Source organism: Cryptomeria japonica, chromosome 7 (genome assembly GCF_030272615.1).
Source record: "Cryptomeria japonica chromosome 7, Sugi_1.0, whole genome shotgun sequence".
Lineage (NCBI taxonomy): Eukaryota > Viridiplantae > Streptophyta > Pinopsida > Cupressales > Cupressaceae > Cryptomeria > Cryptomeria japonica.
The window spans coordinates 488015781-488159959 of NC_081411.1; the positions used below are offsets into that span (position 1 = coordinate 488015781).

General features: G+C 37.4%; 1 protein-coding gene across 2 annotated transcripts; it reads left to right on the plus strand.

Moving 5' to 3' along the window:
• The first annotated feature begins 28121 nt into the window (after window positions 1–28121).
• LOC131065754 (uncharacterized) lies at window positions 28122–112860 on the plus strand. Of its 2 annotated transcripts, XM_058000384.1 has the most exons (16): window positions 28122–28366; window positions 54284–54463; window positions 54620–54698; window positions 54829–54936; window positions 55726–55810; window positions 59865–59919; window positions 60058–60459; window positions 81206–81286; window positions 81999–82058; window positions 82327–82425; window positions 82547–82657; window positions 97279–97350; window positions 97508–97624; window positions 99905–100054; window positions 112045–112145; window positions 112248–112860. In XM_058000384.1, the coding sequence occupies exons 1-16, from the start codon at window positions 28271–28273 to the stop codon at window positions 112546–112548; spliced, it is 2097 nt and encodes a 698-aa protein (XP_057856367.1). In that variant the 5' UTR covers window positions 28122–28270; the 3' UTR covers window positions 112549–112860. The 2 variants fall into 2 exon arrangements, with proteins under 2 accessions (XP_057856367.1, XP_057856368.1); XM_058000385.1 differs by lacking the exon at window positions 81206–81286.
• The last annotated feature ends 31319 nt before the right edge of the window (window positions 112861–144179 follow it).

The following is a 144179-nucleotide window of genomic DNA, read 5'->3' on the forward strand; positions in this document are numbered from 1 at the left end:
AGAAAGGTATTGCTCGTGTAGGTGTACGGATGCTAGTTCTATATGCCCAAAGTGCTGGATTGAGTTGTACATGCCAATCTTTGCCTGCATCATTTACTGTTTTCTTTAGGATTTTCAGTATTGTTTTGTTGGATGCTTCTACTTGACCATTCCCCTGGGGGTAGTATGGTGTAGAGAACCGATGTTGTGTTTTGAATTGTTCACATTGTTCTCGGACATCTTGGTTTTTGAACGGTCATCCATTATCGGTGATGATGGAACTTGGAATAACATATCTGTAGATCAGATAGTTCAGGATAAAAGAGGCAATTTGTTTTCCAGTTACTGTGGTCATGGGGACTGCTTCTATCCACTTGGTAAAGTATTTTGTTGCAATTATTATGAACTTGTGTCCATTTGAAGACGAAGGATGAATTTTGCGGACCAAGTCTAGTCCCCACTGACAAAAGGGCCAAGATGTTGTAAATGGCTGCAGTTCCTATGCGGGTGCATGTATTAGATTGCCATGGATCTGGCACTTAGGACACTTCTTGGCGAAGTGGTAAGAATCTTTTTCCATTGTAGGCCAATAGTATCCCATCCTTAGAAGATTTTTAGCAAGAGTAGTTCCACTTGAATGTGTGCCACAAATACCTTCATGAAGCTCGTGTAAAGCGGAATCAAATTCATTACGATCAAAGCAACGAAGAAGAGTACCATCTAGACCTCGATAGTACAAAGTATCAGTAGTAAGGGTATAACGGGCAGCTTGTCAGATAAAGTTACGCTTTTGGTTCGGGATAAGTCAATGGGTAGGATGTTGTTCTTTAGATAACCATACATCAGTTCATACAAAGGAGAATCCAAACCGGTTAAGGCATAGATAACATGGGATTCAGAGTGGTCATAGGCTGGGGAGAACAGTTGCTCTACCAGAAACTCGTAACGACTCTATTGTTCTAGAATTTGTAGTAATGAAGCGATAGTAGCCATGGCATCGACTACTTTGTTGTTCAACCTTGGTATTTGCTCGAAGGTGATGTGTACAAAATACTGTTTGAAGTCATCCACCATGCATTTGTAGGGTAGTAGCTTGTCATCTTTTGTCTGATAGTCATTATTGATTTGATTGACGACTAGTTGTGAATCTCCATAGACCATTAACTCTATGATTTTCCATTCTACAACCATTTTGATGCCTATAACCAATGCCTCATATTCAGCCACATTATTTGTGCATGGGAACATAAGCTGATATGATCTTGGTATAGTGTGTCCTTCAGGAGTGATAAATAGAATGCCAGCACCTGAACCATGTTGTGTGTAGGATCCGTCAAAGTATAGGGTCCATTGTGTGGTAGAAATAGAAAGAACGTCTCTATCCGGAAATTCAATCTCCATAGTTTGTTTTCCTGGTAGCGGTGCTTCAGCTAGTTGATCTGCAATTGATTGTCCTTTGATAGCTCTTCATTCTGTGTAGTGGATGTCAAATTCACTGAGAATCATGACCCATTTAGCCAATCGGCCTGTAAGAGCTGCCTTGTTGAGTAGATATTTGAGAGGATCAATTTTCGCCACTAGCTTAATTGTGTGTGCTAGCATATAATGTCAGAACTTTTGAGATGCGAAGACTACTATTAGACAAGCCTTCTCAATGAATGTATAGCTGAGTTCATAGCCATTCAATGTCCTCCTGATGTAGTATATGGCTCGTTCCTTTCCTTATTGATCTTCTTGTGCCAATAGTGCCCCCAATGATATATCTGTTGTTGAAATGTATAAAATAAGTGACTTTCCTGCTATTAGTGGTACTAGAACTGGTGGGTTCATCAGATACTGTTTGATTTGATAAAAAGATTCTGCACACTTGGCTTCCCATCTGAAAGGTACATTCTTATGTAGAAAATGATTGAATGGTAGACTTTTATCAGCTAGTTGAGCGATGAATCACCTGATTGATTGAATTCGTCCTTGTAGAGATCCGAGTTGATTGATATTCTTTGGTGGTGGCATCTCCATAATGGCTTGTACCTTTGCGAGATCTACTTCAATATCTTTAGCTGAGACTATGTAGCCCAGTAACTTGCCTGATGTAACCCCGAAGACACACTTCTTAGGGTTGAGCCTGACTTGGAATTTCTCCAATCGATCAAAGATCTTTGTTAGGATGCTGAGGTGTTCTGCTCTAGTGAAGGATTTAGCTAGTAAATCATCCACATAGTCTTCCATAAGGTATGCATCATGTCATGAAAGATTATTGTCATTTCTCGTTGATAAGTAGCTCCTGCATTCTTTAAGCCAAAAGGCATAACATTCCAATAGTACGTTCCCCAAGGACAGGTAAACATTGTTTTATCTTGATCCTCTGGGGCTATTTTTATTTGATTATAGCTTCAAAAACCATCCATTAGTGAGAGCATTGCATGGCCTGCTGTAAGGTCTACAATTATGTCGATACTGGGCAGAGGAAAGTCATCCTTTGGACAGGCTTTATTGACATCTCTGAAATCAGTGCAGATTCTGATACTGTCGCCTGGTTTTGATACTGGTACTATGTTGGAAATCTATTCTGCATAGTCGATGGGTCGAATGAATCCGACATCTAACAGTTTCTTCAGTTCAACCTTGACCATGAGTGCCACCTGTGGATTCATCTTTCGTAGTTTTTACTTGACTGGCTTAACTTCTGGAGAGATGGACAAGTGATGCATGATCAAGTGTGGATCAATTTCGGGCATATCTGCATATGACCAAGCAAAGTTAATTTGCTTTTCTTTAAAAAAGATGATAAATGCTGATCTTTCCTCCTCTGACAGAGATTCTGCTAGGTGTATGTTTTTTACTGCTTCTGTAGTACCAATGTTGATTGATTGAGTGGGCTCAATCAATATGGGTGATCGCTCATGAAAGTGTTCAAGAAGAGTGTCAAGTCTCCCATCCTTAGGTGCCTTAAAAAGGTTTTCACCCTCAGATGCATCCTTTATTTTTACTTTTTTGTGATCTAGAGCTGCCATTGACTGGTTTTCAGCCATAAATCTTTTATTTGGTTCATTTTTGCGACTGAGAGACTTGGCACTTCCTGGGTTGCAGACATCGTTATCATGTTCACTGGTAGAGCCTGTTTCCGAGTTAACAGTGCATAGGTAGTGGATAATAGATTCATCATCTGGGAAAATTGGTATATCATGCATGTCGGGTTCATCCCAGTCAACGAGGTCGGGAAAGACAAGTGGTAAGGAATCGTTTGGTGGATCAAGTTCTGCTACTGTAAGCGTCAAGATAGAGGTTTCATCGTGATTGGTTTTGGTTTTAAAGAAGTCAAGGATTTCATCAAGGTCTTCGATGGTATGATTTTCCGTATAGACTTGTTTGTAATGTCGCTGCTCGTTTGGCGTGGCATCATAGATATTTTGCGGACCAAATTCAAGAGGTTGATATTCTGTGCTGCATGCTTCTTCAGAAATGGGTGTATGACTGCTATTTTCTGCAATATTATCAGGAATATTAGAACAGCTGCCCCATTCATATTCATTGGAATCAGTCTCTGAGGTATCATCCCAGATTTTATCAGTACTGTAAATAGGTATGTTGTATGGTGAAAATAGATATTTGATGATGGATACCAGTTTGACAGTTTTCTCTGATTTTGTGTCGGATCCTGCTTCTACCTTTTGTATTTGCTCATATACTGTGCCTCCTTGGGGAGGAATAACGGTATCAGGAGATGATTTCGTTTGTTTTTTAGATATTGGTGTTTGAATATGAGCTACTGCTACAGATATGGCCTTTTTATGAATGGGGAGATTTTCTTGATGTTGCTTCTGTTCTTGACGTTCACGTGCCTTGCGGATTGTTTCTACTGACTCAAATAGTGCTTCCTGCCAGGATTCTTCTTTGTACTTATTCTTTGCTTTCCATTGAGGTTTTGGAGTTATGCGTGGTATCTTTCTTAATAGGAAAGTGAGTTTACAGCCCAATCCTGTTTTGTCTCTACTGAGCTGTGAAGGAAGGTCTATTGGTTCAATGACTCCTTCTTTGCGTTTTCCAATAGGTCCTTTACCATCATATCCCATTTGTTGCATGATTAAGTAGCCCTTTCCATATAGGTGTGTTGGTAGAACTATGTCCGGAGCAACTGCTCTGTTATCTTCTTCCTCATCATTGTATAACCAGCTAAGAATGTCCTTTTCTTCTGATTTATGTGCTAGAGTGCCTAGTTGGATGAAGGTACCATCAAATTTGGTGATGGGCTGAGTTACCTGATGTGTTGATGTTTTAGGTAATCCATGAGATCTAGGTGATGTTGGTAAGTTGGCCAAACACATGGGTTCCAAAGAGTATTCTCCCATACCTTGTTCTCTGATTTGCATTTTCTGCTTGAAATCTCCAAGTAATGATTCAGACTTTGCCTTCTATAGATCTGATGTTGAGGATTTCTTTTTTTCCCTATTATGGGGAACCAAACTGTCCTAGGCTGCCCCCATTGCATTACAATGTTGAAATGGATTGTGATCAGCAGATATAGAGACCTCTTGTCCATTATAGGGAAATTTGACACATTGGTGATACGTAGAAGGCACTGCTTGCATTTCATGTATCCAAGGTCGACCTAATAAAATATTGTACGTAAGGTCTATGTCTAAGACCTAACACATAGTATCCTTTTGCACTGGTCCAACTTGAATGGGTAACATCACGGTTCCTTTAGATGATATTTCCTCATCATCATATGCCTTTATGGTAATCTTTTTACGTGGATCAATAGACTCCTCAGAGAAGCCTAATGCACAGATAAGTTTTAAGGTACATATATTAAGTCCAGCTCCTCCATCTATCAATACTCTTTTTACTTGGTGCTTATAGACGACGACTTCAATATGGAGAGGAGTGTTATGCGGATGACTTAAGGAAGTATTATCATGCTCTGAGAAGGTGAGATTATGAGGTCCTATCATATGAGTGACCATGGCTTGGAATTTTTCAGCATCCAGATCTTGAGGTACATTGGTTTCCAATAGCGCTTGTTCCAATATGGCTTTGTGTTTTGGCGACAGTTTCAGCAATTCTAGTATAGATATTTGAGTAGGAGTTTTGTGTAGTTGGCTGACTAAATCATATTAGATTTTTGGGGTAGTTTTCGTTGTTATTCTATGGCCCTTCAAGACATATTTCTTAGCTCTGGTTGTTACATTGATAGATTCATGATTATGTTGGTCTTGGATTGTGACGACATTTACATGATGGTCTTCAGCTGATATGTGATTGATGGTGTTATTGTAGATGTGATTGATATGAGCTCCATGTGTATCATTCGAGGTTGAAGCTACATCTTTGTTGTAGTTTGGAAGAGGATTTTTAAAGGCTCCATGGTCACCATTTGTTTTGAGACCATCCACCGTTAAATCACCTCGATCAATCATGTCTTGAACAATGTTTTTCAATCTCATGCAATCGTTCATTCGATGACCTTTGTTGCGATGAAAATCACAAAAGTGTGAGTCATTCCACCAAGGTGGTTTGATTTGGGGTTCATAGTTGCTGATTGTGGGCAAAGAGATAATCTTGTTTGCCAGGAGTTCTCTGAATGCTGACTCTAGTGATTGTCCCAGTGGTGTGAAGACACGTTTTTGGAAATTGTTGATGTCGTCTCATGAACTGTTGTTAGGTCCTTGATTTGTGGTTTTGTTTTGAGTATCGTTGGTGTTGTTTGTGTTGGGTTGACCTTGATTGGTATTCGGTGCATATGTGTTAGCATCTAGGTTAGCACCTTTAGGATTCTTTGTAGCTTGAGGATTTCCTGATAATGCGAGCACTGGTTGTTTAGATTTTGGATCATGTGATTCATTGCCGCCTTCGTTTTTGTTTCGAGTCCAGAATCTAGATTTGTCTAAGTTGTTGTTGTTTTGGTTATTGTAGTTTGATGAACTTGTTCCTTCTTTGAAGAATTTGAACGTTCCCTTTTTGACACATGCCTCTTCTACTTGAATGTCGTTTTCAATCAATTTAGCGAAAGACGGTATGCATTGGAGTTTGAGCCTGTAACTCATCTCACCATTCAAGTTGTCGATGAAAATTTCCATTTTCTCCTTTTCAGGAATGTCTCGAGGATATCGTGAAACCATACGTCGCCAACGTTGAAGGAATACCATGAATGTTTCATTGTTTTTCTGTTTGGTGTTGCAGACATCTAGCATGGTTATAACATTTTGAATGTTATAGGAATATTGTGTTATGAATTTGTTGACCAATTCATCAAATGATCTGACAAGAGGTGTGATCTTGGATAACCATTCCATTGTTTGTCCTCCCAAGCTTCTTGGGAACAACCTTATCAGATAGGTGTCATAATGAGCAAATTCAAGACTCATGGTACAGAATTCTCTGACATGATCATGGGGATCGCTTTTCCCATTGTACTTGTCAAATTTAGGCACGTCTGAGTTTGGCCGAAAAGGGACCATGTGCAATCTTCTGTCAAAGGGATAAGGACAAATTTCATTTGATGAGTACCGCACTGTCGTCCCTTGTTGCATGTCTTGCATTTGTCTTTGTAACATTTGCATTTGTTGAGTAAGGGCAACTAAAGGCGCATTGTTTTGCCGAGGGAAGAGTTCTTCCCTTGCATTAATCCTGGGTTGAAATGGTGTATGGAACGGTATGTTTTGCTTGGGGATGTGTTGCTAAGGGATGTTTTGCCCTGGTGTATGTTGTTCTGGTATGTTTTGTTTAGGAATATCGTGTTCAGGGTCGCGTGCTTCCCCTTCTCGTTGTCGTTCTTGATATTCGTAATGTTGAAGTTTCGTTCTGAACATGTCTATGTCAAAGTCTTCAGGGAGTTTAACCCCTTTGCTTGTGAGCATGAGCAAGTATTTTTCCTTGTCATTTTCCATGAGTCTTTCCACAAGTTTTTGGAATGAAGCACTTTCTTGGCATTCCTGAAGAAGTTCTTCAGAAATTTCAGTATCCTCTAGATGTGGACCTTCAAAAGGATTTGATAACCTCCGATTCATACTGGATTCTACTTGTGCCTCGCTTTGTTTGTTTTGTTGAGAGAGAGTAACAACCATTTTAGTAGAAGCTTTCTATGACAAAGGGGACAAAATCCTCTTCGATATGTTGTTCGGGGGTTGGTGGTTCAAATCGGGGTATGTTGTAAGTGATGCACTCATCGGGAAAGAATGTCGGATTGATCTTTCCTCCATGGTTTATGATTTGACTGAATGCGGATTTTTGACAATATGCCCTAGTTTTCAAAGGCTCTTTGTCAAATTCGTTGGATTTGTTCTGGATATATAGTTTGACGTGATGAAGGAATGTTCGATGAGATTTGAAGAGTTGATGATTGATGTATAAAAGTTTATTTCTTTTGACAAATTTGGAAAAACTTGGTTGTTGTTTCTTCAACGTGGTGTTACGATAAATATTCTTTCTTCTCAGAATATGGGGATTAGTCATGCATAAATGATCAATGGTTTCCTTTGAATTGTTTTGGATTCAGTTGATCTTGCTTTGAAAACTCAAGTTTTACTTTATCAAAGTGAAGGTTTAGATGCCCCCTCATGACAAAGCGTGTCAAATGATATGGATAAAGTCTCCCGATATGGAAACTTGATTTGACAACCTAAGGTTTTAAACAAGTGTTTTTGAGATAAAATCCACGAGATGATAAAGGACCTATTTGTCACTTGTGATGATGTTTCCTGATTTTGATAGGATAGATATGTTTTATTGTGCAACCAGTTTTGGATTTTTACAACTTTTGTTTGACACAAATTTTGCTCAAGAAATGGTTTTTAAAGCTCTATTTTCAATACTCTGGTTTGATGAAAAATGAAGCTGATGAAAAGAGGTTTCCAAAAATGTCTTCTAAGTTTTCAAAATTCCTCACTGTTTTGCCCCCTGTTTTTCTGGGTTTGGTCACGCGCTAAAACAGAGATGGGATGTGCTGCAGCAAAAGACTACACGCACTAAGCTGCCCCCGGCCACGCGCTAACTATTTTAGACTGCTAAAATTTGTTTTCTGTTTTGCTCAAAAAGTTATGCGCTAATATGGGTTTGCTACGCGCTAACTGTTAAACCTTACGCACTATTGTTTGACTCCTACATGCTAAGCTAATGTTTCAACGCGCTAGGCTATTTTCTGGATGCGCTAACTGTTTTATACTGTTTTGAAATTTTGGTAGAACGCTACTGTTTCAACTGGACACGCTAACTTCATGTTCTGATGCGCTAAAAAATGTACCACACGCGCTAAGAGGTTGCTCTCACGCGCTAGAGTGTCCTGATATTTTCCTTGGTTGGTTTTTTGCAATTTTTGGATTTTTTTATGAGTTTTTCGGTTTTGATGGATGATTTTCTGAAGTAATAAATGCAAACATAGCACCAAAGGACAACCATTTTGCTTAATCTAACAAAAAGTGTATGTTCTACGAGGATGTGTTCAAATCCCCAATGTTTTAACAGGTTTGGATACCAATAATATACTTCAAGAAGACTCTTTATTCAAAGGTCATAAGTAATATCATAGCCCACTAGTCTCGATACTCCGTCAGCTCAAACAGCCGTGTCACCCCCTAGAGGGCGCTCGTTTTTTTGCCTTTTGCCAGAAATTAACTCAAAGTGAATTTCTTCACAATTGAGTAGTTATCTTGGGAGATATATGGTGAGCGATCTTGGGGGCGGATTCTTCCCCACCCTTGCATTATGATATTACAAATGTCTGGTTACTGACTCGGCTCAAGGATTCTATTTATATGGTTCGTAATCAGGCTTCCTGTTCGGTCGTCAGTGATAAACTCCCTCAGGAGGCTTCCCAACCTTTAGAACAAAGGTTTTACGTATCTCAAGGATACTGGGGGAAGGCTAATTGCTGCGCGCAACCGTTGAAAGGACTTTCATCACTTTCCACTTTTGATTATAGTGGGTTGGAACATTTGGCGTCAAATTCATTTCCCACTTAGGTCGTTCCCTTCACACCGGCCATAAATGGCTTTAAGAGTTTATTTCAATTCCTCGAGAAGGCAGGCCTGCTAAAGGATTTATTGCTTGAAATACTGAAAGCATAAGAGTGGTTTGGCTTTTTGGTCACCCAGTTAAGGGGAGAGCATATACCTTCCACTTTCAAAATAAGGCAAACAAAGTTCTTTTTACCTTTCAAGTCAATGATTTGCTAACTTCTACTTGGAGATGTTGCTCCAACAAGCATGGTGTTCCTCTTATTTCCTCAAAGCAATGATTATCTAATCTAGCAAAAGAACTTGGTCAACAAAGCAAAACTTCGATGTGGTCAACAAAAGAAAATCAGAAAAGGGGAAGAACTTCCTTCTTTATCTTGAACAAAACAGGACAAGTGTGATTCTTTTACTTTGCAAAAATGAAGTGAATCCTTTTATGCACCAAAGGATGGTGAAGTTCTTTTTAAAGCTATCTTTGCAAAAAGAAAGATTGTTTTGTTCTTTTTATAATCCAAATTGAGAATTTTCTCTCCTAGAAAAGCAAGAAAAATTGTTGTTGTGGTTCGTTTTACAGCCCAAATAAGGTGAGTTCGGTTTTATTTAACAAGAGTTTAATTTTTTTTTTAAATTTTAACTAACTTAACTAAGTTAGTAAAAATCTAAACTACGCATAACTCTAAAAATAACTAAGCTCATCCCTGCAATAAGATGTTAGAAATCCTACAAAATATCAACTCAAAATAGTTAGAAAGATTTTGGATCTGGTGGACTTCTACAAGTCTAACTTTTAAGTTCGTTTACAATTTTATTTAATTTTATTTTCTGTCGGTGATGCGCTACAGGACAAACTATACGCGCTATAAAATGGGCGAGATGCGCTATCAAATAGACCTGATGCGCTAAGTTGTTTTCCAAAAGCACTAAACTGGTTTCTGAATGTGCTGCACTGTTTTTCTCCCATGCTGAGACCTACAGGAAAATATTAGTGGGATGATGCGCTAATTTAAAGGCTTCACGCACTATATGATAGACTGCACACGCTAAATAGTAAGCTTGATGCGCTATACTGTTAACCGGAAGCGCTACAGAATGTTTCCCACGCGCTGATTCCTATTTCCCGTGTACCTGCAAAAGAGGTTAAATTTAAAAACTGATTTGATATATGGGGTCGGGCCCCACGGTGGGCGCCAGAAATGTATGCGGGAAAAGCAGGTCGATAGAACTTGAAATATGAAAAATGGAGTTTTAGGAAGCCTTGCTCACACACCCACAAAACTTCTTGGTGCAAGCTATGGAGTTATGAAGTATGGCTCAGCTCCCCAAGGTTGGTTCCATGGTTCTCTATCTCACAAGGTCCCTCAAACCAATGTTTTTGCTCTCGGATCACTGAGCAAAATGGTTTAGGGATGACAAATGCAAGAACGAGGGATGCTTTGGTTGATTTTAAGATGAAATGCATCCTAAGCTATGCATGATCCTATAAATGCAATAAACTAGTTTATAAGATGACAAGATTAGTAACAAGACTATCCTAGCATGCTATATTTAGTTTATGAAATAGCTAAATGATAAGGAAAATACTCTAAACATGCATATTTAGATTAATTCCTATTGAAAAGAGAGAGACTAAATGATGAGCATAAAATGATATATTAAAAGCTTGGATGGATTTTAGTATAAGTGTGATGCTAAAGACTTGGATCTATGAAAATGGAGGAATGAGAGCTCTATTTATAGCAAGAATAGGGCAATGGATGGTCAGGATTGAAAGAGTTAATCAAGGGCTAAGTTTGAAAGTTGTCAATCCATGTTTACAATTGGCACCAATGAAATGGTGACAATTGTCAACGTAAGGTTGGTTGAGAGGAGATGTAAGAAGCATTAAATGCTTGAGAAGACCTCATGGTTACCCTAGGGGTTAAGGGTTAAGGTTAAGTTAGGATTACCCATTGGATAAAGCATTTACCCAAAGGATAAACTCTTGTGCAAAGGATAAAGAGATAACTATGGTTAAAGCAATGAATGCTTGATGAGACCCTTGGGTTAGATGGAGGTTAAGTTTAGGGAAATTCTTTAATCATGCTAGAAGGTTGAGTTAACCATTAATGGTTTGGGAGACTTTCAAAGTTAAGTGGTTGAAGCCTTTAAGGGTTTTCAAAGACTTTGAGGGTTTGAGAAGTGACTTCCCCTTGCTTAGGGATGTGACAAAGTTTAGGAAATGGGTTAGGTTAATTTAGAAGTGATTAGAAGAGTCTAGAAGGGATTAGGAATAGGGTTTAGGAGGCAAGTGGGAGATGTAGGAAAATGCAAGTGGGTGAGGGAAAATAGAATTTATTAAAATAAATTGCTTTATTTCAATTTGGTTGCAAGTTGGGAAATTGAATAAATTAGATTTATTCAATTTGGGGTGGACTATTAATTAAATGTAAATTTAATTAAAAGTGGCTAGAAAGGGGTTAAATTAAATATATTGATTTATTCAATTAAATGATGCGAAAGGGGTCTTATGAATTTAACTAAATAAATTGAATAATTTACTTAATTAAATAGAGGAATGTAAGTAATTTAATTAAATTAGATTTAACTAAATAGATGGATGAGCATAAAATATTCATTTGGGAATATAGTCATTTTTATACGTCTACAGTAATAAACAAGCACATAGATGAAACAACAAATGAAAATAGGAAGCAAATTGAAAACTAAATAAATGCAAACCAGTGGCCTCCTTTACGATGTCTCATATTCCTCTATTTTTGAGAACCTTGAAGGTGTTGGATTGTTGGCTTTCAACAAGCAATGACCTCCAAAGTGGCAACTCAAAAGTTGAGTAGCTATATGATCATGATAATGCAAATGCCTAAGGCTAGGATGATTTGATGCATAATAATAACTAAGATGATTGATTAAGCTACATGATTTGATATGGAAACTAGATTAACATGATAAATACTATGCTAAACATGATCTAATTGCCAATTATGCTAAATTATTAGAATGTAAATGCCTATAATAACTATGCAAAAAGCTATGATGCAGTGGATTTCAAGAGGATTGATTGATGAAAAAGAGGGGTATTAATAGGAATTCCCAGGCCAAAGCTGAGGTGGTGGGAATCAACAATTTGGATTTGATATGAAGATATCAAAGGTTAGAATTGAGGAAGATGGAGAAGAGGTTGGAGAGAGGGACACGTGTCATCTCTATGGTGATAAGTGTCAAGGAACCTTTCTCATGAGAGAGAAAGTGTCCAAGGAGAGAGGACATGTGGCCAAATTGCCATGTGTCTCAAGGAGTGGATATCCAACCCATAGGAGGTTAGGATAAGGAAGTTAGGATGTGAAAGATAGGATAGGGTTAGTTAGACCCAGGATTAAAATGTGGTTAGGCTAGGTGGTTAGAAGTTAGGAGCCATGTGCTCATATTTGAATTTGGAAATTCAAATAATAGGAAAAAGGTAATTAATCTCAACAAACTTGGATTTGTTAAATTTAATTACGGGATTAGAATAATTGATTTAAATGGAGGGAATTAATTAATTAAAGGGGGGATATGAAATGAACTATATAAATAAATCATTTAGATTTATATACAAGTAGATGAATAGAGAAATTAATCAAATTACTTGTGAATTCAATTAATTGGGAAGGGCGATTAATTAAATAATTGTGTATTTAATCAATTATCTTCAGACCATTTTTTAGGTGTATACAATAAGTATATTGAAGTAGATTAATTATGGTTAAAACATGTCTAAACCTAGTAGGGGAGATCACAAATGGTATCAAAGCTTTGATCCTACCATCTTGCAAGGTAAAGACAAATCAATGAACTATTCTAGTTAATAAAAAAGAATATAAGGAGTTACTTTATGCTTCAGTGTATTCATATGTCTTATGTATATTTATATGTCTTATGTATTCATGTGATCGCTTCATGTCTGATATGTTTTCAACATATGTCTTTACGTGTGCCTCATGATTGATGTGTCTTCGACATGTAAATATATATAAAATATACATATTACAAGATTTGGATGCACATCAATGATAAAATTGTCAAACAAATTCCATGTAATGATCATGACTCATACCACTATGCAAAGCCTATTGTAAAAAGTAATAAATTATATTGGATTTTAATTGATACATCCACAATATGCTATAATTGGATCATATTTCAATTGTAAATATTTAAGTTTCAATGTACAAAGATATGCACACAATGAACAAATTAGATCAAATATCAACTGTTATATTTATCAAAATGAACAACAATTGTATATGTATAGTACAAAAATGGTATATATGCCATTGAGTCAATAAAAGTTTTACAAAAATGTGGCATATGTCATGTCCATATCGATATACAATAAAAATATCGAATATATACATGTATTGGTCCTTCAATGACTAAAACTAAAACTATATGATCCTATAGTTGTGGTGGATCATCAAAATCAATCCTCTTTGATGCAGTATGTGGCTTTGTAGATGGATGCACAATCATAATTCAAATGCCAAATTAGATTCCTTTTGTAAAAAATAATTCAAAATTATAAAAATAACTATATATTCAATTATAATTTTTTTGCAATTGAATTGTAGATTACCTCATGTGTTGATCTAGGATCTATCATCTTTTCTCTCCTTGCCCTATCAGTCTTAGGAGTTCTCACAAATTGGTACATGCCATATCCTCTGTCGTGCTAGCCTGATATCTAGCCCCACAACATGTACACACATGGGACGTGGAACCATTTGCATGGGCATCGATATCTATCCTAAAGAATATACCTGAATAGCTAGGACACACATGCTGAATGGGCTCACCAAGGACAAATAGTATAGTTATTGCATAATCATCTAGGTCAAGAGGATGTGATAACTGTGGGCCATGTTGAATGATGACAGTCAATGCGGTAGCCACCTGAAGAGTCTATACCTCCATTGACTCTTTCAGGGGTACTAGGACTATGACATGGACCACAAGTTTTGCTGCTAGAGGGATGCAATTTTGGGGGTTTAGTACCCTCTGGGCTTGATAGAGACTCCACCTCTACCCTAGAAGTCTCTCATATCAAAATAGTTTGGCCTTTGATTAAGGACAAACTCACAATATAGTTTCCTCAAAAAATATAATGGAACCTCAAAATTATTACAAGGTGGTTGGTCGAAGACCATCCACCACCTATCCCAAAAAGGATTATTAATCCCCTAATGGTTACACCAGTCTATTGGAAACCTCTTTGAATAAGAGGTAAGGTCTCACTAGTTTTGGGGTCATTAAAAAGAGCACATATCTATGCTTTACTTATCATTTTATTTTTCACTGCATCATAGGACAACCCACTAGCATAAAATGCATGACATCGATCCTTATAGCTTCCCTAATTTGTAACTTGTTTGGAAACTTCCTTGGCACTATTAACCATTGATTATAGGGTTGTGGCAAGGGATGCATGATGTTCATGCTCAGAGTTCTTCAATCTATTCACCAATCTGGTTATTTTTGTAGTATTTTGTGATAATTAGTTTATCAAATCCTTCCATGTCATTTGTGAAGGGTCTATTGGAGGAGATGGAGGGTTTGTATCTTGAGGGTCTAGTTGTGGGCTCTCCTGTGGGTTTTGCCCCAAGTTTTTAGGAGGCATGTTTTGCTAGGGGGCAGTGTTTTGAGAATCTGATATATATTTATAACAAAAAATAAAAATAAAATAAAAAACAGTGAAATTATATTAAATTTTTCAAATAAAATTAATCAAATACATAAAATGGATAAAAAATAACGAGTTACGTACCTCTTTGTCGTCATGGCATTATGTATGATGTTTTTTTCCTCAAAATCCATTTGCATATATGTGATTTGGACTCCTCTTCAAAACCCTTCTTGCACAACCACATGTGAAAATGACCCAATCAGTCGTAGTAAAAATAAAATTATTGATAGTAAGATGCAAATGGGTTTTTAAAACTAAAAACCTGATTGGGTTTTTTAATCTAAAAACCTGATCATGTTTTTAATAGATAAAACCCAATCGGATTTTTAATCTAAAAACCTGATCAAGTTTTTAATAGATAAAACCCGATCGTGTTTTAGGCTCAGTAATACGAGCCTTAACACAAATGGGTTATTTAAATTTAAAGATAAATTATTCGCATTAGTAGTTTTTAGAAGTTTTTTTGAGAGGGTATCCACTTTTTTGCACATCAACTTCGTGCACTTACCCAACACCTGAGCCACAATCTTAAGCTCCTAAACATTTTGCACTGTGGTAAGAAAAAAGATCAGAATGTCTGGGTTAACCCTATACTTGTGGTCTGTGAACAAGAATTTCAAACCCAAAATTTTCTGGATAGCATGAATAAAGAGGGCATGCAAGAAGTTGGTGATTTCATGCAACCTCTTATTTGTAATAAGGCCTAAAAAGGCCATCTGCCTTTTTCTAGCCACCAAAAGAATGTTGGAGTCCATCCCTAACCCACCGCTAACAATTGAATGCAAAAAAATGGAATGAGTTTGAAGGCCAACCCACTACATATTTAATGACATAATCATATCATCTTCTTGATCAAGTTTCTATAATAAAAATAAATGCTAAAAACTTCGCCCATCAACAAATCTACAACAATCTCCCCCTACAACCTCCTACGTGCGACCTTGCAAAACCATCCACATGAGAATTGGTGATGACAATATATTGTCGTCGATGCATAGAAGAATGGAGTAACCAGATGAATAAGCTTTTTAAAAAAATTATCAATAAATGATTGTGCGACATCATTCTAACTACCTCAACAAAGATGCCACTTATGCAGCTAGTGAGTTGGAAATCCACATAAGTTGCCATGTTGGTTGGCGGGCCCCAGCTTCTACTTATACTTAGAAAGTGACTAACAATCCTACTATGTCAACTTATCATTTAATTTCCCTCCCCTTTAATTAAAAAAAATTATTGAACTAGTCCCAAATAAGACTCAAAAATTCAACTTTGAAAGTAGACTATGGCTCATAAAACTGACCTTGGAGCTCTAAACAATCCATCCAGCTATGCTTGAAGCTCCTCTATCAACTCACCATCTAACCCTTTGTTGTATAACCCATACTCAAATCCATTCCCTTCCCTATAAATGTGGTTGAACGTTACTGCTTCAAAGAGTTTTAAAATCTCCAAAGCTCTTCCAAGAAAAGCATTCAATCTCCAATTCAGGGTCGACTCCCTTCTTAATGCATTAATCACTATAGTTGAATCCTCTTCTATCTCCAACCTCCAAATACCAAGTCCTTACATTTCAAGGGACCTTTCAGTAGTGCTTTAAATCATGCAATATTATTAGTGCCCTGATCCAATGGTCTTGCCACCCTAGCAACTATCTCTCCACCCCATCAATGAATAATACAACTTGCCCCAAATATGCCTGGATTTCCTTTGGCCAAACTGTCAAAGTTTAATTTATGCCAAACCTCTTAGGGGGGCATCCAAACAGAGTCCAATCTTTCTCGGTTACTCTCCTTCCCCCCTTTGACGAAGAAGTGAGGGACTTTGAGTCCATTCCAACAAGCTCTGGTAATATCATCCTAGTGAGAGAAGGTGGAATTCTTATGAGATTTTCATTCCTACTATTGACTACTTCCACGATTGCATATTCAATATTGTTTAGAATGTAATCTCTATGCATTTTAACCCATTTATCCTTTTATTCCTTTCCTTCCATAATTCCCAAACCAAAATAGAGGGACTGGCCAACCACAAACCACTAAATAGACTAGACTTATTGAGAGTCAATCTACTTTGAAAAAGATTCCAAATATCCAAAGGCAAGGTTGTTAAACATCCCAATTTCACACACAACCGCTGCTAACATCTTAGGGAGAAAGGAGAATGATGGAGGAGGTTGTTAATTATTTCTTCCTCCTGTTCACACAAAACACATATGGAAGGCCCACTAAATCCAATCTTTTGAAACCATTGTGTTGTGAAAGTCCTACCTTTTAACATTGCCCAAGAAAATATACTTGCTTTTAAAAAACACCATTTACTTAGCATAACTAAAGAGTAAGATCTGGCTGAACCCGATTCTACTTCCTAATGATATCTCTATTGCCATCTTTAGCATTATTAGATCTTGATTTGGCCTCTGCCCATACCAATATATCCCATGTATCCCTAAAAGTCAAGGACCTACCTTGAAGGATGTCATTGTTTCCCAATATCTTCCCTTGGCAGATAAAGGTCTTGAAAGGCTTTTCAACCCCACCCTAATGCTTTACCTTCATCATTGAAATTCACATAATCCTTCACATGGATGCCCCATCTCATTTCCATTGCTTCTCTTATTCAAGTTGTGTCCATAGAGGTATTGATTGGGGTATAACCACCCTAAGAATCATTCCAAAATGGAGCCTTTGAACCATCTACCACATCCCAATATAGTTTGTCCATAATTACTCCTTTGCACATTAAGATGAAGTTCCAAACCCTTGACCCTTGAGGGGGGTTGACCATCCTCAAAATTGCCTTAGGGTCATGTCCCATTAAATATTTATTTTGCAGTAGTTCGACCCACTTAAGCTGTGGTTGCTCATAAATTTTCCACACCAACTTTACCCCTAATGCTCCATTTTGCCAAATTTGATTACTCAGACCAACCCCACCATTCTCCTTGGGTTTGCAAATTGAATCTTATGCTATTAATGCCATGCCATTTTTTTTATTTTTTTTCTGCAATCCCTTGTCAAAAGAAAGATCTCATTTTATTATTGATTAACTTTCCATTGGTTCCCATCGACAGAGCTAAGCATGACATGAGAAGAATTGGTAATGCTTATAATACTACTTTGAGCATTACAACCTTGCCTGCCCATGTCAGCCATATGCCTTTCCATGATGACATTTTCTTATCCAACTTTTCCTTTAGAGGATCCCAAATCTTTAAGGGTTGAGTTCCTTTATCCATGGGAAGACCTAAATATTTGACAGTGAGGGAGCCTCTTCTAAATATCAAAATACTCAAAATCTCAGTTTCCATCCAAGGCTAAGGAAAGAAGAAAAAATACTTATGACTTTTCCTCGTTGATATGTTGCCTTGATGCCTTGGTATACTTCTCCAAAATCAGATTAAAGTTTGTGGCCTCCTGCAAGGACCCAACTCCTAGAAGCATTGTGTCATCTATGAATTACTAATGGGATACAACAAGAATGCTGCTAGTTATGTTGATGCCTTTAATGATTCCATTTGTTTGAGTTGTTTTAATGCTTCTTCCCAAAGCTTCTGCAATGATGATGAACAAAAATGGGGATAATTGGTCTCCTTGTTTTAACCCCTTGGAGACCTCAAAGAATCTCTCTGACACACCATTTATAATAACTAAATATCTTGGGGTAGATATGCAATAAAAGTTCAAATCAATCCATTGTTTATTTAATCCAAAAACTTCTAAGCATTTGCATAAGAATATCCAATCTGCTTTATCATCAGCCTTTTTAATATCTAGTTTGATCATCATACTTGGTTGCCTCTTACTTTGGATAAAATGGATGGCCTCCTGGACAATAATGACTCCATCCAAAATAGACCCTCCTGGCACAAAGCTAGATTGTTCTTCTAATATGATTTGAGGCAATATTATTTTTAAAATATTTGCTAAGATTTTTACTAAAATCTTATATAGTGTGTTGCATAAGGATATCAGTCTGTAGTCATCTAACCCTCTTGTGATCTCTTTATTAGGTATCAATACAATAAATGTGTTATTTATTTCCTTTAGGAATCTCCCCCCATTTCTTGTTGCCTCTAGGGCTTCCACCATCTCCTGTCCTAATATATGCCAACATTTTTGGTAGAAACCACCTGGGAACGCATTTGGACCAAGGGCCTTATTTGGATATAATTGGAATAGGGCAAAATAAATCTCTGATTCTGCAAACTTCTCTATAAGCTTACAGTTATGAGCCCCTGAGATCTGAGAACGAATACTAGCCAACAAATCTATTTGATTAGACAAATTGGAGCCCTCCCAATTATTAAAGATTTCCATCAAATAGGAGACCCCTTCTTTAGAAATCTCCTATGGCTTATCTAATACCAAACCATCTTCTTCTTTTTTATACTAGAGATTCTATTTGTTCCCCTCCTCACTTTGGTTCTAGCATGAAATTGTTTTAAAATTTTGTCTCCTTCTTCCAACCAAGTCTCTCTGGATTTTTGCCTCCAAAAAATATCTTCTTTGGCCAAAAGATCTTCATACTCAGACATTAACATCTTTTCTTTCTCATATCGGGTTGTGTCCATCCTATCTTTAATTACTTCTTCACTAATTGCAGTCAATTCCTCCTCAATCTCCTGTCAATTCCTCCTCAATCTCCTGTTTCTTTATGAAAATATTCTTGAAGTGTTCTCTGTTCCACTTCAATAGTTTTTGTTTTAGGGTCTTTATTTTGGATACAAAGCAAAAGAGTTTGGACCCTTTAAATCTTGCCTCCTCCCACCATCTTTCAATAAGTTCAAAAAATCTAATGTCCTTCATTCACATATTCTCAAATTTGAAGGGGCTGTTAGAGGGTTTCCATTCCTCGACAATGGACAATAAAACTGGGAAATGGTTTGAACATGCTTGAGCTACTACTGAAGAACTCATTTCCACCTAAAAGGATAAGAGATCACCTCAAAAAAAGGACCCTATCTAGCCTTTGCAATATAGGTAAAACCTTTCCGCCTGTTATTCCAAGTATAAATGTCATTATTTGACCTAACTTCAATAAGGCTATTCATATTGACCCAATTTCTAAAGTCTAATTGAGGTTCAACTTGAATTGTCCTTGGCTGCTCAGAAAAGGGAGCTCGAGTCCACTACCATGCCCTTCCTTCAAGAGTTGATCGGAGGGGATGATGGTGGGGCTCTTGTAGCCAACAATGCCATTAGTGATGAACAACAATTGCCCCTGGGGTCTGGATGCAATGTCAATTCTGATATTCCCGGGGAGATGAATATTCCTCCCATCTTGTCTGTTTTCAAAACCCCCTTGGACACCAAGGTGGAGTGTGAGGGGCCACAAGATCCTATTAGATCCCCTGATATTACATCATGTGCCTTTGATGGGGATAAGGGTCCTATCACCCTCCCCTCCGACCAAGCCTTAGGGGATGATCATGGTATTGGGCTTTGCTCTAACATAGGGATTGATGTTGATAACAACAATTGAGGGGAGAATCCTTTCTCCCCAGAAACTAGAACATTTGATTTTGGTTCTACCAGTGTGGGACATGATCTATCAGTGAATAAATCCAAGAAAAAAAGGAGGAAACAGTCCCCCAAGACATCTAAAGATGTCTCTATTAGGAAAGAATCATTGGGCCCTAAACAACTTTCAGGATTTAGGAAAAAAAGAGGCAGACCGCTCTCAACAGTTGTATTTGATGCTAGCAATCTCACTAATCATAAAGAGTGGCCTAAGTGTTTTGAGGGGTTTAAGCCCTCCATGGATACTTCTGACTAATTCTTCTTATGCTGAAGGCCATTTCATAAAACATTAGGGGCTTGGAGGCCCCTGATAGGAAATATGTTGTCAAAAGATTCTTAAATATGCATAGAGATGTTGATTGCCTTATGCTTCAGGAGTTGAAATATGTTGGCTTTAATTTAGAGATTGGCCTGAAATGTATTTGGAGGGAGGCCACTCCCTACTATACCAACCATCCTAAGGGTAGAGGGGGATCTGCAATTTTATTGAATCCTAATTGGGCAAATAAGGTTACAAAATGGGGACAATCCCCCTATGCAAGGGTTGTGTGGGTGATCATTCAGACTAATGAAACCATTTTTGGCATTTGTTCAGTTTATGCCTCTAATGATTACCGAGAGAGAGGAGATATGTAGGAATGGCTATCCAATCTGGAGGATATACCTTGGCTCATTGGAGGTGATTTCAACATGGTGGTAAGTGCACAAGATAAACAAGGAGGGTGTGAATTTGAGTGGAAAGGATTTGAGAGATTGCAATGGGAAAGGATGACTAATAAATTGAGATTGATTGACCCAATAGCGGGGAAAAAGGGAGCTCTGAATTCTATCTGGTACACTTGGTGTAGCCATCAGCAACATAATAAAAGAGTCTATTGTAGGCTTGATAGATTTTACTTCAATAAGGAATTTTTTGACATTGTTAAGAATGATGATGGTGTTCAATATGCTGTTATCCCGCACACTATCTGATCACCATCCTATTATGATCAAGTTGAGAATGGCTGGGAATAGTGAGACCTCACCAAATATTGCCTCTGCTTTCAGATTGAATACTAGTTTACTTTTGGATGAGGATCTCAAATGTGCTTTGTGTCTTGTTAGAATGTTCAATATATATGGCAATCATCAAATGTCCAACATTGACAGATGGAATCAAAATATAAAAACCTGGACCCTACTTTGTCAGACTGTGGGTAAAAAGAAGGCCAAGGATGTCAGGGCTATTGAGATACAACTACATAATGCTCTCTACTTGGCTGAGATGAATTTACAAAATGACCCTGAAAATGGCTCCCTAACCAACCAACTTATTGCTGCCAAAGTTGATCTCAGGAGGTTGCAAAATTAGATAATCAAAGGGTGGAGAAATAGGGCTAAGCTTAACTGGTTGGAGACTGGAGATAGAGGCTCAAAATTTTTCTTCTAGATGCTTAAAATGAAGCAAGCTAAGGAAAAAATTAGCACCATCTGGGATAAGGATAAGGTCTTTTCTGACCTTGCTGAAATCCTTGAATGTTTCACACTGTTTTATAAGGATCTGTTCTCTGCTGAACTGGTTAAGGATGAATAGGATAATTCCAGGAAGATTGTCCAATCTCTTGTTCCCAAATTGATTGGCAAGGAGGATTGTGTGTTGCTAGGGATGCCAATAACAAAAGAGGAGATTAGTAATGCTATTTTGGCCCTTAATAATGATAAATCCCGAGGTCCAAACGGATTTCCAGTGGAGTTCTATAAGGAAAAATTAAGTTGGGTGGTTGATGACCTACACTCACTCTACACCGAGGCAATTCAAAAGGGCTCCCTGGGGAAAGACATCAATCAAGGACTTATCAAATTAATACCTAAAGAGGGAGACAAAACCTTGCTTAAGAATTGGAGACCAATCACACTTTTGAATGTTTCCTATAAAATCTTGGCTAAGTTGATTGCCTGTAGATTGGAAAAGATTCTTCCTAGAATTGTTAGCACTACTCAATCTGGGTTTGTTAAAGGGCGATATATTCTAGAAAACCCAATTACCTGTTGGGAGTCACTCCACTGGGCTAAGGAATCAGGACAAAATGGGGCCATGCTTCTTATATATTTTGAGAAAGCCTACGACATAATTGAATGGGAATATATTATTCAGATGCTCCATTCATTAGGGTTTCCTACTGAATTTTGCAGAATGGTTAAAACTTTGTTAAATGATGCCAATGCTTTTGTAGAAGTTAATGGTATAAGATCTCCCAGCTTTGCTCTCACTAGATCAATTAGGCAGGGATGTCCCCTTGCCCCCACAAATTTTGTCCTTGTTGTTGATGCTATGTTCTATATCCTAAAGGATTGCTCTATCACTCCACCTGTTAAAGGAATCTCCCTCCCTAACATAAATGAAATTGTTAATATTCAATTTGCAGATGACACTGCAATTTTGCTTAACCTAGAAGAGGATAACCTTGATGCACTTTTGAAAAATATTGAACTCTTCTGCCTAGCATCTGGTAGTAGAATTGCTTTGCATTAATCCAGTCTTCTTGGCTGGGAGGATGACCTCCCATGTTGGTTCTCCAAATTCTCCCTCAAGTGGTTGGGCCCAAGATAGATTGTCAAATATCTTGGCATCCCATTTTCCATTCTACCAAATCTGAAGGAGAAATGGGATTGGGCAAGAAACAAAATTGATAAGAAGCTCTCCAAATGGAACATAAATTTTCTTTCCCTTGCTGGAAAATTCCAGGTGTGTCAAAAAATCCTTGCATCCTACAATATATACTTCTCCTTTGCTTGGCTTTTTAGCAACTATCAATTCAACCATATCCAAAAGCAGATCAGAGACTTCCTATGGTCTGATGGTAAGGGAACTAAGAAACAACATGCAGTCAAATGGGAGTGGTGTACTATGCACAAGTTATTTGGTGGTATGGGGCTAAAAGATTTGAAGTTGTAGGGAATAGCTCTCGCTTCTAAATGGATACTTAGGGCCATGGAGGGTAATGAACCATGGAAAGTTCTTATAAGGCACAATATTCAAAGCTTTGTTTCTAAGAAGGCAAAGAAATGGAAATATCTTCCCATATTGGACCTCCTTATTGGAAACTTTGATGTGGCTCCTTCAGGGTCTGATATCTTTAAATCATTATGGAAGGCTTGGGGCTGTGTGAAATATTTGGTTAAGATCAGTATAAATGGTAGTACACAGGGACCTCTTGCTGCTAACAGATCAATATGGTGGAATTTCTATCATAATGAGAAGCCCTTGGCCACTCTTCGAGGATGCTCTGCCATAAAGTGGCACAATTTGGGCATCAAATGTTTTTAGCAGATTTTTGATAATAGTCATCTGATTTCTTGGGAGGATATATCTCTCAGGTTTGGTATTCCCCTCTCCCATGGCAGAACTTATAACATTATTAAGGTAGCTCTCTCCCCTGTTCTCTCCCTTCCTTCCACCCCCCTTTTGCACTCCCCCACCTCTGCCTTATGTTGGACTGATGATACCCCTCTCCCTTCCCTTAAAGCTAAAAGCATTTACTCCTCCCTCACCGAGTTTGACTCTATATTCTTGCACTTAAACAAATATTGGGTCCTAAACTGGGAACCTAAGGCTTGGAAGGACATCCTCAATAGATTCTGGATGGGACCTAATGAACCTAAAAAGAATTTCTTTGGTTGGTGTTTGTTACCAAATAAGCTTCCTCTAAAGGATAATGATGGTCTTTTTTTCTGCAGTAACATCAGTAGAGTTCCTGAAACTGTGAAGCATGTTTTTTTTTAATGCCATTTTGCAAAAGAGATATGGATATTATTTGGTTTCAATTTGGAATCTGCTTATTTTGCTTTCATTGATGATGTTCTAGGCTATATCAAGGGCGGTGGGAAATTAGCAAACATCTTTTGGTCTTGCTTTTCCTTGGAAATTCTTTGCCTTATATGGAAGTTTCATAATGACGATATTTTCAAGGGCAATTCCAAGCACCTCACTAAGTCTCTTAGGAGACTCATTTTTCACTCTGTATCTGTGCAGGTTACAGTTGTTCTAAAGCTTGATGCGGGTAAATTTGACAAATGGATTGAGGATGGATCTACTATTGTCTTTATTCGTGAGCTCTCACATGGATTTACCTAGGAGAGAGATGACCCTGGCAAGGCTGCCTTTGAGCAAGCTTTGATGTCCTTTATGCGACTTTTGGAGCACAGGCAAATCCAAATGGATGCTATTCAGGAGGAAGATGAGTAGATCCGAGACCACACTACACATTTAGATGGATGAGTGGAGGTGTGGATGGAAGAGGAGTTGGGTTGGGTTACATGGGTCCCCCCACTGGGAGACAACACCTCACCAGATACCGACCTGTTGTTCCTATAGCTTCTATTTCATGTGTTTTTGCCTATTGTCTCGATATGTAGCTCTTTTTTGCATATATATATATATATATATATTTGTAAATATGATGTCTATTTGGCTTTGCTATGACTTTGCACCTTGGAGGTGCTCTTAAACTGTAATTTTTTTGTATATGCACCTTTTGGTGCCTCTGCTGTTGCTAGGCACAGTCTGATATGATACTTTGTATTGGTGTTCTATGATATTTAATCCAAAAAGTCTATTTAAGGTTGCAATTCCCTTTGCACTCCACCCCTCTTATTTGAAAGATGCAAGATGGAATTAAAGTCCCCTCCTATGAGTGTATGTGGAAAAACATTGTTGTTGACAAATTCATTGATGTCATTCCATAGTTCCTTTTTTTTATCAATTGCAGTGGGATCATAAAAAGTGATCAATAAAATTAACACTGCTACTAATACTCCTAACAAAACCACCCATCCAATTGCTCCTTTGTATCAGAATTTCAAAATCTACTTTCATAGGATTTTAGAGAATAGCTAAACCTCCAGAAGCTCCCACTGCTTGAATTGCCTGCACTTCCCAAATCCATAAACTCTTCTTAAATCCATCCAGCTCCTCCTTGTTTAGTTTTGTTTCTTGTAGTAAAATAACCTCAGGTTGGATCCTTTTAACCCCGCGCTATACTAAGCGCCTCTTGTTAGGGGCATTGAGGCCCCTAACATTCCAAGTTAGTAGCTTCATGACTCCTTAAGAAGGTTCTTTCCATTCCCTGCATTTAACATTGAAGTTATCTTAGTTTGATCTATGGCAAATCCATCTTTTAGTCTTAGTTCAGCTAAAGACTTTCTCCCTCTACATTTCCCTGTTGTTTTCCCACTGTCCGATTTGTCCTTCTAAGGGCAACAAAGACATAATCCCAAACATTCTTCCCCCTCCTCATCCTCCTCCCTTGAAAGGGTGGTCTCTCTATCTAGAGGAAGATCATGTTCCATTTCTTCATTCCCTATATTTTCCAATACACTCTACACCATTGTGAAGTTAGCTTCCCTAAGCTATACTAAATTGAAATTTCTTGATGTGGGTAGACCTAAAAATTCACATACTGCTTCTATCTTTGTAGGATGATTTTGAATCCTAATTTTCCTAACATTTTCTCGCTTTTGGATCTATTGGCTTTGATTAGGGGATCTCCTGCCATCTCTCTAGACTTATGATTCCTTTCTAGCTCATTTTGTTGATCCTCTACGAAATCCATACACCCTTGATTGTCTGATCCCAATCTTCCATTCCCATCGAGGAGAGACATTTGTAAAGTGATTTCTTCATTTAGAGCCTCACTATCTTTCTTTAATTCATTGAGTTCCTCTAGGCTCGACACCCTTTATGATACTTTGATCATCCTCTAGCAAGGACTTCTCATTATTCTCCAAATCCTGGTTCAATTGTTGACTTAAAGCTTCTAGAGATTCAACAAAACCATTGACATCTCTACCTATCTTCTCGGCCACCTCTGGACTAGCCCCTCGAGTCTTCTGATCCAACACCACCTCTTGAACAAACTAAATGGTAGGTTCATTCTCCCTAACCCTAGTGAAGCCTTGAGATTTATCCACAACCAAATTAAATGGCATTATGATTGCCCTCCATCTGGGAAATCAATTCCTTTCCCCTTATCTATTTTGTCTATATTCATTCTCTAAGCTTTTTCTAAGGTTATTGGATCCTCTCTCCCAAAATTATTAGTAGAACTTCCATCTTTCATGGCTTCACTTGTCAAACATTTTCCAGGGGTTTTATTCTTCATAACCTCAAATTTTTGTGTCCATTTACCAAATTTAGACAAAATTTCTATCTCCTTGTAAATCCCCATGTCTGAGTCGATATCAACATATATGTTTGCTATGTCACTTGATTTTCTATTTAAAAAATCTTGGTCAATGCCTAAAAAGGCTCCTAGAGCATCACCGATCCTAACCAGGGGCTCTTCATTCCAAAATTCTATTGGGAGTCTAACTAAGCTAATCCAGATTTGTTTTTTGTTGAAAACATGTTTAGATGGATCAAAAATAAGGTTCAAGTTTAGTCTATAAAAGCTAGAGCCTTTGAAAAAAACTAGAATGCCATACAAAAGTTCCATTTTTATATTTAAATCTATACATTCTATGAAGAAAAAACCTTTTTGCGGGGGTCAAATATTCAACTTGCTTGTAAAGGATGACCTCCACCAATCTATGATTTCCTCCTATGAACCACTCATCTGACACTATTTGACAAACAAAGCTCTTTCCTTTAATTGTTCTGCAGTCAACTTTAGTAAGTTTGGAGGCAAGATGACCACTTTGCTGCTGATTTTCCTAACCGAAAGATCTAATTTTTGCTCGGCTCCTATGAATCGGGTCTAGTTTAGGTTTCCATCCTTGAAAAGTTTCTGTTTCTGTTTCCATGTTCCTTTATGAAACCTATCCATATTCTTATTTTGTCGATTGCTCCCATGCTTAGAACGAATCTGTGAAGACCCTCCTTTGGCCCTTAAACCCTCTATCAGAGTGAAAGTTGCCAAACCTCTAGTTAGGGTTTCCCATAGCTTGAGATCGTGTATCTTGAGGCTGTCTAACATCGATTGGAATTTTGTTAGCTCTCGAGGCGATACCATTTTCTTGAGTATAAGTCGAAACCAACTCGCTCCCCTTCCAATTGCGATCCAGCTTCTGCGAAAATTCATTCTCCCACCACGACCGTCGTAGCAGAGGCCATTGGTACCCCATTTTTTTTATTCATAAAATATTTATTATCTAATACAAATAAATTAAATTAAATTTAAAAATAAATCAACAATGACTAATTATAATTTTAGAATAAGTTAAAACTAAAATCTAGATTTAAAAGCAACTTTCTATTCTATTTTATTCTTTTTTGCATGCAAATTATTTTATATTAGAATTTTTAAATGATTAGTACATTAAATAAAATTAAATATATAAAATACCAAATAAACATATATTAAATAAAAAATCACTTTTAAGAAGAAAAACAACTTAAAATAAAAAGGAATTTGAGCTTGAAAAGTAAAATGCATATAAAAAGTTTCTTGTAGTTATGAGATTTTTATTGTTTTTTCATCCTATAATTGTTTATCAACTGAAAGCTCACATAAGAAACACAAAAATATTTATTATCTAATACAAATAAATTAAATTAAATTTATAAATAAATCAACAACGACTAATTATAATTTTAGAATAAAATAAAACTAAAATTTATTTTAGAATAAATTTAAACTAAAATTTAGATTTAAAAACAACAATTTATTTTATTTTATTCTTTTTTGCAAATCATTTTTAAGAAAAACAACAACTTAAAAGAATAAAAAAGAATTTAGAATATTTCTTGTAATTGATGAGATTTTTATTACTTTTTCATCCAATGGTGGATCTGAGTTGAACTTGGTAAAGCTATGCTTTCCACATAAAAATATGCCATAATACTACTAAAGCAAGTAATAATAATAGAACTATAATATAATAATTATAATAATATGAGAAATTGAATTCATTGCTCCCTGTAAACTAGACATAACATTATGAAGACTAGTAATTGAATTGGGCCCACAAGAAATGGGAAGAGGTTGGAGATGCGATTGGGGAAGCAGAAGAATAGGACAATAGGACGCGTGACTCGTTTGCTTTACCTCGAAGGATTCGATTTTCATATTCCAAGCAAATGAGGTGAAAGGGAAGGAGAAGGGGAGGTAGAGCGAGTAATGAAGGGTGCAAACAGAAATAGAAACATGAATGGAAGTAAAAGCGATTCGCAGGACCTTGCAGACGACGCCGATTATGCAGCTTCACAGCGGCAGGTCAATGTTTTCCTATTTAATTTTTTCTTTGCTGCTCCATTTTCTATCCGTTTTGCAATTGAAGCCGTGAGAGTACATACTCCTCACTTTATTGCAATTTTTTCTTTAATTTCTAAACTCTTGGCCACATCTTTTGCTTTTGAATAAAACCTGGGGGAACGGCTGTCAGACAAACAAAAATGTTATAATAGAAGACCTCATTATCGAAGTTTTCTTCTGTCCAAAGTTTTACAATGAGTTGATGCTTGAATTTTTTTTTTTTTTGCGCAGTTTTCTCACATCTCACTGACAACCAGGACCTTTATTTATTAAACACGCTTCTGAAATTCAATGTGTTTGTGCTTTTGTATATACGATTGGGATCATAATTTGTGATCCATCTACTATCAGGATGGAATTAACTTTTTTCAGGTTAGGAACACAATTCTGTTGAACCCCTGTTCTAAAGTTGTGGACTACGTGTTTTATGGTCAAGAAGACAATGGGTTGATCTGCCCCATGTAGACAATGCGTTGCAGGAAGCTCTAATACAATTGAGAAAAGAATTTTCATTAAAAAAAATCGTGATTTTCCCGGCTGTTTGGGCCATACATATGGAGCTTTTTTAGGCAAGGATGTTCCATTCTCTTTTGAAAACATCTTTCCGCACTGAATTTCCCTTTTTAGTTTCAGTGAATTTGAAAGAGTGTAGGCCTTTTAAAGGCAGACGTTTCTCCGTGGTTGACTGCCATTGATAAAATTTCAACCTTTGAAAGAGGCAGACAATCAGGGTCGTCGGACCATTAATGAGTGCTTTGTGTGGACAAGCTGAAATTATGGATCATCTTCTCTTCCAGTGTCGGTCTTTCAATGATATTGGTTGATGGGAATGATGAAATTTGTTTTTGGTTTCTGCAGAGTCTTTACTTGCACTACTGCAGTCTTGGCCAGGAAAAAATAACACTGTACTATTGTAGTTACTGTAGAATGCTGCTCACTCTTCAATCTAATCGATTTTCTGTACAGAAAGAAGTACAAGGATTTTCATCTTGGAGATTTGAGGCAGCTCATTCATGAACAGGTCCCACTGTTAAGTAAAGATGAATGAGACACGCATTAATTTCATCATCACTCTGCTTGGTTGTTGATTGTTGATAATTTGATCGCAATTACAGAGGAAACTTGTTGATAATTTGATCGCAATTAATGGATACGGTTGCAGTGATTCTATAGTGATGGCAGTGAAGGAGAATCATCAGTCTACTTGATGACTGTATGAAGTGAAGTGGACATGGTTGCTCCTGCAGAGAGAGCCAAGTGGCTAGGTGGATTTTCATATGCCCTAGAATGGTCAAGTCTACTTAAATCTAGCTGTATCATTAAAAGATGAATTGCTGTGGAGATTTAAGATGGTTTTGCTTTTGTTTTGTCGATTTCATTTATGATTTATCTCATCAAATGCTTCACAAGTTGGATTTTAATTTTGATTATATTATTGTTGCTGGTCATGTTAATAATTAACTTGCAAAGAGCTGAATTGAGTCAAAATTTTAGGTCACTCCCATGATATTGTCAAAATACCAAAAATGATCCATGATATTTCATTTAAATACAAAAAGAGAAAAACCGTTTTTAATCCGTTTTTACCACAAATTTCCCGCAAACCAAGTATTGTTTGAATTTGGTTAGTGCATGCATGATGGTTAACATTTTTTTGTCATTAATAAAGAAGCTACTCTCTATGTTCTTGAGCTTTCTACTCTCAAATGCTATAGGGTGTCTTTCCATGTCAACAACTCTCCAATCCCCTGTCTTGAAGCATAACATTCTAAAACAAAAGGAAGTGAAAAGTCTTGAGTAGCTTAAACAAGACATGAGCTCATTACCCCCTTGAGCTTGTCAAAAGCTCTTTATGCTCCAAGAGAAGGCTCCTTTCTTCGTCAAATCTATCAATGGGGCTGCAAGTTGTGAAAACCCCTTAACGATACCTCCTATACTAGTTGCAAAGACCCACAAATCCCCTCAAATGTGACAAACTCCTTGGTGTAGGCCAATCTTGGATCATCTTGATCTTTTCCTTATCCATGGTGATCCCTTAGGTGCTATTCTTAAATCCCAAATATAACATTTCAGTCAAATCACTCTCACTTGGATGCCTTGGTGTAGAATTAATGCTGCTCAAGTATGCTAGCACCTCATCTATGTGCCTCAAATGATCCTCCCATGTTGTATTGAAAATCAAGATGTCATCAAAGAAAACCAACACAAACTTTCTCAATTGCACAATAAATACCCGATTCGTGCATGATTGAAAGGTGGTGGATGCATTGGTCAACCCAAATGGCATGACCAAGAACTCGTAGTGCCTATAGTGACATTTGAAGGCTCCATCTCCCTGTTGCCAGGTGCATGGAAGCCATCCCACATCTTGTGTCCTCTTAGAGTCAACTCTAACTATTGAATCCTTCAGTGCATGGAATAGTATACCCGTTAACCGCTATAGCATTATGCCCTTTAAAATCTTTTGTCTTCAACCCCATCTTAGCCACCAACCCTTCATCAATGAAGTTGTGGGCGAACCCACTATTGATCAACACTGTCACCCTTTGTCCTTTTAAAACTCCTCTAATACAAAAGGAGTGATATTTAAGTGATATTTAAGTCCTCTTGAAAGCACTTTGAGTGTATCTTCTGAAATATCCTTCTTTCTCCTCATGCTCCAACTTCTCTACCACAATTTGTAATGTCCCTAAAATTTGAAAGAAATTAACCAACACCCCTCATACATCTACCATAGAATCTTTATTATGCAAGTAATTGGTAAAATGATGAATGAATTAAATGAATGATCAAACGATCATTTATAGAGTTACAAGATCGATGTTTCCATTATGAAACAATTGATAACAGAGGCAAAATTAGAAGCATAGAAGCATCTAATATTTGCACTAAGATACAATATTGACCATTAAATTAAACATAAGGAAATAATACTTTAATACCCTCCCTTAATGGTCAATCTATCTACTACACCAAGCTGCCCTTTAAACTTAACAAACTTATCCAAACTGCCTCACAAGCTGCTTTGACTGTTCCTCGATAGTCAACTTCTATCGAGGAAAGAGCCACAGCTTGCTGCTTCTTATTGGTCCAAGTGACAGCACCTGTGCCCAAACTGAAGACATGCCCAGATGTGGACTTTCTGTCATCAACAGAGCCTACCCAATCTAAATCTGTGAAACCGATGAGTCTGGGATCTTTGGTTCATCCATAGAGGATACCAAAGTCTGAAGTGCCCTTGACATAGCGTTGGATCCGCCTCACTGCAACCCAATGATCTGATGTAGGAGCTGTCATGAAGCGGGATATGTAACTCATTGCATAGCTCAAATCAGGTCTAGTGGCGGAGAGATATATTAAACTGCCCACTAGTTGCCTAAAATCGGATTCATTCTCAATTGGAGAACTGGATTTGGTTGACAACTTTAGGCCTTTCTCCATAGATGTAGATGCAGGTTTGCAGTTCTGCATTCGAAACTTATCTAGCAGAGCCTTGGCATATTCAGACTGAGAGATGAAGATGCCATGAGATTGCTGCCAAACCTCAACACCTAGGCAGTAGTGCAGAAGCCCAAGGTCAGTCATGTCAAAAGATTGACATAAATTCTGCTTGATTCCTTGAATCAAAGATGCCGAACTGCTAGTGATGATCAAATCATCAAAATATATAACCAGAAGGATGATATCACTGCCAATAGTCTTGACATATAGATTTGAGTCAAAAGGACTCCTCGGGAAACTCTGATCTGTGAGGTACTTAGCAATTTTTATGTACCATGCTCGAGGAGCCCGTTTCAGGCCATAGAGTACTTTCACCAATTTGAGCACCTGGTGTTCTTTTCCGACAACCTTGAATCCAGGAGGCTGCTGTTGGCATATGTGCAGAGTATGATGACATGATGATATTGTATGTTGTCATTGATGCCAATATGCTGAAGAGTGAACCGGTATATTGAAGTAAGCAACTTGCAAGAGAACCGGTATGATGTTGTGAACTAGTATATGTGATGCAAGAGAACCGGTATATATGATGTTGTGAACCGGTATATGTGAAAAAGTGAAGCGGTATGTTTGTCCAAGTGAACTGGTACGTTGAAATGTGAACCAGTATATGGAATGTTTTGTATCAAGGTTTCATATGGTATGACTACCGGTTGGTAGTCTTAACTTCAGGGTTTCCGGTTGAAGTATTCCAAGCTTGTGTGATTCAACCGATGACATCGTGTGATGAGTTAGCATTGTAATGAAGAACAGATTGTGTTGCCACGTTAGCCTTGTGCGCGTGAAGGAGATTGATCCTATCTACCTCGGGAATGTGCGAAGTCTCTGTAAACGGTGGAGAACGCGTGATGGGTTATCAGCCTCCAAGAAGCGGTGAAGAACGAACGATGGAGAACGTCTTGAGATTTGTTCAAGACTGTTGTAATTAATGCAATATGTTCAACGGTTAGGATTGAACTGACTGAATTGCTTAACCTAAATGTTTAGGGTTTAGGGTTTATGCTACCGACCTATCTTTCCTATAAGGTCGTTGTTGTTTTTCATGTTGAGGTTGTTGGCAAATGTTGTGTGGGTATCTAAGTGCAGAGATACGTGATTCTTGCCAGACCAGATAAGAGAATAGATACCTGCAGAGTGTGATTGCAGAAGGAAGGAACTAAAGCGGATCTGCATTGGCATTGAAGTGCTGTTACCAGATCATTGTAATACCTGTTGACCTCTAACCACTTCAATAGTTGGAAAATCCCTTAACAGGGTAGCTTTAACCGGCTTGCTGTAAATCCTTTAACAGGGTGACTCAAAATCATTGAGTTCTTAAAAATCCTCTAACAAGTAACAGGGTTTAACCCTTAATCGGGTATTTTAGCCATCCCTTAACCGGGTGATCCCTAGCAGGATCGGTTCCTAACAGAACCTATTGTAAAGTCTTTAACCGGACTAGGCTCCTAATAGAGCGGACTTCAAAAGGGTTCAAAGAACAACTTGTGTGTATTCATCCACACCGTGGTTTTCCCCAGTTGGGTTTCCACGTGAAAAATATGTGTGTTATGTGTGATGCTTTTCATGTGATGCTTTGTTATTCTCTGTCAAGCGGTAAAGCATGTTGAACCAATAAGTCTTTACATTTCTGTTGATGTATTACTAGTATATGCATATGGGTGAAATGGAAATAAGATGTTAGATTGTGTGGAAAGCTAAGAGTTACCGGTTTATGTCAGTCACATTCTTGCTGTGTTTAACCGGTAGTAATCTGGTTTGGACCGGTGATATTGCTTGCTAGTCAAGTGCAGTGTTCTCGGTCAAACCGGTTCAAGGAAAAGTGTTTTTGCTAGTACTGATTCACCCCCCCCTCTCAGTACCGGTTTGGTACTAACTATTCATCATTGATTCATCAGCTGCATCATGTAGACTTCTTCTTGTAACTCACCATTTAGGAAGGCACTCTTGACGTCCATCTGATGGACCTTCCAGCCACATTGAGTTGCCATGGCTAGGACTAATCTGATGGTGCTCATTTTTGTTGTCGGAGCAAAGGTCTCCTTGTAATCAGTTCTTTCTCGTTGAGAGAAGCCTTTGGCAACTAGACGAGCCTTGTACTTATCCAAAGTACCATCTGCCTTTTATTTGACCTTGTAGATCCATTTGCATCCAATGGGTTTCTTCCTTGGAGGAAGATCTAATAGAACCCAAGTGTTTTTTTTAGCAGACTATGGTGCTCAGTAGCCATAGCTTGTTCCCACTCAAGTATCCCTTTCACCTCTGTGTATGTTTGAGGCTCATACACACTGTGAATGTTGGCCATGAGAGCAAAGTTGACCAAATCAGGATGTTTGCTCTTATTTCGAGCAGTTCTACCCTCGATGAACTCATCATCATGAAGATCTCCAATAGTCTTAGCCCACCATTTAGGCCGGAGAGTAGAAGTGTGTCATGTCCCCTCCTTGATCGTTATATATATCCTAAGTAAAACAATTATTATTATTAAATAATATAATAATTACCAACGATGATTATTTGAAATTTATTTATTTATTAATTACTAATATTTAATTAATATTTATTACTAGTAATATTCTCGAAATATTCAAATAAAAATAAATTAATATTATATTCTAAACATCATTCATATATTATAAATTATAAACATAATTTACATATTCTTAATATTAATAAAGAAAGAAAAATGAAAGGCAAGTGGAAGAACAAACATTCATTAAAGAGTGCGACCAGTTAAGACAAATCAGCAATGTTAATTAAACAAGTCAGATTTGACTTAGTCAAAAGAGGCAAGCAATTACAAAGTCTTCACAAGACATCGATCAATAAGGCAAGGGGGAGTGATCGATTTACAAAAGGAAATGCTGGAACAGCGATAAAGGAGATATTATTATAATCGAGCAATGATAAATAACGAGCAGTGATTAATTTATGGGGAATAGCAATTAATAGAATAAACAATAATTATTCAAAGACAATTCACTTTGTTTTATAAGAAGTCAAAGCATCGATTAATATCAGGAAAGATCAAAGTGCGATTCATTAAAGAATATGATTATTTAATATTCTAATCGGCTCACACATAAGCAGCAATTAGTTCACACAAACTAAGCCAGTGATCAAGGAGAATAATTGATACCAAAGGGTGCGATTCATGAGAAGAGCGTGTTTAGAAACAAAGCACATAGTTATTGATTAAAGCCATCAATTCGTGAGGAGTACGATTAGATTTTAGTAAAATAAAAATAAAATAAAAACAATTGATAGTTAAAAGACATGTCCCTTAATGAAGTGTTCATCCAAAAGGATACGACTCTTAGAGATTTGAAGATTAAATAAAGATTGAATAGAGGAGACAGAGGGGCATTAAGTATGATCTGAATAGAAGGAAGCAAATTCTTAAGCATCAAGCTATCTCATCAGCAATTCCCGTTGAATCGGCCTATACCAGACAGCCGTTGGACATATCCTGTGAGTATTAAACAAGGAACCAGCATCATAACAATTGCAGGTAATATCTATTTCACCGTATGAACTTCATACCAATATAATCTCTGATTTGAAGTAATCATTCTATTTGGGACTACCACGAATCAGATCAGTTCAGAACTGTTATTAAGTTACAGGCAGTAACACATTTGTTCTTGGGGGTAGTGATGTGCCTAATATGAATGCTTAACATATGTAGCCCGATAATGTTTGTATGCAGAATTTAATATTAATAATATTAACATAAACTACAATATGTATAATAGTAATACTAATATAAAGGCATTCAAACTTATTTCACATACTGTGGCAGACCAGATCTGATGCATGTCAAATCTGTCTGCCACTACAGCTACTAAGTGGAATGATGATTGGTGTTTAGAATATGTGCAATGTTAGTAATTTAAATTATAGGGAATATAATCTGTTTTATGTATTTATATATATATATATATATACATATAAGGGTTGTTCAGTCAAATAATATTTTATAAAGTACTATTCTGCAGTAAAACTTATAGTGTAATACTATCTGAACTTATATATATATATATATAAAGAAACAGTAATTTGAATGAACAAGTAAATGTGTGATTATAAATCTGATTGAATTATCAATTCAATATCAGGAAGAAGATTATGTTATCACTGATTGAATTCTGGTTAAGATGGTTTTGTCTCCTAATCAATGTAGTTTAAGTCATAAGTATGTTGAGATGGATTAATTATGGTTAAAACAAGCCTAAACCTAGTAGGGGACATTACAAAGTGCCACCATTAGATGCAGGATGTGCAACAGGATCAGGTTCATCAAACAAAAGATCGAAGGAATCTTAAGGAAAATCAGGTGGGGGAGCTGCTTGTCGAGGTTGTTGAGACACGGACCAGATAGGACTCAAACCTAGGACCTTCCAAGGCTGCTGGAGTGCTCTACCACTGAGCTACTGGTCCCTCCAGTCCATCGTTGGTCTGGGTGTGGCTTATTTCCAACACCAACACCCCCCCTTAAGCCACACCTCTTGTGTGCTTGGGGCTCCTAGCTTGGACCTGGCTCTGATACCATGTTGAGACACAAACCAGCTAGGACTCGAACCTAGGACCTTCCAAAACTGCTGGAGTGCTCTACCACTGAGCTACTGGCCCCTCTTGGACCAGTCCATCATCGGTCTGGGTGTAGCTTATTTCCAACACCAACAGAGGTGACCTTGCAGGAGAAGGAACTGGTGCAAGAACTAGAACAGATGGAGCCCTCCCATTAGGTGGACCTAATGGAAGACGAACACCCAAGTCTGAAGCCTTCAATGGCTGATCCTCTGGATCCAAAGCTGGAGGAGAGAGCTGAAACGACTCTCGTTCCTCATCAAAAACCACATCATGACTGAAGATGAGGCAATCTGTCTCGATGTCAATTGGTTGGTAGGCCTTGTGAGTATCACTGTAGCTGAGTAACATAAACTTTTGGCTCTTGGCATCCAACTTGGTGTGTTTAGCATAAGGGATCCAAACATAAGCAGTGGAGCCAAAAACTTTCAAATGGTTGATTCTGGGCTTGTGGCCTAACCAGGCCTCTTTTAGAGTCTTCTTCTTCACAACCATAGTAGGAGATTGATTCAAAAGATAGACAATAGTGTTAACTGCTTCAGCCCAAAAATTCTTGTGAACACTCTTGTGTTCAAGCATAGATCGAACCATTTTGGTTATTGTGCGGTTTTGCGGCTCAACGACATCGTTTTGCTGAGGGGTGTAGGGTGTTGTGAGTTGGCGTTTGATCCCATGTTGTTCACAAAAATGAGAGAAAGCAGTGTTCGTGTTGGAAATAAGCCACACCCGGACCGACGATGGACTGGTCCAAGAGGGGCCAGTAGCTCAGTGGTAGAGCACTCCAGCAGCGTTATGGAAGGTCCTAGGTTCGAGTCCTAGCTGGTCCATGTCTCAACATGGTATCAGAGTCAGGTCCAGGCTAGGAGCCCCAAGCACACGAGAGGTGTGGCTTAAGGGGGGGTGTTGGTGTTGGAAATAAGCCACACCTGGATCGACGATGGACTGGTCCAAGGGGGGCCAATAGCTCAGCGGTAGAGCACTCCAGCAACGTATGGAAGGTCCTCGGTTCGAGTCCTAGCTGGTCCATGTCTCAACATGGTATCAGAGCCAGGTCCAGGCTAGGAGCCCCAAGCACACGAGAGGTGTAGCTTAAGGGGGGGTGTTGTTGTTGGAAATAAGCCACACTCGGACCGACAGTGGACTAGTCCAAGAGGGGCTAGTAGCTCAGTGGTAGAGCACTCCAGCAACGTTATGGAAGGTCCTAGGTTCGAGTCCTAGCTGGTCCATGTCTCAACAAGCAGAACATAACTCCCCCCCATTGTCTGACCTAAGAGTTGTAATGTGTTCACCAAACTCTTTTTCTACTAAGGCTTTGAACTTTTGAAATAAACCAAACACCTTTGATTTTTGCTGAAGAAAATACACCCACATTTTTTGACTGAAATCATCAACAAAAAGAAAAAATTACCTGGTCCCAGTAACAGAAGGAGTATTCATCGGTCCATCGATATCAACATGGACCAATTGTAGTACCTTAGAAGCCCTTTAGGAGTCACCATCGAAGAACGTAGTCCGATGTTGCCTCCCAGCTTGACATGCTCTGCAACCTCCAAGGTTCTGGGTTTGGATCTCTAGCAGTCTGACAAGATCTTCCTGAACAAGATGAGAAAGATAGTGCACATTTAAGTGCCCATAACGCTAATGCCAGAGTGTACTAATAGAGGAGCGCTTGGCTGCCATGGCAAGCTCCTGAGAATCATCAGAATCGACTAGTGTAAATAGACCATGATCCTCAAGACCCACGACAACTATAGATTGAGTCTCTTGATCAATAAAATTGCACTAATTTGAAGTGAAGGTCATGTCGAGCCGAGGTGAATGTCTAAGTATCTTACTGACTGAGAGAAGGTTGAGTTACATCCCTGGAACATAGTACACGTTGAGGAAAATCAATATCCTCCCTCCAGATTGAATCTGCACACTGCCCTTTCCGACAATAGTGTACTCTTCCCCTCCAAAATAACAGAATTTGAGTAAGGTTGAAACTTGGTGAACCAATCTCGGTGATGAGTGGAGTGGCGTGAGGAACCTGAATCTATATACCAGGCATAAGACTTCACATGGTCTGCAAGTCTTTTAGCCATGAAGGCATAAAAGGCAGACTCGTTTTGCTCAGCGTGCTCAGCTACATTAGCTTTAGGCTGTGAACCACATTGCTTGTACTGGGCAGCCAAGTGTTTACGACACCCAAGTTTCATATGACCATACTTATGGCAGTAATTGCACTGAACATTTTTCTTCTTTGAGCCTTCTGATGACGAAGCAGAGGGTTTTTGCTGAGAAGACAAAGAAGATTGAAATTTGCCTTTGTCCTTATGAAAGGATTTGGCTGTGAAAGCTTGTTCTGTAGAGGATGAACTGGTATTGTTGCCATATTGCTGCTTCCACCGATCCTGCTGCAAAAGTTTGGTGCAAAGATCAACGAATTGAAGATCAACACCAGTTGAGGTGATGTTGAGTGTTTCGACAAAATGCTCATAAGACTTCGACAAACTCTTCAATGTGATGATGACCATGTCCTCCATATTCTGTCTGATGGCTTCTAACTTATCATGGATGTCCTTGATCCAATTGAGATGCTCTTGAAGGGATTTTCGCTCATCCATGACTATAGAGAAGAGCATTTTTTTTAGAAAGAAGGCTCTGCTCTTATCAAACGTCTCATGTTGCGTCTTAAGATGCTCCCATATCTCGGCAGCTGTTTTGTCGGTTGGTATTTGAGGAAGCTGATCATTGGTCACTGATAGCTTGATGAGCATGACAGCTTCACGATTTTGCTCATCAAACTTGGTCTGATCAGGACTGTCTGCAGAAGAACGGGTGGCCATTCCAAGAACCAATTGATCGATGACACGATACTAAAAGATAGTGAGCATTCACTGCTTAGGTATTATAATTTTTGCCATTGAATTTCTGACTCCCCTCAAGCAGGATATTCGTTAGAGATGCCATCACAGAAACTGAGGTCAAAGGTGATTGACCAAGTGAAGGCACGAATACCAAGGAAAATCCGCGGAAAACCTAGAAGAGATTTTGAAAAACCCAAAAAATTTATATAGAACCCCAAAAATATTTATGACTGGCCATTGGAAAGGATTACAGAGGGTTTGTGAAAAAACCTAGGCGGAAAAAAAATGATGAAGCTGCAGAGACAAAATTTGCGAAACCCTCGACGCCCAAAATCGCGAGCAAAAGGCAAGGAAGTCCATCGCGGAATAGAGGCACGGAAAAAATTGCGTGAATAAATCTGCCGTCATGCGCAGAGAAGGATCGCGGACAGAAAAACACATAGGTCGCAGAGGTAGGCAGAGCCGATGAAAAAGCAATTGCATCACGAATCAAAACAAAGCCTGCAAACTTGTGCAGATGCAGACGCAAAATTGTGTTGCATCGCAGGCAAAGATGGAGGTTGTAGGCAAAGACGCAAGACCCAAAAAACCGACGCGAAAGAAATCATAGAGGTCGCGTAGGCCGCACGACTCCTGCAAAACCTCAACGAACCCATAGGGTTGAGTGGGGAGTTTGTGGCCCAGTTTTTGGGCTGCACCCACCATTGGAGAGCTGGACCCCAATTAATGGGGCTGTGGTCCCCCAATCACTCCCCTCCCTTTTTGTTGTATATATATTTCTAACAAAATTTCTTCACCCTTTTAAACCATGTTACTTTTTGTTAAGATTCCTCTGTTGATCTGCCCAGACTGAAGCAGCTAGGGTAGAATGGATTCATTTTGTATTGAATAAGATGTTTATTTGCAGGAAAGTGAGCATCTTATTATTTACTTATTATTTGAGGGTTTGAGTCTGAGTGACCACAGAAAGGTTTAGCATAATTCAGTTTTATTGATTTAAATATGCATTTAGAAGAATTTATGCACTGGTATACATGCATGAATATGGGTGTATACATGTTATATACAGATGTATACATATTCAGAGTTGCAGGTATATATTTCAAACAATCAGATTATTATGTTTTTCCTCAGGAATCAGATTACTATATATTTCACAGATTTAGTTTAACTAATTCCTATATTTATGGAAATGAACAATGATACGAACTCATGACAATCTGTATCTAAAACCTCTACAAATTAAATTTAAACAAACAGCCATGATCACACTACATGTCCACATTTGTCATAGTTTCACGACACTGTTTTTATGAAATGATACTGCAAAAGATACTTAAACAAGGTATTCCCAGTTTTCTTTCTTTTGAAGAATATTTTCATCTAACTGTACGTAAGACATGCTCAGATTTACATAGTTTAAATGACTCCATTTCTTCTTACAAGCCGAATGTGCTAACATAGTTTAAATGACTTCGTTTCTTCTTAGAAGCTGATGTGCTATTATGATGTTTATGTTTACAAAAGAAAACTGCAAAGTCTTTTTGGAGGAATAGCTTCCATAAATCAAGAGGAACTTCCAACAAGCTTGAGGCCAATGGGGAGTAGCTCAACTATGTCATTCACTTCCCTTCCTCTCCCACAATTGGTTTATGCAGTAGTGATACTGATACAAGACCTGCAATTTGAGCAAGCCCCAACAATGGCCAAAAGCAAAACAACGAAGAGGCTCTCAACCTTACATTGGCGTGACAAAGCCCTTAGGCCCTTGGCAACCCTTAGCCAATAGGGTAGCACCAAGTGTTCAAACATTTATGTCATGTCCCCTCTTTGAGAATTTGATCAAATGCCATTATCGATAGACATACCTCAGTGAATAAGGAGCAGTGAATAAGCCTATAATATATGACAATGATTACATGGTATTGGATATATGATAGTGACTACAAGAGAAAGCAACGATTATGAAGAATGATAAGCAATTAAGTATGTGTAGCAGCGATTCAATGGAAGGATAAATCAGCAATAATGAAGAAGAGACAATGATTATGTAATTAAGAAAATTGTAGAGGATCAGCAATTATATTGATGAAGCAATCTAAGACGATGACTAAAGGCAGCGATATAAAAGATCTGTGTATATCAAATGCAGTGATCAGAAAGAAAGAAAAAATAGATGTTAATATGATATTTTATTTTTTTGATCGATAACCATGATAATATATTGCTTAAAATAGGAAAGATTTACATCCAAAAAGCAGATAGACAGTCTGCCACAACATGGGGTCTCGCCCCTATTACAACAAAGGAACCCGAATAAGACACCAGACCTACAGGGCCATCAACTACAAAAAACCAACATACATACACATATCCCACAAAAAAGAACGCAATTGGCCCCGAGGACCTATCTACCGAAACCATCCCAAGGCCTCCTCCCTTGAGAAGTTAGGAATACCCCGGCTGGGCCTTGCATCTTGCATCTCACTCCCTCCACCTGGCACTGTTCCCGGCCTGCCACCACACAGCGAGCTGCGCTCCACCACCTTCGCCTGCTTCCGTGGAATCTGATGGCGTACCATAGGCCTCCCATCCTCATCCAGAGGAGCCTCAGACCGAATTGGGGTCACCTTCCCGCGAATCTTCACTCGCTTAGTCGGCCCCAACTCATGCACATAATGCACAATCTCTCTCCATCCCTTCCTTGCATTCTCTACCTGCAAATCAACCTGTTGAGAAGCCGACCAAATTACAAATGGCTGCATCTCCTCCACTTCAACGCCAATCCTCCGCCACAGTCCTTCCATCGACTTCAGCCCTTCGCCAACAATAGCTCGAGCCACCACTTCCTTCAAACCACTCGACCATTTGGGTCTCAGCACCAAAGATGCGACCCGCTGCACTTCCTCCTCCGACTTTCCCACCAGCAAGGCTAGGGCAACGAACAGTGACGAGATATCAAGGTTAGTTCTAGGCCGACAGTCAGACACTAGAAATTCCTCCCCTAACATCAACCTCACTGCCCTCCAAAATTCCTCTCCATCCACCTTGAAGACGTTCATCAACCTGTTGCTTGAGATCAGGCCGCGAAAAGCAGGCATTTGCCCATTCGTCGCCAAGGAAAAATTTGCCTCCATCCTGACTCGTCTCTGCACCAAAACCTACACACACAACCACCACCGAAAACCAGCCACCGCAAAATGCGAGGGAGCCAAAATCAAGGCCTTAAAAAGCCACAACCATCACATGACATGATTGCTCCACACGAATCGCAAAAAAACCATGCATCATCACGAAGCCTTCACACCGATTGCCTCCATCATCACCCATCATCGCTAGGCCACTTGCAACATCATCGTAGATCACAATCCACGAGGACCATAACTTCCCACAAGTCCAGGGACACAAACAGTCATTTCAAAAACAAACTCGGGTTCACTTTCCTAAGACTAAGCAATGCAACCAAAATCATGAGAACTACCATTTCGAAAGTCCTCGAACAATCTAAAGTTATTTTCCAAAGAGCCATTCGCTCCCACATTTGAAAGCTTGTCAACTTCCACATTTGCTTCTCTGAGAACATGGGTCACCCTTAAAATCTTCAAACCCACACAAAAGAAGTTTCATTCTTCGAACGTACTTGTCTAAGTGCCACGCCTCCAATCGACCTCTAGCAATCCCATTCACTACAATCTGGGAGTCTCCCTCCAAATGGAGTTTCTTCACTCCCAAGTTCTTAGCCATGAGAATGGCTTCTAATGCCGCTTGGCACTCAACAGTGTTGTTCGATCCATCCACCAATCTTTTAGCTCCTATGGCTAGAATATTGCCACAATCATCCCGGGCTATCACCCCAACTCTAGAGACCCCTGGATTACCCCTCGAAGCGCCATCAAAGTTAACCTTAGTCCAACCTTTATCTGGCGGGGCTCATTCTTGTCTTGATTCACCCTTCCTCTGAGGATTAGCCCTCAGAAGCCCATTAGCAGGCCTAAATTTAATCAAAGGCTAGTTCGCCAAAACACCAGCATCGAACTGAGAGAAAGGAGACTTTGCTAAGTTCACCTGAGAGGCCGCATTTGTGGCTAGTTCTGAAATAGCCTTCTCCAACCTGATCAGAAAGCGATCCCTATTTTCCGCTTTACCTTCAAACACTCTTCGGTTCCGTTCTTTCCAGAGTTCCCATAAAACAATCGAAGGCAAAATCTTCCATATGGCAGCAAAAATAGAAGACTTGCCCAAAACAGGCCAAGATTCCAGCCAGTCGCTCAAATTCCCTGCTATTGGACCCTTCCAATTCAGTCTCTGTAACCCAAAACACCACGCTTCCTGGGCGAAATCGCAATTAAGCAGAAGGTGGTCCACATCTTCCTCCGCCTTTTCACAGAGCACACAGCGGAATGGACCAGCAAACCCCATTTTCCTTAGACGGTCTCTTGAAAGAATCCGCCTATTCCCAGCTAACCAGGAGAAGGCACCCGCCTTCAATAAAACAAACATTGTTCCAGCAAACCTTAGCTTCCCATTCCTTCGTCCTGCCTTCAACCTCCCAAAGAGAAAACCCCACCTTCACAGAGTAACTGCCACTCTTGGCACCACACCAAACTATCTCATCCTCCTCCCTCGAGCACGAAACCTCTCTACTTTTCAGGATCTTCCTCAGCAACTGTTCATCCGCCTCCCCCAAATTTAACTCCCGGGGATCCTTCCAGTTCCAACGCTGTCCCAACATAGGCATTTCTGGTGACAAAAAATCGGACACCTTTGAACCCCACTCCTAAACAGTCTTTGTCACAATTCGCTAGGAGGCCAGAGACTCTAGTGATGTATGTCCGTCCTAGGAATCCTGCTAGAAACACGCCTTTCGCCCATCTCCAATCCGCCAAGAAAGATGATTCGTGATCAGGCTCCTACAACTCACCAAAAAATTCCACAAAGCAGAACCTCTCGGAGGATCTTCAACCGTTAGGATCCTTTCCTTTTCCCCACTATCCAAGTATTTAGCTTGTAAAATTCTGACCCACCTCTGCTCCGACTTACTGTACATTTGCCACACCAACTTAGCCCCCATAGCCTCGTTGATAAGTCTCCAATCACGGAGCCCCGCACCTCCTCCTCCTTTGGGTTTACAAACCTTGTCCCATGCCATGAGCGGGATTTTGTCCCGTTCCTGATTTCCATCCCACAAAAACTTTCTCATCTTCTGCTGCATATTCTTGATGACTGAGCCCGGAAGTTTAAAATAGGCCATAGGGAAGATAGGCATAGCCGACACAACTATCTTCAGCATCAGAAGACGACCAACTAAAGATAGCCACTTGCTCTTCTAGCCCTCCATCTTTGCTTTGCAACCATGAAGCAAACCTTTCCAGATATCCGTCTTACCAGCTCCAGCAAAGAGCGGCATACCAAGGAACTTCCCAGGAAGCTGACCAATCTTAATCCCAAACAATCTGGCAATTGCTCTTTGAGTCCCAACTTCAATGTTGAAGAAAAAGATCTCCGATTTCAGCCAATTAATTTCTTGACCAGTAGCCCAACTAAATCTATCCAACACTTTCTTCATAACCGAAGCTTCATGCATTGATGCCACACCGAAAAGACAAGTATCATCAGCAAACTGAGAATGAGTTGTGGAATCCACCCCACGAGCAATCTCAATGCCTTTCCACATCCCTTGAAATCTCTTATGAGCAATCGACCGACCAAGAACTTCTGCCAACAAAATAAAGAGAAAGGGGGATATTGGATCCCCTTGCCGAATGCCCCGTGAGGTGGAAAAGAAACCTTGAGGACTGCCATTTACTAAAACCGATGCTGAGAACTACATAATCATGCTGGAAATCCACTTAATCCAAGCCTTACAAAACCCGAACCTTGCTAGCACAGCCACCAGGAAAGACCTATCAACTCTATCGTAGGCTTTCCGAATATCTAGTTTTAGGATCATTCTTCTTTGTCTACTCTTCATGGCTGTGTGGATTGCCTCATGGGCCACAATAACCCCATCCACAATGTTCCTTCCTGGGGTAAAACCGCTCTGTTCACAAGATATCAACTTATCTAAAATTAACTTGAGCCTATTAGCAGCAACTTTTGTAATGATTTTGTAGATGGTGTTGCACAACGAAATAGGACGAAACTCCTCCATCCCCTCCGGCTTGGCTTTCTTGGGAATAAGCGCCACAAGAGTACAATTGAATTCCTTCAAAATAAAACCCCTTGACCTTGACTTTTCAACCACATCTACCAACTCCCCACCAAGCACATCCCAAAAGAATTGGAAAAAGAACGCCTGAAACCCATCTGGGCCTGGTGCTTTCTCCCCACCTAACCCAAAAACAATAGATTTTATTTCCTTCATCGAGACTGGTTCCTCAAGCATATTATTATCACCCTTAGACACTAAGGGAGGAATTAACTCCAAAAGCTCGGCCTGCAAGCCCTTCTGACCAGCCCCATTCCTCCTCCAAAGATTTTCAAAGAAGTCAACAGCCTCCTTATTGATGCGGTCTGAGTCCTCAGTGATCATTCCATCCGCAAGTCGCAAGGAGAGGATTCTATTGAGGCTTCTCCTTGCTTTCACCGAACTATGAAAGAATTCGTGTTTCTATCACCGGCTTTAAGCCAGTTCTCTCGCGATTTTTGTTTCCAGTAAATCTCCTCCCTTTGCAATACTTCTCCATATTTACTAAGCAGATCTTTCTCCGTGAGATAATCCACTTCATCCATCCCTTCTGCCAAGACTTTCGCATTCATAGCCCCCAAAATCCCCTTCAATCCTTCTCTTTTCATCGAAGATATTGCCAAACACCTCCCTGTTCCAAGATTTCAATTTCTGTTTCACAAAACTAAGCTTCTTGAAGAACTGAAAGGCCAAGAAACCTTCCACCACCGGCGCCTCCTTCCACCAGCCAACTACACGATCTCTAAAACCCGGCTCCCTTAACGACATCTTTTCCACCTTGAAAGGACACCGAAGCGGAACTTCGTCTTTTTGCACAACCAAAGAGACCGGGAAGTGGTCCGATCCTGAAATTGCTAAAACTTCTGCCTCAAAGACCAAGGGGGCCAAGTTCCAATCCCCTGCAAGGAAGAATCTATCTAGTTTCTCCGCAATGTTGGAAAAACCCCTTCGTCTATTAGACCAAGTAAAATTCCCACCTTTAGTAGCCACTTCAAACAGGGCGTTAGAATTCACAAAAGACTGAAAGTCCGATTGCGTCCTGCACATCCTTCCCACCCCTCCACGCTTATCTGAGAAAGAAAGAGTGGCGTTGAAATCCCCAGCAACAATAGCTAAAGTTGGCCTCACCTCCGTTAAAAGCTTTGTAATATCCTCCCATAGCCGACACTTATCCACAGCCAAAGTGGGCCCATAGACATTGATAAGAAAACAGGAAAAGTTCATGATCTTCGAGTTCACCTTTACCATCTGTAAATGTTTAGAGCATGAGACTACATCCACCTGAACAGCCAATGGATTCCACAAAATGCCAAGCCCACCTGAGGCCCCCTCTGATTCCACAAAAGATCCAGACCACCTCTACCTTACACCAAAAACTCTAGCTGCATCATCTCGTCCTAACTTAGTTTCCTGAATGCAAATAACTTCCGGCTTAGCCTGATCAAATCCTCTTTTGATCAGACGTCTCTTGTCAGGGGCTGCAGACTTTCCATGTTAGGAACTTCATTGCTGTCCAGGAGAGAACAGGTCTCTCCCGGATCTAAGTAGTCTTGTTTGGCCCTTCATGTTGCCTGCTTCCTCAAGCAACTTCTGCCCGTTTTTCCTTCCTCTCAAATTCCCTTTGGGCTTAGAGGGATTTGATTTGGTCTGTTTAATGGTCCTAACCTCTGTCTCCCCTATCTCAGCAGACAATCCCAACGAATCATCGCTCAGACCATCTTCCTCTTCAGACTCCAACTCTGTTGATAAGCCATTATCCATCTTGCCTGGAGACATGTGGATGTCCTTGAAGCTGATTGCTTCTCTCTCCACACTCCCTACTATGACGTCTGAATTCTCCAAAGACTTTACATTCAATCCCTTCCCTAGGCCCTCCAGCCCAGTCTCAGAAGTATAGTAAAACCTGTGCTGAGATGGGATCCCCCCACCTACTGCACAGTCATTAGTATAAGGCCCATGAACAACCTCCGCTGTCGCTCCTTCTAAATGGAGGCAAGCTCCCCCACAACTTCTGCTAATATCTTGTCGCACATGCTCCCCATCCGGACATCCTGATTGATTCTGAGGACGATCCACAGAAAACTCACCCAAACCACTGAGCACAACCGCAGTAGCCTTATCTCCAGTCGGACTAGAGACCTTTAGCAACACTTCCTGAGCAGGGCAAGAATCTACTGGTACTTTCACCCCCCTTGGAACTTCAGAACTGTGAAGAAAATCCCCGTCCATTGAAACCACCGGGTCAGAGCTCAGGTTGCCCTCTGTGTGGCCAGACATCTGCTTAGACACCGCCAACCTTGCTAACAATTGCTCCTCCAAAGCTCGGTCTGCCTTTCCTTTCCCCTTCTGTCCTGACTTACAATCACGGTCCTCATGACCCTATTCTTTGCAGGATTTACACTTAACCATGATTTCTTCAACTTCAATTTCTTGCCTCCATAAACCCTCTGGCGATCTAATCTCAACGGCCTTCGGGAGCCCTGGATGTGGTTTCCACAAGACACAAATTTGGGCATACATGCATGAATTCAGCTTGTCAACCGCTTCATCCGACTTGATGAATCTCCCTAGTTTATCACCAATATTCTTAAAAACTTCCTCCTTCCAGTATTCATGCGGGAGATTATAAAGTCTAATCCAAACAGGAATCTCCTCTACGGTGGCTTGTCGAGGGTCAAAATTAGGGGTCCAGTCCTTAATGTAAAACCCTACTCCTGACATCAAAAAAGGCCCAGAGTCCATCAAAGCAATCTTCTCCTCAACTGTCCCAGCTATGATAAGGAAAAACCCATTTGTTAGAGTTTTGATCTCAAAGTGACTCCCCCATTCTTCGTTGACCCAGTTCCTTACCCTAGGAAAGGCCGGCCAATCACCTCCCCACTTCATGAAGAAAGCTCTGTCTCGCAAGACTTGTGCCGATTCCTTCCAAGCCTCCGAGTCAATGCAGATGCTGACTGATCTCTTATCAGATGTTACCGGTCTCCCACTAGTGGTAAGGTCTTTTGGAGGTACCAGAAATTTCTTCCTCAATCTTTCGTCCGACTGCTGCTTGCTCCATTTCGGGAAGTTCAGATATCGCGAATGCCCCCATTTGGTTTTGTCTTTCTCAAAAGGGGATCTGGTTTTCCCGCAACTTAACCCCTCCCTTCTCCTCCGACCCGTGTCCTGCCATTGCCACTGGTTTGAGCGCGGTGGGTACCAAGGCCGCTGGTTTTCCCTCCGTCTGGGGCCATTTTCCCATCCTCACGTCCGGAAATCGCCTCCGCCTGTAAACCCTAGCTTCCTCCTGTGCTCCGCCATAGGAGCATCAATAAAATTAAGTGGTTAATGTTAATAAGATACTATATAATAACAAGATATTATAAATGTAAACGAGATATCATAATATTAATCATTATCAATATTATAAATATTAATCATTATCAATATTATAAATATTAATCATTATTAATATTATAAATATTAATAAGTTTGAACAAGACTAAAGTCAAAAGCCAAGCATTGTTTAATACCACGATTTGTTAATAACAAATCGTTGAAGAAAAGTCACGATTTACTTTATACTCATATTGACTGCAATATTAATATGAATAGCCACGGTTAGAAAGTCATGGGCTTAGACTTTGAAAAGCCACGATGAAACTTAGACTTTGAAAAGTCATGATGGAACTTAAACATTATGAAGCTACAGTGGAACAAATAGCTTTTAAGTGCCACAAATTAATGAATATGACTTTTCAGAAAAAGACGTATTGTTCCATGTAGGTGTATGAATGCATAAAGTAGTTTTAAAGATGGGGGGAATGCGGAGATTACAAGGAGATGGCAAGGAGACAGAAAAAGAAAGAAGCACGTAAACAGTGACTTCGTTCTGGTCTCACGGGTATGTAGAATATTACCCAGCATTAGTAACTACAATAGCAAATATAATAATATTTTTGTATTTTTCAGTATTTGTATAATTTTAAGATTATGATATACATTATATATATATATAAATGGAACAGTGAGTAATCTGTATGAAGTTAAAGGAGAATATAAATACTGATCATATATACAGTAAATATATATATATATATCAAAGAACAAGTTTACGATTTAAATTAAATCAAATATTAAATAAGAGTTAATCCATGGTTCAAGAATAAATAGATAATAAGATAAACAAATAAATTGATAATTTCTGAAACATAATTAAGAATGACTTTAAACCGTCTAAATCATAATCAGTTCTGTATTTTCTATTCCCCAAGGGAGATGGGTGCTGCTAGGGAAGGGCGGAGTAAAACCATCCGATAGAAAGCCCCAAGGGTGAAAGATTCCTCCAGAAATCTAGGCTTCAGGCCCCAAGGGTGAATGGACTGAGTTCGGTAATCTGGGCTACCTTAAAGAGGTGGTGTCAAGCGCCCTAGGCAGCCAAAACCTCTTCTGGGAATGGGGTCAGATTGGTTTGGATTTAGGCATGGTTTTAATGGCATCATAAGTTATATTATAGAGAATTAGTTAGTTATGCTTAAGTAATCATGATAGAAGGTAGTAACATAGATGTTGCTCTTGGGAATTGACAGCCTACAAATAGGGGACATTACAATTTACAACAAGAAGTGAGTATTTTAACCCACATTAAAACACACAAATAGAAAGAAAGACTATAAGATGCTCACATTTAAAGTCTTCCAAGGTTTTGAACCAATCAAAATGAGTCTTCAAGCAATCACAAACACATCACACCATTAAAATAAAGAATAACAATGGGAGTTCATTTCTTTTAAGGGCTATAGCACAAAGAGAAGCTCCAAATAACTCTTCTCTGTTATAACATAAAATGGGCATACGTGCAAGAACAAGCCATTTCTCACAAGGGGTATTGATTTTACTTCAATCTAAAGCTCCCAAAATAATGTGAAACTTCAATAATTCTAATTTGCTTTCAAAATAAAGTACTCCCAAGCTCTCCCTTAAAATCTCTACCAAAGTCGGCGTGAAAAACTACTGACAAAATCCATAAACCAAACATAAATAGAGGTGCTGCCATGTTACCCTATCCCAAGTGATAATGTGGTGCCACATATTATTTACCAAGTCCTAGAAATCTAGTTACTGCACTTGTCTATTCCCAAGGATGTGATCTTACATGGGTGAGGATTTTCTCACACGTGTGAACTCACTTTGCCATAAGTGGGAGTGAAGATGGTCAAATCTGTCACTTGAATTGTGGGGAGGGCTTTTGAGAGAAAGGTCTCTTACACCTTTCCATTCTGGTGGAAGGCCTTTCCACACCTTCTTCAGAGGACTCTTGACCTTCTAGAAGTCCATCAAGTGCTCAAACCTAAGACACTAAAAAGACTGTCATTTTGGCCCCTTAAAAGTTTTCAAAAGTATTCCATCCAAATTTTAACCAAGGGAGGTGACCTTTAGGTGTCCCCCCAAAGTCAACACATTCCTTGCTCAAATCCAGTATGCGAAAAAGACTGCATCATTTCGGCCCCTTAAAAGTTCTCAAAAATATTCCATCCAAATTTTAACCAAGGGAAGTGACCTTTAGGTGTCTCCCCAAAATAAACACATTCCATACTAACTAAAACATGACTACAACATTTAAATAAAAAAGTTCAAGACATAAAATGAGAAGTGGGTTTAGGTAAAGAAGAATAACATGGGGGTCCTAAATGCACATGTAAAACCACTGCAACATTGGTTTAATTTGATGACAACACCCTCTCAACCCATGTTGAGGAGGTGGAGCACCCTCTTGATCCCTTGTTTTTCCAACCTATTTCTTTCGCACTCACTAAAACATTAAAGACATTCATAGAAAATCATAGCAAATGCATTGTATCTCCAGTTCAGTTAGGTACATGATGAAATTGCATCCAATTCTATATTTGTCATTATTCAATTTCCACATATACATTACATCACTAGTTATTAATTTGTCATCTAGCACACTATTATATCATCTATATTTTCATAGCGCTACTATGAATATAGACCAAAATCATTGCCATCATATCTACTTAATTAACACACCTATTCATTTCAACAATTTAACTGTTACCATTGTTTCATCAAATTAAGTAATTGTAAGTGGGCAGACATTAAGCAGTTCCAATAATTAAACAGCCTAAGACACAGTCTATGCATCATATCATTGACTTCAATCTAACATTATAATTGAATTTTTTAATTATCCAAACTTTTAGTCTAGATACTCACCTGCAAGCACACATTGTGAATTAGGTATAAAGACAAATTATTTGCATCACAAAATGATCAAAGAATTGCAATACAAGGAATTCACCTCAAAAAGTGATGCAATAACCACAATCTAATCATGATAAGTTATTCTCCATTTTCAAACCAATTTATTTTCACGATGCAACTATTCTATTGCTACAATAGGCAGCATCAAACATTTCGATCACAATTACATGTCTGCAAGTTTTCTATCTATAGCTTGTGCAAACCACAAGTGTGTCGAAAAGTAACTCTAGGGATCTGTACCTTGACAGTACATGACCACAACAATTTTTATTTAGACCAGCAATTGAAGGAAAACATTTCAGGAACCTCATACATATACATGTCAAATTCACATGGTGAGTCACTGAATTGAAATTTCAATCATTTCATAAAATGGAATTGTGACCTACTGCTAATTTAGCGAAGATCGAACTTGCAAGTATTCATGAACATAATTAACATCACAAGGTTATGAAAATCATTACACTAAAAGTAAGCCAACTTGAGAGTCGCAATATATATATTATTTTCCAGATACATTGTAGCTAAGCAAAATAATGGGTTGAAAGAATGCAACAGGGTTTGTGAGGTGGGTGGGCCTTACAGGAGTAATACAGAAAATCTGAGAAATTCAGGTCTGTTTCAATCATTATTCATTCCAGACCAAATATGAGAATTGATTAGCAATGCCTATTCCCAATCAAATATGAGAATCCACTAGAATTGATTTTATTGCTGGCTTAACACAGATATGATGAACACAATCTATTATTGTTGTGGTTGGTTATTGACCGTTTCATTCTACTGCATGTCACAAGCATTTAAAAAGCTTCAGCAAGTATTGACAATGCCAGAATCCAATGTTTATGAGTAACATTTAGGAATTAGTGTAAATAATGCCTCAATCTCATGTACTGGTTGAAATAGTGATTGATAACAACTGTCTACAAGGATACTTGAAGAATTAATTTTGCAGATCTTTAATCTAATGGGCAAAATGGTTGCATCTACTGGAGAGTGACTACAATATGGCATATCATACAGCTAGACAATCTCATCACAATTTTTAAGGCTTCTGTAGTTAAGAGCCTCTGTGTTTGAGTAAATTGGTCCATCAAAGACACCCAAGCAACAGCTCTCTGTGGATAGATGGGATGATTTCTCAATAGGACTACTAGTGAATAGGAAGCACCAGGATTGGGTCTTCTTTATGGTTTTGCCGAATTTCAGCCATGGAGTTTGAAATTCTGTGAACTCCAAAATGTGAATAAAAATTTGTTGAAATTTGCTCTATATTCGTAGAAGATAAGGGCATTGTTTTTTTTAAAAATAATTTATAAAAACGTTTTTTAGCGTTTTTCAGGTTGAGCAACGTGATTGTGTTCATGCACTAAAGATTTTTTAATGCTTTCAATGTCAAACTGCGTGAATGTGCATATTTACCGCTGACCAGGATGGAGTTTCATTTAGTGCTTTACAATGTTGAAAAACGGGACCGAAACCCATACTTCAGCAGCCAAAACCTTAAAAAAAAATTAGCGCGTGGAAATAGGGTCGCCAATTATAGAAATAGAACAAACTTTTATGCTTTGCAGTTGGAGAAGGGTCGGCTTCTCTTTATACTTTTATTATTTAGATTTAAAGTTTAACTTTGTTTTTATTTTAAATTTTAATTTTTTAACATAAAATTTAATATCTTATTATTTTATGTTTTAAATCATGTAGATTTGTTATTTTATTTGCCTTTTTATTAAATATGTTAAAGTTTAATATTTCAAATAATAATATATTTAGTCTTTAGTATATAAAATTTGACACAGTTATTATTTATATATTAACAATATTTAAATTGAATTTTAAAATGTTATAATATAAATATGTTTTAAAATTTATTATAATGTATTTAAATTTAACATAATATTATTTTATTTTTTATGGATTTATTATTTATATTGAAAAAATATCAAATTTATATAAGATGAATTTAATGACGAATTTTTTTCCGAATTTTTTGGCCGAGCTGAACTTCATCCAAATGTCATTGTTGTCGAACATGAATTCAAACTCGAACCTTGTGACATAGCTTATAACTATAAGCAAAAGCCTTGATATCCTGGGCTCTGCAAGATATTTTGTCCTGAGTGGGGGAAGATTCCTTATATCCTTAACAATAACACCATGAAATTGAGTATAGAACACCTCTCATGTACCGCACTTGAAGAAGGTTGTCAGTCAAAATGTCAAAGATTCAAATGCCTTGCCAGCTCTAATTGATGAAGGCCATATTATTGTGTTTTCAGAATCTAGTATGAATACTGTTTTGCATCTGGCTTGTGCTTGAATCTCCAAGCATGGATGAATTGAATTTTCCATGAGCAAGAGACCTTGGTGTCGTAGATAAATAATGATCATTGATTTTGTTTTCTCTGTGTAATTATACTTGATTAAATTCTCATTTTTGATGTCAGATCTTGCCATTGAACTTCGTTACCCCTCTTATTGCTTCTACAGGTATCAAGAAACAAAGAGAAAAGTAAAGAACAGTTAAACACCTCATCCAACAGCCCTGGGCCTGATGGATCTGAGGTAGTATATGTGAAGGACAATGTATCAATTCATCCCACTCAGTATGCCTTTGAACGGATAAATGGTCGGCTGCGTCTTATTAAACAAGGCTCTTCACTGTTCATGGTATCTTATAGCTTGCTGAATGCATAGAATATGCTTCTGATCCATTCTTCTCAATTAGGCGGTTGCATGTGAAAAATTCTTTGCTTAATAGGATATTCCTTCTGATGTTTATAGAATAAAATTCTTACCTATGCTTTTTATATTTATTTATGGCAGACTTGGATTCCTTATAAACAGAGTACATCTGTAAGGGATGGCATGGCTCGTATGTTAAACAGTAAGACTACTGAGAAAGGTAGGATTAAATGTTTGCAATTGTCAGTTGTTGGGACAAGGTTTTGGAATCAAATTTGTACAGTTATTTTTGATATTTTAGCATAGTCAAATGATCCTATTTCTAAAATCTATTATACTGAAATGTGCAGATAGAAACCTGTATACTATAAGGGCTGTGCCACTGGCAGAAGTTAAGTCTATCCGTCGGCATACTCCACCTCTAGGATGGCAGTATATTATTGTCGTTCTTATATCTGGTAGGGTACATGGCATATCTCTCCTTTGGAAAAAAATATTGTTGACTTCAAATGTTCATTGAGGATGATTTGATTTTTGATGTCCAACACATTCTTTGAAACATATGCAGATTTTTTAGTTAGTGAATGCCATTTAATACAATATGATAAACATCTAATTCATAAACATAAATGAACTTTTCATGGTTTTGCCTTGTTATTTTGTTATTTGTGTAGATTTTGGAAGAATATGTTTGCATTAAAGTGCAACTTATAAAAATGTATGCATGCATTTTGTTCATTTTAAATGAACTTTTCATGGTTTTGCCTTGTTATTTTGTTATTTGTGTAGATTTTGGAAGAATATGTTTGCATTAAAGTGCAACTTATAAAAATGTATGCATGCATTTTGTTCATTAAAAAATGTTTTTTGAAGTTCAAAACTGTAAGTAGTAGATAAAAATTCCTAGAATTTATAATTCTGAAAGGTGTATAATGAAATATGAATAACTGGTAAGGTTGTTACATGTAGTTGCCTGCTACATGATTTAGTTCACCATATGAATTTTGAAGCAAACACGTGCCTTGAATATTGATTACAATAAATTCTAAAATACTTGCCTAGTTGGCAAAATGCTGATTTTTTGCATTATGAATGTAATAAATTTTACTATTTGAAGTCGGCATATTATAAATGGAAAGGTTTATAATGAAAATTCTCAGTTGTTTATCATGTATTTTGTAAGTTATTTGTATCAGTGTATCCAAACTAGAGGGAGAAATTGACATTTTAGTGTATCGTGTTTTCAGGACTTGCATTTCCACCATTGTATTTTTACAATGGGGGCGTCCGAGAGTTTCTTGCCACATTAAAGGAGCATGTTTTTCTCGTCAGGTTACTTCTGAATTCTTCAACCTTTTTCTTATTCTGAAGTGTTAATGTCTAAAACAGTTTTGAGCCATGTCTGAAATCATTAGAACCTGTGCATGTGAAATTGTGTTATTTTCAATTTTGTTAAGTTAGGCTACTGCGTTTCAATTTCCACTTTGTGTGGTTGGGGCTGGGTTCAGTTTCAGGTGACAGCGATGAAATGAGTTCTCCTCCTTATGGTGTTGAAGTTGAATGGGTAATGAAACGGTTTATCCTACAAAGATAAAAAGTTATTAGCTTCACAATAATTCCTTAATTGTGGATCTATGGAGCAAATGTGTGTGGCATTCACTAAGATGGGGTCGTTCTGTAGACCCTACACTGAACAATATGACATGTGGCATGCTAGTAATTTATATAAGTTAGTACTTCATAGGTTAATGAATTTGCTTGTTCTCACCTACAAAGGAAATAAAAATAAAATTAAAAATACAAATTATTAGTTTGACAACAATTCCTGAATCTTGGAATGACTCTAAAATGGCTTCTGCCACTCAATTGACAGGTAACTCTAAAGTTATAGATGGCTTAGTGGCAGAAAAGTGTCTGGATCCAGGTCTGGCATTGTCAGGCTGAGCAGAAGGGACATGAATAATGTGAAAGGTCTATTGTATAATGCACGGTCAGAGGTGGTTCCCTTTTTGGAGGCACCCAAGACATTGGTAGCCCTGATTATGCCCTGTAAAAAGGGTCAGACAGTTTCTGGAGGAGAATCTGCATTAACTATTGAGGAAAGCATTGCCCTACTAAATCAAAGCTTCTTCCTGTAGATAATGCAGGCAAAAATGATGCAGAATGGTTTTATGTAAAGTCTCTGAAATCAAAGCTGTGTAACTAGAGCATTATTCCCTGCATAGCTGAACATTCCATTTTCTCATTGGGAAAGGAAGCCCTTTACGAACAAGAGAAATTCCCTTCCCGCAGTTTAATAGGTAAGCTTTTCTTTTTATGGCCTAGCATTGCCTCTCTGCATGCCTGGATTTCTTCTACATGGAGTGCCAAAATAAAAAAATCAATAGAAATATGCCTATGTGCACAAGACTTCTTTGTGCTGCTCTGTGAATCTCAGGAAGATAGTACTTTTATTCTAACCAACAGCCCACAGTCTCAGATAAGCATGTTTTAATGAATCTCAGGAAGATAGATCTTTTATTATAACAAACAGCCCCTAGTCTAGGGATAAGCTTTTATTAATGGTAAAACCATAGTTTCCAGGTTTCAACCCATTTAACAAAATGGTTTTCTATTATGCCAGTATGGGTTTGTCTGCCTAATCTTCCTTTGCAATTCTGGGTAGATGTCTGTTTTCAGGGTATTCAGGGAGTAGGCAATACTTTAGGCAGATTTATGTCTTTGGATCTGTAAATGGATGGTCTTGCCTATTCTACCTCTGCTTGAATATAGGTAGAATTGGTTATACGGTATACACAGAGTGCTGCCAGGTGAAATTAGGTTGAAAGTGGAAGTAAGTTTTAGATAATGAGAATGTGCCTTCTTGTTCTAGGAAATCTTATGTGCCTTTTTGTTGTAGGAAAGTTTCAGTTAGGGCATCTGACCTCTTGAGTGTAAGGGGCTCTGAAAGGGTTTAATTATATTCATTTGATGGCGAATAGTTGGCCCCCTTTTCCTCCGTAAACTCTTCATTGCTCTCTTCAGAGTCATCAGAAGGTAATCCTTCATCCCAGCTAGCTGCAGATGTAGCAAGTAAGAAGGCAACACAACCCCTCTAGCTGCCTTGTTTTTCTGATGTTCGCTCCTTTCAGGCTAAGGATAATAAGGTTTAAGTAGAGAATGGTAAGGCTGTCAATGTTGTAGGTTTGGAGGAGGTTTAAAAGATAAGCTTTACCCTGATGCAATTGTTCTAAAAGTTAAAAGCATTGAGAAGGAGCATTTATTGACAAAGAGGCCTACTCCCTTTCGCATCCCAAAATTGCATGGCTGGATATCTTAGTCCTGGAGGAGGATGGGGTGTAGTGTGTTGCAGACTCAGTATTGGATTCCATCAATCGGTCTCCATCTACTTCCACCTGAGTCTTTGGATGATGAATTGTAGGACAGAAAATAATGGTCAGGAGTGAAATTGTGAATGACAGAAATGGGCAATAAAGACTGAGAATGTTGGGCATATATGGTTCTGAGATGACAAAGCAAAAAATGAAAATCTTAATGTGTAGTATTTTTCTTAAATATGCATGCTATTCCCTATTTAGTTAGATCATGCTTTTGTAGTCTGTTTTCCAAGGTTGCCAGGGGACTGGTACTAGTATGGGAGACTAGTACTTGTACTGGTATGTCTATTATTGAAAAATAGGAGATGTGGGGTACTTGTAGATGCCATTTTTTTAATATAAAAATTAATTTAATAATTTTTAATTTTATACATAACAAATATGCAAGGAGTATATTGGACCTGCACTTTATCAGAACAGCTTTTGTAATCCTGATCAGAGGTCTCAGAGCAAGTTTCATTATAATTTATACTGTGTTTCTTAGTATGTAGGTGAGAGTTGAATTTAATGAAGAAACTCAGAGGTACTGTGATACTGGCAGTAGCATAGGAATGGGAAATACTCATAAATCTCTTCTTAAGAAGCATAAATTTTTCAGTCCATTACAGTTGCGTATGCAAGCTTTTAAATAAACTGTGTATGGTTTGTTTTGGCACACCATATATTTTTTTCAAATTGGTTTGCATCAAATATGTATATCTCCCGAAAAATGAATGTATTTATGTCTATACCTGTGGCTGTTCGCGTTTTGTAGGGGCTAATTTTTAGGTTTTTGTTTTAAGTCAGGGAGACTTAGGAGACAGCAGCAGGACTTATCCTGCAAGCAGGGACATCTCTGACCGCGTCTCTGGTCCAAGACACGTCCTAGGGGTCAGAGATGCGTCTCTCTGCTACCCTGATGTTTTCTTTTATAGTTGGGTGAGGGCCCCATATATAGAGGCCGCCTTATAATTTATTTTCTAAAAACAAGTCATGAAACCTGGATTTATGGAGTAAATGTTTATACTTTATAGCATTTACTTAGCTGGAGAACAGTATGACATGAGGCATGTTAGTAATTTATATAAGTTGATACATTACAGATTAAAGAGTTTCCTTTTGCAGGCATTTTGTTTTACCAACTGAGAAATAGGACATAATAGTTTTAGCCTCTAAATTTGAAGGTGGACCTCTAATACCGCATGGGCATAATGTTTTAGTTACCTGCCAGGCACAGGTTCGTGTGCCTACCTTAAATGTCAACTGGACATAAGGAAATTGCAAGATCATTACAATGTATATTGAATCCTACCGCAAGAGGTTCCACAATCTGCCTAATTTCAAAACATTGATCTCTACAGGGATTGCAGCACATAGACAAGAAATGTATGCAGGATTGTTCCAGGACTTACCCAGCATGAAATTAAATCATGGAGATTTGAGGAAATCAAGTTGGCCATCATTTGGCTTAATGAGTGAGGAAACCTTCTACAAAGGGAGTGTAGATCATGTTGTATAGCCAAAATATGGAGAAGATATATGTTGTGCATGTGTAATTTTCATAGCTGCTAAATCAAATACAAAACAAAAAGCTGGTGTTTTGTGGTGAGTGTATTAGTCAACAACATAAAAGGGGCATAGTGTAGTTCTTGGATGGGACGATCAATTGTAACAGAAAATGCATCAATCAAAGTCTTTATTGGAATATCCAAAAATTTTCACAAAAAATATATTAGACATAGGATCTCCACAATATAGGTTGCCCTCTAAATTGGAGCTTTTGTCAATCAAAACAATCTATGTATTTGTTAACTGGAAAATATGAATGCCTGCCATTTCTGATATTCACCATCAAGTTTAGTCTTATATGATCTCAAGGAAGAGTTAACAGAGGTGTTAGCAGTAAATTGAAATTGATCAAACCCTATTTTGGGTTCAGCAATACAAATTTATCCTTAACAGATTAAAGTTTATTATTAAAATTTATGAGGTGACCTCATAGTAAAAGTTGCTGCCAATTTCTTTTGTAGGTCTGCTGATGATGCTGACATGTTTCTTGTGAATGACATTCAAGATCCACTCCAGGTTAATATTCTCTTCGGCAAATGGCTAGAAGCTGCTTGTCTATGTGGTTTTTTTCATCTACTTGTTTGAGGTGTTTTCTGGGAAATAATCTATTTGAAAATTTCATAATTCTAATGTTTGGACTAATCTTTCCTGCAGAGAAGTCTATCATCATTGGAACTAACTAGAGCTCTTCCAACTACAAACAGCAAATCCTCATTTCATGTGGAAGGACCATCTTCTGCTGTTGAGAATACAGAAGTTGCGATAGATAGGAATCACCATAATAAACATTCTGGCGGCTCAAAATTATTTGGGGATCATCATGAGCGCTTGCGAGATCCTGCTCGTGACATCTCAATTCATGTATTGGAAAAATTCTCACTGGTTACGAAGTTAGCCCGTGAAACTACTGCTCATCTGTTTGGTGAAAGTCGTTACATGGCGAACATGGATGGTTCAGAAGAAACTTATTCAACTAAGCTTGACGAGCAACATGAAAATACAGAACCTGAGAGTTCGGCAGAAAGTGGAGCATCATGTTCATTGGATGTGTTGCAGGTCATCCTCTTACCTTTTGAACTGTTTGGTGGTGCTTTTGTTCAGTAATTGAATGCTTCTACCTCGTTGGTTAATTGAAAAACTAATTACTAAAATTGCTCGGACATTAATTTGTATATGTTGATTTTTACTTATTTCTGTTCATAAAGTTTCTAATATCGAAATTCAGTCCTTAGGACGACAGTGGGGTGAGGAGTTTTTATTGTGGTGATAGTTTATCAGATGTAGATTGGTTTTTTTCTTCTATAATCTAATTTTACATTTAAGAGAGAAAAATTACTATGAAAATTGTTAAGACATTAAAGTTGGATATTTTGGTTATTACTTATTTCTATCATAAAGTATATTTGTTGAAATTCAAGCCTCAGAACGACAATGGCGTGAGCAATTTTTTTGTGGCTGGCAGTTGATCATAGGTACATTGTTTTTTCATCCATCATCTACTTTTACATTTAAGAGAGGAAAACCAGTTCACTCAGCTTAATGCAATAGAGGTTTACCTCTGACAGTATTATCACTCAGAATTGTGCTGACATTACCTTGACATCGGTGACTGTTTCAGCCTTCAAAATTAAGCAATATTTAGAATGATTTTTTTCTGTTCATGGGATTCTATTAGGGCAATCATAAAGATGGGGAATTTTCTTAACCAGTTTGACTAATTTAAATCTTTTAAAATCTAAATGAGTTCCTCAGTTAATTGAGATAAAAGAAACAGGTACATCTCTATTGTAACAAGCTCTTCTTTTGTAGCTTTTTTGGTTCAAATAAAAGATTTGCTTTGGGTCTACCTGTGGAACTATTGCTCAGATTTGGCTGGCCTTTGTTGGGATATGCTTGTGTCATTTTCTTGAGGCTATCTGAGATAAATCTTGTCTGAATCATTCTGGTTCAACATCGAAGAGTTTTGTGGATCTGTATTGGGGTAATTCTTCTTTGAGTTTAGCTTCTACCTTCCCTACAAATCTGGCTAGGGTTTACTAGTAGAGGTCTTTTGCCTGAGGCTATCTGGTCTGGCATGAGAATATATGTGGGTACTCCTAAAGCGGGCATTTTCCCCAAGTATGCCTAATCCTTGATTGGGGACTAGGACAGTGTTTGCTTGGGGACTGCCTAGGATCAATCTGGCTCACTTGGGTTCTACACAGGTCTTCCTGGGTGTCAAACCATGCCTTATTGTACTTTTCAAGTTGGGAATCGTCTAGGCTATCCTTAGGGTGGTTCTTGCTTGAATGTTTGAGAATTTAGCAGGCTGCATGTTGGTCCAGCTTGGATTCTACTCAAGTCTGCTTGGGTTCTTGCACGACCTGCACAGGGTTTGCTTGGGGACTGCCTAGGATTAACCTGGCCCACTTGGGTTCTACCCGGGTTTGCCTGGGTGTCAAATCATGCCTTATTGTACTTTTCAACTTGGGATCATCTAGGTTATCCTTAGGGTGGTTCTTGCCTGGGACTGCCTAGGGTCAACATGGCCCACTTGGTTCTACCCAGGTCTTCCTGGGTGTCAAATCATGCCTTATTGTACTTTTCAACTTGGGAATTATCTAGGTTAACCTTAGGGTGGTTCTTGCATGACTCTGTGAATTCAGCAGGCTACATCTTGGTCCAGCTTGGGTTCTACTCAAGTCTGCCTAGGCCCAGTTGCAATCAGTTGCAATTTGGCTGAGTTATGCCAGGGTTGGCATGTGGTCTACTGTGGGTTTGCACAGGATCACCTGGGGTTCTGTTTGCATAGTTATCATGTTCAAAAAGTAAATTTTGTTTGAGTGGGAAGAAAGTTTGGGTGTTTCTGGCATGGGTTCACCTGGGATCCTGATTGGTCTGGTTACCATTTTGATAATTTCAGTTCTTTCGGAATGCAAAGAAAGTGCTAGAGTTTGAAAAATTGAACAGGTTGAGTTTGGTTAGGAATATACTAAAATATAAGATAGTATAATTTTCTAAAAGATAAAATTAATAATGCATTAATATAGGGATTAAGTTATATTTTCAAGATTAAATTTTAGTCTTTTATTTGTGAAATAAAATTATGCGCATTTATATTTCTAAAAGTATTCTAATTTTGTTTTATTTTTTTAGAAACTGGTAGCTTAGTAAGTGCCTACATATTGTCTAATTTTAATGTATTGATAAATATTATTTCCTAAATATTGTGAATGCTGTCGAAGAATATAAATGAAATAGAGTAGTTTTTCAATATAATGCATGTTATAGAGCTTTGATACATATTTTTTATTAAACTTGCAATTATATGTAATACTACTAATACTTATTGCTCCTTGGCTGAACTATTTTGTTTGGTAAAAAGTTAAGTTACTTATAGTTTTAGCATAGCAATCAATTCAGTGACTTCATTATTGTTTGGTTGTACTGATTTTTTGATGTTCTTGCTAATCTCCTTTTAGGTTGGTGGAATAAAACCTCTCAATTAATTTTGAATGTGTAAACAAATGAGGTATAACTATTTTTTCCTAGTTGTCCTTGAGAATGTTACATGCTGTCACTGCTTGGTCTTTGTGGGTGAGCAAGAGGATGAGCTTCAGCTCCAGTTTCCTAGCATGATTGATTTCTGCCATTACAGCGTGGCCATGCTCACAATCCCAGTTTTGCTGTAGGCCCTCATAATCATCTCTCTGCGGTTAATATTATTGAGGATGGTTTTTGCCCTAAGGAAAAAGGGCAGTTGGGACTGGACCTGCCATTTCAGCCTTCTTTTGATTACCTGCAATTCCTATGACAGCACCATGCTCCATGCGTGCACTGACCACTTTGATTTCTGCTGTGCCTCTTTAATACCCAACTAAACCAACAAAAATCAAGCAGAAGGCCAATTAGAGCATGTCTTCTTCTTTTTCAATTACGAAACAATGCCTTGTGCAACAATCAAGTAGGCATATGCGCACCTCTTCTTTGACATACCCAATGTGCACAGAGGCAAGGCTTTCACATGCTAGAAAATCCACATGGGAATATCTTAGTTCATCCTCAACTATACTTATGCTTGAGAAGGGGAGTTCCATAGAGTTATTCAAGGTTTGTGTGGCCCAACCAGTGTGCTGGTACTACCAAAATAGTTCTGGAAATGCCATAAAGCTAAAGGCATTCTAAGGAAAATAGTTGGGCGTCAATCCTTAATAAAACTTGGCATGCTCAACCAGAAGCCAATGCTGAAACTTTGCCCATAACATATTTCTTTCTGTTCCTTTTGTAGTTGACTTGAGGGCTTGTATGGCAGGGATTTTAAAGATTACAACTTTGCCAGAGTAGCATCCAACACGTGTGCTCTCATCTTTAGGTTGTGACTCAGATTAGCCTTGCGAAGTTAACTTGTGCACTATTGAACAAGATAAGGACCACACAGGGTTAAGCCATATCCCACCACTGGCTTAATTAAATACATATAATGTCTACGACATGGAGTCCGTGTGTGCTTGCTGAAGTTTTCGTTGTGGCATCCACAGACATGGCTCAGATTTGGTTGTTAAGATTTTCCCAACAGGGCTAAAACCGTAAAACCATGGTTCTATCATGCAGGGGTTGCACTCACTTGGCATTATTGCATGGTTAGTGCACTTGCATAAAAGGGTGGCACAACATAACTTGCTAACTGGAGCTACTGTGCACTCTAAACATAAGTGTTAGCACCCAATCATTGGTGCACGACCTTAGCCATTCATTACTGAGCATGAAAAGATTATCATTCATCACTACAATATTTGATCAATAAAAAATGTACAAGTATGTTTTGAGATGAGTTTGGACTTTTTCTCAATATCCTTGACATATAATATACGGTTAACAGAAGAATGCACTGTTATTCCTTTCTTTCTTGTACAGCTAACCCATGCAGAAAGCTTTGTTTGCTAATCTTCAGTCTATAGAATCCCTTAAGTGTACTCTATCACTCTAAAACACTCTGCGAAGAAAAAATATAAAAGCTCCAAACTAATTCCCTGGCTGTTGCCACAAAATGGTCATGTATATGAGAATACAAATCTCACTACAGGTCCCAATACTTGAGTTACTAGGCTCAATTTACCCTATACGTCCCTAATTTAAACACAAACAACATATTTATAGACATCCAAGCCTTTTGTAAGCTAAAACAATTGCCAAGAAAGAGAAGGAAGCTAATTTTTTTGAAATTTGCAATGCCAAAGGATGCAGTTTTCCATTTAAACTAAATTACCACTTCTGCTAGACCACGGTTGCATTGGCGATTTTGCATTTGCTGCTTGTGCATACCGGAAAATATGCCATAGAGTTAAAAAAAACACATCTTTAACTGCCTTTTGTAAGCTATAACAATTGCCAATGAAGAGAAGGAAGCTAATTTTTTTGAAATTCGCAATGCCAATTTTAAAGTTTGGATCAGATTAGATATGTGAGTAGTTTTAATTTATTTCTAATACTTGGCTCACACTAAACTATATGACAATGAACTCTTGAGTGCAGGTTGCTGCTTATGTGAAGGGAACACAACTTAATTCATAAAGTATTTGCAAGACTGCTAAATGAAGGAGATCGATATCTTATGGCTTGCACTTTCGATTACTGTACTCACCTATTAGAATCGAACTCCATCATAATATATACCTTACGGTATAGGCATGTCGATGAATAGACATGCCTCCACGTACGTGGAGGCATGTCTCTTCATTGAGATGCCTCTTAACATACTGAAAATAATAATCCGATTTGCAAGACAACGATTCTCCTAATCGTTTGTTATCGGTTTAACAATAGACAACGATTCTCTTAATCGGTTGTTATTGGTTAACAATAGTTAACGATTCTCATAATCGTTGGTTATCACTGTTATCTGCAAGTAACGATTCACATAATCGTTTTTGAAAGGAGATCGACTATTGTCGATATACACAGCGATAAATGATATCGAACTATTAATGTGGAGAATCGATTTATATTGATCATTTCATTTGATCAATATAATCGATACTTATATAGATATGGTGCTCATATTCGATTTGGTATAAACAATGTGATCAATCTAAATTATGTATATATAAATATTCATATATATAATAATAATAATAACATTTATTATTATTATTTATATTAATATGTATATATTCATATCAACTATAATCAACATTACTTATACATATGATTTTATGAGACTACTCCGACTGAAGCTATAAATCATCAACACTCCCTCTTAGCTAGGGAGGAGGATCACAAGGTACTCATAGAAGAACTACACATAGTGTTGTAGATATCATTATATGATATCAGGAGCAATGGTCTACAAGTATCAACACTTATGATACTCACCAAAACTCAACATATCCATTATGGTATGTGCACTAGCATCAACCATATGATGCCTACCATAGGGATATAAAAAAAATCATGGCATACTCACAGATATTAAGCACTTAATATCCACCATGACATATCTCAACAATTCAAGATATCAACCTTATGATATACAGTTGAAATTGTTTTAAGAGATATGAACTATCATGACATGTTCACAGATATCAACCATATGATATCTACCATGATAGACTGTAGAGTTATTGTAAAGTCGTCACCTTCCAATAACTACTAGAAGTACAAGTGATTATCATTCATAAGTCGTCACTTCTTAATGATGCACACAGGTGCCCATAAAGTCTGTTAATTTTTAGTAATCAGATAAGCATTAAGAAACAAAAAATCAGAATGCAAGATAGACAAACACAAAATCAACACATGGCACACAAATACCCTGGGAAAACCTCCCTCTTGGAGGTGAAAAACCCAGCAACACTTCCTAATCTTTATTAGCAATAATCTGTAGGTATCTTTACACTCAGAACAACAATATATATGCACAGATGAAACCAAGCTAGGGCACAGCAGTGTGATGAACTTACAAAGGATATAAACACAGTTCGCTGATACTGGAGTGCCTGCTGCCCCTGAGTGGATTCGCTATCTCTTGAACTGGTTCACTGTCCTTGGAATATGTTCACTGTGCCTCTAATGGTGTTCGTTGTGTTGCTAATGATGTTCGCTGAAGTGCAAGGTATATTCGCCAGTGATCGCTGATGTTAGGCTGCGGATAACAAGTTTGTTATGTTCACCAAGCAAAGTCACAAATTCGCTGATGGCAGATCGCATATATGCAGAGATCATTCACTGATTATAATTGTGTTGTAATGCATCAATGTGCCTTTGTTATATACAAGACACAAGTCTTCTTATCTCCCAAGTCGGCCTTGTATCTTGCCGCCAAAAACAATTCAAATACACGTGTTTTACCGCCCAGATTGGGCCTACCCTATTTACAAGTTACATGAGTTTTGGCCCAGCCCAATTACATAAATGATTGCTCAATTACATATTTGTTTTACCACCCAAATTGGGCCTACCCTATGTACAAGTTACAATAAAACAATTTTGGGCCCAGCCCAATGGAGATACATTTGTTCATATTTATTTGCTCATATAATCCGATCTAGCTATTGGTTTTCAACAAAGTCATGTAATGACAAAAAAGAGTTTATATTAAACATCTTTAGAATATATTAGTACAATAATAATGCTGAGACTCAAAACTCAGAATTTACATTTCAATCATACCAAGCTTACCTCTGAAGTGTTTTACCTTTGTTTTGGCGAAAGGCTTGGTGAGAATGTCTGCTTTTTGATCTTCAGCACTAATATACCTCAACTGAATTACCTTTCTCTCCACCATGTCTCTAACATAGTGATAAGGTATTTCAATATGTTTGGATCTGTCATGAAATACTAGGTTTACTGAAAGCTTTATACAACTCTGGTTATCACAGTGGATGATAGTAGGATCTAAGGATTGTCCAAACAATCCTACAAGGAGTTTTCTCAACCATTGTGCTTCGCGTGCTCCCATAGATGCCGCAATGTACTCTACTTCTGTGGAGCTCTGAGCAACTGAAGATTGCTTTCTACTAAACCAGGATATCATAGCTGATCCTAAACTGAAGTAGCACCCTGATGTGCTTTTACAATCCACCACACTTTCAACCCAATCTGTGTTTGTATATCCATATAAGTTTAGATCTACATCTTTATACTTTAAGAGCCATATCCAATTATTCCATGAAGATATCTGAAGATGTGTTTTGCTACAACTGTATGTAACTGCTTCGGTTCAAACATGAACTGGCTGAGTGCATTCACAACATAACAAATATCTGGTCTAGTATTGACCAAATATATCAATGATCCAATCATCTGCCGGTAGAGGGTGGAATCTGCTGATTCAAAACTTGCAATTGCCTCTCTTAACTTGTGTAAGTTTGTTTCCATGGGAGTGGACATAGACTTAGAATCCATCATTCCAAACCTTTTTAGAATGTCAATGGTGTATTTCCCTTGATTTAGGATAATCCCATCAGTCTGCTGCCATACTTCTAAATAGAGAAAATGGTGTAGAAGTCCTAAGTCCTTCATATCAAATTCGGCTGCAAGGTCTTGTTTACATTTGATGATGAGATGCTCTTCGCCTGTTATTAACAAGTCATCAACAAAAAGGATAAGAATTAACATATCTCCATTTATTACCTTGAAGTAAAGATTCGGATCTGCATCATTCTTTGAGAAGCTAAGTCCTTATAGATAGTGATCTATCCTTTCATACCAGGCCCGAGGAGCCTGTTTGAGCCCATATAAGGCTTTCTTCAATTTGCAAACATGAGAATGTTGTCCATGCACTACAAATCCTTCAGGTTGTTCCAGATAGACTTCCTCCTTTATTACACCGTTTAGAAATGCAATTTTTACATCCATTTGATGGATTTTCCATCCTTTTGATGCAGCAATAGCAATCACAGCTCTGACAGAAGTGTATCGGGCAACATGAGCAAATGTCTCTTCATAATTAATTCCCTCTTTCTGAGAGAAACCTCTGGCGACAAACCTTGCTTTGCATTTTTCAATACTTCCATCTGTAGCATGTTTGATTTTGAAAAGCCACTTAGAAGACACTACTGATTTGTTCTTAGGCCTAGGCACAATGTCCCAGACATCATTCTTAAGAATAGACTTATACTCTTCTGTCATGGCTTCTTTCCAGGCTTGATGTTGGAAGGCTTCCTCAATAGTAGAAGGCTCTGAATTTATGATTTCACTCATTAGTGCAATATAGCTGGAGAATCTATTAGGTCTTTTACTTTCCCTGAAAGTTCCTTTTGGAGCTGCGTAATTTTCAGCCTCCTCAATCATCTTCTTGGCCCATATTGGTCTTTTCTTAGTCACATTAGTGTCCCTAGGTTCAACCATATATTCCATAGGTTCAATGTGATTGTTGCCTTCAATTGATTCGTGAGTCTCACTCTGAATCTCGGAGGAGTGATCCTTTTCACTGTATTGAGGGGTTTCATCATCTTTTTCGTTAACATCCTTAGATCTTTTGAATGCAACATCCTCTTCAAATATTACATCCCTGCTTAGTTCAATTTGTTTTTGACCTGGAATATAGACCCTATATGCTTTAGAAGTTTCACTATACCCAACAAAGATTCCCTTTTTCCCAAAGGGTTCTAATTTAGATCTTTTCTCCTTAGGGATGTGAATGTAAACAGGACAGCCAAAAATTCTTAAGTGACCTATGTCGGGTTTGATTCCTGTGAATGCTTCTTCAGGAGTTTTGTTATCAAGAAAGGAATGTGAACATCTGTTTTGGATATACACAGCAGCACTAGAGGCTTCATCCCAGAATGAGGTATGAAGGTTTTGGTCATGCATCATGGCTTTGGCTGCTTCTACTATAGTTCTGTTTTTCCTTTCTGCTGCCCCATTTTGTTGAGGGGTGTAAGGAACAGTGAACTCCCTCTTAATCCCAACGTTATTACAAATATTTTTAAATTTTTTAGAGATTTATTGCCCTCCATTATTTGATCTAAGGGTCTTTATACTTTTACTTGATATATTTTCTACTAAAGCCTTGAATTCCTTAAACTTTTTAAGGACTTCATCAGCCTCTTTACACATTAGAAAATATATCCATGTCTTCCTAGAATAATCATCTACAAAAATAACATAATACAAAAATCCTCCTAAGAAGGGTACTGACATAGGTCCACATAAATCAGAATGAACAATTTTTAATACATTTTTGGATTTACTTTCACTATTATGAAATGTGCCCTTGGTATTTTTCCGTAAGGCACACCCTTTGCAAATTCCTTCATGTTCTTGAGTCAGCTTAGGTATCCCTATCACCATTTTCTCTATAGAGGGTAAAGCACGAAAATGAAGATGCCCTAATCTTCTATGCCATAATTCACAAGTGTTAGAAGATTCATGAATAAGTGCTTGTGAAGGAGAGGTGCAAAGTTTGTACAGGCACCCATGTCGAATTGCAATGGTGTGTGCCTTCTTGATGTTTGAGTTCTTAGGCCAGGCTAAGACTTTTCCATCCATGAAGGTGATTCTATATCCTTTGTCTTCAAGAGCTGATATGGAAATTAGGTTGCGTTTGATGCCTGGCACAAATAGTACTCCTGTTAATTGAAGGGCAATGCCTGATTTTAGTTGAATGGTACAGGTTCCAATCCCATTCACTGGGTAGCTTGAATCATACCCAATTGTGACTTCCTCATCATATTTTTCTATCATAGTGTCTAAGTGCTCTTTGAATCTTGTTATATGCCGAGATGCCCCACTGTCTATTACCCAGGTGTTAAGACTGGTTGATACTTGACTGGATAGAGCTGAGTAGAGTACAAGTCTTTCAGAGTTTGTGTTGGCCTCATTGACTTTAGCAATTGAGGCTTGAGGCTTAGGTTTGTCAGGACACTTTACAACAATGTGACCATATTTATCACATCTAAAGCATTGTACTTTAGATAGGTCCCTCTTCCTTTTGAATGATTGCTTCCTAGTTGAGTCCTTAACTCTCCTCTTCTTGGAGTTATTCCTCTTTCCTCTTTTGTGAGACTGAGAGTTTAGGGCTTGCATCTCTTCATTTTGGGAGTTAATTCCAGTCCTTCTAGTGATCAATCTGGATTCTTCTTGTATACAATCAGTCTTCAACCGATCAAATTTGGGGAGTTTGGATCGAGCACTAATTCCTTGAATAAACGATTCCCAAGAAGTAGGAAGTCCGTTGAGTGCCAACATAGTCAACTCCTTGCTATTGAATGTGTGACCAATTGTACATAATTGGTTTCTTAGCTTCGTTATCCTCATGAAATATGAAGTGATAGTTTCACTTTGGTTCATTTTGATGTGGTGGAGTTGCTGTTTTAGAGCAAGAACCCTGCTAGTGTTATTTATCTCAAACATGTTCTCTAGTGTTGAAAACATTAGATAAGCAGTATCTAATTTTGAGATAATAGGAACAATATGATCTCTTACTCCATCCACCAATAGTTTCATAGCTTTATTATTATTTCTTGTCCATAGGAGTTTTTCATCTTCTTCATCGGGCATGGGTAAGGCCTTTTCCACAAGAGTGTTTAATTCATGTTCCTTCAATGCGAGTATCATTCTAAACTTCCAAGATACAAAATTTGCAGCTCCTTCAAGTCGGTCCTCAGGTCTAACTCCATTCACCATTTTGTCGAATATAGAATTCTAGAACTTTAAATGGAGATTGGTTGTTTCCGTTTTACAAATCTGATCGGATCTTTTCTTCAAACTAGCTCTGATACCATGTTAAAGTTTGGATCAGATTAGATATGTGAGCAGTTTTAATTTATTTCTAATACCTGGTTCACACTAAACCATATGACAATGAACTCTTGAGTGCAGGCTGCTGCTAATGTGAAGGGAACACAACTTAATTCATAAAGTATTTGCAAGACTGCTAAATGAAGGAGATCGATATCTAATGGCTTGCACTTTTTACTGTACTTACCTATTAGAATCAAACTCCATCATAATATATACCTTACGGTATAGGCATGTCAATGAACAGACACGCCTCTACGTATGTGGAGACATGTTGATGAATAGACATGCCTCCACGTACGTGGAGACATGTCTCTTCATTGAGATGCCTCTTAACATACTGAAAATAATAATCCGATTTGCAAGACAACGATTCTCCTAATTGTTTGTTATCGGTTTAACAATAGACAACGATTCTCTTAAGCATTTGTTATCTGTTAACAATAGTTAACGATTCTCATAATCGTTGGTTATCACTGTTATCTGCAAGTAACGATTCACATAATCGTTTTGGAAGGAGATCGACTATTGTCGATATACACAACGATAAATGATATCGAACTATTAATGTGGAGAATCGATTTATATTGATCATTTCATTTGATCAATATAATCAATACTTATATAGATACGGTGCTCATATTCGATTTGGTATAAACAATGTGATTAATATAAATTATGTATATATAAATATTCATATATATAATAATAATAAGAACACTTATTATTATTACATATATTCATATCAACTATAATCAGCATTACTTATACATATAATTTTATGAGACTACTCCGATCGAAGCTATAAATCATCAACAGCCAAAGGATGAAGTTTTCCATTTTAAACTAAATTACCACTTCTGCTAGACCAAGGTTGCATTGGCGATTGTGCATTTGCTGCTTTGTGCATAATGGCAAATATGCCGTAGAGTAAAAAAAGCACGTCTTTAACTGCCTTTTGTAAGCTAAAACAATTGCCAAGGAAGAGAAGGAAGCTAATTATTTGAAATTTGCAATGCCAAAGGATGCTGTTTTCCATTTTAAACTAAATTACTACTTCTGGTGATTTTGCATTTGCCACTTGCGCATACTGGCAAATATGCCATAGAGTAAAAAAAAAAGCACGTCTTTAACTGCCTTCCTGTCAACTGAAGCATGACCAGTGGTGTCCCATTGCACCCTGCACACACTCTAGCATAAAAGAAATTTCTTTTTTCCATAATTGTGCCAAAGAATACAAAAATGACCCATTTTCAGATCAGTTACTAAACATAGAGGTATCACATTTTCACATTTTTGAGAGTAATCCATAAACATTTTATTCATATTTAGTTCAATGGATGCTCATGCACATATACGCCAGAGAATTCAGTCCTTTGAATGTTACAAATAGCTGCACTTTAATCCATGCTGACAATAAAATGCACAAATGGGCTTTCCAAGCCTTACAGTTATGCACAACAATTGCACGCTCCTGAATTGATGCACAAAAGATTCATATAATTAAGAAGCAACATTCAAATACATCTTAACAATGGTGCACTTGAGTGCCAGATATAATTTCACATTCATAGATTGTACAAGCTTAACATATATTCAGGCAATGGTGCACTCCTTTCTGGAGGCGTATACACATTCAAAAAGAATACATGCACTATTTCAAGAGTTACTTCTCATAACAATCACAGATTTTCAGTCATTTTCAAATGCATGCTTTGATTCATAGAGTTCATATCATAAGTGTGCAAACCATGATTTAGTGCTCACATTTCATGCTACAGCACAATATTTCACGCAGTCATTTTCAAGCTACAACATATAAACATGGCACACTTTGGTTTGACTGTGAGTACAAATCTTCCAAATAGATCATAATTATAATCACAACGTTTGCAAGCACTTGCTTTTCTCATGAATCATCATTTGCCAAAATAGATATAATCTCGATGTAGATTAGATTTCTTATGATTTCCGCTTTCTATCCTTGTATTTGTGGAAGGGATATCAGATTAGAAAGTTGTTCACCTCTTGTTCATCTTGACATCATAAAGCACCATAGCTTTCAACCACTGCTCTAATGAACCTTTGAGCTAGTAGGATATCTCATGTTCCACAGAATACACAAGCATCATAGGGATTGTTTACAATTTTAAAACATGTCACACAATCTTTTACAACTAATATATATAACACATATAAGTACAAGGTTCAGTAGACTATACAAATTTACAAGGAAACTATTCACAAGATTTCACAGTAGGAGAGAGATAGAGAGAGTTCCTGGTGCTGCTCCTTTCACCTTACACAGGGCACTCAGAGGTGTACACATGATCTAGCTCTGCCTAGTTGCACAAGGCACATAGGATTGCCCCCTTTGTTCATGTGTGTACTCAGGATTTTACTTTGTTTGACTTGTGCATTGGCACTCAAGACATGCATGATACAGATCTCAAGATATCACATGCAACATCACATTCTTTTCAAATATTCACATATCACATCACAGATATTCAATATCTACTTATTTCTCCAGTGCATCATGGCATTTATTTATACGTATGAAATCTACTTATCACTCCAAAATAGTATCACAATGTTGGCTTTCTGGTAGTAGTATGTTGTTATAGGAACCTTTGAACATGAACTTCTCTCTTAATCCCAAGCCAGACTAGCTTGGTGCATGCACCATTATGGTTTTTATCTAACCTGGGTAATCACATATACACCTCTAATCAAGACAAACACAAAGGCACAATTTACACCAAGCAAGCTACTGCAAACTTGATTCGTACATATAACTACTTTCAACATGAGGATAAACACACAAGTATGGTACGGTACACCATCTCTGATTCAGCTCAATGCTGACACTCCCCAAATACATTTATTTTTTATTAACATATATTCACTTATCACTTTCTTGGTAAGCTTATTTGGGCTTCCCTTTTTTTCTCAGGGCTCATGGTATGATTGCTTCTGCTGACAATTTGTTCTATTGCACCTTGTTCCCACCCTTAATTCTCTGAAACACTTATTTCTAAATGATGCCGCATTAAACACACACATGCAACCTCTGGAATGATATCGTGTTCCTCATTATAATACTGCCATTGTATACTGAGAGTGATACACTCCAAATGCTCTCCAATTCCTGAGATGTTCAAGCCCTCAACAGAACTTACTGGGTTGATTTTTCCTGCATAAAATTGTCCCCAAATATATTCCATTTACAAGTCTAAGTAGATAATCCTTTTTGTAATGTCAAGAAATCTAGGCATCCATCAAATCTGCCATCAAAACTGTGATTAATGAAGACATGGCTAAAGCTGATCGCTTACTCTATTTATGTTTGCAGAGGATTGGATTTCATTCCTCTTGCACTCTTCCTTCATGGATTATGTCAACCACCTACTTTTCTGCATTCTTTCTTTCAAAATCAGATTTTTTCCCTTATCTCTGACATTACTTGCTCCCAATTTGCCATGGCCATAACCCTACCTCTTCCCTTTGTGACACGTGGCCTTTATTATACTCTTGTCACTCCGCTTGTCAACAAGTCGCATCATTTTAATTTATATGATTTTGGGCTTAATATTGCAAAAGTTCTATTTATATTTGAGTGTTATCTAACACCACATGTCTGACCACATACTTCACACACAAGCTCATTTGCAAGGCCACATGGCATAATATTAATCAATAAGACATTAAGAGATATAACATGCTAAATTTTAGTATGCATATATCTATTGAAGATCAAATAACCACATTGACGACACTTAACAAGCAGTGGCTAGGTGCTAAAAATAACAGGTTTCATATTTTTCACACAAGGCTAGTTCCTCTTTATTGTCTAAAATTCTAAAGGGAGACATAGTTTCTGCAGATGAGAGAAGTCCTTTCAATTTCTATTTGATTTAACCTTTTATTTGCACACTTACACACACATTAAATACATCCAAGATAGTATATATAGCCAAAGAACAATAAGATGACATCCATTGCAAATGCAGTACTTTTGCTAATTTGTAACTTGAAAAAAACTCATACAAATTGTCTAACTCTAACCAAATTTTAGCGTAAACAACACAAACAAGAACATTCATGAATATAGTCACAAAGGAACCATGATACAATGTTCACCTTGGAGAAAACTTCAGCAAATGATTCCACTGACATATTGAAAATTTGAAATAATGAGCATAAAATTGAGATTATTAAGCCATGAATACTCAAAGATATGTCACAATATATGTAGAAATACTATATGATTGATTCATTCGAGATAGAATTTACATTCATATATATTGGCTTATAAGTTATTTATTCCCATACAAAACAACCCAAACTATCTAATGGGAAAATAACTCCCTCATAACTACTAACATTATTTAATACTAACAAAAGCTAACACTCTACGTTTATTTATTATTTTCTAAACTAAACTATAGATAATTTCAACATCCACCCATTAATAATGAAAAATTGCATGGACGGAACACAAAAACCCATCTGGAAATCAAATGAAGTGGTTCCATGAAATCTCCTCACTTACCCAAAATACACCAATTTCAAATATATTAGTGGAAGTTCTACCTGTCCAACAATACTAATGAATTAAGACATGCCAACTATTCACAAGTAAACCACTCTTGTGAATTAAGACCTTCATTTATTCACAAAAACATTAGTTTACATGTGAATGAAGACATACTCAACTATCCACAATTCAACACTCCAGTTATGAATTGAGACATGCCCAACTACTGACAAAAACACCAATCCTTTTGTGTATTGTAACATACTCAACTATCCATAGTTACAAATCTCTAAGTCTATGGATCAAAACATACTCAATTATCCATAGATACAACATGCTTCTTGTGGATTGAGACACACTCAACTAACCACATGAATAAAAAACTACTAAGTGCCCCTTGCTCCAAGATGGACAAATGAAGAACCGATGCCTCCCATACAATGTACTATTTTTGAATGAGAAACTAGCTCAAGATGATAAGATTACTACAACCTCTAGCCGCTGAAGCTCCTCTTTGATCTGCATAGTCCTTAATCAAGATATTCCTATTAGGTTAATTTGGCTCTGATTCAAGGTGTTAATCCATACCTCATTAGGAATTCTAGTGCAAATTTTAGTTAAGTCCTAATAGGGGACATTACAGCTTTGAAGTTTTCATAAGCTTTATGTGATGCAAGTATGTAGTAGACTCAGAGAATAATCAATTTTGTTGCTTTTCAATATTTAGTTGTCTATATCATGGCTTCATCTGCATTTGTGGCTTTCTTGTGTTTCCAGCTACAGTGGTATTTTAAAAATAAATAGAACACAATATTTTAATATTCTATTGATTAACAAGATACCAATTACAAAGAGGTTCGTCTTCTTATATAGAGAATGGTGAATGAAACCATGCAAAAGGATAATCATGACATAACTCACTCAATGCTAAAAAATAGCTAACATAGAAAAAACCACTTTCCACTAAGGTGACTTTATTTCAACTGTAAGTCTTATCTTCTAATAACCATTTAATATTATTCTAGTATCCCTACCTTAAGGCTTATTTCACTGAAAACAAAACATGTCAAAATAAAAGCACCTTGACCCTGAATTTGCCATTCTTCTAAATTTTTCCTTTGAAAAAATACCATACACCAAGTAGAACTCCATCAAGCTGCCTTGTGTTGATTTTAACACTTTTAGATTACTGTAAACTCAGAAAATCAGAATTTAATTACTAACTAAATTGATTAGATGAAAGATTTATAGTTTTCCAGAATTAAGCATAACCAAGAAATGAACATATAAGAACAAGACACGGTTACCCTGGGAAAACCTCCTAGGAGGAAAAACCCAGCCAGAAAAGATCCTCAGATCTGATTATGGATTAGATTCATATGAAGATTACAACACTTATCTCAAGTATTTGAAGGTGATTGCACTTAGGGCTGATAATGTCTTTCACAAGACTGCACTTTCACAAGTATCCCTTTACCACTTCCAACAGCAATCAGGTCCAAACCCTAGGTCTGCATTATGAAATCTGCACTTTGTTGGACAGCAGCTTTAGCCCTCAGTTCGCTCTTCACATGGATGAATTTCGCACCTTTAATGGCAGATGTAATTCGCTGATATAACAGATGTGATTCGTTGTAGTACTGTACTGCTCCTTCAAACTCGCATTAGGCAGATGTAGATATTTCGCATGATAATGTATATTGAATGTTTGATTGAGGAGAAGGTAACTTTACTTATATGATGCGGTATCCAAAATTCATGTATGTCGGCTCATACTAAATTATTGACCTTTTAATTTATTGTTTCTTCTTTAACCGAATGCATTAGATAGGGTTGGCCCTATTTTGTTTGGCACGTTAACTTTCATGTGGCATGGAGTAGCGTGGGTTTTTTATGATTTGCCGTGAGGTATAGGGCCCAGCCCTATACGTTGGAGAAGGGGCTGGCCCCTTAGGCGGATTCCAATGTTGCCCAAGGCAATTGGAATCCGCCATCCCTAATTACATGTCAAAATAAAAGCACCTTGACCTTGAATTTGCCATTCTTCTAAATTTTTCCTTTGAAAAAATACCATACACCAAGTAGAACTCCATCAAGCTGCCTTGAACGTTCATAAAGGTGTAGCTCTCGAGCTGAATTCCCATGTTCTTTGATTACCACCTCCCCGAAGTCCTGAATCACAGATCTTGTGGACCATTGGACAAAAATCCATGTTGAGCTACACTCATAGAGCTCCATCAAGTTGTCTCATAACCCTTGTAAAGGTATGACTCCGAAGGCTAACTAAGCAATCATCCATTCTGAGCTTTGTGTACACTAGCTTCCTACCGTGTGGGCTTCATGAATGACTCTGAATCTAACAAGGCAACCATCCATTTTGAGCTTTGTCTACACTAGCTTCCTGCCCATCATTAAAGTGTGGAGTTCTTAAAATATGAGCAATTCATCTTGGCATAGTAATCTTTGCAGACTCTCTTGGAGGATTGGAGTTCAGAATTTTGACCAGCCCAGAGGAGTCTTCATTACAAACACCCTCTTGGAAAGAAGCCCAGGCAGCTTTCATCATATCTTCCTTACACTCGGTGTTCAAATCAAAATAAGCTGCAAGAATACCATCAATCACCCCTTTATCAATTTCAAAGATTGCATTGGCAACGGTGGGCCAATTGTACTCCACCACTAAGTTTTTTTTTTAATTACTAGATTTTTAATTGATATTTTTGTTTTGGTGCTGCTAGAATTTGTTTACTAGTTAGCAAACATTTTATGATTAGCCATTTTTTCTCCAGATATGATCACCTATATATCTTAATTTACTCAAATTTTTATCCTTTTCTAAAATAATTAATTATTTTGTAATTTATTTATTTTTATTGCAAATTGCCCTTTCTTAAAGCTCACTCATTATTTTGTTAGAAACATGGTTGTTGTTGCACCAAAAGATTGATCTATTAATGTTCGTTACAACCGCGAGATTCAAAGATTCCACGGGAGGCGGTTACGACATGTCGTAAACCCGTGCACTACGCTGCACAACACAAGGAGACCAAGGACGCACACCTTGCAACAACAACCCCCTCACCCCCCCCTAACACAAGCGAGGGGTTTGAACCTGTGACCTATGCTTTGATACCATTTGTTAGAAACACGGTTGCCGTTGCACCAAAAGATCGACCTATTAATGCCCATTACAATTGCGAGATTTAATTAATTCACGGGAGGTGGTTAAGCCATGTCGCAAACCTGAGCACAGCGCTGCACAACACAAGGAAACCAAGGGTGCACACCTTGCAACATATTCCTATTTGAAATGTTTTTTCTTTGCAACCTTAATGACACACACAATAATTGTAAATGCCTCAAATTGCATTTAAATTTTAAATATTATTGGCCTCGATGTAAAAACAATTTATGTTTATTTTTAGATATATTATCTCATTAATTGTTTTTTGCCTTATGTTCATTTTCATAAATACAGCATTTATTTCAATTTGGTCTCATCGTTTCTCTTTGCTTGTGCTTCTTGTTGTCTCCTCTCATTTTCTGTGTCTCTCCTCCCTCCCTTTCTTTTTAAGAACCTAGCTCTGCAATCTAATTTGTTCTCTCCTCTTCTTGATGATGGATCATGAAGTGTGATCCGAAACATCAATTCAAAAATTCTATAAAGTTTACTACCAGAAGTTTAAGAATTATAATTTCATGGACTATATAAATATCACGTCTTTAATTTTTCTGCTAGCTTGTTAACATTTTTTGGTTGCATTGGGATAGGGAGTTCATGGGAGAGTTGCACATTAGTTTTGGGGATAGCTTTTAGTTGTTTGTGAAAGCTTTCGTACATAACAGCCTATGGGATGAGGATGATTGATACCAATTTGGAGTACTTTAGTGTGACTCACATATTGGTGGAGTTATTGCCCACATAGGGTTTCTCCACATTATTTCTTGTGTCTCCATGGTTATGGTGCTGATCTTTGTTTTCTTGTATTAATTACAAATTGATATTGTGCAAGTAATAAACGAGTTAATTGCTTCTAATTTACTCTATGTACATTTCCATAAGTTCCATAAGTTGGTGACTAACTTGAGCAATATCCTTTGTCGTTTACACATCAGACATTGGGGGTTTCAAATGTTCCTTGGATTCAGTTAGTCACACACTTATGGTGATAGATCTGTGCTGGTGTCTGCCTCTGCGCATTGCTACCATGAAATGCCTTGTTGTTTAATGTCTTTCTAAATTAAAAGTTTTATTTTTGTTGTTCTTTTTATGATAAGTTTATTAATATATAAGATGTTTCATTAAGGATATCATAATTGATTAATAATTCAGCTAAGTTTGATAAAACCTTGTTGGTGATGTATGATTTTGACACTCAATTTCAATAAAATCACCTCATTCTGGTTTCTATTTTTTATGTTCTCCTTTATATGAGTGTACAATTCCTACATGGTATCAAAGTCCATTCTGCATCTCTGAGGCGATAGCATGTTGTTGAGGTTGAAGTCAATGTTTGGAATTGAGGCATTTGTGGATGGAGGCAAATAGCCAAATACTAATGAGCTGAACAGTAAAAATTATGATCAATAGACTGGATCTCTCTTGAAGATTGCCTACCCCTTTGCTTCAAGATGACCAACATTTAAGTGATTTGAAAGCATCTTGTCCAGAAACATGCCATACATATTGGAAATGCTTGTCAAATCATTTATGGTGATTTATTTATTTATTCAGGTATGATTTCTCCTGACTTAGTAATGGGATGGATGATATGTCTAGACAAAGAGGGAGGGAACTCTGAACAAACAATCTCATTAATTTTTGTGCCAATGAAAAGGCAAGTGAATCCAAATCACATATTGGAAAGTCAGCCTAAAGCCCCTCACAATCTGCTGCCTTGTTGGTGCATAATTCTGCTTTGATTTCTGAATTTATGCAATGCAAGCAATATCATAGTTGATGAAGCTCCAGTTTTATGGTATAATTTAATGTCAATCATATAAAACCAAGAAAATCATAAAGCTACCTCCTGCTAAACTTGACTAGAATGTGTACAGTTGTGGTTGAGGAAATTGTAATGCCCAGCAGTGTGATGGGGAGGGTTTCTTGAGCAATATGATCCTTTTTTGGCATATGAGGGTTTCAAATATCAGTATATTTTGCTTGAGTTTATTGAAGATCTTTACTGTAAAGTATAAAGAGATAAAAATGCGATTAGAAATGTGATATTGTCCAGTCATTAGAAAGAAAAGTTCCATTATATCGAATAATAGTTTGATTCAGTTTTATTTAGCATATTATTGTAGCAGTATTATTATACGTTTTAGTCAAACTTAGATTGTACCTGGAAAACAGGCTGAGTTCAGTGCCTATTACTGTGAATATATATTTCACATATGAAGTTATAACTCAATATTTTTTTCGTTTTTTTTGAATTCAACATTCTTTCTCTTTTTGTATTGGATGCTGAAGCTGTATTAATCTTTATGTCTTTTCCAACGTTAGCATTCTGATACTAGATGACTGAAAATGTCGAACAGTGTACTGATCATAGAAATGGAAAAATTGATGGAGAAGCAGCCACTAGTGTAGGCATCTTTGAGCTTGTGGACGGTTCACAGGTACTTATATGCTGTCTGTTCTCTGTGCTTTAGCTGTTGAAAAGTTCCCACCTGTACAATTTGACTTTGGAACTCTGGGGGTATCTGACTCCATGAAAGAGCACGGGCATGTTCAAACAATTCGGTATTCTCGTAAATGTTCCATTTGATCTCAATTGATCATATAATAATCTGTTAACCATACTGTCCATGTATTTTGTTTTGTGGCATTATCAAGAAAATTATGCTAGTACTAAGTCAACTGGCTAATTTACTTTCTTTCCTGCTGACAATCCACTAGGATTGCTAACTTATAACTATTGCTATAACTTATAACTACTGGGGCTTGTAGAAATAAAGACAACAATGACTATAGTTTATATAATTACTAGCTAAGTTCTTGGCTATCCTGGTATCAAGGATGAGATTGAAAAGCTATCTGCCATTTGGAAAGAATGTGTTTCAAGGGCAGAAAAAGAAGAACGTATATTCTAGTTATTGAATTTATTTGTTTCTTTCAGTCTTCCCTTCTTCAAATCTTGTTCTTTGCTCTCTCCATAATGGTCATTTGCTGTTTTTTTTGAAATTACTCTTATATCTTGCTGCACAAATCTTGGAAACACTTAAAATATTTTTAAATGCTAGTTTGTGAATCTTTTTTTTTAAGACTATGTACATTGTATGGTTATAGTCACTTATAACACAGCTCAACCTAATTGAGTTTTACTTGCAGCATGACCAACCGACTTTAGTGTGGGGAAAGCATCGACAGCCTCCATTGGGAAGTGATGAGGTATGAATGTCAAAGAGTGTAATTTCTAATTACAAATGTTTTTCATGTTTAGAATTTCAAATATAGTAGTCAAGAGTTTTTGCATGTGTGAGAACTTTTTTCCTTTATTCCTTCTTGCATGTATTTGATAGGGAGGTAAGTTGAAAATCTTTCAAACTAGCATTTGTTGGCCAATAATGGATCTTTAGATTGTAAGAAACCTCGAAGAATAAGAGATAAGGATAGGTTTAATTGGCATGTATGTTTATTAGTTTTAAATTTTTTGTAGTGGGCGACATTTTTGGATTTTGAAGGACGGGTAGTTGATCCAAAAGCTTTGAAGAAAAGGATATTCTATGGCGGCATTGAACATAACCTACGGCAGGAGGTTTGTATTCCCTATTCTGACATGCTAATTGATCTTGTTTTACTTAGGTCTACCATATACTTGCTCAATAGATTTTTCTTTGCTTAGAGGTTTCTCATTGTTAGAATATTTCTTATTTCAGGTTTGGAAGTTCTTACTGGACTATTATCAGTTTGATTCAACCTATGCAGAGCGAGAATATTTGGTTTCGACAAAGAAAGAAGAGTACCAAATTCTGAAATCACAATGGCAGGTGAGAATATGATATGTTATCGGTCAATTAATGACATATTATACTACCTGCTATTACAGATTAGTATGTATTGTATAAGAAATCAATGTGGAAAAATTGACTTAATCTTCAGGACAGTTGAAAAAAAATGATCCATGCATTACTATTTCTATTCTGATATCATCTGCATGCCTGATAAATATGCCTGTTTTTTTGCCTTATGACGAGCAGTCCATCTAATTAAATCAGGGAGAATAGGACTTGCTTGACAGAATTTATAAAAGATAAAGCTTATCTACTGCCATCCCATTAAATTTTTTGTGCAACAAGGAGTGGAATACTTATCATTAATTTATTGATGTCATTACAATAGTTGAAAACTTACTATGAGGTATCTGGCCATGCAGTTATGCTCTCAGTGTAACTCAATTAGATTTTATACCATGCAGAACCAAAGATAGCTACTTGGCCCTTTGGAGCACTTGGATCTGTGGGCCTATTCTGACTAGGAGATAGTTGATTTGATATCTACCTTAATTCCCTGAGTGGTATCTGTCCACCCAATTGATGCCCTTGAGATATTATCCTTACTCCAGTTCGCCTTATAATTGTCTCAATTTTTAGCAAGGTCTTGTATTTTTTATTTGAAACTTCTCCATATTTTCTGTGAGCAACATAGCTTTTGGGGTATATACACAGACCTTTATGTTTGATTCATTATATATTTTGGGGTTTTACAACTATACTGCTTAGAATTCATTGTTGACATACATCCTAGAATTATGGTCATCATCATGAGTTAGCTCTTTGTGTGAATGCCACTTGATGACATTGGTGTCACTTTTTAGAATCCTTCTGCTATGAGTCAGTATTCACTTCTGGATTCCATTGCCATGGTTTTCTGCTTCCCAATTATTTCTATTTAATTATCTATAAATTAGTTAGTAGTCTCTGGAGCATGCTTCTTTGGATACTGGAGCACATCCTTCGTAACACATGTTAATGCTTTGTTTGTTTGCTTGATAATTTCATGTGCATCAAATAACTTGCAACACTACCTTTCATTAGATTAGTTGCATTTTTAGGACTCAATCCAGCTAGCATTTAAACTTATCTTACAGGAACATGGCACTTCTCAGTTTTAACTTTTACCTATATATTTTTTGGTTTCAAATTCCCTTAGCATTAGACCTTGTAGAAACTCACAAGTAAAATGGACTTGCAAGGAATTTCATGTGTATCAAATAACTTGCAACCCTGCCTTTCATAATTTCATTAGATTTGTGGCTTTTTTAGGTCTCAATCCAGCTACCATATAAACTTAGCTTACAGAAAAAGGGCACTTTTCAGTTTTACCTACATATTATTTAGTTTCAAATCCCCTTAGCATTAGACCTTGTAGAAGCTCACAATTCAAATGGACGTGCAAGGATAAAAAAATACTCCAAGTTTTGGAAAGTGGGGATGTGGCTGTGGGGTTCCAAGAGTGGCAATTTTTTTTTCTGTATTTTGGGTAAAATGGGAGGACATCTATCAAAATAATATTTAAAATTAAAAAATATGAAGATTATGAATATCACAAAGTTAAAATCAGTGATTTTGATAATTTGAAATAAGTTGGGAAATAAGAAACTAGACCTAGAAATCATGGATGGTGGCATGAGAGAATAACTTGATATTTACGTACTGGTGGTTGAATCTGCTTTTGGAATCTCTATTGCCAAATAGGAATTTCATTTTGTTTACAAATTTGTGAGAAAAAAATGGTCTCGTCTATCTGGTTTTCTGCCTCATTGTTTAATGTCTGCCCATTGTTCCTCCTATTTGGCTGTTTCTTCCACTTGTCTGCCAAAAAAATACAGGTGGGGGGATGGCCTGAAATCCCTGTGATGGTCAAATACCAAGGATAGCATGTTGTCACAAAAATCCTGCAAACAAAGGGGGTGTTAGTTTTCACACCATGGGAAGCAGATTCTGTGCTTAGAAAATTTTGTCCTAACTGCAAAGAGTTTAAATCAAAAAACTCCAATCAAACCAGCAGATCTGAGTATTCTAATCTACAAACACATACTGCTGAAATTTATGGATAGTGAATCCTCACAGGTTTTAACTCTTAATACTGCAATTATCGCCTATTAAAATTGAAAAGAAGACTACTTACATACTATCTATTAAACATGAAAGAAGGCTATCTATTTGAGTTGGGCACTAATATCAAAGAAGACTACCTACATACTGGGCTGTTTTCTCCTGTTTAACTATATCCTCTACAGGCTAATCTCTTTACCCCATACAGGTCTGAATCTGTTACTGTCACTGTTGTGCCATCACTACGAGAACACTAGATGAGCAACTTAAGGTTAACACTGTTAACATTCCCTCCTTGTGAGGAAAGTGTTTTCCACCAATCCAAGTCTCTCTTTCAACATCTCAAACTTCACTTTAGCCCAGGGATTTGTCAAAATATCTGCAGCTTGTGAATCTGTGGAACATGCTCAAGTATCACTGCTCCCTTTTGGTGTCTCAAGGAAATGGTACAGAATGCTGTCTTTACGCTTAGAGTGATCATAAAACATCAAATTCTCAGAGAGCTTGATTCAACTTTGATCGTCACAATACACAATTGTCAGCTTCTACATCTGATCAGTTACTTCTGATACAACTTGTGAAGCTAGGTAGCCTAGCAACTAGTAGATGAGGCTTCCATGCACTCTACATTTTTTGAACCCAGTGTCTCTGCTGCCTGCTTCCTGCTGAACCAAGATATCATACCTAACCCCAAGCTGAAACAAAAAATTGAAGTGCCCTTTTTAGCATGTGCATCGCCTACCTAGTCTGAATCCACAAAGCCATGGAACATCTACTCTCCATATTCAACACAACTCGACCCATAATAAAGTGTGCCCTTCGAATATCAAAGCACATGCTTTGTAGCAGTCCGGTGAATTTGCCTCAGCACAACCATGAACTGGTTTAATGTTTTCACCGCAAAGCAAATATCAGGTTGGGTATTTATCAAAAACATGAGGACCATAGGAGCAAATAACTTTCATGGGAATTTCTCGGCATAACAAAAGATTAAGTATTTTTCATTTTCTTGGGATTTTATTGCAAAAATACTAGGAACCCAAGAATGCAAAAAAAAAGGAAGAAAAGAGAAATAAGTAATAACAAATGTTTTTCACATTTAAAGCGTTTCTAATTGCACACAGTGAGAAACTGGAAGTAATGAGAGTCTACACAATGAATTTTGAAATATGGATTTTTGTCATTATTTTCAAGATTGCTGACTATAGATAATTAGATGTAAATCTCTAAAATGATGGTAATAAATAACTAGAATAGTTAATGAACCCTTCATACAATAAAACACAACTAAGGTAAATAAGACCTGTTAATCCTACCATTCTCTTTAACTATTAAGTCCAAGAGACTAGTCTATACACAAAATAGTAACTTGAATGTTAAAATTGATAACAGTCTCCCTAATCTCTTAAGTTTACGACAGTGGCATAAAGAATGCCTGACATTTCAAGACAACAATGGCCTGTATTGACAACAATGTTTTATATCAATCATTATGATTGGCAATATTATCTATAATGTTATGACAACTGTAATGATGTCCATATTGATATTGATTGATCACAGTACTAATAACAATGCTACTAAACACTATACTGATCAAGCATGATACAGATAACAATAAGGACAGAATGCCACTGATCAGTGATCATAAGAAGATTATAATTCACAGACAAAGACAACACCGATGACAACAATCTCAACTGATACAGCATTAATAACAGCTGATAAGTAACAATGTATATTACCAAACAATGACCACAATAATACAACTATGTTTACAAATGCAGTAACGGCAACAGTATCCATTGTTAAGTAGAATTGAGAGCAAGTAAATGACACCACTAACATCTGTAGCACAATTATGCCAAGCATCTTCACAACTGTAGATAACTACTAAAATTGTCCTTCTAAGTTTTTATTAATAATATCAATATTTTCCTTTTTATTAATAATTTTCTACAATAATTCATAGCCTTACCGTTCACATATATATGGATTAATATATTAATAGTGTGCAACAGTTCATAGTTGTGCTATTCACATATGTATAGATTAATATTTTAGTACTGCACATATACATTTCGATTTCTTTACCTTTCTCTTGTTCTTAAATAATTTATTCCATTCTTGTCATTATTTTAAACTATAAATCAACATGATCCATCAATGTTATTATTTTTGCATTTATAATTTTAATAACTTTTCAATTTTATTTTTCTTTATTCTATACTTGTACATTTTGTAACATTATATAATTATATATATTGATCATTGATATTATATATCAATATATATTGTTATTAATTTATATAATATTTCTCCATATTAATGTCAGTATCTATATAATTGTCATTGTTTTTTCACTTCCCAATTTTATCTTTTTGCATATGTTTGATTTCGTTAACCTATATCATTATTATTATCATAGATATTGTTTAACCATAATTAAATCTTTTTATCATTACAGATCAATGCCACATATATAAAATTGTTACATATCATATTTCAAATATTGATGTAGCAGTATATATCAATATTTATAAAATTGTTACATATAACATTTCACATTATTGATGTACCAATGTATATCAAAATTAAATAATTAATATAATAGCATAATATTATACTTATTAATTTTATATGTATTAGATATCTATATGCTGATATATAGATTCATATATCATTTTGTATATATACATTTTAATATCTCATATCTTTATTATATACATAAATATTATATGGAACTATATATAACGTAAATCTATATTATATTTTAATACGCAATACTGATATATTTAAGATATTTTATCAATATATCTATATTATTATGGTTGTATTTATTCATATCTATGTTATTACTTATATATATTTGATTAGCATTAATAGTATTTAATATTGCACATACTTTTCAATTTGAAATTATTGAGTTTTAACTTTTAACATAAATTCAGAGATTATGCTTATGCTGTTCATACCTATTTTTCCTTTGGTCATTTGTTTCTCTTTCTCCTTGTTTGTTCTAATCTATTTTCCCCCTTTCCTATCCTTTAGTTTTTGGACCTTGTCACCTCCCCCTACCTCCTTTCTTAAGGGCTAAGTTTTCGGCTATGCCCTTAAGGCCTCCCGCACCTGTACTGAGTATATCTAGGTATGGATTCTCCCAGGGATATGCTTGGGTACGCCCAGGGTAGGTACTTGAGTGTACCCAAAGGCGTTGAGTGCCAAAAAGTAACAAGAAAATATATTTTTAATCTTTTTTTGCCTCAAAATCCTAAAACATAAAATCATCATTTTGCCCAATAGAAAGATGATTTTTCTCTCTTCACTCTGTCTTTTCTCATTTTGACATTTTGAAGGGCAGCAAATATATATTATATGGCATATGACATAATTATAATACTGAAATTTTGAACTATCATTTGACATTCAATATTTATCTTTATCACTACCATTTTGGCATTTGGCATTGATCAATGATGAAGTATTATACTATCAAATGTATTTAGTTTACAATCCTTTATATTTTTTTAAGTTTTATATACGTGTGTGTGTACACATTGTATATATATATACATACACACACACACACACATATATATACACCGTACCCAAGGGAAAAAAAATTGCCATACCAGCATACGTTATCTTGTACCCATATTGGTAACTTAGCTTAAGGGTTAAGTTTTCACTCTTAATCATAACTTTTCTTTTCTTGATGATAACTACATATTTTTGAAATAACAATAGCAATAATTGCCATTGTCTCTAAGTGATGGATCTAATTGCTATTCAATAATGGCAGCTGGATTCTTAATAGCTACTCACACTATTCAAGATGTATAACCCATTAATAAATTTTTTAGAGAAGAATGCTAACAAATTGTAGGTCTGAGGTGTATATAAAAAAAATGAATTTATCTTTTATCAATGATGATAATGCAATGTATTGGTGAAAATTTTGGTCGAAGTTGTAGTCAAAGACATTTTGAGAAACTTGCAATATTTTTAGTAAAATATTAGGAACCTTATATATCACAGAGGTAAATGGATAAATTAAATGAATGATCGAAAGATCATTTATAGAATTACAAGATCGATGTTTCCATAAAGAAACAAACGATAACAAAAGACGAAATTAGAAACTAACTAATTAAACTAAGATGACCATTAACAAACAAAATAAGAAGATATTATTCTAATACCCTCCCTTAATGGTCATCATTCTAATTACCCAGAGAAATACAGAGAAGGTTGCCCCCTTCTCAAAACGCTCCGTGACAAGAGCTTTCCATTGACCTTGTCACTAAGATGAGCCAACCATTGACCCTCCCAGAATCTGGAGAACTTATAGATAACACAAATCGTCCACAAGCTTTTGCAAATGAGCATGACAGCCCAAAACAGATTGCAAGAAGCCACGACTTTTAAGGAAAAAATCGCCAAACCCTGAAACTAAAGATTACAAAGCATCATTTTTTCAGAAAAAACGATAAAAACCCTAAGACAGGAACACCTGTACCCCATGATTTTTGAGGAAAAAATCAGGCAAAACCCAGAATCCCACATGAACGTTGCGAATTACAGATGACCAAACACGATTTTTGAGGAGAAAAATCGATCAAAACCCACATACAAAAAACCAGAAATCCGAGGCACGAATTAGAATACAAAACTTCGTTTTTAAGGTAAAATGGTAAAACCCAACAAAATTTTTTAAGGATAAAACTATGAAAACCCTCCTAGAATTTTCAAGGGAAATTTTTTTGAAAACCCATAAGAATAATTTGTGGACAAAATTATTAAAACCCACAAAGTAATTATTTTAAGGGACAAAAATCACTAAAAACCCACCAATAATTTTTTAAGGGGCAAAATTATAAACCCACGGAATATCCTTCATTGTAGAAGCCACGAACATGAAGTCCACCAAACCCTAGCCGTAGGAGAAAATAAGACAGAAAGTTGTAGAGACTACACAGATGGCCGCGAAAATGATGGAACGCGTCAAAAACACCATGAAGAAAGACGAGATTTTGAGTGAAAAAGTCACGGCGGGAAGAGCAGTAGAATAGAGGCCGATGCGAGTAAAAAGATAGAGAATGGCCATGGAAAATATAGACGCGCATAGTTGTTTTGTAACTAGTTTGGAAAATATTTATGATGGATTCGAATTGCCAAAGGCAACATTCGAATCCATTAGGATTAAATAGGGTTGGGCCCTATCTCAATCTAATATGTAAAACAAATAGGGCTGGGCCCTATTCCAATGTTGTTCGGATCATTATAGGGCTGGGCCCTACTTCCCCTATATTCCTAACATATAATGTTCAAAACGCATGGACCTATTTACCAAACGTGTGGGCTAACGTGTGGACCCATCCTCATTATGTGGCATGTGAATTAAAGTGAGTTTAGGCGCCAAAATGTATTGGGCCAACCCTATATGCATTCCCTCTACCTTGTATAAATACAAATTCATTTTGGAAGGAAACTATTCAAGCAAGTTCACAAAATACCTCTGCTCCAAAAGTGCGATTCAGATCTGCTCTAGGTGCGAAATCTCCAGCTGTGCAAATTATCCTTGAAGGTCTGCAAACTCAGTTAGGAGTCAGCGAATTGTCATTGTATGGTGCGAATTACATCTGCTGGGTGAAATCCATCTGCTGTGCATCTATTGTATGAAGACAGTGAACATTATTGATGGGCAGCGCAGCATATCATCATAGAAGCACAGTGAACCATCATCGAAGGAAAGCAAATTCATTGTCTTGTGATTTCCTTGCATCCGAAGGACTTAGATAAGTCGGTTTCTATCTATTGTCATCTGCTGCTATTGTGCCTTAGCTGGGTCAGACTTGTAACTATAATTTCTGTCTATTATAATCAGATCTGAAGATCTGTTGTTGCTGGGTTTTTCCTCCAAGGGGGAGGTTTTCCCAGGGTAGTCTTGTGTTGTGTGCATCTCTATTTATGTGCTTTATTTCTGTTACTGTACATTATCTACTTCTGCACCTATATGTTAAGCGATTGCAAATCTGATTACTAAAATCTAACACGCATGCAGCGAACAAAACACAGGCGCAAAGAATCGCGGAAAACAGATGCAATCAACCCACGAACCCATAGACATAGGCGGAAACCTACAAACCAATGTCGGAATGCAGAGATTCATGCAGTTTCACGAAATTTGTAGAAAAATTGTGCGGGCACAAAGAAATAAAGGTGCGACGCACTCCGTCGCGGGTAGAAATTCACGATAACAAACCAGCAGGAAAAAATCTCGACGTGGGTCGTGTCTGAAAAAAAAAACGCGATTTGCAGGTATGAAGCTAAAAACGTGAAGAGTAGAAAATCGCGTGTAAGCACCCACAATTATTGACAAAAAAACGAACATGGGTAGGAATTTTTTTTTTCAAAGGTAGACGACCCACAGTGCAAACACAGGAGCCAGGAAAAATACTAAAAAACCCTAGACGGGTTTTTAAAATTAATTGGAATAATTTTGAAATATCCTTTTAATTGGAAAAGTTTTCAAACAAATTCTCCTAAAGCTCTGATACCATATTACAGAGGTAATTGGATTAATTAAATGAATGATCGAAAGATCATTTATAGAGTTACAAGATCGATGTTTCCATAAAGAAACAAACGATAATAGAAGACGAAATTAGAAACTAACTAATTACACTAAGATGACCATTAACAAACAAAATAAGAAGATATTATTCTAATACTATAGATAAAAGATATATTGGGATATACCATGATATTTTAAAGGTATTTGCCTCTATGTATAAGGGAAATATCTATTGCCTAGACAACAAATGATCTAGTAAATTTGAATCTGAATCCAAACAACTTTAGGTTCAAAACCATAGGGGAAAATAGGGGATTACAATCCATCATTTGAAATCTCTTTAGAATCTCTAGTGTGTACTTCCCTTGATCAAGGAAGACCTCATTTGTACCTTGTCTTACCTCAAGACACTAGAAAATAGTGCATAAGGTGAATGTCCATATCAAAATTGCAGGTCAACTCCCCCTTGCATCATGCTATGAGATTCTTATAGTGAATATTTCATGACACTTCAACTCCTTTTATTGGCACCCAAAGGGAACATACATGCTAAGTGGCAAAATTCGTAGTGGCCTCTATTAGATTAAAGTAATACTTCCCCTCCTTCATATGAGGAGTGCATGGCAAGTATTTTAATAAGGAGCTTCCCTTTAATTCACACAATTTTGATCTCATCTATCGGATTCCCTTTTCATATGAATAGTTAAAGATTGCTTGAAGGGCAATCTAAAAATATGAGTTTTGCCCTTTTGTAAACATCTTTATATACGTTGAGTAGTCTTGTAGATTGTCTGGTCCCCCTTGATGATGTGGATTCTATATCCTTTGATGATGATACTTTAGAGGAGCTTGAGTATATCACAGGGCTTGCATGTTCCTATGGTTCGGAGGCTTGTCTACTTGTTCCCACTCTTCATGTTGAGACTCGATATCCATCTTCTATTGTTCCTAATCAGATTAGTATCACCACATCCATGGCCCCTATTGATTCAGTGCAGCAAGACATCCATTGTCTTCCAAACATATCTACCTGTGATTATTATCTTGCAGACATATCATCTTTGTTTGTGGAGTCTCAAATTGTAGATTTGGAGGATTATTTTGAGGACATTCTTCTCCTCTTTCATGATAGCCACATCATTGTTGTTGGCCCATCATCATTGTCTTTGGAGCTTGTGTTCTACTTATGTCTTCACAGGATCTTGGATTGACATTTTTGTTTTGACATGTGGACACTTGAGCAGTTTTCATAGTCACGCATTATTTGGATTTGGATTTCCTATTCATCCGAGGGTCTCCATGGATCTTCTAAAGTCTAGTCCAAAGTGTGTGAGGACAATCAATGTCCGATACAGAGCACAGTGTCATAATCAACACTAGAACAAATCACTCATATAAGATGGTCAATGATGTTACATTTTTACCCCAAGCTGATCTACTCCTTGGTGTGTGTGGTTTAGCTATTAGTCCATAAAGATAAGGCCAAAGATTAAGCCATAAAGATAAGGCTAGTGGGTGGTGTGTAGCGGCACCACTTGTAGAGGCGGCATTGTGTGTTGCTAGAAAATGATAACATGCTAAAAATTGTGCAAGTTGTCAAAAAAGATTGTTTTGCTGGAAAATTGTCCAGATTGCTAGAAAAACTAGAAAATGGGCAGAAAATGGCATAGGAAGCCAAAAAATGGCGTAGAAAGGTTGAAAGTTATCTAGAAATAGTGCAAAACAACGTACAACTACACATATAGTATGACTATATGAATCTGTATAGTTGTACGTATTTTTGCCTTGAGACCATGGTAAGTAGATTCTGCACTTGCAAAATTTAGTCCTAGCTGCAAAGAGCTTAAACTGAAAAACTCCAATCAAAACAACAGATCTGAATATGCTTATCTACAGATACATAGTACTGAAAATTATTAAAGTAATATTGTAATATTTAGTTTGTAATGGTCATTTAAGTCGTTTAGTTAGTTTTTAGTAACTTTCTATTCTGTAAGTCAGTATTTAGAATCTTTCTTTTATGTCTTTAGTTCTTGATTGTTTCCGTTATGGAAAGATCTTCTGTAATTGCTTATGTAAGGAGTATTCCTCTCCTTTGTTAATAGAACATTCAATTATCATTTCAAAATTATGAACAGCAAATACTTACAGATTCTCAATGGTGGATGATGGATCTATCATCTTTTTAAATTGTAAAGAAATACACTGCATTGGAATGCAATTTTAGTAAAAGAGTCTTTATGCATCATAATTTAAAACGTGACCTTTAAATAGGGTTGTGCGCTAGTCTGAAATATTCTAACCCAAATTTGCAGTTCTTAACTAGAAAATGACAACTTCAGGCGTACTACAGATGTAAACATAAAACATAAGCATTAACAGTAGAACCAGAGGATCTTATTACCAATATCAAAAGACATTACACTTATATGTTCTCAGACTGGAATAGGAATCTGGAAACCAACATTCATTACAGATCAACCATGCAGTACCCGTTTACGCAAACCAATCAAATTCACAAACACAATTCTGTAATAACTTAAGATCTGAAATAGAACTTGAAGATTCTTGCTATTCCAAGTGCCTCTTTAGTCCATATTCTACCTTTGACTCCATCAGAAATCATGGATGTTGCACAGGTCGCACTTCTGGCTGATCACTATCAACTTTCTTCAATGCTATTGATTTCCTTTACTCGATTCCACCTTATCTTTCTTCTGGGCTATGTTGCTAGACAAAAGTGAAGAAGGTAATTATAATCTCACCCTTGAGGAGTCACTTCTGTTTCTTATTTCTGGCCTGTGTAAGATCGCCTCCTCCGCGCATTCAGCAAACCACTTTGAATTCCCATATGCACCGAGCCTGTAAGAGGAGATGATACGGATTAGATAAGGGATAGTTTGATTATTACAGAAGTAGCTGAGTATCAATGAATCACCTGAAAGAAGAGTTGGTAGGGGCTACGTCCTACCAGGGAAGAGTTGCGTCTGGTCACACTCCTTCAGCATTCATTTAATGCCAAATTAATAAATTCTCTGATTCCTCCAAGAAACAAGCGATTACCTATAAATGCACAACCAGCAGGTTGACCAGAAGAGGAAACCACTACTGGGTCGGCTGGGCAAGTTGGCCTCAAAGGCAATTGTATAATAATTTTATTTATTCATAAATTGCTTTGTTTATTATTTAATAAACTATTATTATTTTATTTAAAATATTAAACTAGGGAGACGGGTGTTAGAAAACACTGCCAAAGGTAAGGCTGGTCGGCCAGCCTCATACTGGGTTCATTACATATTCCTAACTGCAAAGAGCTTAAAATGAATAACTCCAATCAAAACAATAGATCTGAATATGCCTATCTACAAACACAGAGTACTGAAAATATGAACAGTAAATACTTACAGATTCTCAATGCTGCACCTATCTTCTAACTAAAACTGAAAAATAAATATACAGCATTAGAATGCAATTTTAGAAAAAGAGAGTTTATATGCATCATAATTAAAATTAGAGATGTGTCTTTTAAATAGAGACATACACTAGAAATCTAACTAAGAAAAAGTAGATGAGGTGTCAAGTGAAGCTCCAAGCTAAGTTTACAACTCACTAAAGTTACACTTAGTTTGCCTAATCAATCATCCTTACATAGCTGGGCATTTTTCTCCTATATAACTATGCCCTCCACATGCTGTGAGAACCAGTGTTACAAGACCTGGACTCACCTCGGACTTGGCAAGCTGATTTTGGACTTGGATTCGGACTCGGCGCCCAGACTTGGCAAAACTCAGCAAATTGAAAAATTCAAGAAATTCAGAGATTTTTAAGGATTTAAAACTTGTTTCATGCACCCTCGGTTAGACTCTGAGACTCTGCTAGCCTCGGTCAGACTCGGTGAGTCCGAGTCTCGAGGCCCATAGACTCTACAAGACTGCCTTGCCTCGGGAATCGGCAAGACTCGGCCAAGATTCTGGCAGATTCTTGTAACTATGGTGAGAACACTAGCCAAGCAACTCAAGGTGAAACTCTAACAAGGGGACACTCTTAAATTTGGACAATGCCCATAAAATTTATGTTTTTATTGAAATGGTAGGAAGACATTTCATCCCTCCGAAGTCCCCCAAATGTCACCAAACATACTTTGTTTCAATAACCCTGAAGACGCTTCCCTGGTGAAGTCTGGTTTGACTTTAGTTTGTATCATTCAGAACATTTGTATGGGCATCTGGTTCCATGGAGATTTTTTATGCAAAGTTTCTGTATTTGCAGGATTGTAGCAATTTTATCTTTTTTCCTTGTGGTTTAATGTTGCATTATTATGATATATCCAGGCAAGAAGCTAAGAAGCTAGACTCTTACTCAGATATCTTATGCAACCAAATTTGCCAACTGTTCAGATTTTTTATTTTACTAATCAAGCCATTTGAAACACAGTTCTTTGATCACTTCTTGATTCCCCAAGGGGCATTCATGCCACCTCAGCAAATGCTTCTAGGACCATTAATCCTTATTTGAACTCATCTTCCACTCGTCACAATTCTATGTTTGACATTGGTAATTCTTATGGCATGCTATCTCTGTTGCATTTTTAATGCTAGTAAGAGTTTGGCATCCTAGGTATGAATTCTCTTTTTACATTTTTCTTTTTGATTCTTTCTTTATCTGTAGTCTTTCAGTTGGTGCTCCCTAGAAGTCTCATCCTGGAACCATGTTCGTTATTACCAGTTACTTGAATGCTTTTTAAAAATGCCATGATACGATTTTTCGTGTCTCCTTTTCTCCTCTAAATTCTTTGTCTCTGAGTCAGCATCCTTTTCTGTCTATTATTAGTTTTATTTTTGACTTCCATATATTTCATTATCTGTTTACAGATTGTTACTCTTAATTGATTAATTCTAGTGGCTATGTTCTCTAGGGTATGCCCAAATGACTGTCTTGAGCCGAAGATGTCCATTTTCTTTTGCTAATGTGTCATTGTTGGCAGCCTTATGTTGGGCCACGAATCTTCTTTGTTGGACCTCTTTTTTATTTTGGTCAGTTACTCTTCATTATGGATATTTTATCTCATTGGGGTCTTGTGCCTTGATATTCTATGTTCTGATTTATTGATACCTTCAAGCTGACTGATGTTGAGTTTCTTGATGTTGATTGTTCTACATTCTCAATCCCTGTTTTCAATTTTAAACTGTGAGCTGTGCCCTCAGACATGACTAAAGGTCTATTTGCATTGTTGTGGCTTCCAGAACCGTTGTGCATTATCCAAACCTTGTAATGTATCCTTTCTCTATGCACATGAATAATTATTCCTTTGCTTGATTTTGGCAGACTTATTTACATAGCTTATGTGTGCTTCAGCCTCATTCCGTCAAACAGTTCCTGAGCTTAGAATGCGTGGTGAAATTCTACAACTGTTTAGTTGGTCATTTCTTTGTGGTTGTGCTCATTTCAATTGTATTAATATTCCTGAAGAGTGAAAACCCACATTTGTCCCCATTCCTAGTTCTGACTGCAAACCATATTCTTCTATATATAACTGTATTGCATTGCTCCTTAAGGAAAGTTTATCTATCCAGGGTCCATTTGCAACAGATTCCCACATGCACATTGATTATTTCTCGAGTGTTCATCCGGATGTAAATTCATCTGCGTTGTTCTTGACAATGGTTTTCCATTGAACTTCTGTCTGCATAGTACATTCCACGAATAGTTAATTGGTGTCGATTTGTGAACAAAATTGAGCTGTCAAGACAATCTCTTGATGAATTTTGTGCATTTTTTTGTGACTTATATATGTCCATTTCTATTTTCATTGCTTCAAATTAGAGCAAACTATCTACATTGCAGAGGAATATTCTTGAAAGTGGTTGGTTGCTTTACATTATAAAATCTGTTTTTCTATTCTACTCCACATTTTCATCATTTATATTTGTTCATGATCAATAAATGTACACTGATGCCTTAACCTTGTGCATTCCAGAGTGTATCAGTTTCACAGGCAAAGCGATTTTCAAAATTCAGGGAGCGTAAAAGCCGGATTGAAAAGGATGTGGTAATGTCTAAAGTTATAGCAACTTCCAACAGTATTTTCTACACACACTTGATACCACAGAAATTTTGTTTGGGCAGTTGAATGATTGCTATATGTAGCTATGGGCAAAGCAAGAGAATAATGTGATGGTAATTTGTTTCTGTTGAAACTGTTGCAGGTGAGGACTGATCGAAGCTTGCCTTACTATGATGGTGATGACAACCCAAATCTAGATCGTCTTAGAGACATATTGCTCACTTACTCATTCTATAATTTCGATCTTGGTTACTGCCAGGTGATTATAGTATTTTATGCTGGTCTTGAATTAACCATTCTAAAAGAGGAATTTAGAAATAATAATATGGATTCTTGAATGCATTTGTCACTTATAAGTAATTGTGCACTGAGTGCCCCAACTGTCAATTTGTACTAGAGTGTCCTTAAGCCTAACTCGATTTGTGAGATCATCATGTAGAACACAGGAGTACTACTGAGAGGGGGGGGGCGTGAATCAGTAGTACAAAACCTTTTAATCTTTTTAGCAATTTTAAACTGAAAACCTGAAAGATGCAACAAGTGAAACAAAAAGTCAACAGCAAGAGCACAACACGAATTTTTACGTGGAAACCCAATGTGGGAAAACCATGGTGAGTAATGCCGCTAGGATCTACTGTCCTAATCCGGCCTCACAATCTATACTCCAATTACAATGTTTTTAAGGGCACCACCCCTAAGGAGTCTCTAAACCCCTGTCAATAAGTGCACCAACACTTTCAATACAAACCCTTTGAGCACCAACTCAAGGTTTCACAAATGTCAAATTTATCTGAGCACCAACTCAAGGTTTTACAAATGTCAAATTTATCTAAAGGATAAATGCACATTATCACTGATTTTAAACTTTGATGAGCATCAAACTCTAGAGGCATAGATATGTAAAATATTCAGAATCTGAATGCCTACAACTCTTCAATAAAGTATTATGATGTTATACAACTGACACACAAACTTTGTACGATATTATCCAGCAAATCTTCAAGAGAAATATACTTCTGTCTGAGACCTGCAATGCTTCCTTTATGCTGCCAAGTTTCACAAAATTTCAACTTGTTCTGAGATAATGTAAAGACTGAATTTGAACCTTTATCAGAGAGAGAAGTAATAATATATCAGACTGTATAAGATTTTATACCTGAGAAGAAAAGTATGAAATATGAATCACAAATGCGGACTGTTCATGATCTGATCCTCCCATCTGCAATATTCATATGAATCTCTCCAAAGTACTCGTAATTTTTACTAATCATAACATAAACCTTGGCTTTCAGATATTTGATAGTACACAGCACTCAACAACTCTCGATCTTCGAGTCAAGGCATCATATATATAATAAATTATCTCCCAAAGAAGTTTTATGAGTCAGTTCGAACTCTTAACTTGCTTTGGTGATAGTTATGATTGGTAGTTGATAACAGGCAACTAAGCAATTAGTTTCTACAAACTTGAGTACTTTTGGCTTTTATCAAAGTGATTTGCTGTTATAGAATTTTGGAGAGACCATAATTATTTCAACCGAATTACTCAGCCACAACGGAATTGTTTATTGTTAATCAAAATCACAACTGAATCTTAATCAAAACCGTGGAAGATAGAGGTTATAAAGACGTCTTTAGACAGTGTTTTGAAAAGACGGATTTTGACAAAGGAAACGCAGCAATAAGAAACAGAAATAGTGACGATATCTAAAGCTGAAGTCGTCACAATCTGAACATTATACTGTGCAATATGTATGATTTAACCAGGACAGAATACAGCCACCAGTCTGTACAGAATACGTTGAACAAGAGCCCAAAACAATATGCATACAGGTAAACCAGATTTGAATCTAAAACCCTGTGTATCAGAAATATAGATTAATCAGTTTCTTTGTGAAGACTTGATAGAATCATTAACATCAACTGTGTCTGTGCAGAGTGACATCAATGACAAGAATGCTAACACATCATATGTTTAAAATTGTTCTTTATGGTTTGCTCTTTCTTCAAAATTATTTTCTAGATAACTTATTTCTTTATACCACCTCCAGTTTATAATGAGAACATGAAAGTTGAAACGGAACCCATACAAAAGATTCTATAGATCAGATAAGTTTTATGTCACCTGGACTCCATAACAAAAACATGAAACTGAACCTATTGTTTAGTCAACTGCTTTCCCTGCTTTATTTTCATCAGTACTTTGTTGCTTGTTTTGACCCCGTTTTGTTCACACTAAACTGAGTTTTCTCAAATTGAAAGATTCGGAAGAATATGCAGGGAATCTTCTGAAACAAGAATGATAGTGCATGATTTACATGAGATATTCTTTTAAATTGGACAGTACTCAAGTATGCAAGCAATTTAAAATATGAATGGCAGCTTTGTGTTTGAACATGTGTTATCACAGTTTTCTTTTTTTGATTACTTTAGATATCGTGGAACTTTCAACAAATCTGTGGAATATTTAAATTTATTCACACTGGATGTAAGGTACATATTGATATGGTTTTAACTTTTAATATTCTCAATCATGCAGGGGATGAGTGATCTACTTTCACCCATTCTGTATATCATGGAGGATGAATCAGAGTCATTTTGGTGTTTTGTTGCTTTGATGGAACGTCTTGGTGCAAATTTTGATCGTGATCAAAATGGAATGCATTCTCAGCTTCTGGCTCTCAGAAAGGTTGGTGAATATTTTTTGGCTGTAATTAGACTACCATTTCTAGTATGAGTTTTGATGTCGTGTCGGTTACTATTTATCTTGGTAGTCGATAATAGTAAGACAATACGGTTGAACTTCTACATGTTAGCAGCATCCTCACACTTTTACTCTTAACAATTGGAAAATTAATTTTAAAAGGTAGACATGAGAAATTTCCTGAGGATAGAAGCTATGACTTGCAAGAGCTTTGTTTTTGAAAATTTTAGAAAATGGTGCAGGAGTACAGTTGAATGTAATGTCCCCTTCTAGAACATTTCTGATTTTTGCCCTAAAACCATAATTCCAACTTAAGATGAGAATTGCTTTGTCAAAATTCTATAAATAATTCTGAAAATAGAACTTATCTTGATTTTCTGTAATACTTCTCCTTCAAACTGTGATGATAATGGCTTTGTCAATTAGTATGAATTTATTATAATATTCAGATCAATAAGTCATGATATAATTTTGAAAATCAAATCATATCTTGAATTCTTTGGAAATGCTTTTAAATATGCTAAATCAGAGGTTTTGTCCCAAGATTAAGGGTTTTCATCCTTCAAGGATTACCAAGGTTTGGGTTTTCGTCCAAACTTGATAAGGAGAAATATGGGTTTTCATCCTCAAATCTCTTTATGAACTTGGGAGGGGTTTCATCTTTCCTATTTGCAAGTCATTTCCTCAAATTTAAGACTGATTATTTGATTGAATGTTCGATTGATTTATTGCTTGATTGCTGAATTGTTTTTTTGCCAGGTTACCGAGTTCGGCCCCCTAGACCCCTGGCACTGGTCCGGTCCGGTCCTGGTCCGGGGTCTTGGTTTGGTCCGCCTGTGGTCCGGACAGGGTCCGTGATTCACAGGCCTGGTTCGGACCAGGTCAAACCCAAGAGGACCCAGGTCGAACCCAAGGGTCTGCTGGCAAAATGGTGTTTTTTTTTGCAAAATTTAATTTTTTTTGAAATTCACCACATAAAAAAATTAAAATATAACCCTAAAAGTGAGTTTTAAAACATTAACTTGGCTCATTTCACACAAGCAACATGACTACAAGCAAGGGGAAATGAAGATGTGGGATATAGAGCCAGAGCATACTGATTTGGATGCTTTCACTTCTCAGCTTGTTGCATTTGATGACTTGGATAGCGAGCAAACTTATAGTTCAAGTGCAAGTGTGAGTGGCATTGGCATTGGTTCATCTAATGTCAATGTCAATGATGAGGAGGACAATGAGGATGATGAATTAGAGAATCCATTTGATGATTAAACTTTAAATTGTTGAAAGTTGAAACAATGGTACTTGAATATTTTGTCATTTTGATATTAAACTTGATGTAAATGATGCTGTTATGGTATGATCATGATTACAAGTTTATGTTGGTTTTTTTGTTTATATGATGCTATGTGACATGCTAATCTTAATTCATGCTTATAGGCTATATATATATAAAAAATTTACATGTTTTTGTAATAACGAACCCAAACCCCTTTTCAAAATTTTGCCGTACCGGCATACTGGTTCTTCGAACCCGAACCGACAACTTAGTTTTTTTGCTTGATTCCAAAATTAATTGATGATTGATGATGGTTTGATGCTTTTATACCTTTAATCCTTCAATAGTCATAACTGTTTATTACATGCCTTTTGACCATTCATTAAACTTTATATTAAATTTTAATTTTGAATTTAATAACTATATTATATTTTATTTTATTAGTTTTTTATATTATAACTTATCATTAAATCCCATTTCGAAAATGGGACATTGCAGTGAACATGAGATTCATATTAGTATGGTTCTTGTGCAGGAAGCTAGGTTAGGTGGGGCAGCAAAGTGTTTATCTAGAGGGACTAGTTCAAATCGTTCATCTTTTGTAACTTTTCGACATGGTAATGTATATACTTCTGAATGCTGTAGGAGGGAAGACAACTCTTTTATACTAAGCTTCCTCTTGAAAGTCGTGTAAATTTTACCACCTAAGTTACAGGGTTCTCCTGATTCTAGGGACATAACTGTACAAAACTGGTCCTAGTATGGGTCCAGGGCCAGTTTGCCCCTGGGCACACCCAGCTATGTACTTGGGACTGTGAATTCATCCAGGGTATGTCCTACTCCTGGGGTATCCAGAGTGACCCATATGAGTTTAAAAAAGAAAATCAGAGCCCATAGAGCTTTTGAACCAATCTTGATTGACCTCTGATTAATAATAGGGGTGCATCCTAAGGTAGATCCATGTTTAACTTTTTCCATAGCCCTTGCTGTTGAACACAGAGTACCACTGAGAGGGGGGTGAATCAGTGGTTCCTAAACTTTTTGACCTTTCAAAGCAACTTTAGAATACCGGTTGATAACTTAAGCACTAAACAATCAAACCAGTGTAGCAGAAAGGAAAACCAAAGAGATCAATCACACAAATGCAACCCACAACACTAGATGTACGAGGAAAACCCAAAATGGGAAAAATCTCGGTGAGAAAAGTTGTTGGAGACTACCGCTTCAATCCAGCCTCACAAGTGAAACACTGGATTACAAAGATTTAGGGCACCAACCCAAGGAGCACCAACCCTTGCACCAAGCTCCAACTTGGCGATGTATATTGAAATACAATTTAGATACAGTTAAGGCAAATGAATTCTGCAACTCTTGATCAAATATCTTGCTGCTGGTTGACTGTCTTTTCTCCTCCACTGAATCTCACACTACCGGTTGTGAGATTACTCTCTCTGATTCTTGGCCTCTATTATCTCTCTTTCTCACAGTCTCACAACACACTGTGTCACACTTGGATGCTGCCTTGCTCTGCCACACCTCACCGGTTGGACTACAATTATACTGGTACCCAATTACTGCCGATTAAACCCTCTCACCGGTTTGCTTGCTCACTTACTCTGCAACTTTCTTAGAATAAATTCTAAGGCAAAATGATCCTCTTTTTCACTTCAACTCTCTTCTCTCTTTTTCTTCTCTTCAGCGTCACATTGCTCTGTTTCAAGCTCATCTATTTATCACCATGGTTTCCCGCCAAGAATGCATTCAAACACCGAGCGGTTAGGGTTTCCTTTACCCGACACAATCTTCATGAGATCCGATCCAGTCTGTCTTGGATCGATCAACTGTACTCCAGGGATGCATCTGTACACATTTCCCATTATCCAATGCATACTTGCTAAAGATAGCAATCATGTACAAGATTTCCTACCTTGAAATCTGTCGACTCATAAAACGCTCAGTTGTTTCCTTTTCGAGGTCTTCTTGAATCGGATTTCCTTTGCATTGATCCAGCCGCCAACTATTCCCTGATCTTCCTCTGTCATCCTTTCTTCCTCGAGCCGCATCAGTCAATTACAATCCCATGATTTGTGGTTGTTTCATTAATGTCGACTAGTTGTTTCAACAACCATGTCAATGGAGGCTTCACCGACCTTAGCATGTTTGCCACCTCAGCTCCACATGGCATCACAACGGTCAATCACTTAGCTCACCGACTCACAGTCGGTTCATACTTGAATATTCAACAAACTTATACCGTTTCATCCCTTTACCGGTGATACTTTCTGCTAATTGGCAGTGCACACTACACCGGTAACACATCTTCACCTCCAGGCAGCCAACCTCCAAGCCGGTTCCCGGTTTATGCCTTACCGGTAAGCCTTCATTCTGTCTACTCACTCTCATGTGACTTGCCATCATACCGGTCACTTCTTTCTTACCGGTGACCTTGCCAAATCTTTTGACATGAATGACAACTTAATGCCAAAATGCCAACAATCTCCCCCTTTGGCATTGATGTCAACTTATCGCAAGACACTTCATACCAGTACATTTCTCCCCCTTTGACGCAATGACAAAGGGTACTGTACACTCCCCCTTTGCTCCATACCGAGCTCCCCCTTTGACCGCTATCAACTCCCCCTGAGCCACATAAATCCTTCCTAGGTAGATGACACAACTCCCAACTTGTGTCGGAGGTACTCAAAAGTGCTTACCAGTAATGGTTTGGTGAAAATGTCTGCTACTTGTTCTCCGGTAGGGACATAATCCATCGTCACCTCCTGTCCTTCAACCTTCTCTCTGAGAAAATGATGCTTGATAGCAATGTGCTTTGTTCTGGAATGCATCACCAGATTCTTTGCTATGTTGATTGCACTCAAATTGTCACACCGGATGAGAATAGGATCAATGATATCCACTTGTATGTCTTTGAGGGTCTGCTTCATCCAAAGCACCTGAGAGCAGCATGTAGCAGCAGCAATGTATTTAGCTTCAGCAGTAGATAGAGAGACTGAGTCCTGCTTCTTGCTATGCCATGAGACCAACCGGTCACCTAGAAAGAATGCACCACCACTTGTGCTTTTCCGATCATCAATGCAACTTGCCCAATCAGCATCAGTGTATGCTACCAAGATAAAGTCTCCTTGTTTAGGATACCACAATCCATAACTGAGTGTCCCTTGTAGGTACCTAAAGATTCTGCTTACAACATTCATATGTGACTGCTTAGGTGCAGCTTGGAATCTGACCGCCATGCATACTGCTTGAACTATATCCAGTCTTGAAGCAGTTAGATACAATAGACTGCCTATCATGGATCTATACAGAGTCTGATCCACCACTGGTGATTCATCATTCTTGCTCAATTTATTGTCGGTCACCATGGGAGTACTTACCAGTTTATAGTCTTCCAGTTGAAATTTCTTCAACATCTCCTTTGCATACTTGATTTGTGAGATAAAGATTCCCTTATCTTGCTGTATTATCTGTAAACCAAGGAAGTATGTTAGTTCACCAAGCATTGACATCTCAAATTCTGACTGCATCTGATCAGCAAATTCTTTGCAGAGGGTGTCCTTGTTGCCTCCAAAGATAATGTCATCCACATACACAACCACAATGATCATGTGGTTCCCATCTTACTTTATGTACAAATTGCTGTCAGCACTCCCCTTTTTGAATCCCTGCTCCTTCAGTTACTGATCTAATCTTGAATACCATGCTCTAGGAGCTTGCTTTAGTCCATACAGAGCCTTCTTCAACCAGCACACAAATGTTTCATCATCATGCAGCAGAAACCCTTTCGGTTGCTCCACGTATACTTCTTCCAAATTTATATTTAGGAAGGCAGATTTTACATCCATTTGGTATACTTTATAGCCCTTGTAGGCAGAGAAGGCTAGAAACATTCTAATTGCTTCTAATCTAGCTACCGGTGCAAATGTTTCATCAAAGTCAATCCCCTCTACCTAAGAGTATCCTTTGCACACTAGTCTAGCTTTATGCCTAACAATTTTACTTTCTTCATTCATCTTATTCCAGTAGACCCATTTTGTACCAATGATGTTCTTGTCCTTCGGTCTAGGGACTAATTCCCAAGTCTTGTTCTTCTCAATCTGTTGCAATTCTTCTTCCATGGCATCCATCCATTCTTATCTTTTGCTGGCCTCACTGAATGTTTTGGTTTCAACTTCAGTCATGAGGCAGAGGTTGACTTGTTCATCATTCCGAGCAAGTCTTCTTCTAGTCTGCACACCATCACTTGTATTTCCCATAATTTTCTCTTCTAGGTGATTCAGCTATACATACCAGTTGGGAGCCTTCTTGGATGCTTCTTCTGGTTCATTGTTTGACTGAGCTTCATCACCTTCATCATCATACCGGTTAACCTGTGGTTGACATCCTTTGTGCATATCTTCATCAACTTTTACATGCACACTCTCAATGACTCTTCTTAGTCTTTTGTTGTAGCATTTGTAGGCCTTGCTGTTAGATGAGTAACCAAGGAAGATTCCTTCATCACTCCTGGAGTCAAAACTTCCTAGACCATCCATATCTTTCTTGATAAAGCACTTGCTTCCAAATACTTTGAAGTATTTGACTGATGGTTTCCGGTCATACCACAACTCATAAGGTGTCATTCTGCTATTTGTTCTTAATTGAACCCGGTTCAAAGTATATGCAGCAGTATGAACAACTTCCTTCCAATATGTGTCCGGCAGATTGGCTTCATTTAACATGGTTCTAGCCATCTCCTTGACTGTCCTGTTCTTCCTTTCTACCACACCATTTTGCTGTGGTGTCCTAGGAGCTGAGTATTGCCTTCTAATTCCATGTTTTTCACAATAATCTTCAAATTCACTTGATGTAAACTCTCCACCTCGGTTTGATCTTAGGCATTTTAACCTGCACCCACTTTCTTTCTCCACCATCTTCCTAAAGATCTTGAATCTTTCAAATGCTTGTGACTTATCTTGCAGGAAAGTGACCCATGTCATTCTTGAGTAGTCATCAATAAAGAGCATAAAGTATCTTTCACTTGCAAGTGCTCTTGTCCTAGTTGGGCCACACAGATCTGTATGCACAATTTCAAGTGATTTTGAGGTGTTGTGCTCTTTTGTCCTCAAGCTCACCTTAGTTTGCTTACCCTTCACACATTCATCACAAAATGTGCTTACCGATTTGATGATGGGTGGAATATTCCTCACACACCCCTTTCTGCTTACTGCAACTAGGTTATCAAGGTTTATGTGGCCTAATCTTCGGTGCCACAGCCAACTTTCATCAACCTGTCCTAACATACATTGAGACTCATAGCATTCCTTTAGATTATAAACATTGCCATCAGTTCTCTTTCCTTCTACCACAACTTGACCGGTACTGTCTTTCTTTATCTGGCAACCGGTTGAGTCAAAGGTGAATTTATTACCTTTGTCACACATCTGACTCACACTCAGCAGATTGTGCTTTAGGCCTTCCACATAATATACATCACGTGCCTTCAATTTTCCATCAATATTTAGAGTGCCTTTTCCCTTTATTTTGATGGATGAGTTGTCTCCTAATCTTACTGAATCGCCATTCCAGTCTTCAAGTTTGATGAATTTCTTTTTGTCACTAGTCATGTGGTTGGAGCAACCACTATGTACAACCCGTAGATTTTTCCTTTCAGCATGTAAGGCAGTCTGCACTATGAGACTTGATTATGCCTTTTCTTTTTCTTTCTCAACCCATACCGGTTTGGTTTCCTTCTTCTTGTCAGCTCCTATACTGTGCTCAGGTTCCGTTACCGACTCTTGGTTAGGATTTGTCTTCTTTTGCTTGATCTTCCTGTTTTTACACAACCTTGCTATGTGTCCAAACTCTTGACAGTTATAGCATTTCATATTTTCATTAGAGGGTAAATCCTTAAAATTATTGTAGGGTACCGGTTTATTCTTCCTACATTCAAAACTCTTATGACCATATCCATTGCACTCATAGCAGACAACATTCATATCCCGGAGTGCATTTCTATTTTCATAACTCATAGAGGATTTATTGATTAATCTACAGTTAGCTATTCTATGCCCAAATTTGTAACACCGGTAACAGTAACCATGAAAGGTTGAAACATACCAGTTAGGTTGCCTTGGTCCTGAATGGGACTGCCTCATCGGGGGTCTTCCCTTCATGTTGTTGAATCCTTCACGGTCAACTCTTGCATTTCTCCTTGGATCTACATGTTGGTACAAAGAGTGTGGCCTCCGGTTCATTGTTGTATACCGGTTTGAGTGGCGATTTCCAACAACATCTACATGTCTTTTTATCGGTATCCTTGTCTATAGTGAATATCTTCTTTTCTTCACCTTCAATTGAAGAGGTGAACTTTATTTCTTTGCCGGATTTATCTTTGTGGGTTGAACTTTGACCTTCTTCAAAGCCTAAGCCACCAGTGTCTTTGGATTGCTTTTGTTTGCTCAACATCTTGTCTAAGGCCTCGGTGCTGCCTTCATATTTGCTCCTTACTTTTATTTCTTCCTTACTTTCTTCAAGCTCCTTTCTGAGCTTCACTATTTCTGCTTCCAACTCTTGATGCTCCTTTTCCTTCTTTGTCAGATCAAAGGATGTAGCTTCACATATCCTCTTAGTTTCTTCCAGCTGCAATTTCAAGTCAGATATAACTTGACTGGACTCATCCAGGGATCACTTCAAGAGATCTTGTTCATCTACTGCAGCAAGCTTGACCTTTTTGAGTTCTCTTCATGTTTTACTCAATTCCTCAAGAGCACTGATAAGTTCACCTTCCAAATCCACTTCAGCTTCAATATCCTCCTCTTCCTTATCTTCATTAATTGGTTCACCAAGTGCCATGAAGAGATTGACTTTTCTATCATTCTCATGGTAATCATCTTTTGATGCATTTTCTTCATCTGTTGTATCATCCTCAATAGTATATAGGCTGTTATGATTCCGGTAGCCTCTCCTTCCTTGCCAGTAGTCGTTTCTTTCTCTATCTTTGCCAGCAGATTTTCTGAACTCTCTCGACTCATCTCCACCGGTTTCTTTGTGGGGACAATTTGCAGCAAAGTGTCTAACCTTACCACAGTTGAAAACTTGAAACATTTAAGTGGTAGCTTTCCTTTATACCGGCCAGATCCTCTTTTGAGCTTCTTGACAAAGTTTGCTACTTCTGCATCAGAATCTTCACTGGATTCTTTACGAGTAGCTGCTTCTTTGCCCTTTTTGGTGATGTTGAATTCTGCTTCTTTCCTTAAGGAAGTATCACCTGTTGTTCTCAGCTCATAGGCTGTCAGTGAGCCAAATAACTCATCCATTGTAAAAATCTTCACATCCTTGGCTTCTTCTATGGCAGACACTTTAGTATCATACATGGGTGTGAGAGATCTAAGTACCTTCTTGACAAGAATCTCATTTGTAATCTCTTCTCTAAGTCCTCTAATGGTGTTCACAGTTTCATCAAATCTGTGAAGATAGTCTGCAATCTTTTCATCATCTTTCATCTTGATGCTTTCAAGTTGGCCCCTTAGTGCTTGCAGCTTGGCCTCTTTGACTTTTGCATCTCCTTCAAACAACCTCTGCAATTTATCCCAAGTCTCCTTTGCTGAAACACAGTGCATGACTTTGACAAACTCATTATCAGACAACCTGCTCAAGATAGCATGTTTGGCCTTTGCATTGTTCTCATACTCCTTTTTGGCATCTGGATCAGTGGGAGGAACGCTAGGAACAACATACCCATTCTTGACAGACATCCACACATCAAAACCCAGGGAGGAAATATAGGTCTCCATTCTTCTGCTCTAGAAGGCATAGTTGGATCCATCAAACATGGGGGCTTTTGAGGAAGCAGACTCATTTCTTGCCATTGTGTTCAAAGTCCAGAATCTACCCAAGGTTTAAAGATAACCGGGATTCTAGGCTCTGATAGCCCTTGCTGTTGAACGCAGAGTACCACTGAGAGGGGGGTGAATCAGTGGTTCCTAAACTTTTTGACCTTTCAAAGCAACTTCAGAATACCGGTTGATAACTTAAGCACTAAACAATCAAACCAGTGTAGCAGAAAGGAAAACCAAAGAGATCAATCACACAAATGCAACCCACAATACCAGATGTACGAGGAAAACCCAATATGGGAAAAACCTCGGTGAGAAAAGTTGTTGGAGACTACTACTCCAATCCAGCCTCACAAGTGAAACACTGGATTACAAAGATTTAGGGCACCAACCCAAGGAGCACCAACCCTTGCACCAAGCTCCAACTTGGCGATGTATATTGAAATACAATTTAGATACGGCTAAGGCTTCTTGTTGCAAATGAATTCTGCAACTCTTGATCATATATCTTGCTGCCGGTTGACTGTCTTTTCTCCACTGAATCTCACAACTACCGGTTGTGAGATTACTCTCTCTGATTCTTGGCCTCTATTATCTCTCTTTCTCACAGTCTCACAACACACTGTGTCACACTTGGATGCTGCCTTGCTCTGCCACACCTCACCGGTGTGCTTAATTGTTGGACTACAATTATACCGGTACCCAATTACTGTCGGTTAAACCCTCTCACCAGTTTGCTTGCTCACTTACTCTGCAACTTTCTTAGAATAAATTCTAAGGCAAAATGATCCTCTTTTTCACTTCAACTCTCCTCTCTTTTTCTTCTCTTCAGCATCACATTGCTCTGTTTCGAGCTCATCTATTTATCACCATGGTTTCCCAACAAGAATGCATTCAAACACTGAGTGGTTAGGGTTTCCTTTACCCGACACAATCTTCATGAGATCCGATCCAATCTGTCTTGGATCAATCACCTGTACTCCAGGGATGCATCTGTACACGTTTCCCATTATCCAATGCATACTTGCTAAAGATAGCAATCACGTACAAGATTTCCTACCTTGAAATCTGTCGACTCATAAAACGCTTAGCTGTTTCCTTTTCAAGGTCTTCTTGAATCGGATTTCCTTTGCATTGATCCAGGTGCAACTATTCCTTGATCTTCCTCTGTCATCCTTTCTTCCTTGAGCCGCATCAGTCAGTTACAATCCCGTGATTTGTGTTTATTTTATTAATGTTGACTAGCTGTTTCAACAACCATGTCGATGGAGGCTTCACCGACCTCAGCATGTTTGCCACCTCAGCTCCACATGGCATCACAACGGTCAATCACTTAGCTCACCGACTCACAGTCGGTTCATACTTGAATATTCAGCAAACTTATACCGGTACATCCCTTTACCGGTGAGACCTCCTTCTTCTGCTAACCGACAGTGCACACTACACCAGTAACACATCTTCACCTCTAGGCAGCCAACCTCTAGGCCAGTGCCCGGTTTATGCCTTACCGGTAAGCCTTCTTTCTGTCTGCTCACTCTCATGTGACTTGCCATCATACCAGTCACTTCTTCTTTCTTACCGGTGACCTTGCCAAACCGGTTGACATCAATGACAACTTAATGCCAAAATGCCAACATTTGCCAGTAAGATTTGATGAGATTTCAGGTGATATGGAGGGTTAATTTCTTGGCCAGATGACAAGTAACAGAATTTCGTCAGTTACAATTTATAAACATTATGTAAATATATTATATACACACTGGGTTGAGGGTCATGCACCTGATAACTAGGGATTGGCCCTGGTAATGAATGACGCTGCCTTCATTGTCTTTGGTCTTCTTCAAACCTTTCCCTCTCACCTTCCTTCAGATCCACCATGAAGGATTACTGGAAACTACACCTGTAAGCGGTCCCTGGGTTTATCTTTGCACAAAAATACTGATTGGATTGCTGAAGTTAGTATCCTTTTGTGTTAAATAGAAAACTTGTATTATATATTGTAATCCCTACACACAATGCAAATTATTATTAGGATTTCAAATTTTATTTTATTTCATTTCATTTGCCATCGCATTATATCGTATACATTTTCATGACTTTTTATTATTGGATTTCATTATATTATAGTGAATGTTAATTTAGTGTTTTGATCACATTTTATGGTGTGTGATTCATATTCTGTTTACTTTTGGTAAGGTTTTTTAAATATTATATTATCTAGATTCTAAGTTATGATTATTTTATATATCATATCTATATGTTATACATATAGTACAGCTGTACCAGACCTGGGAAAAATTTATGCTGTAACGGTGAGAACTTGAACCCAGAACCCATACCCAACCTCGTACCTGAAAACTTAGGTTGCCATCATACAAACAGCTCTGTTCAAACTAAAAAATGTACTTGATTGTATTGGCAAACATTCCCGTTCTTACATTTGAAGTTCTGAACTGAATGCTTGAACTCATAGTCAACAAAATCTATATGTTATTCAGACAGATACATTGTTGGCTCTTTATGATATGCTAAAAACTGTCATATTATTAAACTGTTGCAGCAGGAAGTTCTCTTTTAGATAATGTCTCCTGGGCAAGTGTGCATAATTTTTATATTCAAATGAATATAGGATAGCTTGAAAATGGTTTTTGAGGGTAATTCTTGAAGAAAATCTCTGCATCATTTATAGTATACAGTAATGTGGTGATATATCATTGAATTGAGATTTTTCATAACTTGTACTGCTTTTCATTCTGTAATTTTTAAAATAGTAATGGTGGTTCAAGTTTTTTATTTAAATCAAGTCTTGAAAAGCAATGTTAATTTTTTGGTTTGTAATTTGTTTCCCCTTCAAAATGTTGCAGCTTGTAGAGCACTTGGATGCTCCTTTACATAACTACTTCAAGCAAGCTGATTGCCTCAACTACTTCTTCTGCTTTCGATGGATTCTCATACAGTTTAAAAGGTTAGGAAATAAGTAATAACTCTAGAATTCTATGGAATTTGCATTTCTTGTTTCATTGAATTCAAGAGGTATGCCAATACACACATTTTTTTCCTTTTCCAGGGAATTTGAGTATGAAAAAGTAATGCGACTCTGGGAGGTTTTATGGACGCACTATTTATCAGAACACTTTCATTTGTACATGTGTGTTGCAATTCTTAAGCGGCACCGGAAGAAAATTATTGAAGAGCAAATGGACTTTGACACTGTCTTGAAGTTCATCAATGAGCTCAGTTGTCACATTGATCTGGAGGCAACATTGCGGGATGCAGAGGCACTTTGCATCTGTGCTGGTGATGCAGGCTCTGCATGTATTCCCCCTGGAACACCTCCGTCTCTGCCTGTTGTGAATGAAACATATTAAAATCTCTATAGAGACAAACTTAGTTTGGCAAATATTTCTATCAGTTAGTAATATCTGGTGAACAGAATTCTGTAAATTATTCAAATTAAAAGCTTTTGATTTTTTGGGAATCAGCATTCAATATATTGATTGTATCTCAACTACAAATGTACATAAGGTTTGTAGTTTGTAAGTTGTAACTCTAGTTATTGAGTTCTTACGAAATTTGTCAGTTTTTTCATTTTCTCTACAGTGGAAAATGTTGATGTACTTTTCAGTCTCATTTCATCGGGCATTGTCAGCCTGAAAAGATACGACTTGTGTTCATGGAAATACTGTTGATAGAAGTCATATTTATCCAGAAAATGGTTGATTGTTTGAAAGGGCACTGTAATTGATTTTTCCTGAGGGGACAGGATGTCTCCTAAAGAGAGTTTGCATGTGAATCAGTACACACGTGCAAGTCTCTTGTTTATCCTTACAACTGCACCTGTAGGCTTAGTGACATGCTGATTAAGATAAGGCAATGTAAAAGGTCAATTGTTTGTGATGCAGGTCATTTGATTTGTGGCAGTAGAAAAGTGACGCTTTTGGCAGCCCCTTCGGTGGGCTGGTTTGTAGGTGTGGATTTTGTATTCGATTGGTAAGGTCAGCCAAAAGAATTTGCTAACATGAGATGCATCAGGGGGCAAAGTGTTCATGATGAATGGATTACATTGTTTCCCATGGGCCTACTTTCGCCTCAATGCCCCAAATTACTTTTTAATTGCATATACATAAATCATCATTTATGCAATTCGATATTTCAGATAACTTATCTAGACACATGCTAATTGCATTCGAATTATGTTAAAGATTTCCGTTAATGTATATTGTAACATAAAAAGTAATACGGTCCTCTTTCATTACATTTACCAATTGTTATGTACTTAAAGGATTTAACTGTTTTTCATATAGTTCTGCTTTTCAAGAGGTAAAAAATCAGGACAGATATGAAGAACTGCCTAATAAATACTATATAACATGGTGAAAGCTTTTTAATGTCTAAACTACGTAGACAAGCAAATAGTGTTACTAAGAAATATGACTATATTACAACATGGTGATAAGGCCGTTATCCATCTGCTAATGTGATAAAATCTCTGCAAGTATAATTGAAGATGCAATGGGCAGGCCTTAATGATGAAGTTGACGGTGTAATAAATTGTTTTGGATTGGATAATGAGGGTTCTAATGGGGTCTTCAAATGTGGGAAAAAAATAAATCAATTTGACAACAGATCAATTGGTACTGCATCCATTATATAGGCTTTACCCTAGGAGCTCAAAGGCATACAATCTAAGATTGATGATAAAAAAAGGAAAAAAGAAAAGAGACTTGATAAAAAAAAACTAAAAATGTAGGTTGGGCTAAACACAGAAAATAAAATAAGCTCTTGGACAAACCTAAGAATGACTACTACACCACCACACATCAACGTACGCCCTCATTATTAGAATGACCGACTAATCATATTACATCCTTTTTGAGGAAGATTTCTTCTTTGTGATTGTAATCCAATCTTTTGAATCAATAACCAAAGAGACGCATCTATCGGAAAACGTGGCCAGGCCAAGGTGCCTTGGTTTAAAATGGAGGGAAGAGCCTATTTAACACTAGGCTTCGGAGTCCAAGAAGAGTTAGGGGAAACTTCTGGGGAGAGGAACATGTAGCTAAGGGAGAGACCAGTGAGCCCACCTTAGAAATCTTGGGGGTAGGACATGGGGAATCCGTGTTTGAAAGGAGCAATATGTTGATGTAGAAACTCTGCCCCTTCCCACCAAGAAGCCTACTTAAAATGCCAATGAGTAGAAGAAAATTTGAGCTTGGGACAAACATCACCAATATGCCCCCTAAGCGAATCAAGAGCTGCACCCAAAACAAATACCTTTATAGTCAAGTTGTTTCCAAAATCTCCTCGAACAAACTCAGAGCAATATAGATCTCCACAAGAATTTGAGCAAATTTAAAATGAGAATGAAGCCAAGTTTAATAAGGGAATCAAATCAGCTTACCCAACGAGTTACCAATAGAGGAGAGATTGGAAAGACCCCAAAAATGAAGAGGAAGGTTGCACAATCTAAATCATTTAGAAACAATTGAATTTTTTTATGGGAGGATTAAATTTAGGATACCAAGGTTTCAAATAAAGAGAGGTCTTCCACCAAGACTAGGGACCAAAATGAAGCAATAATTCCTTGTACTATAAAGATTTAGGAACCACAATGAAGAAGCCTTATGCACAAGGATAGATAAAGAGACCAGCAGAGAGCTTGAGTTTCTAGGTCATTAAAATCATCTCATTAAGATCAGCCAAGGTAGGCCACATTTTGTGAAACTAGCAAATTGACATGTGAGCTAAAGAGCCTCTCTTCCAAAATTGAATTGATTGAGGATTATATTTTTTCTCCCAAAATTCTCTCAAACTGGAGAGATATCCAAAACCAAGCATGATTTGGGACATGCTTGAAGCAGCACCATTCACACATAGAGCCTTGGAAGCTAGAGTGCTAACACAAGAATCTAGATTAACGTTTAGGATTTAAAGCTTTTTGTTGTTTAAATCTAGGATCTCTTGCCATAAAGGACAAAGGAGCCACAACAAGCCTTTGCAGAGATGAAAACTTAGATAGATTTGAAGCATGCAAAAATGTTTTAGTGGGAGTAGACAGTAAAAGGGCCTAGAGATGCATTACCCTTTCCAAACATTTGTCTATAGCCACCACCTATCACCTATTTTCCCCACGAATCCTTGGAGACATTTCTAATTATAGGAGAAATATTGCTAGGATGCACAACAGAGTAGGTGACCCTTGAGGGAGAAGCATTTTTAATTACCACAACCAAAATTCTGACATCCTTCAACCTTGAACTGGAAAAATTTGCACTAGCAAGCTTTCCCATATTTAGAGGAAAAATACAGTAGAAACATAAAATATTGCCTAGGGTTTGATGGCGTAGAGCGAGAGCAAATCAAGAACCATTTCTTGTCAAATGAGTCATTTAAGACATTTGTATTTTTTTAAAATAAAGGCATAGGCCTATAATTATATTACCAAAAGGATCGGTTACAATTATATAAAATACCATATTTATGGACTATGGAGAGGGCAGAGGATTATGCTATGTATCACAAATAGTTACAAATATCGAGCAAAGATTTCCTGCTAAGTATATCACAGATAGATACAAAAATTTGGACAAAATTTTAGCAAAATTATAGAGTGAGCTAGGAAATAAGAGTAAACCACATGAGTTGAGCCAAGAGATCCCAAAACCAGTCGAAGGAGTTGCTAAAGTAGTTATCCATGCACACTAGAAGCACCATCTTCAATCTCCATTGTAGCAGAGCGCTAGCAAGGGCACTGTGAGTGTTTTTTATGGTTGAGAAGAAGGATGATGGCTTAGTAGACATAGATGCATTCATTGCAGAAAGTATCACCCAATTTGGCTCTATGAGCCTTTAGTGCCTTGAGTAGCACCCTCTCATTTTGTTAAAAAAGGGCCCATTTCAAAGTTATGTAGGATGCAAGGAAGCTCACATTTTTGTTTAAATTAGTGTGTTTGAAGAGACCACCAACACCAGCTAAGCCAGAGTGAAGATTGTAATCTTTAAATGCATTGTGAAAGATATTACCTGGGATGAGGGAGTCTTTTACATAACCGCTAGCTGACATTCATAGAGTTGTGAAAGGAAGGGAAGCCTTGGGGAAGAGGTTTAAAAAATTTCTCTCCCACATTTAAGACTTCGATCAAAGGCTAAAATTTATTTAAAGTCATGCCAAGATCTCTTACGATTGTTAGAATAGCAAAGAAAATATAGATCAATTTGAGTTAACATTACTACTATTGGTGTAAAATTTACTTTATTACACCTTATGTATATCATTTTGATTAGGTGGATATCATAAGTATTAGACATTTACTTTTAGATATTTTTTAGCTTTCTATGGTTAATTTGTTTTTTTTCTTGATTTTAAGAGAGGTTCTATAAATCAGGCTTTCATTTTTTTTAAAGTTTGGGTTCTTATCATCATGTTTTTCTATATTCTTTGATTTATGAATGCACATGAAGCTCACTTAAGGTTCTATTTGGTGAATAAGCTATTGCTCTGCATATTCTTGTCTATAAATTTATTTATGCACTAGGTAGCTTCCATTGATTCTATCCAAGTTCCTTAAGTTGGATTTACTTCAATATATGATTAAATTTCACATGTTATTGAAGCAATTTAGATTAGACACTCTATTTCTTATGTAAAATAATATCTTTTTCTCTTACATTTAATAGTCTTGTTTTTAGGTTATCTTGAAATAACATTTTTTAGAAGGCCTATAGGAGAAAAAAGATAGGACCATTGTGTTTAGAAAACCTTAAAAACCTTAAGGAACACTTTTCAATTCATTTGAATTGGAGAACTTAACTTGGAGCATCAATTTTTTTCTTCTTCCACAAAGTTTTAAGTGAAAGTGCGATTTTAGGTTGTAGTATTGTAGATTGATATCAAGAAAGGAGTTTTTTAGGACACTAGATGACCAAAATAGTGTACAATCTTTTGAGTGGATGGTGTAGCCCCTTTAAAATGCATAGGTACCTCTAGATATGGACACCCTCTCAAATAGACATCCTCCTAAGTGGACACTAAAAACAATGCTTGTCATTCACCCTTTATCCATCTTGCAATACACTTATTAGAGGATCTCTTAGAGATTTGTTTGGGCCATATAAACATCTCTTTTAGTATTGTTTTTTAAAGAAGACATTTTTGTCCACTTATTATTGGTAATATGTTTTTTATCATATTTTGATTCAATATAGTAGATTTAATTGTTGAGACTTTCTTCATAATTAAGAATATTTGATATGCATACAAATAATATATTTTAAAATTGCCTTTGTAGTCACATAAATCTGTCCATTTTAATTAAATGAATATTTCGTATTTATTTGATTAAAAATCCACTAGCCACCAGTTAATTAAATTAATATTTAATTAATTCATCCCCAAACATTCTTCTATTAATTAAATAAATTATTCAATTTATTTTAATTAATTCATTAAATCCAATTCAAATCAATTAATTAAATAAAATCTATTTATTTAATTAAATCCCCCTATTCTTCTTTTAAATAAATTAAATAAAACATTTATTTAAATCATTATCCCCACCCCACTTGCATTTTCTTACAAATGCAACTTGCACACATTTATTGAAATAAATGAATTTTTATTTTAAATAAAATCCTATTTTTCCTCACCCACCAAATCCACTTGCAAAATCTAATCCCCTTCTAGATTCTTCTAACCCCTTCCTAATTAGCCTAATCCATCCCCTAAAAATTGTCACATTCATAAGCAAAGAGAAGTCACTTCTCAAAATCCTCAAAGTCTTGGATAACCATTAAAGGTTTTCAACCTTCAACCACTTAAATCCTCAAAGTCTTTGATAGCCATTAAAAGCTTCCAACTTTCAACCACTTAATCCCCAAAGTCTCCAATAACCATTAATGGTTAACTCAAACCCTCCCACATGGTTAAAACATTTGTTTTGACTCAACCTCTACCCAACCCAAGGGTCTCATTAAGCCTTTAATGCTTTGACCATGATTATCTCTTAATCATTTGCACAAAGGTTTATCCTTGCATTAACTCCTAATCCAGTGGGTAATCCTAATTTAGGCTTGACCCTTACCTTCTAGATAACCATGAGGTCTCCTCAGGCATTTAATGCCTCCAACCTCTTCTCTCAACCCAATCTTATGTTGACACTTGTCACCATTTCATTGGTGCAAATTGTGCACATGGATCCCCAACTTTCAAGCTTGACCCTTGATTAAACCTTTCAATCCTGGCCATCCATTGCTCCATTTTTCCTATAAATAGAGCCCATTCCTTCATAATCCAGATCCTGAAAACTTGTATGCATTTAGGCTATAGACATTTTTAGAGAGCATTTAGCATAGCATAACTAAAATCAATCATTTTAGCATCAATAACATAGTATTTAGCTTTTCATTTCATATTTGAAGCTTAATATTAAATCTCAATCCTCCATAAGCATCCATAGTGCAAAAAGCTGCTGAGAGCTACACTCATTTGGGACTTGGAGAGGAGAGGAACAAGGGAGGAGCAACTATGAGCATCTTGATTAGCTATTTCATTCTATGTTTATATGCTTTCTATTTCATGCTTAATATCTCTCTTGATATGCCTGTTTAGGATAATCTTTTGTTGCTAACACTAACGTTTGTTTCTTGTGCTCTTGTGTGTGTTGCTATCAAACAGATTTTCTAATCCTTTTTGCAGAGCATCATTTGGTGAACCTGACGTGAATCGAACACGCAACCTTCTGATCTTTTTTTTTGACAACTAACATTTTTGCTTGTTGAAACTGCCACACAGGTCGCGCTTCGACGCTAATGAACACGTTCTAGCACTATCGAAAAATTTCTTTTAGCGCTATTGCCCATAAAATAGCGCTATTGAAAATGTTTTAGCGCTACTGATTACCTTCTGGCGCTTTTGCCCTCTCAGACTTTTCTATTATTTCAGCGCTACTGTGTAAATTAGTGCTTCTGTGTCTGCAGACTAGCGCTATTGTATTAATTAGCGCTTCTGTCTAAAAAGCAGAATAGCGCTATTGTGATAGAGTGTTGTCCAATTCGCTTTGTAACCAAAAATTAGAATTTAGGCTTGTGTAAGCCCACACTAACATTTGACCATTGACTGTGTGCAGGTTCTAATCTTTTTTGTGTGCAGGGGAAGGAGTTAGTTTAGATGCCTTAAAATTTTTTTTTACTTTCTTTCAAAAGTTGGTTAAAGAGAATCCATTTTTCCTTCTTGCACAAGTTAAAATCAACCTCACATTTTATTTTAGAGTGCATAAAATGAACCTCAAACTTGTTTTTGGTGCTTAAAACAAAAATTCATCTTTCTTTATTGCAAGGTAAAAAGAACAACAACTTCAAACATTTGTTTTCTTACAAGTTAGGAAACACACTTTATTTGGTGCTTAAAACCAAACAATTCCATTTTCTTGCATCAAATCTAAAAAAACACAAGCCACACTTCAAATTTTGGTGCAGTTAAAAACTTACAAAAACACTTGTTTTGATTTTTGCAAACAAAATTTCCTTCAAGCAAAACGTGTTTTTCATTAAGTTGACCAGGATTTCCAAATTCTAGATTACAAAACACATTGCCTTTGAAGTTAAAACAAACACCATGACTGTTGGAGCAACATCTCCAAATAGTTAAATCATCTTTGCAAATGCTGGATTAAAAAGAACAAGTGTTTTACGTATCTGGCACACTTGTGCAAACAGTCAGTCGAGTGGTCCTACCTCTAACACACACTATCCTCTCCCTTGGCTCTCGTGGTCCTAGGTGCAAGAGAAAAGTGTTAGTAACGCTCAAATTTTATCTTTTTAAGAGAGGCCTGCCAAGGGATCGATACTCTTGGGAACGACCTCGAGCGGTAAATCCTTCGAGCCGCTATAGAAATCAGGTGAGAGCGAAAGCTGTAGCCTTGGGTATAGCTGTTCCTACAGTGTAACTGGCCGAAAGGACAAATGGGCCCCACCACCAGTTACAAGGCTCTTAAGTGAGTCACTGCAGAATGAACTTATGTCCAAAAACATCGAACATGACTAAACACCTTTAAGTAGTAGCCCACCTGTTCTATTGATTGAGGATATTTGCGATATAATTTAGTGCAAGAGCATAGATGGTTTTGCTCCCAAGATACTCACCATACATATTTCCTTGAGTAGAAACATAGCTTTTTGAAAAGTCACTTGTGGCTTGATAAAAGTGGTGACTCCCCCATCATAGGGATCATCTATTTGTTATGCTCGTGCAAGACTTAGTATATCACATCCTTACCTGCCACGACGGGATTCATAAGGTATGTAGTACCAAAGTCGAAGAAATATCAAGATGTGGGCTAAATTTATCACAACTGGCCATTTGACCTTAGGGATAAAAAGTGTTTGAAGTGTGTTCGTTTTACAGACCTAGTGCGAATTGAGCCGACTTCAGGCTTTGGAAATACATCTTAAAATACATCTAAAGGAAGGGTCAAAAACAAGTCCAAGGATTGGGTTGATCTAGACCCATACTCATTTGTGCCTTTGAGGCTACAATCTTGTGTTTGTGTGCTTGCTTTGTTTTCTTGTCAAAAAAAAAAATCAGAAAATCAATCCCAAAAACAAAGTATTCATCCAACATCTGTCAACACAACCAAAAATACCAAAAACAAAGTGCAAACAACACAAAGTCACAACTTTTATGACCATTCTTCACATCTTGCGAAAGAAGAAGTGTCATCAGAATATCAACTTGAAAAGGAGACCATTGAGCTCAAAGGCATTAATCAAAAGGAGGAAATTCTTCTATATCAATCGACAAATCTGTCTCCCATAGAGTCTTTCTACATCGCATGCGTCTATACCTTCAAGGTAAAACAAACGAGTTTGATTCAGAATCATTGAACAGCAGAGCTTTTATGCAATATAGAGCTCTGAGTTATCACAAAAATCAAGGAGGAAAGATTAATCCCAACTTTTTCCCCAACATCTGTATCACCTACAACACAGCTCGAGAAGTGCCACCAACGCCTGAAAGGGAAGAGGTAGCGTTTGTTCCATTTGTAACACAAAGTTTTTATTGAAGTTGAAAACAAAACATCCATCATCTCATTCATACATCATCACTTCATCATCAATCCATCCCAAAACTCTCAAAACATTAAGAGGTTCTTGTCCCAAATTCTCTTTTAGATATTGCTTGAAATCAAACACATCACATCACTTTTTAGATTGTTTCTACATCTAGGATAAGCTCATCCTAAGAGACACATCTACGCAAGTTAAAACTAGTTCATGAGTGAATCCTCTCATTGCTAGGTAGTCAAAATATGTAACACATCTCAGATTTCTCTACACCTTATCACATCCAAACTCCTCAAAACAAACAAGCAATTCAAAGAAAGAATTTCGGTTACATCTACCTTAGAGTGCTAGAGATCTACATACAACACAAATCACCAACCATCAATCTTTCATTTCATCACCAACTCATCATCATCTTCAATCAACTTCAACACAAACTTGCAAACAAAATGGCTCAAACCCGATCACGATCAAGGCAACGAGAAATAGAAATTGAGGAAGAAGAGGACAACCTCAATGAATTTCAAGAAGCACTTGGAGGAAATGTGAATGACGAAAACCCAAGTACTCCCACTCCTTCAACAATCGAAAGGGTTCAGCATAACCCTCATTTTAACAGATTATTTAACGAAATACTCAGGAGCAATGCGGATGCTCACTTCTTAAAACTCGCTCAAGAAGGAGCCAAACTCCCCTCAGACTTTGATCTTGCCCAATTAAGACAAGCATCAGAAAGACAAAGTCGCCATGAGGAGGAAAGGCGTAGAGATCCCATCAGATATAACATCCCTCGAGGTAACCCACCACCTCCTCCTCCAAATGAAATGGAGATGTTGCGGCAACAAGTCGAGAATCTCGCCCAACAACTTCATAGTGGTGTTAAGACCAATCAATTTTCACTTAACAACATCTGTCCCTATCCGTTTGATAGGAATCTTTATATGCCACCCTTTCCACGCGGGTTCGAAACACCCAAATTTGAAAAATATAGAGGAAAGGGGGATCCCCGTGATCATGTTCGAGAATTTCATTCCGCTTGTCTTGAAGTGGCATATGAAGACACATGCCTAATGCGCCTCTTTCCCCAAAGCTTGGGAGGAACAACTACATCATGGTTTTCCCGACTACCAGGTGGCATTAGAACATTTGAGGAACTCATCCAGAAGTTCCTATCTCATTACTCTTATAACATTGAACGCGACATCACCATGGCTGATCTATGCAATACCAAACAAAACCAGGTGAATTATTCTCAGTATTCCTGCAACGATGGCGCCAAATGTCTAGCAGACGTTCTCTTCAGTTACCTGAACGAGAACTAGTGGAAATTTTCATTTCCAACTTAAACGAAGAAATGGAATTTCACCTGGATGTCAAAGACACAGACTCTTTTAATGATATGATCACCAAGGGTTTAAAGTGTGAACGGGCACTCATCAAGAAAGGACTCATCAAAATCTTTAATGAACCAAAAGATGGTCCTCGCCCGCGCTTCAATAGCGATAAACTGAACTTCTGGAACAAGAACAAAAATATCATCAACGATGGGGTTGTGGATGCTCGAACTATCCAAAATGCACAACCTGTGGTTCGATTTGCAGGACAAAATCCTCCACCTCAGAATAACACAAATGTTCCTTCCAATCAAGGTCGCATCACGTCTCATGATGAACCAAGACCTCGTCCACAAAAACAAAAACGCACATACACTCCCTTAGGGGAACCCATTGAAACAGTGATGCGACAACTCATTTCTCAGAATTTGATCACTCTACCTAAGCTATCAAACTATGAGCCTCAAGTCAAACCAGCATGGTGGAGAGATACTGAACACTGTGAATTCCATCAAGGAAGAGGACACAAGACAAGTAATTGTCACCGATTGAAAGATCTCATTCAGGATCTTATTGATCGAGGAGAAATTGAAATTGAAGGACATGACCCAAAAACAACCAATAATGATCATCAGATATTCAAGAATCCACTTCCATCACAAGATCAAAGGGGTCCTTCCACTTCCCGGCGAGGCACTGATACCATTGATTATACGCAGGCTGCGTATAACTACACTGTAAATCACCTATATGATGCCAGTGAACAAATTGCAACTATAACCTTCAAAAATCCCACCTCCAATTGCAATGTTGTTACGCGTCGCGGCAAAGTCACCATCAAGGCAGCTCCACAAGGCACCACCTCCGTCTCAAAGCAGTACAATCTTGTGGAACAATTAGATAAAACGCCTGCGCTCATATCCATTTTAGAGCTATTACGCCTATCACCATCTCATAAAACAATCTTGGATCAAGCACTCCAAGAGGCGTCAGTCCCTGCAAACCTTAATACGGATCAGTTTCAAGCCATGGTTGGAAATCTAAAGTCATCACCTTGTCTCACTTTTTTCGAAAGTGGCAACTCTTCTTTCCAACAACCTCATAACGCTTCGCTACACATTGAAGGCTTTATCAACCAACACAGGATCAAGCGAGTCTTGATCGATAATGGAGCAGGCCTAAACATTTGCACACTACAGTTGGTCACAGCATTGGGATATGCAATAGAATCAGTGGATCCTCGCAAGAAGATCACCATCAAGGCCTATGATGATGCAGAGCGTTCATCCAAAGGAGCTGTGGTACTACCAATTCGAGTGGGCCCTGTGGTAAAGCACATCATTTGTCAGGTTCTGGACCTTCCGCTGCCATATAATCTATTATTAGGGAGACCTTGGATACATGCCATGCAAGCCGTTCCATCTACCTACCATCAATGTATCAAGTTCCCACATAATGGTGCAGAGATCACAATCCTGGGTGATGCAAATCCTTTTGCTTTTTTCCATAATATCAGCCATCAACCAGAAATTACTGTTCCTAATAATAGAGAAGCCATTTCCTCCACATCATATGTAAGTCCCGCCTCTCTTGCCAGTTTGAACACCCCTATACCCAAGCAAGAAAAGCTTAAGATGAAAGTAGCAGAGGAAGGTCCTGGAGAATACAACTTGAGTCAGCTCTTTTGTGTGTGACAAATGCCCACTTCTCCTAGAACACATGGTAAACCACAGCAGTTACTCCAGCAACCACTAATCACGCCTGCATGTGCCTTAACGCCTTTCATCCTTGGAAAGAGTCAAGAGGAAGAGACACAAGATGAGGACCTAGCGGAATGGATCTATAAAGATCCCATCACCACTGACAAACCGCAAGTTACACTTCCTACGGAACAGTATGGTAAAGGCCTCCTCATTATGCAAAGAATGGGGTATGATGGTCAGAGTGTTTTGGGATCCTGCAAACAAGGACGACATGAACCGCTGCTGCCAGAGTTCAAGCCCAAAGGTAATACTGGCCTAGGCTTTGAAAAAGAGATCCTTCCTAAACTCAGATTCAAAGGAAAACCTAGCAAACCATTTTGCCCACCTACTGCAAAGAGGACACCTTTCATAATCAAAGCACCATCAAGCAATATTGCCACTGCCCCATCGAGGCTCACAACCCCACCGCAACCATCACTAGTGCCAAACATACCACCAATCGAACCAGTAATCCCATCCACAGCAGTCATCACATCAATAAAACCATTCATAGCAGCAACTATATTGGAACTCGCAGCAACATCTATGGCACCAGCCGTTCCAACAGAAGCCACTAAATCAACACTGTCGATACTTCCAGTGACAAATCCTTTAAACCCCATCACAGTTCTTGCAGCACCGATCACTACAAAGATACATAAACCAATCACACCTGTCGTGTTCAACTCCAAAGACATCCCAGTATGGTATAGCAATCGGATACTGGAGAGTGATTCAGAGACTGACTCACATGAGTGGGAATTTGATTCTGTACAGCTTAACACTTCAGATGAGGAAGACACATCACCACCTCCGTCACGCAAAGACATTCCTGTTTACGGAGAAGCACAGATAAAGACCACTTGGGTACCTGAGCTGGAAACATCTTCCACAGACCCTACGTCTCATCCTAAGCCTGATTCTGACAGGGAGAGTACCATCAACGACCTTCACCACACTGTCTTAACCCTCACTGATACCTCTAACGAACTTAATCTAATCGATGAAGTAATGCCCATTATCCACCCTGAACTCATCGAATGGAACCAACCAAATCCCCCATGTCTTGACCTCTTCCAAAACGATGAGGCTATCATTGACTTTTTGGAATTAAGGGATAATCTACCAAGCGGGGATCACAAAGCTGGATTCGCCATTCAACGTAATAGCGCAGCATACTTCGGGGCGGATGCCAAACCCTTCAGCTGCAAAAATATAACATTAAAACATGGATCTTCCAGTGAAAACCACACTGTGGCACTGTTTGATCCGACAACAGTAAAAAGAAAGAGTGTATCCAACGGTGAAAACCTCTCTGAGGCGCCTGAGGATGAAGGGTTTGACATTCTCCCTGCTAATGTACAACAGGAACGATCAACGATTCTCATCGAGGAAACCAAAGAATACAATGTGGGGACTCCTGAAAACCCTCATATCATACATCTGGCATCTCTTCTCACTCCAGAGGAACAGCCTCAATTCATAGAGTTCTTCCAGCAGCGTCAGATCAACTTTGCATGGTCATATGCAGACATGCCTGGGCTTGATCCGGATTTAGTTATGCATCATCTCACAGTAGCAAAAGGAGCCAAACCTGTCAAACAAAAGCTTCGTAAAATGCATCCTCAGATTGCTGTGCTAGTCAAAACAGAACTCAAGAAACTCCTGGATGTTGGTTTCATTAGACCAATTGATTATGCAGAATGGATCTCCAACATTGTGCCAGTCGGCAAACCAAAAGGGGGCATCCGCATTTGTACAAACTTCAGAGATCTAAATAAAGCATGTCCTAAGGATGACTTCCCCTTACCAAATATCGACATCATAGTGGATTTGACAGCAGGACATGCCATGCTTTCACTCATGAATGGCTTTTCAGGATACAATCAAATAAAGATCGCACCAGAGGACCAACATAAGACAGTCTTCACATGTCCATGGGGCACATACTGCTGGAATGTAATGCCTTTTGGTCTAAAAAATGCAGGAGCGACCTATCAGAGAGCAATGACCACCATCTTCCATGACATGATGCATACCATGATGGAAGATTATGTGGATGACTTACTAGCAAAATCACTCACTAGAGATGGACATCTCCACATCTTAGATCAAATCTTTGATAGACTGGAACAATATCATGTTCGACTCAACCCAAAGAAATGTGTCTTCGGAGTGACCTCCGGGAAGCTTCTAGGATACATTGTCTCAAGCAAAGGCATTGAGGTCGATCCAGCAAAGGTTAAGGCAATAATGGACATGCCACCTCCAAAGAATATCAGTCAGCTAAGGACATTACAAGGGCGGCTTCAATCCATCCGAAGATTCATTGCACAATTGGCTGATAAGTGTCACCCATTCACACACTTGCTACACAAGAACATCCGCTTTCAGTGGGATGCCAGATGCCAACAAGCATTTCAGACGCTTAAAGACTATCTCATGAATCCACCATTGTTGATGCCACCAGATCCAAGTAGACCGTTGTTACTTTATATTTCAGCGACAAGTACAACATTAGGTGTATTACTGGCACAACATAATGCAGAAGGTAAAGAGTGTGCTGTATACTACATCTCTCGTACACTGGTTGGCTATGAACTCAATTACACACCTATTGAGCGAGCTTGCCTAGCAGTAATCCTAGCAGCCACTAAACTGAGGCACTATCTGTTGACGCACAAGGTACAACTCATTGCAAAGATTGATCCACTCAAGTATTTACTTAACAAAGCAGCATTGACAGGCCGCTTGGCCAAATGGGTGATGATTCTAAGTGAATTTGACATTGAGTATGTGGACCGTAAAGCTATCAAAGGTCAAGTTATTGCAGATCAGTTGGCCGATGCACCACTCATAGGCGATCATCCTCTCATTTCCAATTTTCCAGATGAAGAGCTATTCATGATCACAACAGCACAACCATGGAAACTATATTTTGATGGTTCATACACTAGGCATGGCTTGGGGGCAGGCATTCTATTTATCACACCTCAAGGTGATAGCATCCCAAAGTCTTACAGGCTCACATTTCCATGTACAAACAACATAGCAGAGTATGAGGCCTTGATCACAGGACTCGGGTTAGCCATCCAATGGAAATTACAAGAACTGCAAGTATATGGTGACTCGCAACTGGTCATTCGACAAGCAACAGATGAATATCAGACCAAAGATGATAAACTCATGCCATATAAGCAAATGGTGGACAATCCAAAGGCATCATTTACTACTATCACTTTTGAGCAGATACCAAGAGATCAGAATCGAGCTGCTGACGCCATGGCTACCATCGCATCTCTACTAGATCTTCCACAAAATTCAACACGCTACGAGTTCTTGGTAGAACAGCTTTGGATCCCCGCTTATGATATCCCCGAATCTGAAATGATATGTCGCCTTGTTGGTTCCGAATCCCCATGGTACGGTGAGTTCTACACCTATCTCCGCGATCATACCCTTCCTCCCAACCAATCAAATAACCAACGAAAAACCTTCATTCGCCAAACTGCTCGATATACCATTATTGCCGAAACCCTATACCGATGTAGTCTTGATGGTACTCTCCTTCGATGTCTAGAACAGGATGAGATAACAAAGGTTTTGGAAGAGGTACATGAAGGAATTTGCGGGACTCACTCAAGTGGTCCATCACTAGCCAAGAAGATCATGCGAGCTGGATACTATTGGCCATCTATGGAAAAGGATTCCTACTACTTTGTCAGGAAATGCAAGAAATGTCAAGTTCACGGTGACCTGATACATGCACCAGCACAGGAACTGCAACCAATCACAACACCATGGCCTTTTTGTCAATGGGGCCTTGACCTTGTGGGTAAGATTCATCCATCTTCATCCAATGGCCATAAATTCATTATTACCGCTACCGAATATTTCACAAAGTGGATCGAAGCTGTTCCACTTACCCAAGTCACCGGCAAGCAGATCGCCTCATTCATCCTCAACTACATCATCTGCCGGTATGGTGTACCCATGTCCATCATCACAGATAACGGTCTTCCTTTCAAAAATCAGGATGTCCGTGAGCTTTGTGAGAAATTTCATATCCAACATCGCTTTTCCACCCCCTATTACCCACAAGGCAATGGTCAGGCTGAAGCATCCAATAAAAACATATTGAGAATCCTAAAGAAGACAGTCAATGATGCCGGTCGTGATTGGCATGTTCAATTGAATCCAGCATTATGGGCATATCGAACTAGCATTCGAACCCCTACAGGTGCAACTCCTTATTCATTGGTCTATGGTGCAGAAGCTATCTTACCTATTGAGGTTAAGATACCATCATTACGAGTTTCCTTGCATAATCTCATCGATGATGAAGCATACAGAGTCTCACGTCTTCAGGATTTAGAGTTACTTGATGAGAAGCGACAAGCTGCATACAATCACCTCAAAGCCTATCAGCAGTGCATGAGTAGAAGCTACAATCACCGAGTTAGATCTCGTACATTTGAGGTAGGTGATCTTGTTCTTCGAGGGAATCCTCGCAACCAACCAAACAGAGAACATCAAGGCAAGTTTGAATCAAATTGGCTCGGCCCATATGTTGTCACTGCTGTATTCGGGTCCGGGGCATATCAGTTGGCTACATCAGACGGAGAACCGCTCGCAGATCCAATCAATAGCATGCACCTCAAACGGTTTTATACCTAAGGTGTACAAGGCATCAGGCTCCCCTGCATATCAGAAAATACCAAAAACATTCAGAAAAATGTCCTAAAGAAAATACCAAAAACATTCAGAAAAATGTCCTAAAGAAAATACAAAAACATTCAAAAAAGTAAAGAAAAAAATCATGCATCCAAACAATGAACAACCACTCCGGTGGCACCTTGGGTAAGTGCGATGGCGAAAACCTGGCAAACAGGCGCCACTCGTAAAGGCAATGGCTCCAGTATCTTTCAGGCTCGTTGCGATCACATTCATACATACACACATCCATCCATCTAACCATGGCTTGTTATTTGATCTGTAATCCAAGAAAGTACTTCATGCGTCTGGCATCCCGCTTTTTCATAAATCATGTCCAACTTGGGGGCAATGCCCTTACAATCTAGATGATGGAAGTGGATTCTACATTACTGGTGATTCATTGGCAAAAACATTCAAAAATGTCTCGCAAAATACAAAAACATTCAAAAATGACTCACAAAATCCAAAAACATTCAAAAACTATTACACAAAATCCAAAAACATCGAAAAACCCATCGAAAATCACACAAAAACATGGCAACACCTTGTACATATTCATTCAAGCAGATGCAAAACCAACATTAACACAGTACTCACACAATGACCATTTATCAATCGACCACACAATCCACATCCAACAAATCAGAAACTGTCTTTAAAAACAAGGATGCATCCTTCCTTACCAAAACAAAGACAAAAGTGACGTTTTCTTTGACAAGAAAATTATGTTAAGCTATCAAATGCTTGGTTGATTCGTGAGTAATTCATTTGTTTATCTGTATCGGGATCTTTCAGCATTGTTTTGTATCGTTTGCGCATTATTTCCGATGAAGTTCTGAGGCATGTACTAATGGTGTCTACGTGGGAAGTTCACTAAGCTATGTGATCATAGGCAAAAATACAGTCATCGATCACTACGGCTTGCTAACTACAGCGTATACCTCGACCATATGAGCATGAACCATTACGAAGGATCCATATTCTTTTATTCTTTATGTATATACTATTTGTTTACAGGTACAATGCTCATTCTTTGGTTCCTCCTCATCCAATTTGGATAAAGGTTTTTATTTCTTAGTACGGTATGCACTTGTCTCAGGATATGATCAACCTAAGATCAAGGAGGACGATCCAAGTCATGCATGAACGGAGATAATCCTTGTCTGTTTCGCAAGCAATACTCAGGTCAACTTGATCCATTATATCAAGTTGCTTGTATTAACTTGCTATATCAAATCCATGTAAGAAATACTCTGGTCATCTTGAATCATTATGTCAAGATGCTTGTATTCTCTTCCAACATTTTAAAGCTCAATGATGAAAATAGAGCACTATGGATCGTCATTCCATCTCATCTATATATACTGCATTTCGTTGCATTCCAACCATCCATACATTCATAATAGTTGCATATCATGCATACATAGTCATAATAATGCATACTCTATTTTCCTCTTCTTCCATAGGACTCGGTCCTAGTCCTCCATATCTTCTATCTAACATCAAATCCCCCCTCACCCTCCCTATCTTGATCATCAACATCATCCTAATCCCTTCATCGCTTCCCATCCTCACTCATCCACAAAATTAAGCCAGTTACTCTGTCTGCCCAGATACATCGACTCCCACACACCTAGACTATCAACAGATACTCTGATCACGTATCTTTGGGTCTCAACAGGTAATCGATTATGGTAATCCTAGACTACAACAGGCATTTATCATAATGACCTAGTCTCAACGGGGCTGCCATGATTCCCCACAACCATCCATCACACGCACATACTATCAATTGATCAACCAATCAAACACAATCCAACGGACAATTACATCAATTGTCTACGTCTCAACGAGTATTTTGCTTCATATACCTTGACTTCATCGGGCAATTACATCAATTGTCTAAGTCACATCAGGTCACTTTGATTCACTTACTCAGACTTTATCATGTCCAAGCGACCAACTGACATCAACTATCACGCTTTGACTTGACCGGGGCAATTAAACCGATTGCACCAGATTGTCCAAACAATTTTGATCAATTGTATAGCATCAATCCAAACCCCACACTACATCTGCTATGTATCTCTTGCATGACCTCAGGGTACTCGTTGGCTTGTTGTTTCTTCATATTCACTCCATTTTCTCCCATTCTTTCATCATTAGTTCAAATTTCTTCTATTCTACCTCCCCTCCGCTTTTCATTCTTTTTCGAGAGATCACCCGATTTTTCAAAAAAAATTCAGCCCATCCCTCGAGGGGGCATACCACCCATTAAATTTACATTTTATGGGGCATTTCTTCACACCTATTTTTCTTTCTTTGAAACGATGCGATAAAACTGCACCGTCTCAAAGAGGGGCAAATGTAGTCACATAAATCTGTCCATTTTAATAAAATGAATATTTCGTATTTATTTGATTAAAAATCCACTAGCCACCAGTTAATTAAATTAATATTTAATTAATTCATCCCCAAGCATTCTTCTATTAATTAAATAAATTATTCAATTTATTTTAATTAATTCATTAAATCCAATTCAAATCAATTAATTAAATAAAATATATTTATTTAATTAAATCCCCCTATTCCTCTTTTAAATAAATTAAATAAAACATTTATTTAAATCATTATCCCCACCCCACTTGCATTTTCTTACAAATGCAACTTGCACACATTTATTGAAATAAATGAATTTTTATTTTAAATAAAATCCTATTTTTCCTCACCCACCAAATCCACTTGCAAAATCTAATCCCCTTCTAGATTCTTCTAACCCCTTCCTAATTAGCCTAATCCATCCCCTAAAAATTGTCACATTCCTAAGCAAAAGGAAGTCACTTCTCAAAATCCTCAAAGTCTTCGATAACCATTAAAGGTTTTCAACCTTCAACCACTTAAATCCTCAAAGTCTTTGATAGCCATTAAAAGCTTCCAACTTTCAACCACTTAATCCCCAAAGTCTCCAATAACCATTAATGGTTAACTCAAACCCTCCCACATGGTTAAAACATTTGTTTTGACTCAACCTCTACCCAACCCAAGGGTCTCATCAAGCCTTTAATGCTTTGACCATGATTATCTCTTAATCATTTGCACAAAGGTTTATCCTTGCATTAACTCCTAATCCAGTGGGTAATCCTAATTTAGGCTTGACCCTTACCTTCTAGATAACCATGAGGTCTCCTCAGGCATTTAATGCCTCCAACCTCTTCTCTCAACCCAATCTTATGTTGACACTTGTCACCATTTCATTGGTGCAAATTGTGCACATGGATCCCCAACTTTCAAGCTTGACCCTTGATTAAACCTTTCAATCCTGGCCATCCATTGCTCCATTTTTCCTATAAATAGAGCCCATTCCTTCATAATCCAGATCCTGAAAACTTGTATGCATTTAGGCTATAGACATTTTTAGAGAGCATTTAGCATAGCATAACTAAAATCAATCATTTTAGCATCAATAGCATAGTATTTAGCTTTTCATTTCATATTTGAAGCTTAATATTAAATCTCAATCCTCCATAAGCATCCATAGTGCAAAAAGCTGCTGAGAGCTACACTCATTTGGGACTTGGAGAGGAGAGGAACAAGGGAGGAGCAACTATGAGCATCTTGATTAGCTATTTCATTCTATGTTTATATGCTTTCTATTTCATGCTTAATATCTCTCTTGATATGCCTGTTTAGGATAATCTTTTGTTGCTAACACTAACGTTTGTTTCTTGTGCTCTTGTGTGTGTTGCTATCAAACAGATTTTCTAATCCTTTTTGCAGAGCATCAGCTTTTAAATAATAATTCCTTTGCTCCATTAAAATGACTTAATATTACTTTACTTTTTGGTCTCCAATTAAAGTCACTTTATAAACATTTTATTGTGACCTTTATGAATAATCAAAACAATTGTCTTTAAAATATATCTTAAATTCAACTTTGATCTTTGATGACTTAATTTAATTTATTTTAATGTTTTCATAAATTAGACAAAAAAGAGACATTACAATCCTCCCTCAAAGATTGCCAATCCTTGAACAATGCCAACTCAATCATTGGTACCATTGATTGATCCCAAATAAAGCTCAATATGATTCCAAGAACCCAAATCATTATGAAGAGTATTCCTTCACTATGATTCCACTGCTCCACTCTAATACATTATGAAACAATTCCATGAATTATGTTTATCCTTTGATTCCAAATTTTCATATTATCACACATACTAAGGCTGTAAGGAAGAACATCTCTCATCAAATTACCACTAACAATACACATGCCCCTTTCAAGTAGTTGATACAAATGATATCAACAGTAAATAACCTGAAAATTAAATTTATAGCTATTTTGGGAACGCTTCCACTATCATAAATTGATAACACTTCATTAATACCCAACCTCCAAGTGCTATGATGATAGTCTTATGCACACAAATTCATGCAATCAGCTGCAATCATTAATGCAACATCTGAAAATATGAAGATTAGCAACATGAAATGATTGCAACGACCATTAATCACCAATGTGGATGTTGGAAGCAACTGAATCATGTCTGAAAACTTTCCCACACTTTTCTGCATACTGCTGAAACTTTTGTGTTTATGAGATAACAAGTAGTGATGCAAGGAGTGGTAGGAATGTCTTGAAATTTCCTTCCTATCTTGTATGTAGCTTTGCCCCATAAACACAATCTCATGCTTTCGCTGCACCTTTTTGATTTAACATGGAATACAAATGTACCAAGTCTCCATTTACTTTTCCTGTAGTCTAGCATAATAACCATAACAACTCACATATAAAACATTTAGCTTGTTGGTCTGAGTTTCAGTCTGATAACCTTGTGTGTTATTGACATCAAGAAAAACTTTACATAACTTTGCGTGTTATTGACACCAAGTAACAAGAAATGCTTTGCAATTGATTTCTATGATATCTTAACTAATGCATTATTTTCCCTTTTTGACCTTTCCAATCCATATATATGAATTTTAAATGAAAAATGCGCACCTACAGCCAAAAAGACATTTTCACAGACACTTGTCATGCAAACTACTATTATTAGGGACATATCATCAAAATGACTTGCAACCTATTTCTCCTTTATTGTATGCATTCACCAAACACAATGCTACATAAAGATGCCTTGACTATTCATATTTCAATAGCATAGATAGATCTGATCGGTGGAGTATAGACAATTGCAACAACGATTTTCCCTATAGCCGATATTAAATCAATGCACCACAAATTACATTAAAAACCTGGTAGCTGAAGGTGAAGAAGCAAGCAATAGCTAGGAAATGTGTCCTTCCAAATCCCCAAATCGCCCCTGTTCTGGTTCACTTCAGGTCGTGGAAAATAATATACAGCTGCTGGGTTCTCTCTCAGGTACCAAAACCCATCAATCTCCCTTTAGGATGAGAGCGTTGCAGTTGGAGAGAGGAATCGATGAAAGTATGGGCTTCAATGAGCCAAATCATGGCCCTCCCTCAGTCGTGGCAGGTCTGAAACAATGATTGAGATATATCCCAGAGTGCTGGCAGGTGTAATAAGCACTCATGAACCATAAATCGTTGAAGACTTCCAACTCCAAAATTGTCTTCAAAATTATTCCACACCAACTCTAGTGAATTTGGCCCTTGGCCAACCAATTAAGCTCTATGAGATGACTGAATTATCACCTCCAGCTGCAACCTTCAAGAGATGTTTCACTCCTCAGTTATGTTATTTATGGGAGTTATCGTTCCCAAAGATAAGTGGATCAATTGGAGAAACATTAGGCTCCACAAGCTCAATACACAAAATAGATGTCAAGTAATTGATGCCAAACAATGAGCCTCATTCTTTATTTATTCTTTTTTCTCACATGGATCAGCCTCCCTTCTAGAAGATTCCCTTTTATAGAATAATATTTAATTGCACTTTAGATAATATTAAAATATCATTATAATATAAAGTGCAATTAACAACAAATGTGTGAGAATACATTATTTCACCCCAAATCATATAAAAATAGAATGTGAAGCCACAAGCAGCTGCCCATGCGACCCTCTCATCAACTCCTTGGCCTACAAGGGTCAAGTCTGTAGGGGACATTACAGCCATCTATGACATTCACCTCCATGCTCCCCTTTAGTTTTAGTCTTATGTATCCCAACAAACACTTGGATCCCGTATCCTATTTTTGCCACTATCTAGATTTCTTGGATTGGCTAACATCTCATCATTCAACACAAATAGTGAATTATCATGAATATATTGATCCCCAGGACCCATGCATTTACTCCCTTGATGTTCTTCCAAATTGCTATCAACTTGCATCACAACAAAAAATGGATTATGAAATGATAACTCTAAAAGTGGATTTTCTATGGATTGGAAGTTACGTTCATCTTTTGATTTAAACTAATCCTCTTGCTGTCCCATACCTGAACATGCAATTTTATGACAGTACTCTATATCAAAGTCTTCCTAAATTTTGTCAAGCTCATCAATCAGGTCCACTTGATTTTTTTAGCCCTCTCTTCATTCTCTTGCTCCTTGAATTTTGTGATAGCAAGAAGCTCTTCTTCAACAACAAGTAATTCAATTTGAGTGCTTTTTAAAGAGTCTTTAGTTGTTTTAAAATCAAAAGTAAGCTCGTCAATCATTGCCATCGTTTCCCTAGACATAGATAAACTACAAATCTGGTAGCCACATCTTTGTCTCTGATCATGTTCAAATATCCTGAGCTTATTTCTTCTATTGTACTCTTTGCTATTTGCAAATTTGCAAAGATAATAATTTGTTCGCGCTAATCTCTTTTTGTCTTTTGGATTAAATTTTCAACAAATCTTTTCATGTCATCCAACTTAGATGAGGTTTGAACTTTATTTTCAGCTGTAACTAGTAATCGTTTCTTCCAACCTTCCTCATGGATGTTTGGGTCATGCAAAGTTAATGAATTGTTTATTAGGCATATACAAACCAGAAATTTCTCCATACCTTTCAATTGTGTCACCAAGTCTCTGTTGGTATTATGGATGTGTTGTATTGGTTTTGTCATTGCTGTCAACACTTGTCAAACACTTATCAGCACTGAAGATCTTTGGTTATGTTCACCGGCATGTCCAGTGACTTATGCACAGTCACCGGTATTTGGTTCACCAACAGGTTATATTGTTCACCGACACTGAGGATGATCTGTTATCATCTAGAGATTACTTGGTTATGTCAAAGACATGGTTTGGACACTTGTTTTGGTGATTTGGTTATTGGTCTAATCGAGTTTGCATATTTGTTGTTACTGACAAATTGGTGTAGGTTATGGACCAGCAAGCGTTATCTATTCCAGATCATCACGACACGTTTTGGAGATGATTTATTGATTGGTTATTATTGTAAATGCATTGAGCCGACATGATGCATCGCATATTGATTCATTTGTAATATTCTTAGTGAGCCGACCTACACATTTGGTCTTAGGTTTTGGTATATATGTAAGATCTCATTTGTGAGATTATTTAGTGGTAGAGGAATGTAATAAGGTATATGCGAATATAAGCAGAGCTACTCACATAGACATCATTTGAAGATTCAAGGAAGGTTTGAAGAAGACAATCAGAGCTTAACCGGTACTGAATCTAGCATATGAAGATGCTACTTTGAGCAGTACATATCATTGGATTTAACCATCCAATTGTAGTCAGTGTGACTCTCATTTTGTGATTGAGCAGTGAGCTCTAGGCAGTTGGTCTTTCTGCATGTGCAGACCCCATTTGTACACACATACTATTTGCAGTAGTATCATCTGATTGTGGGTAAATTTTGCCACCATGGTTTTTCCCCTTACAGGGTTTCCACATACAAATATTTGTGTTATGTGTTGTGGATGTTATTTGTCTTTTTGTTTCATGCATTAAACTTTACCGGTATTGTTATTAACTGTTAAACTGTCAACCGACATTAAGTTTGGTTTACCGGTATTATGCATCAAGTTTGATTGAGTTATATTTGGGTTGAAATTAATAGACAACTAATTCCCCTCCCACTCCCCTCTTAGCTGCCTCCGAGTCCTAACAATTGGTATCAGAGCTAAGTCCTCTTTTTGCAGAAGTTTAACAGCTTGAGGAGATTCTATGGCAACTAACTATTTCAGGAAGGACAGTCTGAAGCTTGATGAAACTAACTATGGTATATGGAAGATCAAAATGGAGACACATCTGAATTGCATTGGAAGAGACATATGAGATGTTACAAAGAATGACTATGTTGGTCCTACACAAAGTCAACCTAATCCACCAAACTTGGATAAAGATCGGGAGAATGATTGCAAAGCAAGAGAAGCACTTTTGAGCGCATTGTCAGATCAACAAATCATGGGATTATTAGACCGATCTACTGCTAAAGCTATTTGGGACAAATTGGAGACATTGAATGAAGGTGATACCACTATCAAAATTGCAAAACTGGAATGCTTCCGGGTCAGGTATGAGAATTTGAAAAATGGAAGAAGATGAAAGGATTTATGCTTTTATGGAAAGAGTTAATGAAATTGTTTTGGGTATACAATGTTGTGGAGGATCCTTAAGTGAAGATGAAATTGTTTCTAAAGTTTTAAGAGTATTGCCACCGACATACAAAATGAAAGTAACTGCTATTAATGAATTAAGAACAATGCCTAATACATCAGGATCTAGAGATACCTTGGTTGGAAAACTTTCAACTTTTGAATTTGAGGAATTTGGTCTTATTGCTACAATTAAGATAGATTTAGCTTTCAAAGCATCATCATCATCTGCAGCATCATCATCATCATCTGAGAAATCTGATTGGAAAACACTTTATGCAAGAGAGCTTGAAGACATCAGAAGAGAAAATGAAGAACTGGAAGAGCTTGAAGCACTATTTGCAAGAAAAATGCCTAAAGGTCCAGTTGGAAGTAAGTATGAAGGTAAAGCACAATTTAAATGTTTTAACTGCAATAAAATTAGTCATATGGCATCTAGGTGTCCCGATAGACATGCAAGATTGAAAGAAGAAGCTAAAAGAACATATAAGCCTAACCCTAAATATCAAAGATACAGATTTAAGAAGAATAGAGACAAATCATGTTACTATGCTGATGAAGGAGTTACTGATGATTCCGATGAGGAACCTGCAGACAATGGATGGGTTTTTGTTGCAATAACAAAAGATCAACCGACACCTACTATACAACCGGTAGAGCAGGCCCTGGCAGCTAAAATTGAAGAAAAGGATGAATGGATCATTGATTCTGGATGTTCACATCATATGATTGGTGATAAAAGTAAATTCTTAACCTTTCAGGAATACAATGGAGGTCTAGTAAGATTTGGGGATGATAAAGCTTGTTTGATCATAGGAAAAGGCACTATATCTTTTGATGGTAAGCACAATACTGACAACGTTTATTATGTTGAAGGTTTGAAGCATAATCTTTTAAGTGTTGGTCAATTAATTGAAAAGGGATTTCAGTTACAATTCAAGAATGGTAAATGCAAAATCATGAATAGAACTGGTTTGGAAATTGCAACGGGTAATCAGACTAGAGGTAATATCTTTCACTTGAATTACAATGAGAAGACATGCTTAATTGCACATATTGATGAAAGTTGGTTATGGCATAAGAGATTGTCATGTAAATTTTGATTGCATTGTGAAGATCAGTATAACTAAGGCAGTAAGGGATTTACCTAAGATTGTAAAACCTCACAATCCGGTATGTAAGGAATGTCAATTTGGAAAGCAAGTTAGAGCAACTTTTAAGAGTATTCTAGAGAAATCCAATAATGTTCTTGATTTAATTCACACTGATTTATGTGGTCCGGCAAGAACTAGAAGTTTACAAGGAGATAGATATTTTATGCTAATCATTGATGATTATTCTAGAATGTGTTGGGTTACTTTTCTCAGGGAGAAATCAGAAGTTTTTGGGAAATTCAAACTATTCAAGGTAATGGTAGAGAATGAAACCGGTAAGAAAATCAAATGTTTAAGATCAAATCAAGGAGGTGAATTCACATCTAAGGAATTTAATACATTCTGTGAAGTGAATGGAATCAGAAGACAAATATCGACACCTCAGACACCCCAACAGAATGGAGTTGTGGAAAGGAAGAACACAACTATTTTGAATGCAGCTAGAAGCATGATATCAAAAGAAAACCTACCTCATGTGTATTGGAGAGAAGCAGTGAATACAATGGTTTACACATTCAACAAAATTCACATCAAAGGTGAAACCGGTAAGACCCCTCATGAACTATGGTTTGGTAATACTCCTACTCTTAAATATTTCAGAATATTCGGAAGGAAATATTATATTAGGAGAGATGATTATATTGGTAAATTTGATCCTAGAAATGATGAAGGCATATTTCTTGGTTATGCATCTAAGAGCAAGGCATATAGATGTTTTAATAAGAGGTTGCAGAAAATCATTGAGAGTCCAAATGTGAAGATTGATGAAGAGTTTAGAGGTAATTCAAGGTCTATGGACTCTGAACCAGCAGTTGAGATAATCACAAATGAACCTACACTGAATACACTGGTACAAAATGTTGATCCAATCACACCGACATTATTTGAGAATTCCACAGTGACTGAAGAACAGCAGCAAGTGAATACACCCAGATATGTAAGATTGAATCACTCTGAAAGTCAGATAATTGGGAATAAGTATCAAGGAGTTATGACAAGAGGAAGACTGACAAATGAAGAGGTATGCTTAATTTCTCAAATTGAACCATCATCAATTATTGAGGCATGTGAAGATAAACATTGGATTAAAGCTATGGAAGATGAATTGGAACAAATTGAAAAGAATAACACATGAACATTGATTCCCTGACCTAAAAACAAAAAATGTAATTGGAACTAAATGGGTATTTAGAAATAAACTTAATGAAGATGGTAAGGTAATCAGAAACAAAGCAAGATTAGTGTGTAAGGGATATTCACAGAAAGAGGGAATTGATTACAATGAAACCTTTGCACTGGTAGCTAGAATTGAGACAGTTAGACTATTTCTAACATTTGCAGCACACAAGAACTATAAAGTATATCAAATGGATGTTAAATGTGCATTTCTGAATGGTGATCTTGAAAAGGAAGTTTACATTGAACAACCTGATGGATTTTCTTTGACAAATGACAAAGATATGGTTTGCAGGTTAAGGAAAGCTTTATATAGATTGAAGCAAGCTCCTAGAGCTTGGTATGCTAGATTGGACAAGTATCTTTTGAAGCTTGGTTACACTAAAGGTAATGCTGACATCAACTTATATTTCAAAGTGACTAATGATGACATCTTAGTTATTGAAGTTTTTGTTGATGATATCATTTTTGGAAGAGAAGATGGATTGTGTAAAGACTTTTCTAATAAGATGTAGGAAGAATTTGAAATGTCTATGATTGGGGAAATAAAATTCTTTTTAAGATTGCAGATTTCACTGACCGATAAAGGTATATTCATATGTCAATCAAATTACTTGAAAGAACTACTAAAGAAATTTGGTATGGAAAACTCTAAACCGGTAAGTACTCCTATGACTACAACTGATAAACTATCATTGAAGGATGAATCAACACATGTTAATCCGACAAGATATAAATCTATGATTGGAGGTTTACTGTATTTGACACAAACAAGACCTGCTATTATGAATGTAGTATGTATTGTTTCAAGATTTCTGAGTAATCCTAAGGAAAATCATGAATCAGCAGTGAAAAAGATTTTCCGGTATCTACAAGGTACAACAAATCTTGGTTTATGGTATCTTAAAGATGAAAATTTTGATTTATGTGCATACACCGATGCAAATTGCGCAGGAGATGTAGATGACAGAAAGAGCACCACCGACGGAGCATTCTTTCTTGGTAGCAGATTGATTTCATGGTTGAGCAAGAAACAGGGTTGTACATCATTATCAACAGAAGAACCAAAATATGTTGCAGCAACAACTAATTGTATTCAGGTATTATGGATTAAGCAAATGTTGAAGGACATAAAGGTAAAATGCAAAGAACCTATAATTATTTACTGTGATAATATGATAGCAATTGATATATCAAAGAATCTGGTATTTCACTCTAAAACTAAACATGTTTCTATCAAATTCAATTTTCTGAAAGAGAATGTTGAAGCAAAAGAAGTGAAATTGGTTTATGTGAATACTAAAGAGCAGATTGCAGATATATTTACTAAGCCTTTGCCTAAAGAAACTTTTGAATACCTCAGAGAGCAACTTGGGGTTATACCCTCACCAGTAGAGACTTAGACAAATGGAGATTGGCATCAGACTGACAGAAATTAACAGAGAAACCTTTTTTTGGCTTTGATGGAGGAGACCTACTTCTCAGGGGGAGTAGTTGGAAAGTTCGTATTTGTAATTAGTTCTATGAACTGGTTGTATCTGGTTTTGTATTGCTTTGGCATTTGATGTCAAAGGGGGAGAGATATCTATGGAACAACACATTATCTTTTGAGGAGAGATTATTCATTGGGGGAGAGATATTCTGTATTTTGATTTCTGGTAATTGATCTCTTTGGGAGATTGTTGGTTTTTGGTTTTTGGCATTTCTGCTTTGGCACTTAGATGGTTTTTCCATCTTGTGTTGCCATCAATGCCAAAGGGGGAGATTGTTGGTATTATGGATGTGTTGTATTGGTTTTGTCATTGATGTCAACACTTGTCAAACACTTATCAGCACTGGAGATCTTTGGTTATGTTCACCGGCATATTCAGTGACTTATGCATAGTCACCTGTATTTGGTTCACCGACAGGTTATATTGTTCACCGGCACTGAGGATGATCTGTTATCATCTGGAGATTACTTGGTTATGTCAAAGACATGGTTTGGACACTTGTTTTGGTGATTTGGTTATTGGTCTAATCGAGTTTGCATATTTGTTGTTACCAGTAAATTGGTCTAGGTTATGGATCGGTAAGCGTTATCTATTTTAGATCAACACGACATGTTTTGGAGATGATTTATTGATTGGTTATTATTGTAAATGCATTGAGCCGACATGATGCATCGTATATTGATTCATTTGTAATTGATTTAATTGTAATATTCTTAGTGAGCTGAATTACACATTTGGTCTTAGGTTTTGGTATATATGTAAGATCTCATTTGTGAGATTATGTAGTGGTAGGGGAATGTAATAAGGTATATGCGAATATAAGCAGAGCTACTCATGCAGACATCATTTGAAGATTCAAGGAAGGTTTGAAGAAGACAATCAAAGCTTAACCGGTACTGAATCCAGCATATGAAGATGCTACTTTGAGCAGTACATTATCATTGGATTTAACCATCCAATTGTAGTCAGTATGACTCTCATTTTGTGATTGAGCAGTGAGCTCTAGGCAGTTGACCTTTCTGCATGTGCAAACCCCATTTGTACACACATACTATCTGCAGTAGTATCATCTGATTGTGGGTAAGGTTTCCCATCGTGGTTTTTCCCTTTACAAGGTTTCCACGTACAAATATCTGTGTTATGTGTTGTGGATGTTATTTGTCTTTCTGTTTCATGCATTAAACTTTACCAGTATTGTTATTAATTGTTAAACTGTCAACCGACATTAAGTTTGGTTTACTGGTATTATGCATCAAGTTTGATTAATTTATATTTGGTTTGAAATTAATAGACAAGTGATTCACGCCCCCCACCACCCCTTCCCCCCTCACCTCTCAGTTGCCTCCGGGTCCTAACAGTCTCATGTACCTCTCTTTCAATTTCAAAACATACTTCACTAGCTTGATAAGAATGCTCATCATTATCTGTCATTCTGAAATTTGCAGCAAACCAAATGTCATCATTAGTGACTTCAAAATTTATGTAAGTGACACACCTTTCTTCTGGATCATTCTAGAGATCGCCCTAAAAGTTTGTGCTATCTTCATAGATTTCTAATGTTGTCTTTTCTTATTTCATGACTGGTAATTGATTCTTTAATCCTTGCATTTCCTTAGGCCTTGGATCCAAGTCAACCAAATCACTTAGTTCATCACTCAGTAAGGGATCATGTGAAAATTCTTTTTCAGTTACTTTTCCAATGGTGTCATCGTGGGTATCAAGTCCTTCAAAAAGATCATTTCGGAGATTAACAATACATATCTCTTGAAACAACCATTTATCTTACTCAACCTCTATTGTCTCAGTTTCTTCTTTGCTTCTATCATCACTTGACTGTGATAGGAGTCACTCATTCACTTTTTTGTTGTCGTTCCCACATGTATTACTAGGTGTCCAAGTTTCTTGGCATGTGAAATAATGTTGCTCTCTTTTCAATTTGTTCTTGCTCATTTTAAGGGTTCTGCAACCTGTAAACCACAAGAAATCATTTGATTATTAAATTTCAATGATTCATCCAAGCTTATTCAATCTAAATCTACAATAAAAATACCATAGGCTGATAGGCTCTTAGCTCTAATACCACGATGAGATCTGTACCAATTTTTCTGATCAACTTGCAATCGTTTTCAACTTTTCCTTATACAAAAAATTTATTAAACAATTGGTGGAATTTGAAAAGCATTCAATATTTCTCAATTTGTTGATTACAATGTTTGCAATCTATAAATATACTGATAGTTTTGACAAATAGTCTTCATGCATTTAATAATTCACTGTCAAATTCCAAAACATTTGGCATACATATTTTTAATAACACCATTTTATTAGTTCCTGCCTTGCATGGAACTATTGCCGAGGGGGTAGCCATTAACTGTTTATTAATCCTTAACTCTTGCAACCAATAATAATTCAATTATTTGTTAGGTCTTTCTTTATTTCTATGTTCAATCAGAGGAATGTGCAAATTTTTTAAGCCTAAAATTTATAAAACATATTTTCTGGTGATCTGATTGGATTGAATTTGGTGCTAACAGATTGTCAGAAAAAGGATTAGCGAGTTTTTTTAAAAAAACTTGTTTGCCTCCATTTCATTGGCACTATAAATGGTTTTCAGAGGCGTTAGTGAAATTTGGTTGCATCTTATTGGCCTCTATTGAGAGGTGCAAAATTCAACAAGAGAGAACGCACGACATTTGATGTGTCTGCCAGTGCATTGCAGGGGTTGTTCGTCAGTGCGTTGCAGGGCAGTTCACTCCACATTATTTATTCTCCTCACTTTTA

What these genes read in the sequence shown, in the direction of transcription:
- LOC131065754 (XM_058000384.1), top strand. Translation starts at nt 28,271, where the DNA reads ATGAAGGGTGCAAACAGAAATAGAAACATGAATGGAAGTAAAAGCGAT. An exon ending in GAGCATGTTTTTCTCGTCAG is followed by an intron (nt 55,811 to 59,864) that starts GTTACTTCTGAA and finishes TTTCTTTTGTAG; the next exon opens with GTCTGCTGATGATGCTGACA. An exon ending in GTTCATTGGATGTGTTGCAG is followed by an intron (nt 60,460 to 81,205) that starts GTCATCCTCTTA and finishes AATGTCGAACAG; the next exon opens with TGTACTGATCATAGAAATGG.